Raw genomic sequence first — 114,384 nt, forward strand, 5'->3', positions numbered from 1 at the left:
AGACTTAGACAACTGCTTTGCTAGCATGTTCACCACGGCCTGATTGTCGGACCAAAAACATACTCTGCGGTCCTTGAAGTCCTCCACCCAAATACAGACGGCTACTGCAATAGGGAAAAACTCAAGGAACGTTAAATCCCGCGTAATGTCCGTGCCCTGCCAGGATGGAGGCCAGCGCTGCGCGCACGATCTCCCATTCCAAAACAGTCCAAAGCCAAGGGAGCCCGCTGCGTCGGAATTCACCTCGAAATCATTGTGCAGGTTCAACACGGTCCTGCCACAATGAAATTCCATTATATTAACTCAAAAACTCCAACCACATGCGGAGGTCTGCCTTATCCGCCTAAGTCAAGCACACCCGATGGTGCGGAGAACGCAAACCCACTGTGCGCTTGATCAGGCGGGCACAAAAGGGGCGCCCGGGCGCCACCACTTTACAGGGAGATTTAAAAAGAGGGGAGAGCAAGTGCCATGCTCAGCAATGTCAAGTATGGCGAGAACACTCTTTTCTAAAAGCTTCTTCCTAATAATTGCCCAAATATATTTTGTCTTCTCACATATATCTTCTCATAAAAAGTTCTTTTCAATTAGAAGAGAAGGAAGGGTAGGAGAGTTAAAGATAAGAATTAATCCTTTCAGAAAGATACCCCTTGATAACCAGGTGATTTCTGTCAGTTCAGTGGGTGAAATATTATGATGTAAATATCTTCGCACTGCCACCACATATGAATATACGTACCAATTTCCTTTTGGCACCTCCAACATTTATTATTTGTTCCTTTATAAATTTCGGCCAATTTTGCTGGCGTCAAATGCCACCTATACTGCATTTTAAATATATTTTCTTTTAGATCATAATTTGGTGTAAATTTGATATCCCCTTGTCACAAATTCTCCCATTTTTTAAGCATGATTGGTTACTTTTTAATTTGCATCCTGTATTATTTTAGTATCATTTAATAAAAAATACATTCAATCTCCATATTTTTTCTTATTCCTCTTCGTTCAGGATCTCTGCTTTTTGCACTCTTGTTAATATTTCTTTAGGAATCCAGATTCCATCTATCCTACTTGCTGTTTGATGTCGTGTTGAAAAATGCATGAATTCCTTTTGAATGGGGTGTTTGTGCCTCCATGCATCTATTAATTCTAAATTCCCCATTAAATCTAGGATTTTTTTGGTAATTAATTTTCTTTTCTTTTTATTTCCTGTTTTGTCCAATTCTGGATTTATAACACCATTTAAATCCCTCATAATTCATTAGTTGATTTTCAAGCTTCTTAAAGAAAGCAACCTTGCTTCCATTAGGTGCATATATGCCTGCCCATATCCATTGTTCCCCTTCTATTAGCGTTTTAACTATTACAATTCTGCCCTCTTCATTTTACTTCTATATTTCTATGTTGCTTCAATACGGAATATTAGAAATAAATCCAAGTCTTCACAGTGGGGCATTGTTTTTTCATATATTCACCAAATTTCTCCCAACTTTGATAGAATTTTTGATTACTACATCCTCTAATAGAATCTGTTAATTTGGCCAAATCTATATAACTCATTTCTCTTGCCACTCCTTGATTTTTGGAACTTCTTGCTGCTTCCAGTGTGTAGCAATTAATATCCTGGCGGCAGCTACTGCATAGAGAAACAACTTCTCATCCTGCTTGTTTATTCCATCCATTATCCTCAATAAGAAGGATTCCGGACTTTTCTTTATATTGTATTTCTATTATTTACCTGATTCCAAAAGATTCTAATTTCACCACAATGCCACCACATGTGCATGGAAGTCCCCACCTCTTTCCGGCATCTCCAACAAAGGTTATCTTTCATTTTATACATTTTATGTATTTTGGTAGGTGTTATATACCATTTGTAGAACATTTTGATCATATTTTCTCTTATCCCCTCCGCTGCCGTAAATTTCCAGGACTCTTTCCATAACTTCTCCCATTGCTTTGATTGTATTGGTTTCCCCAAATCTATTGTTCTGAAAGTTAATTCAGTTTGCTTGGCCAATAAAGTCATTCTGTCCGCATTGGAATGAGTGTTGGGAGTTTGGTACTTCTCCCTGAGAACAACACGATAGAAAGGATTGTGAGTCCTGCAGCGTATCCGAGCAACATGAGACACATCCTGAGATTTTGTGCTTTACCAGTAAGGGAGTGCAGGTTGAACTCTCAAATTTGTTTGCCGTTGGTATGTCTTTAAGAATTTCAGTGAGTTCCGCATCGGATAAAAACGCTAATTCTCAATTGTTTCTTGGCAGAGCTAAGTGAATTTTCCGAAAATTGCCTCCCACAGTTCTTTCCTCCCATATATCTCACCTCAGTACAGATAACACAGAGAATCTGTTATTAAATTTCCAAAAAGGGCGTAACCCTCAAAACCTCTTAGAGAATTTTAAAAGCTCTTGGCATAGCATACGAGGTACGAGGAGCAAACGAAAGATACGGAATATACTGCTAGACCTAAATTCCTCCAACATTGATAATTATAGTTTTTGTATCTTTTTATTTTATTTTAAGAAAGGAAAAATGAAAGGAATTTCAGGAGCTTATATTGAGATAGCTCCTTCAGCTTGTTTCCTGAGAGAAGGTTTTCCTCTTCACCATCCTTCTATTGAGCCATCTGTGTCCCTATCTCAACTCCTCTGGAACTCACTGGATGTCTCTGAGGGCCCTGAGAGAAAATGCCCAGAGGTTATGGGGAGGGATGCAGGAGACCGTCTGATAAGGTCAACTGTCCATCTTCACAGTCTGATAAGGTCTACTGTCCATTTTCCTCCTTCCATCCTTGCTTGGTTCAGACGCTTTCATCTGTCCTGAGAAGCTCAACCTGCAGGTTCCACCCCAGAGGCCTCCTAAGACAAGCAGAAAGAGGAGATGAGACGGAGAGAGGGCTTTGCCAGTTTATTGCCACGTGTGTGCCAAAAATGCACCTGTGTGCACACTCTTGAGCACACAAATGCACATTTGCAACAGCTAAAGTAGGATTTTGATTCTCTTGTCCTCTTACGTGGCATGCCATGGCAACCCTACTGTAGTATATCTGTGTGTGTGTGTGCGTGTGTGCGTGCATTTAGGTAAAAAGTGTTTCTAAAGCATTCAAAACCAGGAATTTTTCTGCCCAGGAAGAGGTGTTTCCTTAGGACATCATGGTGATTCTGAACTGCCTTGCCAAATACAACACTTTGTAACCCTTTGGTGTGGCCAACCTAGATTCCACCCAGGAAAGGGATCCAGATGCTACATTTAGTATCATCCCATTTTTGCTTCTTACGTTACTTAGACAATTAAGGATTTGGTAGGTTTTGCAACAAAAAATGATGCAAGTCCATTATTTTAATGGAGAATGAGACATAGCCTTCCCCATTTCCTGTCCTTGTTCCTGTGATCTCTTCCTAATAAAAATCCTTACAGTTTCTCTGGTAGTGAATGTGGCTGCTTTACCTTCCTTAATTCTACCGGTAATGCTGGCATGTTAGTTTCCTGTTCTGTGCACCCACTTGGTACCCCCAATATGTGAGAAGCATGGATTTTTATTTCCACCAGGAAAATGGATAAGTTGTTATATTACCATGGAAACATTAAAAGTAAGATTTAACACTGTGGAATGGATGAAGTGAGAGCTGAAAGGATGTATAGAAATGACAAAAACCGTGAAAGCACTAAATCATATATATGCAACCGGAGGGGATGGAATATATAATGTTGGGATATCACCATTGGGAGGTCCAGCCGGCAGCCTCCTCTTCTCCTCAGTCCCGGTGATTCCCAGAGAACACAACTCAAGGTCTCAGTGACCTGAGCACGCAATCAGCAGAGCTCATCTCCAGCGTTAGCGTGGTGTGGCAGCAGCAGCAGCATCAGAAGGAATACTCAGAGAGAAGTCCTTGCATATTTACAAGCGTTTATTACAAAGCATCTAAAGCATCTCGGAAGATAGACCAAACGTGTCTGTCTCCATCCTCAAAGTGAAAGCAAGACTAACCTAAAACAGCATCACAATAGTACAACCCACGGAAATATATATCATGTGACATACATATTCAACATCCTCTTCCAAGTCTGTTCCTGTTTAAGGTGGAACAGAATCTACTATGAAATCCTAACAAAACTCCCCCATTCTGTGTAACCTTAAACTTCAGTAATCCCAACTGTAGCTTTGGCACATCCATCTGTAGTTGTTCTCTGTTAACAACCTTGGACAACACATTAGCAGGAAAATCATTACCTGGCATGTAGGACACTTGACCTGGTCCCTTCCTGATACACTCTCTTGCATGACGTACCCTCATCTGCAAGAACTTGGACCTTTGCTTGCAACCTTCTGAAGCTAGCAAATCCAAACAGGAAATGTTGTCCTGATACACCTGTGCCGGACAAGTCACCTTGACTTTGACATCCTGAAACAGTTGCATCAACCACTCGCAATCTGTGAGCGAGAATGAGAGAGTGTCGAGTTCCGCTGCATAGGAACTCAAACTCACTATTGTTTGCTCCTTGCACATCCAGCCAACCAGACAGTGGTTGTACAAGTAGCAAACGCCAGAAAAGCTTGTGCCACCTGTGGCATGACTTCCGAAACTTGCATTTGCAAAAATCTCAAGACCTCCAGTCTTCTGACTTGTCAACTTCAGCCTGTAGTGCATAGTGCTTCGAAGATAGCAACCTATGCGCTGCAGAGCTTGCCAATCCTTAACAGTAGGATTGTTTGCATGCCTGCCAAGCAAATCACAGCTTGCAGCAATGTCAGGTCTTGAACATTTTGCTATGAAGCATAGCTTGCCTAGAACACATCTATACAAAGTGGTGTCAGAAAATGCTTCTGCGTTATCATCTCCCTGATAACCTGGCACCATAGGTGTGTCTATAGGATTTGCATCACCCAAATCCATCCTGTTCAATACCTCTGTAATTTCCTGGGTCTGGTGCACCAGGAAATTACCTTCTTTGTCTTTCTCAACTTCCAGAGAAAGATAGTTGGAAACCTCACCAAGATCCTCCATGGTGTAGTGTTCCTGCAACTTAGCAAGTGTACGCTGGTACAAATCCTTGTGTTTCCAGAAGATAAGCAATTCAGCATCATAACAAAAGCAATAAGAGTTTGTGCTCCCCCTCTTCCTTGACAAACACACATGAATCAGCAATACTTTGGTGAAAACCTAGAGAAAGCAACATCTCTGTTAGTGTTGTGTCCCAACACCTGGCACTCTTCTTGAGACCAAGCAGGGATTTCTTCAGTTTGCAGACCATCCCCTGTGGTACGTGCACTCCTGCAGGTGGAAGTAAAAACAGATCCTCCTGCAAAATCCCAGTCAAAACATTTTCATCATTAGTATCCAATACAATATGCGATACGTGCATTTTCTCCTCCGAAGCAATCTTGAGCAAAAGCTTTAAGCCCTCATACTTCACATCGGGTGCAATAGTCTCAATGCTGTTTTCACCTTGAACCTGTGAAAACCCTGTTGCGACCAGTTTGGCTGTGTGCCTCACTACCTTGCCATGTTGGTCAGCTTCGGCCTTAAAGACCCACCTGCTGTTTACCAGCTTCATTCCTGGGACCATTTTGACCAGTTCCCAGGTCTGATTCCTATCTAAGGAATCAATCTCTGCTTTCATGGCAGCTAGCCATGGTTGAGCATCTTTTGAGGTCATTTCCTGAACCTCCTCGAAATTTGCAGGTTCAAAAACCTTTTCTGAGCTACTAAGAACAGCATCAGCAGTCTTAGCAAACTCAACAGCAAATCTCTCAGGCTGTTTGCCTGTTGTGGCCTCTCCAGATTTGCAAACACTCATATCCTCTTTCTCTGGAGAAAAATGATCAATGGTGAGCAGTGGTTCTCCCAATTCAGTGTCAGACTCAACTGCAGGTCTGAGTGAGGTTTCAACACCTTCGTAGCCTGCTGCATCACCAGCTACAGCAGTACTACTACCTCCCACTGAATTTGAACCATCCTGGCCATCATTTGCAGTTTGTGCTGCTCCATCCTCACCTGGCAAAATTGCATCACTACTTGGGTGAATCACATCATTTGCATGAACCAGGAAAATTCCCCCACCTTCCTCCCACTTGGGATTGGTAGCACCACCTAGGTGAACCAGGGAAATTTCCTCCTTTATCACCCCCTTGGGATTGTCATCACCATCTGGGTGAACCATGGAAATACCTTCCTTTTGCATCTTCTCTGGATTGGCACTGTGCAACAAGGGTGTAAGTCCCTGCTGCATTAATTTTCCAGAATTCCCAGCTCCCTCACACAAACCACCCTCCCAAGAACTTTTGGGACGTGAGAGATCCTTTTGAATTCGCTTCTCATCCAGGAAAGCATCTAGCTCCTGAGAAGTGAATTCACCTTCACTGGGATGGGAGCATTTCACTCCAATGGGATCAGCATTATCATCACTCCTGATGTACCCCTCTTCACACTCCGAGGGAGTCAGTTGACCATCTTGGCCATTTGCAACTTCATCCCCTGAAAGTGTCATTTGATCAGCTAGATCAATATGAATCACTTCACAGGGTGTGGAAGTCTGTCTGCTAGACAGCTTCCCATCATCAGCAATTACATTATTGCAATCAGCAAAAGAATCACAGGGTTGAACCTTTAAAGCCTGAACCTCTCCAGGCTCTTTCTTGGACACCTCCTGCAAACTCAGGTGACCATTGGCGTGATCAAAACCACCTGTAAAAAGAAGCTGATTAGTGCTGTCATCACAGGCAACTCCAGGCATATCAACCACATTTTCATCAACATAATCAAAAGTGAACACATATTGATTATCAACTCTTGGAGCATTCAGAAATTCCTCATCGCCTTTCTTGATGAGACAGCTTCCACTTTCAAAAGAAACTCCATATCCTTCAGAAATCTGTGAAATGGAAAGCCAATTTTTTTGTGCATCTTGCACATACAAAACATCACATAGTGTCAAGTTCAGTCATTTTATGTAAACATGTCCAGCTCCCTGCACATTTAAAAGTCCTTCACTAGACTTCACAATACCATCCTGTGAAGAAAAACAAGTAAACAAATTTCTGTCACTGCAAATGTGCTTATGAATTGTGGAACTGACAATAAACTTGTGTTGAACTTTTGAAGCCAGCAAAGTCCCGTTTTGCTGCTGTGTGGGCTTCTGCTCCTGGCCGCCCCCCTTCTTTCCAGCCGAAGACTTTTTCTCTTTGCCAGCTGCAGCTGTGGGCTTCAACTCTCCCCCCTGCTCCTGGCTTCGTGACACTGTTGTGGGCTGCAATTCTTCCCCCTTCGGCTGGACCTTAGCAACAAGCTTCACATTTGTGGGCTTCTCCTCGCCCCTCCTTAGCGACAAAGCTGCTGCATCTGCAAGCTTCTGTATACGTGTCAGCTTCTGGAAAGACTTTGAAGACTGACCTTCGTTCCCATGGGACTGCACGTCTGTGTGGGATGATGACGCCATCTCCTCCTGAGATTTGCAACTGGCGCCCTCAGCAATTTCTATTGAAGCACTCTGTGCAGCCACTTGCTCCAGGTCTGACGCGACAGCCAGCTCCTGCTGCAATTCCCAAGTGGCGCCCTCAGCTCTTGCATTCACTGGAGACTGCACCCCCACCAGGTCTGACACAGCCAGCTCTTCCTGTGGTTTGCAACCGGGTGCTCCAGCACTCCAGCAATCATTTGGGGAATTGCCATCACAGCTTCCTCCCCCTCCAAGAGCTAGCTTCAATGTTTCCCACATCTCACAAGCTGAATTGCATGCACCAACATAAAACAATTGTCCCGGACACAAACTTGTGATAATCAATCCTCTCGCAAAAGAATCATCCGACTTCCAGCTGCTAGGGTCTGGGCCATTAGCCCTCCCCCTTTTTGCGGCAATTGTATACCACACCCCCGCATCCTGCAGCCTCTTCTGTGTACATTTTGCCCAATTCTGATAAACTTCTCTTTGAGAGCTGTGCAAAAACTCCATTTTCCCTTCTCTTTTACTGACCGGAAAAAATGCTTGCAGCTCTCTCACAGTCCACTGTCCTCACAGTCATTAATCACTGTGAAAGTTTTACTGCCCGCCATAAAACTTCAGGCTACACAGATCAAAGTCTCTTGCTTGCGTGCCTGCCGTGGCATGCTTGTAAAAGCTCCGGCTTTCACATACCTTCTCTCCTCTGTGTCCGAAGTTTTCCAGCATACCAGCTGCTTTCGGATCACACTGCCTTTTCCTGCTGCCTCCTGGGCGATTAGCCATTCCATTCCTGGGCACGGAACCCTTTTGCCCAGCAATCCATAGTCTGGCGCCCATGATTCTTTCTTCACCGTCTCCACTGGGCCCATAACCCTTTGTTGGGATATCACCATTGGGAGGTCCAGCCGGCAGCCTCCTCTTCGTCCTCAGTCCCGGTGATTCCCATGGAACACGACTCAAGGTCTCAGTGACCTGAGCACGCAATCAGCAGAGCTCATCTCCAGCGTTAGCGTGGTGTGGCAGCAGCAGCAGCAGCAGAAGGAATACTCAGAGAGAAGTCCTTGCATATTTACAAGCGTTTATTACAGAGCATCTAAAGCATCTCGGAAGATAGACCAAACGTGTCTGTCTCCATCCTCAAAGCGAAAGCAAGACTAACTAACAGCATTACAATAGTACAACCCACGGAAATATATATCATGTGATACATTCAACATCCTCTGCCAAGCCTGTTCCTATTTAAGGTGGAACAGAATCTACTATGAAATCCTAACATATAACGCATATGCAAATGTCTCTGAAGAGGCAGATAAGGCTCTAAAAGTTACTTACCAACATGTTCATACACTAAAACTTAACAAGGCTGAAACGCTCACAAACCTCAACGGTTCCTGGTTGGCAAAGCTAAGTCCAACAGTAAATTACAAGGTTAAATACAATTTTTCTAAAACCATCAATCATGACAGGGCAATACATTAACTTACACCAATATGGAGGGCGCCCGCGCCGGAAGCGAAGGGAGGAGAGTGGAGCCCCATGCACACAGCGAGCGAGCGCGTGGCTATAGCAGGTCGGGAGCCCCCAGCTCCAGCTCTCCTGCTCCTCCCGTGTTGCCATGGCCGGCATCCTCTTCGAGGACATCTTCGACGTGAATGACATCGACCCCGAGGGCAAGAAGTTAGACAGGGTCTCCCGACTGCATTGTGAGAGCGAGTCTTTCAAGATGGATTTGATCCTGGTTGTGAACATACAGATCTACCCTGTCGATCTTGGTGACAAATTCCGCCTTGTGATTCCCAGCACCTTGTATGAAGACGGGACCTTGGATGATGGAGAATATAACCCAACTGATGACAGGCCATCCAGGGCAGACCAGTTTGAGTATGTGATGTATGGGAAAGTGTACAGGATCGAGGGAGATGAGACGTCCACAGAGGCCGCCACGCGCCTCTCTGCCTACGTGTCCTACGGTGGGCTGCTGCTGAGGCTCCAGGGAGATGCCAACAATCTGCATGGCTTTGAAGTAGACTCCAGGGTTTATCTCCTGATGAAGAAACTGGCCTTCTAGCCACCTTGGGAGCTGTCATGGCAGCAGCGTGGACTCAGTGTGGGGCAGCGTGGGCATTTGCTGCCCTCCAAGTACATGGAGGGAATCTTGCTGGCGTGTTAAAAGAAGCATCTCTCCCCAGCTCCTCTTCCTCCTCACATCCCCCCAGCCAAGCCTCTGCATCAACAGCCTCAAGGAAGATCATCTTTCTTCGGATTCCGCCAGGACTGCAGTGTGAAAATGTATCCCAAATGTCCCCTTGGTGGCAGCAGGCAGAGTGCCAGGCCGACTGAGAACATCCTCTACAACTGGGAGGTTGAAAGGGCTACATTTTGTGCTCCAGATTTTATCGTCTCCGGGAGGCCTATTGGCCAAATATTTAGAGACATCCTTAACCAGGCAAGGTCCCCTCTGGCCTGTAGCAGGCAAGCGCATGACTGAGCCCCTGCCCAATTGATCAGTTTTGGAGCTCCCAGTAGTGAGCAACAATTCAGAAGGTGATAGGCGTGCATCCTGAAGTAAAAAACCTCTGAATGAACCAGGACGGATTTCCTCCCGAACGATTTCGCCTATTCTCAGGGCACCGAAAAAGGCCACCGAAAACGCAGCAGAAAAAAAGCGAGCCTCGAATTTGGACCAGCACACTGACCTCAACTTGATGCGCATTCGGCAAAGGAGATTGAAAGTAATAGGCTGTCTGGAAGGGGGGCGGGGAGGATGCAATCTACCCCAACCCTCCATGGCTTTTCGAACTACGAATTTAGCACAGGGATCCTTATTAAAGAACAATTTTCCGAAAAATGAGATGGCAGACTGAAGCTTAATCGTCCTAGCCGCTCTTCCCAATTGAAATAGGTGCGCCAGGTACTGCAGCACCTGGGCGGAAGAAGGACGCGCTGCGCCCTCAACCGCGTTGGTCTGATAACTGTAAGTTAAGAATTCGGCCCAAGCTTTTTGGTAGGCCCGCAAGGTGGAGGGGGAGACTGAAGCTGCTACTCCCTGCAAAACTAGAAGCTGCCAAGGTTCCAAAGACGATCCGGGAAAAACTCTGGCTGTGGCAAGGCGTCCGGAACCAGCGACCTGAACCGCTCCATCTGAAAACGGGACAGGGCATCAGCAATTTCATTGGAAACCCAAGGAAAAAACTGGCTGAGAAAACTACGTTGAAGCAAAGACATTGTAACACAAAGGCCCGGAGAAGGGCAGATACCCTAGTAGATTTGGAGGACTGCTTCGCTAAAACGTTCACGACGGCAAGATTATCCGACCAGAAACACACCTGGCGGTCCTTGAAGTCATCTACCCAAAGATGGATGCCACTGCAATGGGGAAAAACTCAAGGAACGTTAGATTGCGCGTGATGTCGGTGTTCTGCCAGGACAAGGGCCAGTGTTGCGCACACCATCGGCCATTCCAGTACAAACCAAAACCAAGGGAACCCGCTGTGTCCGAATTAACCTGAAAGTCATTGTGCAGGTTCAAAACGTTCTGCCACAATGACACACCATTGAAGCTATCCAAAAACTCCAGCCACATAATGAGATCCGCCTTTTCGTCCTGCGTCAATCGCAGATGGTGGTGCGGCGAACGCAAGCCCACAGTGCGCTTGTTCAGCCTAGCACAGAAGGGCGCCCGGGTGCCACTACCTTGCAGGCGAAATTGAGGTGACCCAGCAGCGATTGAAGCTGCCTCAAGGTCACCTTTCTGGGCAGAAGCATCTCATTTATGACGGCCTTCAATTTAGAAATTTTTGTAGCGGGCAAGCTGGAAGTCTGTGCCACAGTATCCAAAAGGATACCCAAGTAGGTCAGCTGTGTAGCCGGACCCTCGGTTTTGTCAGCAGCCAAAGGAACCCCCAGCTCCTTTGTAAGGTCCGCAAATGCCTGCATTAGGGCGACAAAATCACCCGAGTTGGGGGCGGAGCAAATAAAGTCATCGAGGTAGTGTGTCACCCCGTTGAGCCCTGTTTTGAATCGAAGGGCCCACTCCAAAAAGGTGCTAAACGCCTCAAAAGCCGCACAGGCTACGGAGCAGCCCATTGGCATGGCCTTGTCAAAATAAAAGGCACCTTCAAATTGAAACCCTGGTAACCAAAAATCCTGAGGGTGAATTGGCAAAAGCCTAAATGCAGACTCGATGTCACATTTAGCCATCAGAGCCCCCCAACCAAATTTCTGAATCATCCGTATAGCGTGATCTAGGGAGGCATATTTAACCGAGCATAGCTCAGGAGGAATCACGTCATTCACGGAAGTGTCTGTTGGATGTGACAGATTGTGAATGAGGCGATACTCACCGGGGGCCTTCTTCGCTACTATTCCGAGGGGAGAGAGGTGCAGGTTATGGAAAGGAGGGATGTTACGGATTGGGCTAGTTTGCAAAAGAACTCCAGGGTGTAAAGAGTTAAACCCCAACCTCCTAGATAAATGACGCATTCCATTCCTGAGGGGGCGGGGACTGCCAGGAGTTTAAAAGGAATGGGAGGCAGTTAATTCGGGAGAGGGTTGTGGGAGTTGAGAGGGAGCGTGTGGGTAGGAGTAGGAGATCTTAGAGTGTTCTGAGGAGTTTAATAGAATTATATTATCTAGCCATTGTTAAATGAAACTAAGAATATGATCTAAGAGCCTGTACACATGAAACCATTACGCATTTAAAAGTCCTCTAGTTTAAATAAAGCTTTCTTAAATGTTATATTAAAAGTGGATGTGCCTAGTTATTCCAGCTACGTATCCTAACTCAAAGGGGTTGTGACTGTAGGGAGGTGGTTAGACTAAACCTGAGGAGCAGGAAAATAGTTTAAAACCTCAAGGTCAAGCCCAGGGAAGACAAGTGCTAGGAGGAGGTGCCACATAGTAGCAACAGGCTGTGGAGGTGAACCTTAGGTTAAGAAGGGAATCCTTACAGTGAGCACAAGGTGGTTCCTGATACACTTGTCGGGAGTTAGAAAGGATATTGAGCCGCGTTACGGCAATTCGATTACTTGCAGACCCCTAACTTAAACAGGCGGTTTATTTGGGGCGTAAGAAGGTTAAGTGGGTTGTTTGTGGAATAACCCATTTCCTTCAACACTCGGCTAGTGTTATTCAAAGGGAGGCACATTGCTTTGGTAGGATCCTCACATAATAGGGAGGATTCATCGAAAGTTTAGTGACAACGCCGGGACTGAGTCTGTCGCATATTAATTGGTGGCAACGTCCTTGGGTCCATTACAAGGGGCCTCAAATGGGCCAGCGATACGCTGCAGACAATTTCCTTATCGATCAAAGATGTCTACAAATCGGCCGTCCAAGATACGAGAGCGCAGCTTGGAAGACAAATGGCTACCCGGAATAATATCCCTGGCGCTATTTGTGGAAATCGTAGTTTCTGGCAGAAGTGCGCCATTAAGACACACTTGCACCATGCCACAGCAGGCGCGATGAGAGTTAGCCCTGCGTGCCCAAGGCCATTTGGGAAGTCCTGAATGCTCCAACAACGCCCAATAAAGGTCCAATGAGTACTCTGAGTCCTCTGAACTAGACGAACATGTCGTTGAAGTTGTCGAGTTGTCCCTACGACGCTTGGAACGTTTCGTCGAGCGACCCTTCTTACGACGCTTCCCGCCGAGCGAGACTCTTGCTGGCACCGGGAGAGGGTCCTCAGCCAAGGAAGTGGTGAGTTGCTCCTGTCGTATAGCGACCACTGCGGTCTGAGAAGAAAGGACAGGTGAGACAACAACCACACTAGTTACTGCTCCCGCCTGTGCAACCGGAACAGTCCCCTTGGCGCCCAACTCCTTGGACCTCTTTTTTTCCAGGCCTCCGGGTCTGCTTTTCCCTCTGCTGCGCGGGAGGCCCGGCAGCTGGAAGGGCCATGGAAGGGGCCATCGGAGTGATTGGCAACATGACCGCAGAAGGCGAGATCACGTCCTCATCCTCGCTGGAAGAAAGAGGTTGAGGGGAAGACTCAGAAAGGGCCGACCCTATTGGCTCCTGTGTTACTTGCGGCCCCGTGGAGGCGTGGGCTTGCGCAAGCGCCTGTTGCGCCATGGCAGGAATAGAGGGAGCTGAAGAGGCAGAGCGTTGTATAAGAGCATCCAGGCCAGCATCAAATTGCGCCAAGGCCTGAGGGTCACCAGCTAGACTTGAAATGAAAGCCTCCACATGACCAGCTGCTGCAGACTTGGAGCGCAAGGCCTGGGAGGTGCCGTTGATGGGCCTCTCCCTTCGTTGAAGCAGCCATCTGAGTTGCTGTGCGATCATCAGCCATCCTATATATGTAAAACTACTGGAATGGAATAAAAAGGCACAACGGGTGAACACTCAGAAAACCAACCGAAATGGCTGCCAATAGAAAGCAGCAGAAATTATGGAGTACCAATAAAAGTAGATTAAAAGTTAAAATTAAAAGCAGGCTAATCTGAAAAACGATGTGTTAAAATCAAATCAAATTGAAATTTTACTTATAGGATAAGCAAGTGGAGTATAGTCAAAAAAGCTGCAGCTTTCCAAGCTGTCCTTTGGGTGCCTCGGGCCGTAAGAAAAGATAAAAAGTAAGATAAAAACATTTTAAGGGGTTGAGTGATTTGGGACAACTGGCAATGTCCTTGAGCCATGGAAATTTGCATGCAATGAAACTGGTACAAGATATTCTCAGGTGCCAGCTGCAAACTGCCAACAGAATGGCTGGTGTCCATCCTTTCTGATTTAATACTTCGGTAGTTGTGATATGTTGTTTACCAGGTATGTCTGAAAGTCATTCTTGTGTCTGTCCCGGGTACATCACTTTATTACCCCCAGACAAAGCTGCTGTTGCTAAGCAGCTCCAGGATAGGCCTCTTCGTATTATTCTTGCCGATGGTGACCTGGGCGAAAAGTACCACCCCACTGGGCTTTAACAGGTCACAGAATGTAAGAATGTTCTTAGAAAGTCCGGCTGCTGAAGACAACCGCTCAAGATTGTGGGTCCTGATTCAGTCCAGGGTAAATCTGATTTTGGTACGGGGCAACACATCGGCAAGTTTAGAGGAAAGATGCCTGCTGAATAATATGACAATTAATAGGGTAGCTGACAATGTATTGAAGGCTTTTAGTGATGTTACAAGAGCAGACACAGTGACTTACCTCAACCAAGTGAAATGAGCATTGCATAGGTGAAGGGTGTCTGTCTGAACCTCAGTGGAACATTAAAGTTAAGTTGGGTTGGGTTGGATGGCCAAATGCCAGTTGCTTTAACAGCGAAAGGAATTCACCTGATAACAGCTATGCTTAGTTGCCCAATTACATCCAAGATGCAAGCCATCGAAGATCAGTTTTGGACCTGTGCTCAGCGTGTGCAACAGGCCCTTCTTGATAAAGCAGTCTTTCCAGGAGGTGGCACCGTGGAGCTCCTGTGTCTCAGTTACCTTGAGAATCTGGAGAAAGCAGCCACGAATTCCAGGGAAGAAGGGTTTCTTGCCGGCCACTCTTGGCTTGCAAAAACTTCAGAGCAGTATAAAGCTTTGGTGCTTAGTGCTTTCTCACGTGGCTGGCACCAGGGGCGTACCCAGGATCAAAACTGGGGGGGGCAAGGGGCGGGGCCAAGGCACAGGAGGGGAGGGCCACAAAGTGGGAACATGGGTGGGGCTACGGAGCCCAGGTGAAACTGACTCCAGTCTCACCTAGGTGCCGCAAAGCTTTTTTCCTAGGTGCCGCGCAGGGCCGGCCCTACGTCCAGGCTGGGTGGCGCAGGGCACCACGGCACGGGCCCGCCAGGAGGGCGCCGCGAGCTGTGCCCACCCGCTGGCCGGCCGGTCAGCCGCGCAGCTGCGCCCACGGCAGCCGCACTGCGCCTGCCCGCCCACCGCACTGGGAAACGGGACGGGAGGGCGCCAGAAGGATCCGCCGCACCGGCGCCAGGGGTGCTTAAGACGGCACTGACGCCGCGGTCTCCCTGGCTGCACAGAAGGAGATGCTTTCCTGGCCCAGTGATCGGGGTGGCTCTCCTCCTTTGGAGGTTTTTAATCAGAGGTTGGAGGGCCATCTGTAGGCGATGCTTCAGTCCATATTCCTGCATTTCAGGGGGTTGGTCTGGATGACCCTTGGGGTCCCTTCCAACTCTATGATTTTATGATCGGGCAGGTGCCGGAACCCTCCTCCCCTCTCTTAACTTCCAGAGACACCAGGTATCCTCTGCTGTCCTCCTTCCAAGCTGGCCTGGTTAGTGGAAACAGAAGCGGGATTGGGGTTGTGGGGAGAAACTCCCCTGAATATATTGGCCAAGGCAGGCGGCGGCAGAAAGGAGGCAAAAGAACCTCTAAGAGCACACTGCAAAGAACCTCTAAGAGCACCTCTAAGACAGGAAACCCAGGAAACGTGTCCTGCCAATACTTCTCTTTGGTCCAGATCCTGGAAAGATTTACCAACTTTTTGGGTAGCTCATACCCACGCAGTCACATGCCAATGTAACAACAGAGCAAAGAGGCAAAAACAAACAAACCAGGACATGTTCATTTGAGGCTTCCAATCCACAGTGTCTTGCGCTTTTAGCAGCTGAGCTATCCCTCGCCTTTAAGGGAAGTTGCTCTGGAATGCAATGGATCGAATGGCATGGAAGCAAGGCCAGTTTGCAAAATTAAAAAGAGCAAACTGGCAGTCGTACACAACGATGAAAAGGAAAATTGTCCTGGTTCTGAAATCTGTGCAGGGCTTTTGGCCAGAAACCCCAATCTGCAGAATGAGCAGGAGGGCAGCAACAAGCCACAGAATATTACTTTTTTCTAGTTCTACTTTACAAACTTAATCTATACATAACAACATATTATCCTTAGAACAGTGTTTTTTCATGTAATCCTCAAAGCATTGCCCTTCTGACCTTAAATTCTGAATTAGTCTGATGCCTTACGATTGCTGTTAACTTTGCCAACTCTATGAATTCGCTTAATTTACATACCCAATCTTCCTTTGTGGGGATAATATTTCCTTTCCAGTTTCTTGCAAGTAATGGTTTGGCTGCAGCTGTGGCATATAAGAATAATCTTTTCTTATATTATGGGATGTCCTTTCCTAAGATACCCGATAGGAACGCTTCTGTTTTTTTCTCTCTAGAAATTTTAAACATCTTTTTTTTAACTCATCGTGGATACATCCCCAGAATCTTTTAACTTTTTCGCAGCCCCACCATACATGGGTCATAGTCCCCTCCATCTCCACACTTTCAGCATAGATTAGATTTTAACTTGTATATTTTGGCAAGTTTGGAGGGTGTCCTATGCCGCCTATAAAACATTTTCATTATGTTATCTTTGTCAGGAGGCGTCCTACTCGCAAGTAGAACCTTGGCAGAGACACATGCCCGGCTGGCATATTCTCTCCCTCCTGGGCGATTGGGAGCTTCTTGAGCATTCTCCAGCCTGAATCAACCAATAAGCTTTATTTGCATAGCTGACAGCCATAGCATCAGAATACACACAATATACAATTAAAAACAACATGGATAAAAGGATCAGTCATATGACCATGATTATCGTTTAAAAGATAGCCCTTAGTCTCAATGCACCCTCAATTAAAAACAGGTGCATAGGAGTAGAGTGGGCAGAGAAATTACACGGATCAACACCGCACAAGGCAATCGCTTTACGTAAAACCCTGGTGAATTGGGAACGTAAAAGTCTGGAGCCGTCCTGATGGACTAAAGGCGGGTCTGAGCCGGCTGGCCTCACATAACGGAAGCAACTGATGTCATTTACTGGGCAAGGACCCTGGCCACCTGTTGCCGGGAGGCGGATGTTTCCCCCTTTCCCCCTCTGATCTGTTTTGCAGCGGCGAATATGCACTACGGCTAGGGAACTGGATAAAGATACGTCTTGCATCCTAATTCCACGGGATGACCCATCGGGGTGGTCTTCGCGCACCACTTTCCCCACCCTGAGCGCTCCGAACTAAGCTAGAGAAAAGGCCGCCGAAAACAATCTTGCTTCATATTCGGACCAGCAGAGGGACCTCAGCTGCCTGTGAATCTGGCACAACAAGTCAAATGTAATGGGCCTCCTGGGGTCGCTGGTTGAGGGCTGTAGCCTGCGCCAGCCTTCCATACCCCTATGCAGATGGAAATTATCGCAGGGGTCCATGGCGTAGAGGGATTTGCAGAAAAAAGGAAATGGCTGTTTTGTGTTTATTCAAGGTTTTGCTGTGCGTCCCAATTCCCTCAAATGAACTACGTCTTGCATGACCTCCCTTTCTGGGGGGGGGGGGGCTACTGATGGCAGAAAAAGGAAATGGCTGTTGTGTGTTTATTCAAGGTTTTTTTGCGCGTCCCTATTCCCTCAAATGAACTACGTCTTGCATGACCTCCCTTTCTGTGGGGGGGCCTACTGATGGCAGAAAAAGGAAATGGCTGCCGTGTGTTTATTCAGTGTTTTGCTGCGCGTCCCAATTCCCTCAAATGAACTACGTCTTGCATGACCTCCCTTTCTGTGGGGGGGGGGCTACTGATGGCAGAAAAAGGAAATGGCTGTTGTGTGTTTATTCAAGGTTTTTCTGCGCGTCCCAATTCCCTCAAATGAACTACGTGTTGCATGACCTCCCTTTCTGTGGGGGGGCCTACTGATGGCAGAAAAAGGAAATGGCTGTTGTGTGTTTATTCAGTGTTTTGCTGCGCATCCCAATTCCCTCAGATGAACTACATGTTGCATGACCTCCCTTTCTGTGGGGGGGGGGAGCTACTGATGGAGGCAAGCCCCCCTTTTTCCTAAAGTTTAGAAATTCTTACCAAGCGCGCCTATAGGAGCTTAAAGTGGAGGGGGCAACCGATGCGAATACTCCCTTCAAGATTTCTCGCTCCCAAGGCTCCAAATGCACAGAGCGGGAGCGACATCCTCTTGGAACTCGACGTCTGCTCTGCAGGGACACCGACGACAGCTCGACTATCAATCGAAAGACAAACGCAGAGATCTCTGAAGTCCTTCATCCCAAGGTGAAGTGCCACTACTATGAGAAGAAACTTGGAAAGGTTAAATTGTATGTGGCCGCCAACTTCATGCGCCACTGGTGTCCATGAAGGAGCCCTGACTGAACTTGATAATTTGGGAAGAGTTACCAATTGTCTTGCCAGAGCGATACCCCATTGTAACAATCCAAGAAGTTCAATCAAGAGTACACCCATATGAAGAGGAATGAAGTCCAGCGGTTAACCCAGCCAGAAGCGCCCCGAATGGCCGGCCTGGCTTGCAAAGTTCAAGAGTCCCCAGAGACTGAAACCACCATATGCGTGCTAGGGGAAGTGAAGAACTCTGGAAGAGAGGGGAGTTTTGGATCTCGAAAGATCTAACAGCATAAACCCCCATATTGAGCTAATATATTCTGGGGTTCCCAACCAAAAGTGTATGAACTGGAATCCTGGCCTCAAAGACCTCTAATTTTATACTTAAATCAGGCTGTTAGTGGTACACAAACCACGCCATCCTTAGACCGAGGCTACGCAGCCCTGCAAAATCATTCTCAAAATAACCTACAGGGCCCAGGACAAAGCGATAGAGAGCACGAATTGTGATATATGCTTTGTTGTTTATTATTATTATTACATATGTATTATTGCAATAGTAAAATTAATCCAATTATATTCGAGACTTAACAAAATACATTTGCGATTGTAAATATCTGCACGGTGCTTATTATTATTAAACTAGTGTATTTCAGCCCGTTCAATAAACGGGAGAGAGAGAGAGAGAGAAGTGAGCGGGGCTTCTCCGGGATGCGAGCGAAGGGGGAAAGAATCAGCCGTGAGAGGGGTGAAGGGAAAAAGCAGCAGCCGTGAGAGGGGAAAGTTGCGGCTGCGTTTCCCTCCAGTGACCGCCTGGAGGGTGGTTTGCTGTGGCGGCGGGCGGGCAGTTTGTGTGTGTGTGTGTGTGAGAGAGAGAGAGAGAGAGAGAGAAGCGCACGGGTCTATCTCGCAGCCTCCTCCTCCTCGCGCTGCTGCTTAGAAGCGAGTGGTTGGCGGCCGCAGGTAGGTAAACAGTAAGCAGAGGGGTTGGGGGGGGGAGAGCACGCGTGTGCGTTCCAAGTCTCTGGTCCAATCCCTGTGTCCGTGGGGCACATGCGCAGTAGAGCGGAAACGGGACACACGGAATCTGGACGCAGAGACACAGGGACTTTATTTTATAGGATATTAGCAAATATTATTATTGTTGTTAAAGCACTGTTTTATACTGCTATCAATGAGATTCTCAAATGGGCAGAATGTACAGAGGCAATTAACGGGGAGGGAGTGGGTTAATCAGCAACCAAGCATAGAAACAACCTGACGTGTCCATGTGGCTCTAATCAAATAAATAAGATTGCAAACCAATATTGCTCTTGCTGAAAAGCAGTCACCAAACAATAAAATCTATGCTGATGAACAGCCAATGCCCCAATATTGTCTGCATCGCCTGGCCAGCAGGACCCCACAGGAAGCGGGGTTCATTCTCACTAATGCGACTCAATATTATGCACCTGACTGGATTGACCATACTTTGTAATTTTATTTTATTTCATTTATTTATTTTAATAATTGAGAATGTTGAGGTTTGTTTGGCGTGGACTTGGACACACCTGGACTAGACAAACCGGCAGCTGTGTGGTTTAGTAAAGCAATATAAAAACTTGCCACCGTGCAACTTGTGTTGTTCTCAGGTCATTTTGATCTGATAGAAGAACGAACAATGTGGCCTCAATTGAGCGGCCTGGGATAGTTATGAGTAGTGGTGTAATGAGATCGAGCCGCAAGTCTTTATAGAGAAGACATGACAGAAGGATGTGAGCCACTGTTTCCATGTTGCCGATTCCACAGGGGCAGAGTAGTTTTTCCGCTGGAATCTTTTGAAATCTGCCCTCGAGTATGGCAGAGGGCAGCGCATCCAATCTGGCTAAGGTAAAAGCACGTCTGAATTTAAATTTATGCGGAGCCAGTAATTCATTGTTCTTTGCCAGGATCGGGTTTCTACAGAGGGCAGACTTCCAGACGTAATGCAGCATTTGGGACACACGGTGGGACTGCAAAAATCTGTCTTAGGAATTTAGATTGAACGAGAGAAAAGCTTTCAACCTGGCTTCCGGTGAGGTTGCGGCCATCTCGAGGAGCGCGGAACGCACTCTGTGAGGGTTCCGAGGGTTACGGCCGCTGCGCTTGCATACAGGAGGATGTCCTTTCTATCTCTTGGCACACTTCCTGGTATCAAGCTTAATAAAAGGATTTCTGGTTTCTTCTCGAATGTACATTTTATCATCCTTTTCATTTTATCATATACCTCTGTCCAGAATTGATTAATCTTTTTACAGCCCCACCAACAGTGGAAATAGTCCCCTATTTTCTCTTTGCACTTCCAACACTTGTCCTGTCCATTTCTATATATTTTTGCTAATTTGGCTGGTGTTAAATGCCACCTATAAACTAGCTTCCACATATTTTGAAAAAACTCTTTAATTGACCCTTTCATTTTATTCACTAATAAATCATCATCTAATAATCTATCATCCATTCTCCATCGTTTTACATTTTTTCCATTCTCTCTAAACCTTATCATAATCAAATTGTGATCTGTTATGGATTTTGTCATAATCTCACATTTTTTTACATGTATTGCTAAGCCTGATGATACCCATATCATATCTATTCTCGAGGCCGATTTCTTTGCTCCTGAATAATAAGAATATTTCCTTTCCATCATAATTTTCGACTATCTATCTGAGAAAAAATCTTCGGCAATTTCCCCCCTCCTTTACTTCATTTGTTTTTTTTTTAAATAATTTTTATTAATTTTTAGAAAAAGAAAACACATACAAAATATACAACATAAACTCTGTCCCTTCATTTTCCCTCCACCCACAAGCCCACCTCTGCCACCAGTGAGACCCATGGGTATTGGGGAACAAAGGGGTCCATTTTAAGCTGGGTTTGACCTCCCCCCTCCTTCCTCCCCCCCCTGCCACTGAGAGGACAAAGGCGGAGGATCTCTGGGGATTGGCTTATCCCCCAGCTATTTCTTCACTGTACTGGAAAAAAGAAAAACAAGGAAAAAAGGGGGGGGGAAAGCAAAAATATAAAAAGGGGGGAAAAAGGAAAGAAAAAAAAAGGAAAAATATTAATGGCTTCCACGACTCTCCTCCTCCTGGATTTCCCAACCTCTTTACATAGTTATGGCGGGTTTTCTAATCCAATTCAGAATCTTATTCTCATAATATTAACACAATCCTCCTCCTTCTTCATGCTGGCCCCCCCCCTGCCACTGGGGTAGCCCGAGGAGTCCAGCAGTCAAAAGGTTCCATTTTTGTGTCTGGGTTTCCCTCCACCCTTCCCTCTCCCCTCAAGGCACCCCCTGCCACTGGGTACCAAGAGTAAGAAGGGGGAGACAGGCAGTTTTCCACCCAAACACCTCCTGATCACCAAAATTATTCAAAAACAAACTCTAAGCATATTTCCTCAGCCATTCTTTTTACTCCCTCCAGAAAGCTCTTAACCTTAAACTATAAAAATCTCTCCTCCCCCCCCCAATGTCCCTCCTCCCAATTGGATCAGCATATCCTTTAGCAGGCCAAGATTCCGACACCATTGTTCATAAACCAAAAAAAGTACCTTAAACTAAAATTTTTACCCCACACCAATTCTTTCCCACATCCACTTCCAGACCTCTGCTCCTCCCTCTTTCTGCCTTTCCCTCCCTTCACTAACACCATTCAACATTTCAGTCTCTCCAGGATTTTCACTTCCATCAATCTTCTCTTCACTTTGCTTCTCCTTGTCGGCCTCATCTCTTTGTTCTGATCTTTGTTTTTCATCATCCAACACATATTTTTTATGGTCTGAATCAGTCTCCAAATTGTCCTCAAATTGTTGCTCCTCACACACAATCTCATAATCAAAATTGTCCTCTAAATCTTGCTCTTGCACCTCATTCTCCTTTTCTGTTGGATTGAAGCATTGCCTTTCCTTGTAGATATCTTCCCATGTTTGTAGATAGCCCAGCACAGCCTCCTGGAAAGCTCGAGAGAATTTTGTTTTCATAGTTCACTTGACCACAGGCAGACCAGAGATAAGGGCAGAAGGGTACTGGAAAATTCCTCTCTACCACGTTGTCGGCTCCATCTTGGCTGTTCTTATCCTTTGTCTTTAACCTCATCAGATTTCAAATTTACAGTCCACTTAAATCCTTTTAAAACCTTTTGAATCAATTTTTCCAATTCACAGGAATAAAATCGTCTTTCTTAGTCCTTTAACAATTTGACAGCTTTTGACAGCTGTCAAAGTGTCCTCCCCCCTGTTGCTGCTGAACCTCAAGGGGCAACGACACCGGGGGCTGGGGAGGTTTGGAAAAGTATTTCTTTCTCTCGGGTCCGCAATCTTGAAAGAAGTTTTCCCTTTTCGGCTTGGGAATATTTAATGCGCCTCCCGATTGTCCATTTGGAAGAGATCGGCTTCCGTTACTTTAGAATCTCTTCCTATCTTCAAATTTAAAATTTTTAAGATCCGAATGGAGATTTGACTTACTTTGAAGAAGTCTTTTATTTCCTTGGAAGAATCCGCCGCTTGCAGGCTGAGGACTCGGAGCTTCACTTCAAGGAGGTAAGATGACACCCAAAAATGGCTCCCGCGACTCCACTCCGCTGGCTCTCGATTGCTCTACTGAGCTCTCGGGCAGCAGAGGATTCGCGTCCGGAGCAAACAGCTGGGCACTATGTCACCGGGACTCTCTACCCAGTGTTTTTTCGGGGAGTCGGCTTGCTCTGCGGACTTCCCCCCCCTCCACGAAGCCAGGGACTTCGGAGCACGAAGTCCCTGCGTCCAACTTCACCAGCGCGACGAATCGGAAGCCTCCTTTACTTCATTTGATCTGTCCATCCTAGGCAACACCACTCCATTAAAGTCCCCAGCCATAATAATCTCATCATCTTCTATAACTTCATTTAGCAATCCTTCAATCTTTTTTAAAAACTTTGTTTTGCAACCATTTGGAGCATATAAATTTATTACCATATTTTCCCCTCTAGGTGTATGTACTCTTACTCCTACCACCCTTCCTCATCCTGAAACACTTTCTCTGAATTCAAATATTCTTTTACATATGTGACCACTCCTCTTTTCTTTTTTTTATCTGCCGAGATTTATTCGTTCCCCAATCGATTGTTCTTCAGAATCCTCTCATGCTTTTTTGCTATGTGGGTTTCTTGCAAACAAATTACCTCCCATTTATTTTATTTTTTCAATATATGTTCCACCCTATTCCTTTTGAGTTTACAATTCATCCCATTAACATTCCATGATATGAAACTAAAAATTCCATTGTTCTTGCCTATATCAAATAACTTTACCTTTGATCCTTAATATGGTTAAATTTTATTATCTTATCATAAAATTACAAACGTCAATAATTTCCCTCAATATCCCCCAACACCTAAATAAACTGCTTTTGGAGGTTTTAAATTATTAGTCGTCTCTCCTATCTTGATGTTTCCTACCACGTAGTTAGCCTGTGTCTGTTTCTTCTCCCACCAACTCCTTTTTAGATCTCTCAAAAAAATTGTCTGCTTCAACTGATTTTATTACCTTTTTCCTGTCTTTAAAGGTAAAGGTGAGGCCCTCGGGGAACTCCCACATAAACCATATCCCTTTACTTGTCAGGGCGTTGTCTGTAAGTCTCTTATTTCTGCCTTTTCAGCAGGAATCTTTTCGGGATTTCTTTAAATATGGCAATGGATTTACAGTCAATCACCAAACTCTTGTTTCTTCATCTGCAAGATATTATTTTTCAATAGTCCCGAGTTCAAGAAGATCATGCAATCGCCAGGCCCTTTGAACTTCTTCGATCTGTCCCCTGAGTTGTTCTCCAGCTTGGCTTCAACTGAATCTAATTTATCATTTAAAGTCTTGTTCATCTCTGTTATTAGGTCTTTAATATCACCTAGAGGGCCGTTGTCATTTGAAGATGATTGTCATCTTGCTGCCATCATGTATGTTCTTGTTCTGGATCCCATAATAATTAAACTCAACGCTGTTTTTTAATCCAAAGCCACTGTCCTGTTAAAGCCCTGTAGCTTGCTTGCAGGAGTTCCCTCTCGTGGGCTTCTATATATTAAATTTCTCAGTATTGCAAATAATTCAAGCACAGTATTGCAAATAATTCAAGCGCAGTGCTTTCCCTTCAGCCTGTAGATTCAGTACAATTCAGACACAGTTATATAGTTGCTTTGTCTAGGTTGGAGAAACTCAGCCTTTTACTCCTTGGGTTTCTAAAATGAGCGTTGGAATTGTCCAAATATTCAATGTCCACTGGATGTCCACTGTCGCTCTCCACACTCTCTGGGTTTCTAAATAAGCGTTAAAAATGTCCAAATATTTGATGTCCACTGGGTGTCACTATTGCTCTCCGCACAGTCCTTTTGTCTCCACTTCCGTGCTATCTTGCTAAGTCATTTAGTGTGGACCCACCATTTTCTCATATGATTTAGTGCTTAAAATTCACTGGGTAGACGTTCACTTTCCCCAGTCTTTAACGCCCACTCTTTAACGCTCTTTAAAGTTGTCCCCCTTCCAGGATTTACAGTCGTTCCCCTTTCTCCGCTTTCCTGTATTTCAGCTTAATCGCTGCTTTCTTCCTCCCTGGCTCCCCAGTTTTCCAGCTTTCCTTCCTTTTTCCCACTCTCTGTCTTTATTTTCAGCTGTCCGCTTTCGGTGATACGTTCTAAGGTGATTCGTTCTTTCGCTCTCACTCCCCACTCCCACAAGCAACTTTGTTACAGCCGATCTTCCCCCGAAGTTACATTGTTTCTCCGGCTTTCCTCTCCTCCCCGTGCTTTCCAATTCCCTTATAAAAAGCACTCTTTAGAATCCTTCACTCTCCTTAAAAGACACTCCAGCAGTGTGTTCATGAGGAGGTCACGTCTTACACCCCTTCAACCGGAGGGTCTCGGGCGCTTACCGGGCGAGTTCCGGGCGTTGCAACGGTGGCTCTTGTAGATTTTGCTCGGACTCCTCTCCACATCCTCCACCATTCAGTGGTGCTGGCGCGGAGTTCCGTCCTTTTTAGCCGCTTTTTTTGTTCCCTGGTGAAAACCTCGTATTTCCACCTTTCTTAGGGGTGCCCCTTTGGCACGGCCATTCCGTATGAATGTCATGTCTCCGGGAAACCCTGGACTTTGGCAATGAGGAAGCAGTCATAGTTTATTAAAGAATTACACACAGCAATGGCATCCACCCAGAAAGGGAGGAAATGCACAATATGAATGAATGGGAGGGGAACAGGTTACCACTAAAATACCTGTATCCCAGCTAATAAGATTCAGGTGCACATAATAAGATTCCACACTTAAAGTCACATACATCACATCTCCCTTTGATACTGAAGTTAAGGAAAAATCAAAAATACAATAATAAACACACATATTAAAACTAAAGTCATGACATATATCTTTGAGGCATATACACACACCTACCATATGAGGTTACGTATGTGGGTTGCCTTACATCTGTGTGCATATTGGGTGTTCTCCCAGTTCCCTCTCTGTTATCACTTTGCATTTCCTTTCTATTCCCAGTCAATATACCTTTTCTCTCCTCAGCTTGTACACTCCTAGGCCTTATTCTTCGCCTATTACACCTATACACCTGTCCCACTTTTCCCAGGGCAGCTCTGGAATCTCATGTGGTATGAGAGGTTCTTTTTGATTTTTTGGCGCACATCTAGCACATATTAGACAATTTTCTATGAATTTTTCTATTTCCTTACTCATACCAGGCCAATATATTACTAGTTTTGCTCTCATTTTTGTTCTTTGCATGCCCTGATGTGACTCATGAAGCTGCTCCAAAACTGCCCGTCTTTGAGATACTGGAATAACTACCCTTTCATCAACATAGAGAACACCATCCTGACAGCGCAGCGAGTCCTTCACCGCCCAAAATGCTTTTGCTGCTGATGGTACATCTCTTAGATGCAACCCTAACCATCTTTTTAGACCCTCAGCAACTGCCCCCAACCAAATATCGTTCCCAGCCGGGGACAGATGAACCCCATCCTCCCGGAACAGGTGGGGGGCCCTAACATTAATTCCGGGATGCAATATCAACCCTCCCCCAAGCTCAACCACCCTCATAGCAGCTGCACTGTTAACTCGCTTCCTGGCTCTTTCGGTTGTAACATTTGAGACCAGAAGAGGGCAGTGCTCGGCATTAAAGTCCGTATTTCTGACAAATCGTGCAGGATAGCCAGTCGCAGCGACAAAGAGTCCAAAGTAGGGAGGTTGTTCTCCCCCAACTGTATCACTATCGCAGTTGGGCAACCTAGCATAAAAACTTCGCTCGCTCCAGCGCATGCCTCTCTTGCCCATTCAGGACACATGGGCGTGAGGAGGAAGGCCAAGCAGAAGACCAAGTTCTGACTCGCCAGCACGGAGGCCTGCCCAATGGACAATGGAGTGTCCGGCCATCCAAATGTGCACGCCCGCAAGCCCTGGAGAAACAGTATGGACAAAATGGACAGAGTTAGCGACATTTCCTAACATACAACTTATAGGCATTTGACTTAGGTGTAGGGACAAAGCCTAAGGCCAGGTTGTGGGGAGCGCACAATAAAGAACACAGCGGGAGACAGAATGTATATCCGGAAGGTCGTCCAGAACAAAATCAGGCACCCCCTTTTATTGTAAATTTTCAGAACTATCAATGATTAACTAAGAGGTGCATCCTTCATCCAATGACAATCGGTCAAGCCCAAGAGAGGTGGTGTTCCTGGGTATGTCACATCCTGCCAACACCCTAAAACTCCGCCATAGAGGAAGTGCCTGGTCCTCACATACTCCTCCGACCTCTCTCTGTCACATGCCTACTCCCTAAACACCCCCCTCCTCTCCATCTTGTGACTCTTGGTGTTTTTCCCCAACTCCACCATTTTCCCATTGTCTTCCTCCTAACCTGAGTCTGACCCTTCAGGTTTGGGCCAGCCTCCCCTGCTCTAACTCACTCTAACCGGTTCCATCAGGATCCTCCCAACTCTGTCCAGTCCACTTGTGTCCTGCTGCCCTCTAATGTCCCCCTGACCCAACTTGTGAATGTGTGTTTATGCATACTGACGTACAGGAAGGTTTGCCAGCGCTGTATGCTAAAACTATTGTATGCGATTGACAGCTGAGGGTTTTGACGGCTAGCTTTCTATTTGATGCGGTTTGCTGACATCACTCTTAAGATCACTGCTACATCTCACCTTTTTCTTTTCTTTAAATGTGAAGAGTGTATGAGTAGGACAGAAATATTCTTACACCTGAGGGAGAATAACTTGTGCTCAGACAGTTGCTTTCCTCTTTTACGGGCGCAACCTGTCAAAAGTAACCAGTGCATTGCAACATCGTAAACCTTGTGACATGAATAACTTACATAAATAACTTTGTATAAACTTTGTATAAACCTTTTGTAGCAAAAATACAAACACTGTAACCGTTAGTGCAAAAGAAAGTGTTCAGTCTCTCAAAACGAGGGCTCCAAAGCGTAAGGTTCCTTTTCGAACTGCAACAATGTAACTTCACCCTCAACGGAGTGAGAATGTCTCCTTCAAACATTGAACTAAATAAACTGCATTCCCTAGCGAAGGGAAGGTGTCTGCCTTGAAACTTTGGTCAGAGTCCTTAATGTCCATTACTGGGAGCGTGTACAGCTGCGGTCCTCTGATTTTATGGAATTCACGGAAAGACAGGAAAAAGCCGCAAGAAGATGATTTTCCGGCGTCAGTTCCATACGGTGTTCCTGCAGTAAAGTGACAGCCTGCGCCGAAAGGCTCTTAATTTAGCCCCAGGTCACTTTGTGATGTTGAAGGGGAACGCGGTAGCGATCTTTCTGTGGGTCCCTCAGCTTGCGCTCCCTTGACTGGCGGTCCCTCGGTGGCAGCAGCGGATCCCGAATCCGCAGACTCTCCATCTCTGGCACCGGGTTCGAGTCGTACTCCAGACCGTGACGCCAGGCCATCTCTCCATGGACGTATGTACTTCGCGGGAAGCCAAATCGGGGACCCTGTTGGGGAAAGCACAGCTCCATACCTACGGCCCCACGTGAGGAGTGGGGTGGGACCTACCCAAGTTGGACTAGGCAGCAGCCGGTAGCTGACCATTGGCTGAGGAAAACTTGTCCTTTTGCCAAAGTGGTCATCTACTGGTGTGGACAAATGATTTGAAATATTTAAATGGTTTAAAGTAAAGAGAACTCTGTTGAGCCATTCCTGTATATGAGGAAGCCCCACAGCATTCCCCCTGTTTTTTTTATGTTTGTCCAAATTAATTTTCAGAATTTTGTTAGTCCGTTCTACTATGGCTTGACCTGTTGAATTATATGGGATCCCAAATTTATGGTCTATTTCCCAACGCTGGCAGAACTCCGCAAAGGCTTGACTACAATAAGGAGGTGCATTATCTGTTTTCAAGATTTTTGGACGTCCCATAAATGCAAAAGTTCGGATACAATGATTAAGAACATGTCTGGTAGCCTCCCCTCGCTGTGGAGTGGCCCAAAAGAAATGTGAGTGGGTGTCTATCAAAACATGCAAATGTTTCCGGGGATGTACTGGGTACAATCCATCTGCCAGATTTCGTTAGAGTGGAGTCCCCTTGGGTTAGTCCCAGTGGAAGGAGCAGAGGCAACCTGGGAACATTCAGGGCATTGTTGAATTATAGCCTTTGCATGTTCCAGCGGCATCTTAAATTGTTTAGCCAGCGCCCTTGCATTCTGATGGAACATTGCATGGCTATCCCAAGGGGTAACAGAATAAACTTGCTCTCTAGTCGCTCTGTCCGCCACAGAATTGCCTGCAGACAGATGGCCAGGGAAAGACTGATGGGACCTAATGTGCGCAATAAAAACTTAGCAAGTACGGGAGTGCAGTAATCGCTGCAGCGTGAGAAAGAAAGCTAGGAGATTTTCATCCAAATTGGGTGTTATATACGCTCCTGGCAAAGATGCTACAACCGGACAAACATACTGAGAATCACAGATGATATTAATGTCCTGCGTTGGAAATTCTTGCAATGCTAAAATTACAGCAGCAAGTTCAGAGCGTTGTGCAGATCGTTGTGGGGGCGAGATTTTAGTAAGCCATTTATCTTGATGATACCAGGCCATCACACCCCATTTCGCACCGCCATCAGTGAAAACAGACACAGCACCCTTTAAGGGTTGCTGCGCAATAACACAATAGGCTGCAACAGGGATCTTATTAAGAGCCAAAATGCGTGGGTCAGCTGGTATATGGTAGGAAATTCGTCCCACATAATCTGTTAGAGATGATTCTAATGGCATGGACAGACTGACCATTTTGTCCCACTCCTTAAGTGGCAAAGGAATAATAATAATCACTAAATCTAAACCTAAAAGAACTCTACTAGTGCCCTCCCTTTAAAGATCAAACCTGCAAACATTTGTGCTAATGAGCTAATTGTTGCTGGAGGGGTATGTGCTAAGTACAGCCATTCCAGAATCAACAAAGAAGCCTTTTTCTTGCCCTCTGCTTTGATCTCCTGAGCTACAACAGCGGTAGGCACCTTTTCAGTAGCAATGATAATTAAAGACAATGGAATTCCATTCTCACATCTATCTACCCACACCAGCTTCAGCGATTCGTTTACCTGCTGGAAAAATGCCTTCTGTTGAGGTGTCAGGGTAATTACTTCTGACGGATCTTTTCTAGATTTTAGCGCTTCAAAAAGAGGAGCAAGCACACGGGTTGGCAAGGCAAGATAAGGACGCAACATAAGCAGTTCTCAACAAAAGGAAAGGTTACAAAAGTAAAACAACAAAACTTACTAACAGCTGAACACATAGAAGTTGGAAGATAACTTGGCTGCAGAGTCTCCATAGGCAGGACGCAGCCAAAGGCAAAGATTCACATCGTTGAGCAAGCCTTTCACCTTAGAGACAGTCAGCAAGAGCACATGGCAAAATCTAGGCAGGGGCAACCTGCCGGAGCCAGCCTCAAACAAAAGAGTTTTCCACCTTTTATCCTTTAATCCCCCCTGAGGGCGTGAAAGTGAGCCCAGGAGGGAGCAAAGGCACAAAGCCAATCAACAGTTGATTTTTGTTCAAATTAACCCATCAGATTTAGGCTGACCGTTTGGGTTGTCACTCAAAAGAGACAATCTCCAGAGCTTCAGGTGATTTACATTACAAATGACCCTTAGCTTTCCCCTTCCGAATGTGAAAGCAATGGTCTTCTTATCAGGACACTCTCACTCTAAACAAACTGTTTCCCAGCTGCAGCAATCCCCAATTAGCATCTACATCAAATGGGAGAATAGGGGAGTGTGAATTCCGTTCTCAGGCCAGTTTCTAAAAGGTAAAAAGGGCAAATTCCCAACACAAAATCCCAGAGTTCTCTGCAGTATTTCCCAGCTTGCCTTGCGAAAGAACCAAGGTTTTGGCACTTCATGACAAGGTCTACCATTCAGCAAATAGGTCCTTCTAGGCGTCTCCTGATTTATCATTTGCGTGACAGCCAGAATACTGGGGTGCAAGGTGCAGGAGGAATCAGTGGAACCAAAACCTCCCGTACCGCGCAGCACAGATTCTCACCCCGCTGGCAAAACATAGGGGACAATGACCAATTGTGCAAATGACTCCCCTTCATTAAGAGTCATTGGCAAATTGGTCTCAAATTGAATTTGAATTTTACCCTCATAATCTGAATCAATTGCTCCCGGTATTACATAAATTCCCTTTTTACCAGCGGAGGAACATGGGAGTACTAAGCCTACAGTATCTTTAGGCAAAATTCCTTTCAATTGGGATGGCATAAGGACCACAACTCCAGGAAATGGAATGAATTTAGTTTCCTGATTAATTAAATCAATTCCAGCGCTGCCTTTAGTGGCTGATTTTGCGTTGGAAATATCACTTTCAGCCTTGGATCCTGGGCTAGCCGTCTGCCCGCTTCATAGTTTTCCTGAGGGCCACCTGTGTTACGGCATTGGTTTGCCCAGTGGAAACCCTTCCTGCATTTTGGACATACTATTTTAGGTTTTACTGCCTGCCCTTCTTTTTTGCGATTGTAACAATTGCCCATAGGTCTACTGCCCCTCCTCAGTGCCATTGCTAGAGCTTCCATCTGAAAGGCATTGGTGCCAATATCAGCGCAAGCTCTAAGCATGTCAGCGAGCCCTTTAGCCCCGCCCACTTTGTGGCCCCTCCCCTTCTGTGCCTTGGCCCCGCCCCTGAACGACCATGGCTTGCCCCCCCCCCTAGTTTTGATCCTGGCTACGCCCCTGCAAGAGTGGCAAAGTTGCCTGCACCATACAATTGGTCTGGGAGGTATAACCCTCCTGAATTATTGCCAGCGTGCAGAGCTTCCTTCTGATACTCAGAATCCCATACCATATATTGGGAAATCAAGTTCTGAGAATTACCCACACTCTCCAACAACCCCAAGGTTGTCTCCGCAATGCTTTTCCTCAGTTCCCTAAAGACCTGATACGCAAGAGGCTGCCAATTTGCCCCTGTCCCTCCTCCTGTGCCTTTAAGAATCCCATTCGGATGGCTCCCCCACCCCCCCGCCCTTAGCTGAAACAGGGAAGAGGCGACAGACTGGTTCTGAGCTTGCAAAGAAGATGACTGAGCAAGAGCTGAAATCCAGATTGAGGTGGTGCCTTGTCACACCCCCTTTTGTTGTAAATTTTCAGAACTATCAATGATTAACTAGAGGTGCATCCTTCATCCAATGACAATCGGTCAAGCCCAAGAGAGGTGGTGTTCCTGGGTATGTCACATTCTGCCAACACCCTATAACTCTGCCGTAGAGGAAGTGCCTGGTCCTCACATACTCCTGACCTCTCCCTGTCACATGCCTACTCCTTAAACATCTCCCTCCTCTCCATCTTGTGACTCTCGGTGTTTTCCCCCAACTCCACCATTTTCCCATTGTCTTCCTCCTAACCTGAATCTGACCCTTCAGGTTTGGACCAGCCTCCCCTGCTCTAACTCACTCTAACCGGTTCCATCAGGATCCTCCCAACTCTGACGGGCTCTGGTGGGCCGTATAGCAACTGTTAAGATGAATGTATTGCCAAAATTGTTGTTTTTGTTTCAATCTTTGCCAATAATTGATAAGTTGGAATGTTTTAAAGAATGGCAAAAGGCGCTATCAAAATTTATATGGCAAGGGAAAAAGCCAAGAATTAAATATAAGATACTTACTGATGATAAACAAAGAGGAGGCTTTTCCCTGCCTGATCTTAAAATTTACTATGAAGCAGCTGCTTTTTGCTGGATGAAAGACTGGTTTTTGTTGGAAAATACGGACATATTAGATTTAGAAGGCTATGATAATGTTTATGGTTGGCATGCATATTTATGGTATGATAAAGTAAAGGTCCACAGAGGCTTCAAAAGTCATATAATTAGAAAATCATTGTACAATGTTTGGTCCAGATACAAAGACTTGTTAGAAAGAAAAACACCGAAATGGATTTCACCGTTGGAGGCCAAGGTTCGTAAAAGACTAAATATAGAGCCAAAATATAGAGATTTGTTAATTGAAGGAGACCAATTTAAGCTAAAATCATATGAGGAATTGAAATATAAATTAGATGATTGGCTCCAATATCACCAGATAAATGAAGTTTTTAAAATGGATAGAGTATTTGGTTTTCAAACAGAGAGGTCAAAGTTGGAAACAGAATTGTTAGAGCCTAAGACGAAAATTCTTTCCAGAATGTATAAATTGTTGCTGGAGTGGCATACGAAAGATGAACAAACAAAAAATGTTATGATTTTGTGGGCAAAGGATGTTGGCCATAATATTATGATTGAAGAATGGGAAAAACTGTGGAAAGATAACATTAATTTTACTGCGTGTAGTTTATTAAAAGAAAATATAATGAAAATGATGTATAGGTGGTATCTTACACCAGTAAAATTAGCAAAGATTTATCATAACCATGATAATAAATGCTGGAGATGTAAGAAAGAAGAAGGTTCATTTTACCACATGTGGTGGACATGTCCACTAGTAAGTGACTTCTGGAATAAGATTTATAATGAACTCAAGAAAGTGTTGAAAAACACATTTGTTAAGAAACCAGAAGCATTTCTAGTGGGCATTGTTGGAAAGGAGATCCCAAAGAAAAATATATCTTTTTTTATGTATGCTACAACGGCGGCTAGACTTTTGATTGCTAAGAACTGGAAACTACAAACACTACCAATGATTGATGACTGGCAGATGAAGATGATGGAATTGATGGAAATGGCTGAGATGACCGGAAGAATCCGCAACCAGCGGGAGGAAGCGATGGAGGAAGAATGAAAAGATTTCAAATTGTATCTAAAAAAAACATGCTAAAGTAATTTACTAGATCAGAAATTAAGTTGTAAATAAACTGTGGAATTGGTGAACATGTTATTTGAGAGGAAGAAAATAAGATTTCATAAGGTGATTAAATTGGTATATAATTTGCTAAACATAAACGTATTAAAGAACCACAGGGAGGGGAACCCGAGGAGGTCCCAATATACAATGTGAAGTGATATAAGATTTTGTGCTTTATATGTATTTGTTTTTCTTTTGTTCTTGTTTTTTCCTTTTTCTGTTTTTATTGTTTCGTATTATTGTTGTACTTTTGAAAACTTTAATAAAACATTATAATAAAAAGGAAAAAAAGGATCCTCCCAACTCTGGCCAGTCCAGTTGTGACCTGCTGCCCTCTAATATCCCCCTGACCCAACTTGTGAATGCGTGTTTATGCATACTGACGTACAGGAAGGTTTGCCAGCGCTGTACGTTAAAACTATTGTATGCGTTTGACAGCTGAGGGTTTTGACAGCTAGCTTTCTATTTGATGTGGTTTGTCGACATCACTCTAAGATCACTGCTACACCAGGTTAAGTACCTTCTTTTCTCCATCGCTCAATGGACGCATTGATAAATTAACAATCAAGTCCTTTTTCTGTTCCGTTTGTGATCTGTTTCTTGAAGAGCTTCTTTGTTTTTTAGTAAACTTTCAAAGGCTCCAGCCCACCGAGATTTACTACAGAGCTTCAGTGTCACTATTTTATTCTTTGCATTTTTTCCTACTTGCTTCTTCTTCAAAACTGCAGCTACAATATGAGTACCTTTTACATGTTTTATAACTTCTTTTGCTTGTCTTTGGATCCTTTGAAGGGTGTCCAGTTTCATAATAGCATTAAGACGCAAGTTTAGCCCATGAGATGCACATCCTATTGCAGTAATATGTGGATACTTATCCATTATTATCTCCCATGCTGCTTTCATATTGCTGGCATTGTCAGTCAGCAAAGCAAATACTTTACCACTCCCAATTTTCTGTAGGACTTCACATATTTTACAGCTGATATACTCTGCAGTATGTCTATTCTCTCCTGTTTCAATGCTTTTGTAAAACTGGTTGAGGTGTTGTTATAACAAAAATTATAATCTCTTCTCCTCTCACATTTGTCCATCCATCTGTAAGTAGTGGACACGCTGCTTCCTTAATTTTTCCTTGCACGGATTCCATTACACATTCATATTCTGACTCCAAAAGAGGCTTGCTCAAAGAATGTTTGCTGGGCAAATGGTATGATGGTCTTAGTAATTTTATACTGCATTTTCATTATGTTTTCTCTGAGGTTGTAGCATGCTGCAAACTTTATAACCTCCCTCTATAGTTTCTCCCACTGGTCCATGTAGATCACGGGTGTCAAACTCAAGGCCCGGGGGCCAAATCCGGCCCGCCAGACCTCGTCATGTGGCCCGTGTAGCCGCCGCCGGCAGGGCCGGAGCGATAATGTAGGGCTTCGTTTTGTATTTTTTCCCGAGTGCGCATGTGGATTCGTTTTGTATTTTTTTTTCCCTGAGGCTGCCGGGCTGGGGGCTGGGCCCCTGGGAGGAGGTGAGGGGCGGGCTAGGCTAGCAAGGCACCACGTTATTGGCTGGTTGGCGTGAGGCCCCTCCCTCCTAACTGGCCCGCCTCCAGGCTCCAGCCCTGCTTTGCAAAGCACGTGTGCCATCGCCGAACGGGCAGCAGGAGGCAACCACGCGGGCTCAATGGTACTGCATTATTAGTTTCCCCCCCCAGCTCTGGGCGACTCCCCCCCTCCTTTCGGCTCCCCTCCTTGCACGTGGCCGTGAAGGTTGCACGCTGTGTGCCTCTCCTGGGCAAGAGCAGAACCTCTCCTTTTCTCTCTCCCTCAACTCTTCCTTTTGAAAATAGTGTGGTGGTTGCTGTTTGTTGTGACTGAGTCGACTTCACTTCGCCGCCTCCTGGGACAGTGGGTGTGTGTGTATATATATGGGCGGCAGGGTGAGAAAAGCGGGCGCTTCCCTCGCCGCTCCTTACTGTGAGTGGGGAGAGCAGGAGAAGGCTGGGTTTGCCGCCGCCGCCGGGTCAGTTCATTAACACTGCCTCCTCTACCCCAGGAGAAGGAGGGGGTGTTGGCGGTGGCGGCAGAGGGTCAAGCGGGGCATTAAAGATCCAGGAAGCTCAGCCGCTGCTGCTGCCGGCTGGTCGCTGCAACCCTCGGTCGCCGCCGGCACCGAGCGGCGGTGGACATAATGAACCAAACCCCGCGCCGTTGCTGCTGCTGCGTCTTGCTGCTGCTGCTGCTGCTGCCGGTGTCTCTGTGTGGCTGCTGAGGGGTGGGAGCTGCCGCAGCAGATGCTACTGCTTCCCCCGGCTCCGAGTCCTGGGCTGTGGGTGGGAGGAAAGCGATGAGGGAAGGGAGGGGTGGGGTGGGGTGGGTGGTGGTGGCGTGTGCGGCCCCTGCTCATTGTTCGAGGGAAGGGCGGCCGAGGAGACTGGGACGCACGCGGGCAACCCCTTGCACACAGGGAGACCGTGCGCACCCGGGTGGGGCTCCTCTCTCAAGACTGGGGGTTGCTGCTGGTGGTCTCTCGGGTGTGGTGTGTGTGTGCGCACGCTCTCGCTGCTCCTGCTCGCTCTCCCACACCGCACCCGTATGGTCTCCCGCACAACTCGTGCCCAAGGCTAGCGAGCAGCTTCTTCCTCAAAAGTCTTCTCCTGCAAGCTGGGGCTGCGGGGAACGGACCCCAGTATGCCCAGTGGGATGGGTGAGACCAAATTTACGCACGCAGCTGTGGCGGGGGCAGCCGCGTTTCCTTACGGGAACATCGCTTGGGTTCCTTGTGAGATGCACCCCCACACCTCAATATTTTTTTGCTGCCTGAGGCACAGCAGCAAATGGTTGCCCACCCTCCATAAGCCATGGCCGACTAAGTCATCTTAGTCATCTTAATGTAAGTAATAAGTCAGTTATTACTTACATTATTACAAAAAACAGTAATAATTGAATGCAGTGACAATAATTTATGATAATTTATGATAATAAAGAGTGGACACATAGTCCTACATACAACCGGCCCTTTGAGGGTGACCAAACCGCTGATGCGGCCCCCGATGAATTTGAATTTGACACCCCTGATGTAGATGTTGTAACCGAGAGCTTGAGCCCATCGCACCATTACCCCTTTCACTTATTCCTCTTTCACCTCCCATTCAAGGAGGAGATTATACATCCTTGAGATGTGTTTTCCTTTGGATCGGATTAGTTCTTTTTCAAATTTAGATATTTCATTTGCGAGTCCTTTCTTTCTATCCATGCTTAATCTCTCATTTATTTGAAAATATTGCAGGCAATCCATCAAGCTTTCCTGATTTCTTCAAATTTTTTCAAGTTTAGTTATATGTTGTGCAGAGGGGTCCAGTGAGTAGAAGTATTTGCCAAAGAATGAGATTCCAGAAAAAGAGGCAGCACGTCGGCCAATTCCAACGGGTGAAATAGATCTATTTTTAGCTTTATAAACTATAACGACATGCGATGACAGTGATCCAAGGTAATCATACTGTTTCGGTTTGGTCTTCTTCAGTTTTTCAACTTTGTGTTTGTATACAATCTGCGGAACAGGGGTCATACACATATGTATGTGTGTTTCATTACCAAATAATGAGATTCCAGCTGCATGTGTTGCATGTCGAGGTCACAGGACATCCCCCCCAATAATTCACACATAACACAGCAATTTAAGTTAAAGGTTTTTGGCATTATTTTGGCCACAACTTTATTTAAAATATAACCAAATGTGAGTGGTTGCTTAGGCATCGGTTCATCCATTTGTCCCCTACCCTGAGACAGATCTGACATCCCTAGCCGTCTAGGGAAGTCAGTAGGTAAACACCCCCTGAGAGAGGATGGAGCCGGCCCTTCACCTCTCCCTGATAACATAACTCTTCGCCCCGCCCCAGCCACAAACTGCCCAACCACCCTGTGGCCATTTAGAGTAATTCTGCCCAGCAACCCAGGGGATGTCCTGTTAACCCGTCCACAACACGTGCTATCCATGAATGGACAACCTGCTTGGTCGATTGTTTGTGCAGCACGACCTAGACGCCATAAAGTTTGTAATGAAAACAAAGCATTTGCAAATTGTAGTTATGATCTTTTAAAGGCATTGGTATTTTTGTTTTAAATGCTGGTGCTTTGATTTTTAAAAATTGAGAAGTTGTGCAAGAAAAATGAAATGAGCCACGTTCCCCTTTCTGCCACAGCTCTTTTGTTAGGAAGCAAGTTGCACTTCCTGAAACAGACCCGGTGTTGTGTAGTGGGTATTCAGTGATTTCAGTCCGGTGCGGATAAGAAGCTGGAGGCGAGGATCTGGTACAACATCTCTTCAAAGAACAGGTAAGAGCCAGAACACAGGAATGGGGAAAACTGGGGCTTATATAATAACAGAGGACTAGCAGGGCGCTGTGGGCTAAACCACGGAACCTAGGGCTTGCTGATCAGAAGGTCGGCGGTTCGAATCCCTGTGACGGGGTGAGCTCCCATTGCTTGGTCCCAGCTCCTGCCAACCTAGCAGTTCGAAAGCACGTCAAAATGCAAGTAGATAAATAGGAACCGCTACAGCGGGAAGGTAAACGGCATTTCCATGTGCTGCTCTGGTTTGCCAGAAGCGGCTTTGTCATGCTGGCCACATGACCTGGAAGCTATACGCCGGCTCCCTCGGCCAATAATGCGAGATGAGTGCCGCAACCCCAGAGTCGGTCACGACTGGACCTAATGGTCAGGGGTCCCTTTACCTTGTATTAGCAGGGAAAAGATACATTTTGGCGGGAACCAATGGCACGGATTACCCTCCCGCGGAAACCAATCCGGCAGAGTATCCAAATCCTGAACCCTGAACCAGCAAATGATAGACGTTCCTGCTGGAACTTGTACATTCAAATAAACTCTGTAATACAATACAATAAACTCTATATTAGAATACATATGGTACTTGGCTGTGCTATTACTTTAATACACAACACACGGCATTCCTGGGCTTCTTGCCAGTAAAAGGGAATTGCTTCAGTGATGCCTCTAATATGTGTCTTTGAAGCCATTTTCTTTTGCTGGCAACAAGACCAGGAATGCCGTGTCTGTTTCAGGAAGTGCAACTTGCTTTCTAACAAGATTTACATCCAATAGAAAGAGCTTGTAGTACCTAAGTATACAGACTGTGCGTTTGTTGAATGCACTGTGTGTGGACATCCCTGTTGTGTTAATTATGAAGCCATTAATAATTGTTTTATAGAAAACGCAGAGAAGAAAACAAAGAGTTTCAGGGCAATCTTCTCGAGCAAAGTATAGAGTGGAGAACTTCAGTTTCCCAGCTTCTGCATAATTTAGTAGTATTGACTTGTAGCGTTGCGCAGGAACAGCAGGCGGCAGCCCAGAGTATATAAATGCTTGCACACGCCCAACATCCTCCGAACTCAGTAGTGTACCAGAAGCAAAGCTGTCTTTCTTGGCTGCAAGGCAGACTTGTCAAACAGTCACACAGGTTAGTAATCGATAGCAGGGATCGCAGAGGGGGTGGAATGGGCAACTGGAACTGGGGTGTTGGAGTATGCAGACCATTTTAAATCTTCTAGTTTCTTACAATCACTCAGTGTAGTCCAAAGTTCAGGTCTTGTAATGCGAAAAGCAGGCTTGGCTTGACGGCTCTCTGGGAATGATGAATTGCTGACATTCTCAAAGTTATCCATTTCTGTTTGGTGTTTTGAAATTGTTAGTATGTTGTTCTGGGTCTTCTCTGTAAGCAGAAAGAATCTTTTTGGTGCAGTAAAGGTAAAGGGACCCCTGACCATTAGGTCCAGTCGTGACCGACTCTGGGGTTGCGCGCTCATCTCGCATTATTGGCCGAGGGAGCCGGCGTATAGCTTCCAGGTCATGTGGCCAGCATGACAAAGCCGCTTCTGGCAAACCAGAGCAGCACATGGAAACGCCGTTTACCTTCCCGCTGTAGCGGTTCCTATTTATCTACTTGCATTTTGATGTGCTTTCGAACTGCTAGGTTGGCAGGAGCTGGGACCAAGCAACGGGAGCTCACCCCGTCACAGGGATTCGAACCGCCGACCTTCTGATCAGCAAGCCCTAGGCTCAGTGGTTTAACCACAGCGCCACCTGGGTCCACTTTTATTTTTGTAGGGGGAGGAGGAGTGTTAATGACACCTGTCAGTCAAGCACAGCCCTTCCTTAACTATTGATCCATCACTATAAAAGTACTGGACACTAGCTCACTTTTTAAAATGTTGGTCTTGAGTAATTCTTGAGCAGATCAAAATAACTGTGTTCTGCTGTTTTTCTTTTAAGTCTAAAACTCAACTATTGTGTCTCCCTTTGAAGGGACTAGGGGGAATCCGATGCCTGTCTTGTTAATTTTTAAATTGGCCAGGCAATTAAAAATCCAGAGCATGGAAAGGTGTCTGATATTTTGCAAGGACAGTACAAAACTTGGTAAGGCTTCTTTGCAGCTCTCGTGCTTGCAAATAGATGGCTGTTATTTTTAGGGTACCTTGACCCTAACACAAAGACATACTAATCCTATATTTGTTTACTCAGAAGTAACTTCTGCTGAGGTTAGTAGGATTTCTCTTACGTAACTATGCATAAACTTTTTCTATACAGTCGTACCTTGGTTTCTGAACAGCTTAGTTCTTTAATGTTTTGGCTCCCGAATGCTGCAAACCCAGAAGTGAATATTCTGGTTTGTGAATGATTTTTGGAAGCTGAAAGTCTGGCGCGGCTTCCGATTGGCTGCAGGAGTTTCCGGCTGCAGGAGTTTCCGGCTGCAGGAGTTTCCTGGCGCGGCTTCCGATTGGCTGCAGGAGTTTCCTGCAGGAGTTTCCTGCAGTTTTCCAAACGTTTTGGAAGTCGAACGGACTTCTGGAACAGATTCTGTTCAACTTCCAAGGTACAACTGTACTGCAGTCCTCTATATTTGGGAGTAAACCCAGCTGAAGTCAATTGGACTTTGATCTGTGCATGCTTACTTGCGCGCGCAAACACACACAAAACTATTTGTCAGAATGTAGCCGTTGACCAGCTTACCTTAACCAATAAATTCAAGCCTGCCAAACAGCCTTATAGTAACGTAACTTGTTACTGTTAACTTGAAAGAAACTCTAGTGGTGAAAGACTTGCAAAGTGACGGGAGTCTGTGCCGGGTTTTTTTAATAGCCACTTTTATTTAGGTATGTACCTGTGGTACCTGAGGCATCACTAGCAAGCCATTTTTGGGCAGCCCATCTGGTACTTCGAACAACTTTTAGTCGTGTAAATAGATGCTTAATAGATGGGGTGGGGGCATTAATTTTACAAGGAGAGTGGTTTGACCACTTAAAACAGTTCCTCCTACTTAACACAGCCCCATCCTACAGATAGCAAACCACATGCTTGGATGACAGAGCCTCCAAGGGTCCCTATTTTCCAGGGACGTCACTGATTTGGAGACGCTGCCCCAGTTTCTGATTTGATCCTGGAATGCTCCACTTTACCTTAGGATGTTCCTATTTTCGTGGGAGAAGTGTTGGAGGGTACAGGATGAGTCCCGCAGATGACACCCAGAGTGATCCTGAAATCCTATTAAGAGTATAGAACGGAACTTTCCAAACTGTGTTGCGACACATTAGTGGGTAGGTGTGTCGCACAAATGCTCCCTATGCTTCTCCCAGGGCTGGAAAAGGGATTGGCTTAACCTCCGGCTTGCTAGCAAAACTGAGTTTCTGTGTTGTGAAAGGATGCATGTCTAGGAAGTGTGCTGCCAACGTGGGAAGTTTGGAAAACTGGTATAGAAGTAAAGGTAAAGGACCCCTGGACGGTTAAGTCCAGTCAAAGGCAACTATGGGGTTGTGGCGCTTATCTCGCTTTCAGGCTGAGGGAACCAGCGTTTGACCACAAACAGCTTTCTGGGTCATGTGTCCAGCAGGACTTAAGCTGCTTCTGGTGCAATGGGACACCGTGATGGAAACCAGAGCGCACAGAAACGCTGTTTACCTTCCCACCACAGTGGTACCTTTTTATCTACTCACACTGGTATGCTTTCGAACTGCTGGGTTGGCAGGAGCTGGGACAGAGCAATGGGAGCTCACCCTGTTGTGCGGATTCGAACTGCCAACCTTCTGATCGGCAAGCCCAAGAGGCTCAGTGACTTAGACCACAGCCCACCTGCATCCTTTGGTATAGAAGTATATGCACAGAGACTATGTATGAATCTTTTTGTTTGCTTTTGGAAAACTTAGTCACGCATTGTGACCAAGAGCAACGTATTTATTTCAAGGTTCTTTGCCCTACTCTTCAGCTAAATCAGCAAATAAAGCCCATATAAAAACAGTTTAAAATGTGCTGCCATGCTGATCTGTTGTCACGATATACCATAGCCTTACAAGGTACATTCATACCTTTAAGAATACCAAAAGCCAGTTCCCAAATCGATAAGGAAGTCAGTTCGCAGGCAGGAATTCCTTCTTGCAGTAGGACTTGCTTTTCAGCATCCCTGGCCATTGGCCATGCTAGCTAGGCTTTAAGGGAGACCTAACAACATTCTAAGGGGCTCTGGTTCCCGATCCCTGGCCAGATCTATCACACCTTCTGTTTCTCCCGTAAGTTGCATCTACCGTGTTTCTCCTAAAATAAGACACGTCTTATATTTATTTTTCCGCCAAAAAACCACACAACGGCTTATTTTCAGGGGATGTCTTTTACTACCCTGGGAGGCTCGGCCCGCCGCTGCCACAGCCAACGTAGCAGGTTCCCCTGGAATCGCCGCAGCCGAGGCTCCGGCCAACACAGCTCCTCCATGCCAAGGGGCTCCCGCGGGGCCTACGCTCCCACCGCCAAGGTAGCGCGGCCCGGCCTAGGCCTCACCTTGTCCTCTGCAGCGCTTTGCCCCACAGCGAGCCCTTCAAGGCGGTGCCGGCGCCGCCACCGCTGGCCACCAGGTGCTGCTGCGGATGCGACGTCGGCTCCTCCTTCCGCCGGCCGCCGCTCATTGTCATCTTCCGCCGCCGCCTCCCTCCCTCCCCGCCGGGCCGCCGCTGGGTCGGGGCTCGAGCGGGAGCCGCGCCACGCCGAGTCCTGACCCAGCGGCGGCCCGGCGGGGAGGGAGGGAGGTGGTGGCGGCGGAAGAGGACAATGAGCGGCGGCCGGTGGAAGGAGGAGCCGACGTCGCATCCGCAGCAGCACCTGGTGGCCAACGGCGGTGGCGGCGGCGGTGCCTTGAAGGGCTCACTGTGGGGCAAAGCGCTGTGGAGCGACTCAGCGGGACCCAGTGGGACCTGGCAGAGACAGCAGCGCGCCACACGCCAAGTCTCGACCCAGTCGGGGCTCGGCGAGGCGCGCACTGCAGAAGCCCCATGCAGACCTGCTCCCACCACTACCGGTAACAAAACCCCAACACGTCTTATTTTTGGGGGATGTCTTATATTTTTTTGCCTTTAGAAAATCGTGCCATGGCTTATTTTAGAGGCACGTCTTATTTTAGGAGAAACACAGTAGTACATTAAGATCTAGGATGTCGGTTGCTTTGACATAAAGCAAGAGAAAACTTGCAAAATAACGTCCCATTTAGGAATTAATCACCAGTGGAATGACTGGTCGAGGTTTTATTGCTCGTGCTCTTTCACCCCGAGGGAGTGGTGGTTTCATAATTCTTCTGATTACAAAGCAAAGCAACCTCTTGGCAGTATGACAGAAGATAAAATAGGGAGATTAACAAATTGCAGTGGGCAACATCTGCCTTTGTTCAGGCACACCCTCTCTGAGGATTCTGGGAGATGACCTTGGGACCTTTTTCATGCAAAACTGATGCCGAGCTGCGGCCCTTCGCCCATATACTGTGCATCCATACCTTTTATCTAACAAGGAAATTAGTTTTCATGCCTGGCCATTTGCTGGCTGAGTCTTTTCTCATTAGTTGATGGAGAATAATACCCAAGCTCAGTTGGTTAGAACGTGGTGCTGATAAAGCCAAGGTTGCGGGTTTGATCTCTGTAATGGGAGAGCTGGATATTCCTGCATTAGACTAGAGGATCCTGAGGGTCACTTCCATTAGGGTTCCCGTACATCCAGGAAAACCTGGACGTTGTCCTCTCTTGGGGGGGTCCTAACATGCACATAAGGGACATGGATGGCGCCGCTGTAGTCTAAACCACAGAGCCTAGGGCTTGCCAATCAGAAGGTCGGCCGTTCAAATTCCTGCGACGGGGCAAGCTTCCGTTGTTCGGTCCATGGGCATACCCAGCACGGGGCAGGGGCCGGCGCAACCATGGGCGAGAGCAGCGCTGCCGGCAGGGCTGGTGGGCAGAGGTGGAGGCAGAGCACAGCCCAGCGAAGCGCGAGTTCGGCGTTCCCGCCCACCACACCACGCCCTCCCTCCAGCTCCCCAACGCGCCCTCTGGCAAGGCCAAGCGCAGCGGGGAACCAGAGAGCGTAACGGGAAGCTGGAGGGTGCAGCACGGTGGGCAGGAACGCTGAACGCGCGCTCCGCTGGGCTGGGCTCTGCCTCCGCCTCTACCCACCAGCCCCGCCAGCAGCGCCGCTCTCGCCCATGGCTGCGTGCTCCACCGGGGTCCTGGCCTGGCCATAGTGCACCGGGGGCAGCCCGGCGGGCCAGAGCGAGCGCCCTGGCTGCATGCTGTCAGCGGAGCCCCAGCGCCTCCGACTGCAAAAAGCTTCGCGGCGCCTAGGTGAGACCGTAGTCAGTTTCACCTGGGCTCCGTAGCCCTGCCCACGTTCCCACTTTGTGTCCCCTCCCATGCCTTGGCCCCACCCCTTGCCCCCCCCATTTTGATCCTGGGTATACCCCGGTTCGGTCCCAGCTCCTGCCAACCTAGCAGTTCGAAAGCACGTCAAAGTGCAAGTACCGTAGATAAATAGGTACCGCTCCAGTAAGGTAAACAGTGTTTCCATGTGCTGCTCTGGTTCGCCAGAAGCGGCTTAGTCATGTTGGCCAGCTCCCTCGGCCAGTAAAGCGAAATGAGTGCCACAACACCAGAGTCGTTTGTGACTGAGCTTAACAGTCAGGGGTACCTTTACCTTTAACATGCACATACGGGTAGATTTTTTTACAACTTAAAGGAAATATTGTAGGGCACACACATGTTTGGGAGGGCGCTGTGCCCCAGAAGCAGAAGCAGCGCAACAGAGAAAGGCCATTGCAGCAAATATCAGGGGCTGGGGTCATGGGCGTACCCAGGATCAAATCTAGGGGGGGGGGGCAAGCCATGGTCGTCCAGGTTGTGACATTTCAGCACGGAAAAGGCCCCAGAAAACCCCCACAATAACTCACACAACACACATCATTTTTGGTTTGGGTTTTTGGCATGTTTTGGCCACAACTTTATTTAAATTACAATTTTAAATGGAGTGTTGGCTTAGGCTTTGGTTAATCTTCTGTCCCACAGTGGGACAGGACCAGCTCCGACTTTCCTACGGTAGGAAAGTCAAGTAAACACCCCATGGGAGAGGAGATAGCTGTGCGCAGGCAGTCTCCCCACGACCAGAAATGTTCCCCGAGGCTCGTGCTCTGTAATGGCCCCAGCCCCGCACCACTGCGGGGGTGTATGGACAAGAGCCCCGGAGCCCCAGGATCCCTTTAACGGAATACTTCTATAAGAGCATCACTGAGGGTTATGCACGTCCATGCAATACCCCTCCACCAAAAATTATCAACCAAAGCCTAACCGCCAACCTAACAAAGTTGTGACGGTTTGCTAAGCAGTACGCAAAAACCAAATGGCAACAGCCAATCAGCCAGATGGCAAAATTCCTACTGGGCCCCTGAATACAGGCGACCCCTAGACAGGCAAAGCAAGGTCACTCTAAACCTGTAAAGAGAAAGAGGTGGGCAGGCGGGAAATTTCCACCTAGCAAGAGTGAAAGTAAAATGGAGACGCTGAGATTATAAGCACAGCACTCACCCTGTCAATCAACAGATTGTTACATACTATTTATCCCAGCAACACTCACCCCCCCCAATCACATTGTCTCTCTCACTCTTAGACCCACCCCTTAACACACACAGGGTTTTTTCTGTATGGCCCACGCTCAATAAAACACACAAACTGGGGTGGGTGGGTAATAAGATGCTCAGAATGCCCCTTCAGCCGAGACTGGGCTAACGAGGGGCAAAACCTCTGAAAAGGGAGAAGGGGGGGAGGGAAGGAAGGAAGGAAGGGGAGGAGCTTGATGAGCTATATTCTGGTTCAAGATAATCACACCCAATTTAAGAAATCAATCTGTGCTTCCTTTCACATGAACTCCCCCACAGAAATCCTGTACAGCTGAAAGGGACCCCCAGGGTCATCTAGTCCAACCCCCCATGCACAAGGTTCTGTTCTGACTGTTACACTTGGAGTGAGTTGAAGGGGGGGGCAAACAAGAGAGGATAAGGTCACCAATGATGCAGGTAGCCTGATAAAGCTGCCCCCCCCCCAACACAGGCTTTTTTGGGGGGGGGGAGACCAGCAGGGAGGGGGATATAGTCTGGTTATAGGGGACCAGCAGGGAGGGGGATATATTCTGGTTCAAGATAATCACACCCAACTTAAGAAATCAATCTGTGCTTCCTTTCACATGAACTCCCCCACAGAAATCCTGTACAGCTGAAAGGGACCCCCAGGGTCATCTAGTCCAACCCCCCTCTTGCACAAGGTTCTGTTCTGACTGTTACACTTGGAGTGAGTTGAAGGGGGGGGGCAAACAAGAGAGGATAAGGTCACCAATGATGCAGGTAGCCTGATAAAGCTGCCCCCCCCAACACAGGCTTTTTTTTGGGGGGGGGAGACCAGCAGGGAGGGGGATATAGTCTGGTTATAGGGGACCAGCAGGGAGGGGGATATATTCTGGTTCAAGATAATCACACCCAACTTAAGAAATCAATCTGTGCTTCCTTTCACATGAACTCCCCCACAGAAATCCTGTACAGCTGAAAGGGACCCCCAGGGTCATCTAGTCCAACCCCCCCTCATGCACAAGGTTCTGTTCTGACTGTTACACTTGGAGTGAGTTGAAGGGGGGGGCAAACAAGAGAGGATAAGGTCACCAATGATGCAGGTAGCCTGATAAAGCTGCCCCCCCCCCAACACAGGCTTTTTTTGGGGGGGAGACCAGCAGGGAGGGGGATATAGTCTGGTTCAAGGGCGAGGGGGGGGCATAATCCCAGGGTGAAGTCAAGGAGGGGGCACACCCTCTTGCTGTCTGGCAGAATCTCTGCTAATGGCCCATATCTCTTTCCCTTTGTTTGCCTAATAACACAGCCATTCTCAGCAAATGAATCCATTGTAATGCTTTCCTGACTCAATGGGAATTGGAATTCACCCTACATCAAATAAGATAATCACACCCAACTTAAGAAAGTGCTTCCTTTCACATGAACTCCCTCACAGAAATCCTGTAGAAATCCTGTAGAGCTGAAAGGGACCCCCAGGGTCATCTAGTCCAACCCCCCTCATGCACAATGTTCTGTTCTGACTGTTACACTTTGAGTTAGTTGGGGGGGGGGGGGCAAACAAGAGAGGGTAAGGTCACCAATGCCTGTGTCTTCTTAAGTTGAATCATCACCTAGCTGCCCAAGCAGATGTCTTGCACAACCGAGCAGAGCTATTGAGTGTGTCTGTAGTGGAACTCTTATTCTGTTCTGTTACAACCATGCTTCAAGAGCAAGCAAGTTCAAAGGGAAGCCCAGGCTGGTAGCCATGCTAAATTATTTTATTTTGGATGCTGTTTGGACAGCAGAAGCAGCCTCCCTGAGATGCACCCTGGTCCCTTGAGGGACTCCTGCTCCCTCTCAGACAGAGCCCAGTGTTATACAGACCAGGTTTCAGGGGGGTCAAAAGGGGCATACTCTCTGGGAGGAAACTCAGGAGGCAAAGGGGCGCATATTCTGGCCAGGTTTCAGGGGGCAAGGGGGCATAACCCGGGGCTGGCTGAAGGGAGAAGGAGCAAAGGATTGGAGCAATTTCTTAGGGGGACTCAGGGGAGAGGGGGATTTGGGGGGGGGACCAGCAGGGAGGGGGATATAGTCTGGTTCAAGGACAAGGGGGGACATAATCCCAGGGTGAAGCCAAGGAGGAAAACGGCTGCTTTTGGGGTGGGCTCAGGCCCACATCCCGAAAACATTCCTCCCCATCCCACAAAAACCCAAAAGTGTCCACCCTCTGCACCTCTCAAGGACCCCCCGTGCCACCCCCTACGAACACCTTATGTTTAAGCCTGATCCCATAATAAACATTACCTCTCCCCCACTTAAGCCCACCATAACCCTGGGGGGCAGCACCTTTGAATGACCCTCCGAGCACACACGCGTGGGAGTCGGGACTCACCTGTACCACAGAGTCAGGAGCAGCGGCGGAGCGGAGGCGAGGGCACGGCGCCGGTGTGGCAGCAAGCAATCAGCTGTTCCTTGGTGGCGTTGGCGCGGTGAAGGCAGGCAAGGCTTAGGCAGGCAGGGGAGATAGGCAGCAGGGAATGGGATCCTTCCAGAGCTCCAGCAAATGCGGAGGAACAGCAGCAGCGGCGGCAGGGAGGCGGCGGCAGCGCAAGGGCCCGATCCGGGGGAGGCCGCTCACGCTCAGGCCGACAAGGAGGCAGAAGTGGGGCGAGCGGAAGGAGCAACAGCAGCACCAGCCAGCTGAGAAAGTGCCTCTCAGCTCGCGCGCTGGTTTGAACGAGCACGGCCCCCGATTGGCTGGCTGGCGATGACGCGACGGGATCCCCCCAGGGGGCGTGGTCAATGTCCACGCCCCCCCCCCCCGAGGGGAGGGGGCGGGCACGCAACTCCTCCCCACCAGCCTCTTCTGAGCTCTTTTTTCTATTTACAGTGGGGGGGGGGAAACAGCGCGCGCCCCGCTTTTTGCATTGAGATTTCTTCTTTCTTTTTAGCTTGGGGGGGGCAGCTGGCTTCTAGAGTAGGGCAGCTGCCCTAACTTGCCCCGTGGTGGGTACGCCCTTGGCTGGGGTCCTGCCTCTGCTCAGGCTGATCTGCATGCCGCTGCCAGCCCGAGCTGGGGAATGAGGCACATGGGCATTGCTGTGGCAGCCCCACATGCCTCTTTCCCTGACTCAGGCTGACAGTGGCTTGGGCTGCCCTTTTTTGCTCTTCAATATATGGCAACCCTTCTTCCATCTCTACAATTCTATGAGTGTATATACGATCATTATTGCTATAGCACTAGTCCAGTCCAGAGATGGGGAGCTTGTGGTCTTCCAGATGTTGGATTTCCACCATCCGGGGGACCTGTGGTCCTCCAGATGTTGGATTTTCACCATCCCTGTCCATTGGTCATGGGACTTCTAGCAACATCTGGAAGACCAGATTCCCCATCTCTGGCCAAAATTAATCTACCACATCTTGTTGCAGTTTCCTGCAAGTTTCAGCATGCTAACATTCAGGGTGTGTCAGCAGCCTTGACAATAATACAAAAGAAAACTTTCAGAAGGTAATGTTGAAACGCCAGGAGACGGCACGAAGCTTGTGTTGATCATTCACGGTGAAATGCCCTTTCGCACCGAGAGAGTGGTGGTTTCACAACCATTCCAATTACAAAGCAATCTCCTTGCAGTATGACAAGAAAAGGGCAGAGAGATTGAGAAATTATTGTGTGCAAAACTGCCCTTTAGTTACACATTTCAGTGCCTTGAAAAGAGGGCGTGTTTAAATCTTTAAAAGGGAACGGCTTGGATGGAGAAGAGGGGCTGACTAAGGAGACTTTAAGCAGGTATTTGAAACCAAATCTAGTGGCAGTGATTTGAAACCAAGGCAACTTCCTGACCTTTCTCTAACTTCTACATTATATTTGGGCCTTTCACATGATGTAAAAAATCCGCTTCCAGAAAGATAGCAGGATCTAGAGCAAGGATTAGCGCTCGTTTCTGTGCTATTGCTTCAAAAAGCACCCATTTGCAACCGACACAGAAAGGCGTGCTAACTTTGTTCCAGATTCTGCTATCTTTCTGGAAGTGGATTTTGCATCATGTGAAAGCTCAAGTATAATGCGGAAATTAACTGTTAAAAATGCAACGCTTTCATCAAAAGGAAAGGAGAGAGCGGGTTGCAGGAAGATGTTAATTGGGCTATGCTAGGATTGCAAGGAGGACACCCACCAGCCTGTTGTTCAAGGAGCCGGTTAAGAAAATAAATCGTAGAAGTGCGTTTCCAGTTTTAATCTGGGGCTGGGGAGACACACAAACCTTTGCTTCAGCAATCAAAGAGTGTGGAGACCAGCACGCTGGCAGTTCCTCTAATGGTTTATAACTTTGTATGATCTTACTTGATCACTCAGGACGTGAAGATGGTGCGTGCGAAGATTTGGATCTTGAAGAAGCACTTTGAGGGATTTCCTAAGCACAGTGATTTTGAACTGAAAGAGGTGGAACTACCGGCACTGAAGGATGGAGGTAAGAGGAATTTTTGCCTTCATACTCAAAATTTTATGTGAATAAACGGAAGGGGGTGGATCCAGTGACTCATTGTTTTGCCCCCCCACCCAATCAGAACATGAATCTCAATAAGATGCATTGTGGAAGATTTTCTAAGAAGAAATGATTTTCATTGCATTTGATTCCAAGGGAGGTGGAGCAAGCTTGTATTCTGCTCTAGAGAATAGGACAGGTAAAAAGAGCTGTTTGATAATGGAATGAACTGTCTCAGAAGGTGGTAGACTCTCTCATTCACTGGAGGTTTTTAAACAGAGGTTGGATAGGAGCAGTGGTGTAGCTTGGGTTGACAGTGCCCCGGGCCACATGGAGGGGATGGGAGGGAGGGAAATTGATAGAGTATGCATGCACATTCAACTACCTAATGGCATCCACGTCACCCAGGAGTTTGCAGCTGCAGAGATAGGGAAAGAAGAGTCATTGTCTGGAGAGATCACGTCCTAGTTTGCATGGAAAAGCTTCTTTTCAACGGCATCCAGTGACAGAAGTGTAAAGCTGTATTCAGGTAGCACCAGGTGTTGAAATTTTGCGCCCCTAACCATTTTGCAACCGGGCCAACCGCCCCTGTGCTCCCCGTGCTATGCCACTGAATAGGGTTTCTTTCACTGTGACTCCTGCATTGCAGAGGGTTGGACTAGATGACCGCTTGGTCCCCTTCCAACTCTACGATTCGAACTTAGTAAGACTTACTAGTGAGTAAACATGTCTTGGATCACAGCCCAATTTCTTTCAAATGCCCCAACTCTATCTGGTTCTCCCCTCCCATGATGACTATTTTTAAAAAAAGAATTCAAGAGACTGAGATTGTCTCACGGGTCTCCAATTTGTGGTCAAGTTTGTCCCTTAATCTACTTTATCTTATTCTGTATTTCAGAGGTGCTGCTCGAATCTGTGTTCCTCAGTATTGACCCATATATGAGGTACAGTATTGTTCTTTTTGTTGGAGTTACCCATTGAAGTATAACCCTGAAAGTGCAGTACAGCTTGACTATACCTTTTGCCTAGATTTCCCTGCTAATTGTTAACTCTGGGCCGGTTTGGATGCAAGACAAAACCATAGTTTAGCATTATGTAAATGAGCCCCACAGCAAACCTTAGGCTCTCGCACGCTCCTTTGTCGCTGTGGCCATCAAGAAGAGTTCGGAATCTTTCACTTCGGATTTGGAAAGTTAGTAAAACTTGCTGTGTTGCTCAAAACCAGGCTTCCCCAAACTCGGCCCTCCAGACGTTTTTGGGACTACAATTCCCATCATCCCTGACCACTGGTCCTGTTAGCTAAGGGATGATGGGAGTTGTAGTCCCAAAACATTTTTGGGTTTGCATGAGTTCATGGAGGAATGGGGTAAAAAGAAAAGAAAGACAGAGACTTTTACCGGCAAAGCTCTGGGGGAGCAGTGAGAGAGAGAGAAAGGCGGTCTTTCACAATCTCCCCAGGCTACTTTATTCCACAAAAGAATTACACCACAGAATTCAAAAGAACCAATCAAAATCAGTCAGCACATCTTCCACACACTTCCCATGCAGCTTCCACATGGGACAGGATCAGGTTGCTACACCTCAGAGCAGGAGATACAGTGGTACCTCGGTTTAATTACACAATTGGTTCCAGAAATCTGAAGCATACTTAACCTGAAGCAAACTTTCCCATTGAAAGTAATGGAATGTGGATTAATCCGTTCCAGACGGTCCGCGGAGTACTTAACCTGAAGCGTACTTAACCCGAAGTATGAGTGTAATTGGTTCTGGAAGTCTGTACTTTAACTGAAGCGTACTTAACCTGAAGTGAACTTTCCCATTGAAAGTTCACTTTATTCAGATAAAACCACAGCGGACTTTGCTACCAAACTCTGCCACTTTGTCCTTACCCACAACCACTTCAAATTTGGTGATGACCTGTTCCTCCAGATCAGCGGCACAGCCATGGGCACCCGCATGGCCCCACAGTATGCCAACATCTTCATGGCAGATTTAGAACATCGTTTCCTAGACTCCTACCCACTCAAACCTCTCTTGTACCTACGATACATTGACGATATTTTTATTATCTGGACACATGGACAACAGACCCTGGAAACCTTCCACCAGACATTCAATGACTTTCACCCCACCATCAACCTAACAATGAACCAATCCATGCAAGAAACACATTTTTTGGACACTACTATAAAAATAAAGGATGGACGTATAGACACCACCTTATACAGAAAACCAACTGACCGACAAACATATCTACATTCTTCTAGCTACCATCCCAAACATACCAAACAATCCATCGTATACAGCCAGGCCCTACGTTACAACCGTATCTGTTCCAACTCTACAGACAGAGAATCTCACCTAAGAGATCTACAGCAAACCTTTTTAGAACTAAAATATCCACCTGATGAAGTTAAACAACAGATCAACAGAGCCAGACTGATACCTAGGGAGAACTTGCTGCAAGACAGACCCAAAAAAGAAAATAGCAGAACACCACTAGTCATCACATACAGCTCCCAAGTTAAAACAGTACAACGCATCATCAGAGATCTACAGCCTCTCCTGGACAATGACCGCTCCCTTTCTCAAGCTCTGGGAGGAAGACCTTTCATTGCCTACAGACAGCCACCCAATCTTAAACGACTCCTCACCCACAATAATACAACCACCAGACTTAACATGGACACTGGTACCAGAGCCTGCAATAAACCCAGATGCCAACTTTGCTGCCACATACACCCGGACAACATCATTACTGGCCCCAACAACATCCAACACACCATCTCAGGACTATTTAATTGCTCATCCTCTAACATTGTGTATGCCATCAAATGCCAACAGTGCCCTTCAGCTCTCTATATTGGACAAACAGGCCAAACCCTACGCCAAAGGATAAATGGACATAAATCTGACATCAGGAACCATAAGACTGAAAAACCAGTAGGAGAACACTTCAATCTCCCAGGACATTCTATACAAGATCTCAAAGCAGCTGTTTTATTACAGAGAAATTTCAGGAACAGACTGGAAAGAGAAGTTGCTGAATTGGAAATCATTACCAAGCTTAAAACCATGGAAGCACCTGGGATGAATAGAGACATCGGATTCTTATCTCATTATGCATGATCAAGCTCTCTTTAGCACCTCAGCCCAGGACTAATTGCAGCCATCAGCAGCCATTAACAGCCATCTACAGGTTTACCACTCCCATCAGCCCATCACCCACCCCCACCACCCTCTGTATATATATAGGGTCTGACACTTCTGTTTCTAGTGTATCTGAAGAAGTGTGCATGCACACGAAAGCTCATACCAAAATATAAACTTAGTTGGTCTTTAAGGTGCTACTGAAGGAATTTTTTTTATTTTCCCATTGAAAGTACAGGCAAGGTTTCAGGCATTGGAGCAAACCACAGTTATTCAAAAGCAGAAGTTTCTAATTTCTTCACAGCCACGAGGAAAGAGGAAACTGAGAGTGTGAGCCCAAGAGCAGCTGAATCTGTGGTTGAGCACTCTGTTGAAGCCCAGCTTTTGTCTTCCCTTGAGAACTTATTCTGTAGCAGAGTTTTAACAGTAAATTGGTGTAAGCTTCCAGAGGATGAGTCTGTCACCACAGACCCCGACTTCATATTTCCATGAGGATATTCTTCCCCAAAGATTTGAAATCCCTGTACGGAATTCTCCTATGAGCAATTTATCATTAAAAATATAAGATAAGATGAAAACACACGTTCAAATGCTGAGATAAGGCACCCCATGGCCAGGAAGTAGCTGAACCTACTTCACTATATAATGACACGTTTTTGAAGAACGTCAACAGGCAATTTTATGAAATTTCAAACACTGTAGAGAAAGTTCCTTGTGGAAAATTATAGACTGACTGCCCATTGTTAACAAATTATTCTGTCCCCTTTGTGGTCTTGATCACCCATGGATTATATTGCCATTAGTATTTCATTTCTGTTGCTTTTGCCAACAAGTAGGGTTGTTAATTCTTACCAGCCTCTACTCCTGTGCCTTTAATAGCAACTTTTCTTTGCAGACGCTGGTAGTTTAGAATGTTTATCTGCAGACACTGTAAAATTCATCCATGAGTTGTTCTGTGGTTCTGCTCTCCAGGTGGTTGTTGACCGCACCGGAGCAGGCCAGGCCATTGCTCTGGTCAGTTGGCAAACTCCGAGCTATAAACCATAACGAAAACATTGACTTGGATTGCACGCCTCTTGTTGCAGGCTCTTGTGTTTTGAAGCGGTCGTGGTTATCAAAAGTTTATAAAGGCAAAAAAACAAGAAGCATAGTAAAAAGGCTGGTTCTGGGTTCGAATCCCGATTGTCGGTGCAAATTGCTCCCATTCCTGCAAAGGCATTCTCTGACAAGCCTGTCTTGTTGGTGTGTTTTGTTTTGTTCTCTGCAGACCATACAGCAGGCTACATCTGAAGGAAGGGGATACCATGATGGGATCCCAAGTTGCAAAGTAAGATCCTCCATCTCTCTCTCTCTCTCCCCCCCTCTCTCTGAATAGATTTTGCTGATGTTGCCAGCTGTGTTGTTGCTGCTGCTATTATCATTGAGTCTTAGTTAATATAAAGTAGTTCTAGCATATCTCTTGCACTTGCAAATGTTAAAGGTCGAGTTCTTTAAACAAGCATGTGTGCGTGTGAGAGAGGAAAAGAAATAGAATGGAAACAATTAAGATTTCAGGGAACAGATTATATTTTAGCAGTGCTTTTCTTCTGGGGGGACGCAGGCGGACGCATACCCCTAAACATTTTGTGAATCTTTGTACTTTTGTCCATTTACTATATTTATTTTCACTGATTTGAACTATTAAATGGTGATTTTCTTGAGTACCCCCTAAACATTTTTAACAGAAAAAAGCACTGTATTTTAGTAGATTTGTGGTGATTAGAAACGTTGGCAGCTTCCTGCCTTAAACGAATGATTCTGGTGTCTGAGTACAGTCCACACCCAGTAGTGGCAGCTCCCCAGAGCTTCAGACAGCCCTGCCTTTCTCAATCCTAGCTGGAAATGGGAGGAGTTGAACCTGGGCCTAGGGCAACCAAGACATCTGCTCTCCTGCTGAGCTGCAGCCAATTACCGGAGTGTCAGGAGACCTGTCTGTATTGTATGTGATTTTCCCTGAAGAATTTTGGGAAGAGGAAGTGATGGTTAAACCTCTCTGGGAATTCTAGCTCTGTGGAGGGAAGAACTCTCAGCTAATAATCCTCAGCATTCTTAACTACCGTATGGTAGTTTCCCTACCGTAGGAGGGAAACAAGAAAAAAAAATATTTTGCTTTCTTGAATTGTCCTAAGCATAGCAGCCAACTTCTAGAGGCCTAGGTGCCTTTGCCCCCCCCCCCATTAAATATTTGAGGAAGCTTCTTTTGCAAAGGGGGAAAGCTTCATTTTTTGAGGATCAGCTCAAAGTTGTGCAGCTTTTTTTGCAAATGGGAAAAGCCCCGTTTTTGGGAGGATCAGCTCACAGTTGTGCATCTTTTTTGCAAAGGGGGAAGCTCCATTTTTGAGGATCAGCTCAAAGTTGTTGAGCTTACCTTGCAAAGGGGGGGAAATCCTGTTTTTATGGGGTTCAACTCACAGTTCTGCAGCTTCTCTAGGAAAGGAAAGGGACCCATTTCTACAGTTTCCAGACAGATAATCTAATCAGCCAGTCACATATCGCTGGGGAAACAAACAGCCTCTCTCTGCAGACAACAACGGAGGCCTGGGCAAGGGGGCGGGGCGGGACGGGAGATAGCTCCCTTATCTCCCTCCCTGATCTCTTGCAATCAGCTGCTGAGCAGGTTCCTTTCAACACTCTCTTTCCCTCTTGTTAGCCTTTAGCTGTTTCTTAAAAAATAAAAAATAAAAGCACGATCTGCTTTTCGCCCCTGGGCAATTCGGCTCCAGGGACCACGCACTCACTCCATAAGACGCACGGACATTTCCTCTTGCTTCTCAGGAGGAAAAAAGTGTGTCTTATGGAGCGAAAAATACGGTAACTACAGTTCCCACAATTCTTTGGCAGAATCTGTTACTATGGTACATCACTGCATTAAGTCTGTAGAGCAGATGGGGGACCTTTATCAATGTCCCATCTTTGGCAAGCATGTTGCTGATTCTATGCAAAAATAAATAAATCCTCTCTGGTACCTCTCTCTGCACAGTCTATCGTTGCAGTGCTTGATACCTGTTTAGAAATAAATGACAAAACCTGCTTTGACTTTGCTGTACGCAGAACAGTTTTGCTGACTCAGGTGTGCTTTTTAAAATATATCTAGGGTTCTGGAAAGCAAGTGCCCCACCTACCCTGTGGGGTCCTTCGTCATAGCGAATTCAGGCTGGACAACTCACTTCATCTCCACGAGCAAAGGGCTGACGCTCATGCTGCCTGGCTGGCCGGAAAAGCTGCCCCGATCTCTGGCTCTCGGAGCTATTGGCATGCCCGGGTGAGTGACCTTAGAAGTGGCCCCGAGGCTTTGGGGGTGAGCTTCAATTGCGCGGCTTCCACTCACTTTTGCGCACCACTGCATCGTGGCGCTTGTGCCAAATGTGAGAGAGCATAGGCGTGGTTGCATAGTGGGGGGCGGGGGGCAGAGAGCCAGTGTGGTGTACTGGTTAAGAGCCGTAGACTTGTAATCTGGGGAACCGGGTTCGCGCCTCCGCTCCTCCACATGCAGCTGCTGGGTGACCTTGGGCTAGTCACACTCCTCTGAAGTCTCTCAGCCCCACTCACCTCACAGAGTGTTTGTTGTGGGGGAGGAAGGGAAAGGAGAATGTTAGCCGCGTTGAGACTCCTTCGGGTAGTGATAAAGCGGGATATCAAATCCAAACTCTTTTCTTCTTCTTCTTCTTCTTCTTCTTCTTCTTCTTCTTCTTCTTCTTCTTCTTCTTCTTCTTCTTCTTCTTCTTCTTCTTCTTCTTCTTCTTCTTCTTCTTCTTCTTCTTCTCCTCCTCCTCCTCCTCCTCCTCCTCCTCCTCCTCCTCCTCCTCCTCCTCCTCCTCCTCCTCCTCCTCCTCCAGATCCACAAAAGCCATTGAAAAACATTTAAAGTAGTCCATTAACTGAGGTTCTGCCCCCACCACCCAAACCTGCCCCCCGTAATGTCCACCATCATTTATTTATTTTTTAAAAAAATTACTCAGCTACTTCTGCTGGCACCTTCTCCCCTGCAAACAAAAAACCTGGGCGTAGGCAGAATGCCTCTCCCAGGGGCACTGTCTCTGTTTGGGGGGAGGCCTTCAAAGAACCCTTAGATGGGGGGCAGCGGTAGCTGGTGCCCAATGGTATTCGAAGGCCAGAAGGCAGGGAGGTCAACAGCTGGAACAGTCGGAGCATAGCTGCCAAGTTTTCCCTTTTCTCGCGAGGAAGCCTATTCAGCATAAGGGAAAATCCCTTAAAAAAAGGGATAACTTGGCAGCTATGAGTCTGAGCCATTGAAAAGTAGAGGCCAGACCATGACTTGGTTGCAGGTGCACTGACTTGGGGGGGGGGGCAGATATCACATGTGACATCCAGGTGCTGTGGGTGGCGCCGTGGCCTAAACCACTGAACCCCTTGTGCTTGGCGATCGGTAGGTCGGCGGTTCTAATCCCAGCTCCCATTGCTCTGTCCCGGCTCCTGCCTACCTACCATGCCAGTGCAAGTAGATAAATAGGTACCACTGCGGCAGGAAGGTAAACTGCCTTTCCGTGCACTCTGGCTTCTGTCAGTGTCCCGTTGTGCCAGAACCGCCGCTGGCCACATGACCTGGAAAGCTGCCTTTGGACAAACACTGGCTCCCTCGGCCTGAAAGCGAGAAGAGTGCCACAACCCCATAGTCGCCTTTGACTGGACTTAACCGTCCAGGGGCCCTTTACCTTGACCAGGTGCTGCATGGCAGCTCGGCCTCCATGCCCAGCTGCTCTTCTTCCTCCTAGCGGCAGAACTTTTTAATGGCACCCGGGGCGTCCGTGTGCACTGGGGGTGGAGAAGTCAAGCAGAGCCCACTGCATGCCAGGCCAATCCTTGCCCCTGATGCCAGAGCAGCACCAGCCTTGCAAAGCAGCTCGGGGAGGTTTGGCGTGAGAAGGATGCCATGCTCTCTTCAGCATCCTTGACAAGCTAACCTTTTCTCCCTCCGTCCCCTCTGCCCCTCCCAGGCTCACTGCCTACTTTGGGCTGCTTGAGATCTGCCGAACGAAACCAGGAGATACTGTCCTGATCAACGCTGCAGCTGGGGCTGTGGGGAGTGTGGCCGGGCAGATTGCAAAAATAAAGGTAAGCGGCCGTGGAAGGACATGTTGGTATTATGGGCCCAGAGCAGAACAGACGGGGGGGGGGACTTGGAGGAAGGGGTGGGAAGTCAGGAAGAAATAAAGTCTGCCATATTTCAAAGGTTGCCACATTTCAAAATTATTGTTGAGCTCCCTCCCCCCCAAAAAATCTCCGCCCCCCTCCCCATCAAAACTTCCAACGTGTGCTGCCTTACATTTGGGTTTTCCTGGACATTTTAACCAACACTATTTTCGACAGACAAATCCCAAATGTGTCCAGGAAATTCTGGACGTATGGCCGCCCTGCTGTATGATAAGTGTTACTGACTATCTTTAGAGACTTGATAATTTTTTTTTTTAAAAAAAGCAATGTGTGTAATGTGATGTGATGTTTGTGCGACAGAGAAAGTAGGACAGAACTCCTGTGATCTATCCACCCTAACCCTTAAAAAAAGGTGTGTGCACGTTCCTTACTTGCAAGGTAAAACCTTTTTGAAAGGCATTTTCCCCTTTAATAATCACTCTGTGAATTATTCAGAATCCAGACATGGAATCCAGGTGGAAATTGGGGGAGGGCTACCCTTTGTTAGGCCAGTTTGACAGTGGCGTTGAGTTGGGAGCCAGTGTGGTGTAGTGGTTAAGAGCGGTAGACTCGTAATCTGGTGAACCGGGTTTGTGTCTCCGCTCCTCCACTTGCAGCTGCTGGGTGACCTTGGGCTAGTCACACTTCTCTGAAGTCTCTCAGCCCCACTCACCTCACAGACAGAGTGTTTGTTGTGGGGGAGGAAGGGAAAGGAGAATGTTAGCCATCTTGAGACTCCTTCGGGTAGTGATAAAGCGAGATATCAAATCCAAACTACTACTACTCTTCTTCCTCTTCTTCTTCTTCTTCTTCTTCTTCTTCTTCTTCTTCTTCTTCTTCTTCTTCTTCTTCTTCTTCTTCTTCTTCTTCTTCTTCTTCTTCTTCTCTGTGTGCGTATTCTTCAAGAAAGGTGCAATATTGGCTGGTATGATGGGGCAGAGTTGTGGGTTTAGGTACATGTTAGCATCTTAGTGACGTTGTTTACCTGCACTGCGTTTCCAGTCGCATTTTTCCTTTGGGGCAGACGCCAGAGAGGAGGCACAGGGTGTCGTGACACGATGAGCATTGCCGGGTTTCTCTGAGCCTGCAAACCCTCCCCCCCACCTATTCAGTGAAGCTGCCTTCTGCACGTGCGCAATGACGGCGTTCACACGTACAAACCTTAGCTTAACCACGGCCTGTATTTTCAAATCGGAGGGGAAACACGCCAAAACAAGAATAGTTCTCAAGAAACAGCGGGGAGCTATGGATTTTGGCTGGCGTCATGTGTGCTCGGCTCCTGTTAGGCCTGCGTGGATATGCCAGCAGGAGTCCTGGGTTGCCTTTGCCACAGTATCTATAGCAGGGGTCGCCAACGTGCGGCCCATGGGCCAGATGCAGCTCACGAAGACTGTTTTACCAGCCCACGAGCCGCCCCTGAACTGAGCCACCCGCTCGGTGAGCCCCCCACTCGCTCACTGAGCGGCGCTGGAAATTGCGTCTGTGCACGTGCAGATACTGGAAATCATGTCTGCGCATGTCCAGATGCTGAAAATCGCTTCTGCTCAGGCACGGTTTTCGGCGTCTGAGCATGCGCAGATGCAATTTTGGCGTTGCCCACGGACAATCTCTATGGGAGTGATTCGGCCCATGGCCGGTAAACCTTGCTGAACCCTGATCTACAGGTTGCCCAACCTTGCAGCCACCTTGCGTCCTCTGCCCGTCCTATCCAGATAAACCCCAGTGGCCCCAGGGTTGGGCTGGTGGCTTGGCATCTCTGCCCCACCATGCCAGCTGCTACAGGAAAAGTGTATTGGCATGCAATGTTCGCTTTGCTCTGATGGCAGGAGAGAGTTTTTCTTTCTGCAGGCGTGGTTGTCTTGAAGAGACAAAAGTGCTGGCGCTTTGGCTTCTGTCCCGGTGCCTTGAGATTCTTTGTTTTTTGTTAATCTCCTTTGGCCCTTTTGCTTGTTGTTGTCACAACTTCCCTGCTTGATGCTTTGCCCGTGACGAAGACAGAGAGTTCTTAATCGTGCATAGGCTCGTCGGCTTGCACACTCAGGAGAATTAAGGACGCTACAGGGCTCCGAAGAGGAGCATGGATGAGAAATGGCAGGAAGCAAGCCGTCGGTCCGGTTTCCTTTTGAGCGTGTAGCGTTGTGATGGTTTTCTGAATGGCGTGAAAAGCACATGGGTTTTGAAACGGTGCAAGTAGTACGAGGAAGCGTTCTATAACTTATTCTCTTGATCTCGCAGGGTTGCAAAGTGGTTGGCTGTGCAGGTTCGGACAAGAAAGTGGCCTTCCTCAAAGAACTTGGCTTTGATGAAGCCTTCAACTATAAGACGGTGGGGTCTCTGGAAGAGGCCTTGAAGAAAGCTTCGCCCAACGGCTACGATTGCTACTTTGACAACGTAAGTTCAAACAGAACGCCAACTCCAGATGCCGGTCTTGAAATGTGGAAGACGTTTGCGCCATCTGCTGGCACCTATGGCGTGTGCACATGCACACTGGGGTGTGGTGTGGAGGGTGAACAGAACCCACTGCCTCAGCCGTTGATGCCAATGTCGCCAAGTGGGCATGTGGGGCATGGAGGGTTTATGGAGCCCGTGGCCCAGCCCTTGGCAGCTGGAGCCAAGCAGGGCTGCACTGTGCCAGCTACTCGCACAGGAATGAGCCCAGCCAGCCGGTGCGGCCCTTGGCGTTCGAGTCCCCCTGGTGCTGGCTGGGCATCCGTTAGCAAGGGGGCCAGGGATGTGGATGCAAGCCCAGGCTCTGGGTCCCAGAGACCCCTAACAAACAAGCAGGGCAGGATGGGGACGCCTGGTTAACCCCCCTAAAAATTGTGCCTTCTAGGACCTTGCAGGCTCCAGGAAAGCTTTTTGGTATCGTGTGCTTCTTTGGGGTGGGACGCTGTCAAAAGCTTTTGGTCTGATCTCGCTAGAGCAAGGTTATGCCAGTGCACAGTCTTTGCTGTAGCAAAGGAGCTGATAAACAACTTTGGTGTTGGGCAAGCAACAACAGCCTGAAGCTGCCCCAATGCGATGAATCATAGAGTTGTAAAGGGATCGCCTAGGGTCATCTAGTCCAACACCCTGAAATCCAGGAATCTCCGCTAGATCATACTTGTCACACGGTATAGGTGCTGAGCGAGCCACACCCACTTCCACACCTGTGAGCAGTGTGTCAGAGCTAAGATTTGTATTCTGAATCAGAGAAGCCTGCCTTGCAAAGACAAGCCTGCGCAGAATAATTTGAGCACCTGCATTGACTTGCCACTTTGATCTTGCCAACACATAACTGCAGGGGCCAGGTTCCTCCCCTGCTCAATTTTCTGGAAATAAGAGAGACTGCTTGCAGCAAATGTTTTTGGTTTGAAAACTTCAGAGGGCCCATCCACGGAATACGCTCAAAGCAGTATTGAGCCAATTTAACCAGCCATGGCTTCCCTGCAAAGGATCCTGGATACTGTCATTTGTAAAGGGCGCTGAGAGTTTTTACCAGACCTCTAGAGGTACAGTTACTAAAACGGTTTAACAAGCAGTTCCTGTTTCTAGCGAACTTTGGGAATTGTTTATAGCCTTGTCCAGGCTATAAACATAACTAGCTCCTTCAACCGTTCCAAGGACCTGGCTAAAGGAGCGTCTCCACCCCATTGTTCTGCCCGGACACTGAGGTCCAGTGCCGAGGGCCTTCTGGCGGTTCCCTCGCTGCAAGAAGCCAACTTTTACAGGGAACCAGGCAGAGGGCCTTCTTGGTAGTGGCACCCGCCCTGTGGAACGCCCTCCCATCAGATGTCAAAGAGAAAAACAACTACCAGACTTTTAGAAGACATCTGAAGGCAGCCCTGTTTAGGGAGGCTTTTAATGTTTACTAGACTATTGTATTTTAATATTCTGTTGGAAGCCATCCAGAGTGGCTGGGGAAACCCAGCCAGATGGGCAGGGTAATAATAATAATAATAATAATAATAATAATAATAATAATAATAATAATAATTTGTTGTTGTTGTTGTTGTTGTTGTTCTTGTTGTTAGTCAAACAACGTTTTGAATTCCTTACAAACATGCACCACTAGATGGCACCAGAAAGAAAACATTTAAAAGTGGCCAGCCTGCCTGAATGGAGAGAGAAAAGAGAACGAGACTGTGGTCAAATCCACATGCTTGCACACCATGCATTTAGTAACGCATGCTTGCACCCATTCAGTGTGTTTCCCCCAAAGAATATTGGGAAATGTACAGTTTGTGCTGGGAATTGTAGCAGAAATCCCATAGTGTTTGTTTCAATGCATTGCAGCATCATGGCACATTGTGACGGTCTTTATCTGAACAGGTCGGAGGCGAGTTTTCAACTGTTGCCCTGGGCCAGATGAAGAAATTTGGGAGAATTGCTGTGTGTGGCGCCATCTCCTTGTACAATGATACAGTGCCCCAAAAAGGTAAAACTTGTATTTTCATTTTGTCTGCTGCTTTATAGCTTCTGGGGAGAAAGGGTCACGGGGCTGATAAAGGCACAAGTTTATAATGCTCACACATGTGTTACACTTTGCAATTTGATGGGGCTGTTCTTCAGGAATTCCATGGCCATGTTTAACAGGGGAAACAACTGCCAGAAGCTGCCAATGGAAAATTTTAATTAAAAGTTCAATAGCTCAGGGCTCTTAATCTTAAGGTTGTGGGTTCGAGCCCCACATTGGGCAAAATGATTCCTGCATTGCAGGAGGTTGGGGCTAGATGACCATTGCAGTCCCTTCCAACTTATTATTATTATTATTATTATTATTATTATTATTTATTTATTTATTTATTTATTTATTTAATATACCGCCCTATACCCGGGGGGTCTCAAGGCGGTTCACAGAATAAAATCAAGATATAAAATCGCAAAATACATAATAAAAATAAAAACAACAACCCAATTACCCCCCACCCTTTTTTTTAAAAAGGGCATAGGATGTCAAACAGATCAACCAAAATTAACGTTTTTGCCTGGCACCTAAAGGTGTGTAATGAAGGTGCCGGGCAAACTTCCCTGGGGAGAGCATTCCACAGACGGGGAGCCACTGCAGAGAAGCCCCCGTTCTCGTGTTGCCACCCTCCAGATCTCCCGAGGAGATGGCACACAATGGAGGGCCTTGGAAGATGATCTCAGGGTCCGGGTAGGTTCATATGGAAAGAGGCGGTCCTTGAGGTATTGCAGTCCTGAGCTGTTTAAGGCTTTATATGTCAAAACCATCACTTTTGAGTTGGGCTCTGCAAGAAGACAACACACAGAAAGCTATGGGATGCAAGGGTTCAATGGCATTGCCTGGGTTTGCCCTAAAACGTGAGTTGATGGCAATTCTGTTTTAAACGGTTAGGGTGTGGAAGCAACCTGAGTGTAGACGGCAGAAGCCCCTGCTCAAACAACAACAAAGGCCATAACGTTTGCTGGATCTTTTCAAGGATCCTTCATATACAGTACTGTAGTAGCATTCAGTGTAGCTTGATAAGGCCATGCGGGCAACATTTCTGAAATACATATTTGAGGAGCAGAATAGTTCGACACCACAAGAGGTCCGTAGTGAGCTAGAAACCACTGGCTGCTGCTTCGAAAATAATGTCAGCGTTCCCCCTTATCGTAGCAGCACAGTCGAGCAATTGAAACTCGGGCTTCTAGTTTGCGAGACTTGAGTTAACTGGGCTCTACCCACCCACCCACTGCAGTTTCCAAACGCTCCTAGTCTTCTGAAGAAGTCAGTGGGACCGTTGCTACAAGTCAGCTCACCCTTCCTCTTGCAAAGCACTTGGAAGTGGTAGCGAAATTTGCTAATTGCTGGTTTGTGATGGGCATCAATGGTTATTCCTTTCAGCTGTTGGGATGTAATGAAAAAGAGTATTGGGCCTGGAAACCTCGGTTAAAAACGGCTCTGTACAGTTTGGGCAGAATTAAGCAAGAGGCTGTGCTTTAATGTAGCCTACCTCACAGGGGTGTTGGTAAGAATGACGAAGAAGAAGAGTTTGGATTTGATATCCCTCTTTATCACTACCCGAAGGAGTCTCAAAGCGCCTAACATTCTCCTTTCCCTTCCTCCCCCACAACAAACACTCTGTGAGGTGAGTGGGGCTGAGAGACTTCAGAGAAAGTGTGACTAGCCCAAGGTCACCCAGCAGCTGCATGTGGAGCAGCGGAGACACGAACCCAATTCACCAGATTACGAGTCTACCGCTCTTAACCACACCACACCACACTGGCGAAGAGGGCAGTTTTTGGTGGGGTTTTTTATTTATTAAAAAAACCAAAAACCAGTTCTACAGTACTATGAGCTTATTTTGACTGTTAGGGGGAGCTATGCAACAGGATTATATGAAAGCTCTGTGATCTCTGCCGGAATGGAAAGTTGCGGAACAATGGTTAACTGGGCTTTCCTCAAAGATGGCGTTTTTTCCTCTTGGCAGTTCCAAGGTGACTGAAAGAGGGGATCCAGCCGCTTGGCTGCCTGTCGTCCTGCTTCCAACAGGTTCCTTTCCCCAACTTTTCCTCCAGCAGACAGGAGGAAGCACTGGGAAAACGGAAGAGGAAAGCAATTTGGTGTTGAAAAAAGCAAGAAGTGAGAAGGGACCAAGCACAACTATTCTAGCTCCAACCCCTAGTGCAGAAACACCTCTGGATTATGATGGGAAAGAAGAATAGGGGGCGGGAACAAGTTATCAGCTAGGAGAAGCCTGCATTAAATGTGCAGCTGAAATATTTCTTTGCTCAATTGGATTTGCGAAAAGATGGGATATATTTATTTGGGGTGGAAGACGCTTGATTGTATTGAAAAATGCAATTGATTTCCTTTTTCTTTTGTTGAAGAGAAATTAGCTCACACACTGCCTTGGTCTCCTAGGCAGTGATAGAAGCTTCACATGAAGGCTACAGGAATGTAGGAAGACTCCTTGCACTAAGTCAAGCTATTAGCCCGTCTTGCTCAGTATTGTCAACACCAGGCATGTCAAACCTGCGGCCCTCCAGATGTTTTGGCCTACAACTCCCATGATCCCTAGCTAGCAGGACCAGTGGTTGGGGAAGATGGGAATTGTAGTCCAAAACATCTGGAGGGCCGCAGGTTTGACATGCCTGGTCAACACTGACCGGTTGTGGCTCTGAAGTTTCAGGCAGGGGAAATTGCCAGTCCAGCTGGAGACGCCAGGCATTGACCCTTCAAGATAACTCTGCCACTGAGCCATGACTAGTATTTGCACCCTGCGCCGAGTTCGGGGGGTTGGAATAAATGACACCCGAAGTCCCGTCCCACTGTGCGATTCTAACATGAAGCTAAAGCTGTAGCGTGCAGATTCCACTAACCCTTTCCCTCTTGTGTCTCTTCCAGGACCTTATGTGCAACTTACTATGATCCTAAACCAGCTGTGCATGGAAGGGTTTGTCGTCCAGCGCTGGGCAGACAGGAAAGAGGAAGGTCTGACAGCACTGTTGAAATGGGTTGCAGAGGTAAGTTGACTGATGTTCTGTGTTGCCCTTGGACCTGCGAGTGGTGAAGCTTGATCCAGGTCCATATCGTGGTACTGGTCTCATAATTTATGACCTGGCAATATATCATGGTGCGTGTTAAGGCTGGGCAATACATCATCCAAAACCGGTATGAAGTCCCTATTGTGATAGCGGTTTCGTAATTTTTGAAAACCATTGGGACAGCGAATCGCCAGAGAAGGCGCCGGCAAAATTCAAGATGCGGGGAAAACCCGTGATCGGTTTATTGCAATGTTTAGCTGGTGAATATATCACAATGTTGAAATCCAGATATCGCCCAGCCCCAATTGCTACATTAGCTGATGCCTACAAGCCACTGCTTATTGGGCGTCTATGTGGGTTACTGGGGGCATAACTATTAAAAGTAAAAGTAGAAGGCATGAATCTTGAGCAGAGTGGGAGGGAGAGCACAATCTCCTCTTTGCAGGGCGGGAGAGGCTTGGCTAAAAGGGACAGACAGGTACTAACATTTGAAATTTTATACCTTTTGACTCTTGAAAGTCCGTGCATTTTAATTACATATGTCAGAGTGGCTAGGAAGGTCTAATCCAATGACTGGCACTGGCTCAGGAACGAGAGTGCGGAGGGAACGGACTGTCCCTCGCACTATTCTGGTAGGGTGCCATCGCGGCGGGCCCTCCGGACACGCCCCGCACCCCCGTGTGCCAGGCGCCACACCCCTACAGGCGGCGTGCCATGCCTTCAGGATGCGCACCGCACGCCATATCCCCGGTAGCGGAGCATGAAGCTTCGCCACTGATGACAGGATTTAAAATTTGGGGGCTAGGGCACTGTTTTATTGGCTTAATTCCCCTCCCTCTATTTTTCTACATCCCATTTTGCCAAGGTAACAAGAGCTGTCTTTCAGATCACGTGACCTACAAATCTCCCAACCCACTGAGTGCAGCCTTTTACAAAAATGTAAAATGAATGATTGCGGGCATTCATTGTGAGGGATCCACACAGTACATTTTGCCACCTACCCAATGTTCAAATCCCTTGGCCTTAGCAGAAGCATTTGGCCCAAAGGCACCGAAATAAGATTTTCTGACGGGACAAAAAAGTACAACAAATGCTTTGAAAGTTGTCTCCTCCTTTGTGGTTGGGCTTTTTTGTACTTGAGTCTGTGGTGAAGAGTCCCAGGAGGACAGCGGAGGCCATGGTGGGAAGCCCCCTGCTGTACAACAACTTAAAAGGCAAACTGGGAAAACATGGCAGGTTGACCCCAAAGAGGGGGTTCTCTTGGGCTTCAGCCAAATTCAGGGGTCACCATGAGAGCCAAGGTGCTAGCTCCCCATACCGGACTGAGTTAGAACTTTTTGGTGGGGGTAGGGTGGGGGAGGAAGGAAGGAATTTTTTTTGGCTGCCATGAAGGGTAAGAGCCTACAGTAGTTGGGGATATAAGGACCCCCCCCCCCCGATTGAGAGCGAGGGTTGGGAGTGTCTGCTACCCCAGGTGAAAAGTGGGGCACCTTGGCATTTGTATACCTGAAGGAGCATCTCCACCCCCATCGTTCTGCCCAGACACGGAGGTCCAGCTTCGAGGGCCTTCTGGCGGTTCCCTCCCTGTGAGAAGTGAGGAACCAGGCAGAGGGCCTTCTCGGTGGTGGCGCCCACCCTGTGGAACACCCTCCCTTCAGATGTTAAGGAAATAAACAACTACAGTATCTGACTTTAAAAAACTTTTTTGACGTTTTATTCTGTTTTTAGTGTTCTGTTGGGAGCTGCCCAGAGTGGCTGGGGAAACCCAGGCAGATGGATGTGGTATAAATAATAATATTATGATTATAATTATTATTATAGACCTGGCTCAGTGCCCCCACCCCGATACAGTAAATTAAAGCGGAAACTTTTTCATGGATCGTTTAGAAACAAACCGAAATCTAAAACCCATTTTTTGTTTTGTACAGGGGGAAATTAAGTGCCAAGAACATGTCACCCAGGGCTTTGAAAATATGCCGGCAGCATTTATGGGAATGCTCAAAGGAGAAAACACCGGGAAGGCAGTCCTAAAAGTTTGACGGGCACGTGGCTTACTCTGGCAAGACGTTCGGCAGAATAAATCACTACCCCCTCTTTTATTTGTAGACTTGTCTGTCTTAACTGCCAAAAGCTCATTCATAAACATGCCAGCTTACGTAACTGGATCATGCTGAAAGCCTGAGCCTGCGTACTCCAAAGGTTAGGTGTTGGAAAGATTTGTAGTAAGTAGGGTGTCCGATTTTAAGGAGTGGTAGAGGCATGTGTAGAATCCCCTGCACTCTTTTGTTACCTTACCAGCCTGTAACCATTTTTTTCTGGAAAACTTCTGGTATGAGCCGGGGGGGGGGGTTTATTGCCCCCATGAGGATGCTGAAAAACACCCTCCTTCCAATCAATAGTGGAGGTTACAAAATTATTGCTCGATTTCTACCCCTCACTGCATAATAAAAAATGCTATTCTTTTAATGTGTGTGTTTACATAAGTATTTTGAAATGAAAAATGGCTTAGGTAAGCCAACATGTTGATTACATTGTCCCTACCCTAAGGAAAGGGGTCTTTGTTGACGGCAGCTTACAACTGTTTTGAGCCCTTAAAAAAAAAAAAAGAGTTGCTACCACCCGTAAAACATACCCATGAGTATTTTTGCTCCATGTATTCAGCTCAATGTAAAACTAACCCATAACGAGGTTGTCTTCCTTAAGTTTTAAACTCTGCTTTCTCCTAAATTTGCTTGCTTTGTTACCGATAGGCACGGCGCATAGCTGATGCTTATTGTGTTGTCATTTTTAACAGCGAAGCCACAAGATTCATGCAGCGACACCCGTTTTAAACATTTTTATTCTTCTCATTTACAGGCCAACGAGTCAAAAGTGTATTTGGATACATGACTTGATCAGTTCATTATGTAGAAAAGGCTATAATTTAACAGTCAGCACTTTTTTATTTTTTTAATGATGCAGGAATCTGTGGTTAGGTTACTTTAGATTCTTGATGGTTTCTTCCAGCTTCTCTTTGTTCGCTCCAGAGAATTCATGCACCTGAAACACAGGAATTCCAAGTTCAGGCCTTCCTTTCAAACCATCACGAGGCAGACAAATGGAGAACATTCAAAGTCACACAGCAATGCACACTTGCTAACACTTATAGCAGTGTTTCTCAACCTTTTTTGGGCCACGGCACACTTGTTCCGTGAAAAAAATCACGAGGCATACCACCATTAAAAAAGTTAAAAAATTTAACTCTGTGCCGCCCTATATTATAATTATGACTGTAAGAAACACTTGCCAAATATTGCTTTCCGGCGGGTCAGTGTTGAGTATTGGCGGCCGCCAGGCACATAACAATGCAAATCGCCCTTCTCGTCGCCACACGTCGCGGCACACCAGCCAGCGTCTAGTGTGCCGCGGAACAGCGGTTGAGAAACGCTGACTTATAGTTTATGAACGCTCAAAAGAGGCGTGCTTTTTGTGTAAGATGGTTGTAATTTTCTCCCATTCCAGACAGAAGTCACCAAACACAGGTTTGTAGCAACATCAATTTCAGTTTCTAGCCTCTCTTCTCTGTCATTCATCCTAACCTCAGAATTCCACTTTGTTTATCATTACTTGTGCTCTTGGCAGAGCTGATGTGGAAACTGGGAACTTACCCCAGAATGACCCAGAAGCCTAGAGAGGGGGAAACCTTTTGCCACCCAGACATGGTTGGACTCCCATCAGCCCCAGTCAGCATGGATGACGGAAGATGGAATTGTCAAACATCTGGGGGGCAGTTTTAGAAACTCAAACATATAAACTAATTGTTGGATGTTATATTGGAGTGGAAGAAGTGAATATTATTTACATACAGAAAACGGAAGTCCCTTCTGAATTTTATTTCCCCCCTCTTAATCTTGTTTTGAAAAATCTTTTTCTTTACTCCTTTCTCTGCCTCCTTTTTATTTTGATTGCATTTAGATAAGTTTTAGTTTGGACAAAAAAAGAGGAACTTTTTTGTACTTTTCTCTATAAACCCTAATAACATCTCACACACATATATGGCACCTTAAACCAAGGTTCCTTTTTTAATCAGCAAGATTTTATTATTATTCCTCATCTCTACGCTGCTTTATATTTTAAAGGAAAAATCTTGAAAGTGGTTGACAGCACATTAAAACATCAAATACAACAAATTCAAGCTTCAAGGAAAGAAAACATTTCAGATCGTTCCCTAAGGGACATTTTGCTTTCCCCCTACTTACTTATTTACCTACTTAATTTATAGAGCTGCCCCAGAGCAGAAGTGCTCTAGGAAGCCAGTGTGGTTTAGTGGTTAGAGTGTCGGACCAGGAGCTGGGGGGGGATCAGGGTTCAAATCTCCATTCCGTCCTGAAGCTCACTGGTTGACCCTGGAGCTAGTCGCAGCCTCTGAACCCACCTCACAGGGTCGCTGCAGGGATTAACTGAGGAGGGGGCTAGAAATGCAATAAATAAGCTTTTCTACTTACTTGCTCAAGAAAGCTGGAGGGACCAGCCAGGTAGAGATGTCTGTTGCCAACCTGGCACCCAGAGATCTCTCCACGTGGCAGGAATGGGACCCCCCCCCCACAAAGTCGCAAAATGCGCCTGGCTAATTTTGAATACTGCCAGAGAACTTCAGCCCCCCCCCACTGCAACAGCCAGTGCTACCTGTAACCTAACAAGCGATGTACGTGATGCAATCTGGCGCCAGAAGTAGACTCAACAGGCATCCCTCTGCCACCAGGTGTGTCTCACTGTATACAGTGGTACCTTGGTTCCCGAACGGCTTGGCTCCTGAACAAATCTGTTCCCGAATGCCGCAAACCCGGAAGTGAGTGTTCCGGTTTGCGAACGCTTTTCGGAAGCCAAACGTCCAACGCAGCTTCCGACTGAGTGCAGGGAGCTCCTGTAGCCAATCAGAAGCCACACCTTGGTTTTCGAAACGTTTCGGGACTCGAACGGATTAAGTTCAAGAAGCAAGGTACCACTGTATATACAACCTTGTACAGAGTGTTGGGCTGGGAGGGCAGAAATTCAGGTAGGCTGAGCAAAGATGGATGCCTCCTCACAAGACCTTCTCATCCTCACCCTACAACTGAATATAGTGCCTCCCTTCCCCACCCAAAAATAATAATTCTGGAGGTGGCGTCCCACGCGCCCCCCCCCCAGATGTTCTGCTGGAAATGTGGGACTACACAGACCTTTTGATTATTCTTGTAGAACTGGAATGTTGGCATGCACTTGACGTCACAGTGAGCGGCAACATCCTAGAGGAGATGAAAGAGGTTATCTGTATTAGTTTCGTTGAGCACATGGAATTGGTACACAAGACCAGGAGCGCCTGAAAAGAAGCTGAACCACCTGTTAAGATTCGAGGGGGGGAGGGAGAAGAAGAGAGGAGAGGGAGAGGAGGAGGAGAATACGATGCAACAGGGATATTTTCCACAAGGCAAGGAAGAAGCTGCAGCTCATTTTGCCTGCATCAAGGCAAACCAGATTTCGCATTTCTCTTAGCCATAGGGGAATAAAAACTATGGAACAGCGACGCTCTAACTGGACAAGGTCATGTTCGCCTGCCCTTAGGCTAATGGAGGAATAGTCAATATTTATTCTAAAGTTCTATACCATTTTAATATTCCCCCCATTTTTTTTATTTTTTGTAAATTGCAGCTGGGTAAATGCAGAGAATTACAAAATATCTCACCCTATCTACCACACCACGAAGTGAAGCCAGTTTAAACAGTAAATTCCCTCTTGCCTAGGAAGTTTAGTTCTGTGAAGCCAAGGCTTGAGAATGGAATGGTCAGCACTGGCCAAGCTACAAATTCCCAGGGCTCCCTGGCAAGAGAAATTCTGCATTTCGAGCAGTTTTAAAAGCCCAGGTTCACCTTGACATAGTTCCATCCTTATTTCTGGGGTTGCTATAGCATGAAGCTGTTTTCAATTTGTTCTGGTGAAGCCTGGGGTTGTTTGTTAAGCATATATGACACCCTTCCTCCCAAAGGAGACCAGGGTGGCAAACAACACGTGACTAAACAATGATACATCCTAAAAGCATTCCCAACACAGACTGGGAAAGGCCACAACTTAAATGGCTTGTTGACAGAGGAAGGTCTTCCTAAACATTAGTAAGAACTTCCTGACAGTAAGAGCTGTTCGACAGTTGAATTTGCTACCAAGGAGTGTGGTGGAGTCTCCTTCTTTGGTGGTCTTTAAGCAGAGGCTTGACAGCCATATGTCAAGAATGCTTTGATGGTGTTTCCTGCTTGGCAGGGGGTTGGACTGGATGGCCCTTGTGGTCTCTTCCAACTCTATTATTCTAGGTGCCGAAAAGACAAGAGAGGCAGAGCCCGCTGAGTATTCAAGGAGAGGGAATTCTGAAGTTTTGCTGTCAGAGCACTAAAGGCTGGTCCCTGTGTTGCGCAGAACAGACCTGCTGATAAGATGGGCACCCTTCCACAGATCGCAGTGATCCAGTTGGTCTAAAAGGGGTGAGACCATTCTTCAGGAGGTCCTGGGTCCCAAACTGAATGCTTGGCAAGGAAGTCTGAGTGCCACTCTGCCCCCTAGGAGGACATTGTTCAGAACCCTCTGCGATGTGTGAGAGTTTCCCCAAGAGACGAGTCCTTAAAATGCATAGCTACATCTTTCTTTCTTTCTTTCTTTCTTTCTTTCTTTCTTTCTTTCTTTCTTTCTTTCTTTCTTTCTTTCTTTCTTTCTTTCTTTCTTTCTCTTCTTTCTTTCTTTCTTTCTTTCTTTCTTTCTTTTTCTTTTCTTTCTTTCTCTCTCTCTCTCTTTCTTTCTCTTTCTTGCTCTCTCCCTCCCTCCCTCTCTCTCTCTCTCTCTCTCTCTCACACACACACACACACACGTTTGACAGCTGCACTCTAGAACTTACCTGAGCATCATCCACGTCGATTTCAATAAACACTACATCGGGATACTTTTCGAGAAGACTCTGTTGGGTAAAGAAAGGAGAGACGGTAGAGATACCATTGCCATTATAAATGATAATAAATAATAATAATATACCATGCCCATCAGTTTGAGTTGTCCCAACCACTCTGAGCAGCTTTCAGCACATATAAAAACATAAAATGTCCAACGTTAAAAACTTCCTGAAACAGGGCTGCCTTCAGATGTCTTCTAAAAGTTGTGCTCTTCATCTCCTTGACATCCAACAGTAGGGCGTTCCACAGGGAGGGCGCCACTACCGAGAAGACCCTCTGCCCGGTTCCCTGTAGCTTCCCTTCCAGCAGCGAGTTATCTACTCTCTCATACGTGGAAGTCCCCGTTAGCCATCCCCAAGCAAGTGGCAAAGATGATGGGGTCAATTTGAGCATAAAAGGAGTTGACAGGGTAGAGGACCCTTCAATAGGCTGGGCAAAGTTCATCTTTGGGAGCCTTCCAGTCTAGCCATGGGTCATTCTCGTCCCTTGGCAGCTAGGGCAAGCAGCTGAAACAGTGGGCACAACCTCTATTGCTTTGCTCTCTCCTACTCAAGGTTCATGGGCTACGGGAAAGCTGAAAGGAAGCTGAGGAGACAATTCAAGGGTCCACCCACTCGATGTTTGAGGTCGTTGAGCAGGACCAATGTCAATTTGCAAGCATCCCCCATCCACACAAGCTCATGAGCAAGGCAACCATGGTCTCTCCCACAAATTCTAGTCCTCAGTCCTGTTCTAGGCTTCTCTTTCCCAGCCTACCATGGATGAGAAAGATGCCAAGTCTGGTCTGCAGGCAAAAAGGAAGTGATGGGCAACTACCATGGGGAAAAAGACGACGAAATGGACTCATCTCCTGTTGTGCTGGAGAAAGATTTTTTTTCCCTCCAAAAGCATTTTATTTTAAAAATCTGATTTTTAAAATAAAAAAATCCGATTTTTTTTTATAAATCAAATCATTGATTTTTATTCACCCTGTAGACATTCCATTTTGGCAACTGTAACTCTGGTTTAAGCAGCCATTTGGCACCTAGCTTACATATCCAAGTTTCTAACACTGACTTGCAACCGTCTACGACAGGGGTGGCCAACTCCCAAGAGACTGCGATCTACTCACAGAGTTAAAAACTGGCAGTGATCTACTCCCTTTTTTGGGGTTCAGGTCAAAGTTGTGAGCTTTTTTTATATATAGAAAGGAAAGCCCCGTTTTTTGGGGGGTGCAGGGCAAAGATGCTAAGCTTTTTTTAGGGGAGCCAAAGTTGTTGAGCTTATTTTTGGGGGGGGGGAGTCAGTGATCTACCAGTGATCTACCACAGACCAGAAGATCACGATCTACCTATTGGACATGCCTGGTCTACGAAATCGAAAGCGCTCAGGAGTCCTGATCATGGCACATGCTGAGAGAAAGAAATGGCTTAGAGCAGCTTACTTACGTGGAAGAACGGCTTGATCATTTTGCATGGTCCGCACCATGTGGCAGAGAAGTCGACGACTATGAGCTTCCCACCAGCGTTTGTCAATTCTGTCTGAAATTCCATCTGGGCAAGGTGAGAGAATAGAGAGAAGCCAGTTTATAGAGGCAGTTTCAATTAATTCAGGCACCCCCTTCTACACAAAAAGATGCAACTGTTTTTCTTTTCTTTCCCCCCAGTTTTATCCTACCTGTATTTAAGAATCCATTATGTGGATTGCCGTGTACAGTGAAAATATAACAGAGCAAAATACACAATAGAAGTAAACACATACATAGCAGTTTGAAAGCAAATCTTTAAAAGATCAGGTCTCGCCAATTCAGTCTGGATCGTAAAACAGCTAAGTCGCACTTCAGAGGAAGCTCCATCAGAGAGAAAAGGTGTCTCTGGAAGCTTCTAGAAGCAAGAGCACCAGTTCGGTCAGGAGAGGATTGCAGGCGGCTGGAGCCACAGCACGAAAGCCCCAATTTCTAGCTAAGAACGCAATAAGAGCCTGCTGGGTGCTATGTGAAGAATCAACGGTAAATTCCAGGGAAACAGGTGACTCCGGGAAATGTCGAGTTTTTCAGGTGGCCCTTCCAAAGCCACTCATTTAATTGTGGATACCAACAGCCTCCTTTATCAGACACCAACAGCCTCCTTTATCAAGCTGCATCTCTATATTGTTGCGATTTAATGCAACTCTGTTTTGAAAGCACTTTTTAAAAGGCCAAATCCAAAACTGAAACAGCCTGTTCCAAGTTGTATACCTGCGCCCCCCCCCCCGCGATGCAGGAAGCAGCTGCACCAAAGACTTGTTTCTATTCCACCTTTTGGAAAGTGCCTTCCAGAGGGGTGGTCTGCGTCCAGAGGCGTAGTAGGCCCAGGTGATACCCGGGGCAGAATCCCCCCCATAGCTGCCAAGTCTCCCGTATTCCCCGGGAATCCCCCGTTTTTCCAGCTGTTCCTAGCTGGGGGAAAAAATGATTTTTTTGTTTTCCCCCGGTTTATTCTGGCGCGGCGGCCATTTTGGAACTGGCGGAGCATGCTCAGAAGCGACTCTTGATGCTGCTCTGCCCAGTTCCAAAATGGCGGCAGCGCTACTTCCGGTCCGATCCCATATTTCTCAGACAGGAATCTGGCAGGTATGCCCCCCCCCCGCTGCCACTTTGCCAGGGCACTGGCAAAGCTGTGCCCCCTTGGGAGCTATGGCTCCCGTCCGTCCCCCTTCCTCCCTGGCTTGCTGTAAAGCGGCAAAGCGAGAACTACTTACAGTGAGCCAGGGTGGGAGGGAGGCTGGGAGGAGGGGCCACCTCGTCGTAAGCAGCTCCTGCTTTGCTGCTTTACAGTGAGCCAGGAAGGGAGGCAGGGAGGGGGAGCCGTGGCTCCCAACCGTCCCTCCCTGGCTCGCTGTAAAGCGACAAAGCAGGAGCCGTTTACAGCGAGCCGGGGAGGCTGGGAGGGGCGGGATCCTGTGCTCGCGGATGCAGCCACGAACGGAGGATCCTCTACATGCGGCTGCGGCAGTGCGATGGCTGCTTGCGCTGCCATGGCAGGGCACCACCTTGTTACCCCCGGAGACATGCCGCCGGGAGCACACCTCCCCCACCCCCCCCTCATTGCAACGCCACTGTCTGTGTCAGATCTTCCCAGAGCCTGATAAAAAGAGCAACAGGATGGAATACCGGCTAAAAGCTAAGGAAGCAGGAAGCACATCTACCGAGAGCAGGCAAGCATTGCAAACTCATGTCACCATGCAGTTGCCGCTCGAGAACACACTGTGCCAACCTTTAACCACGCCAATTTGTTCCGAGCTTTGCAACCCACGGAAGTTACTAAGCCCAAAGGTGGCCTGGGGGGGGGGCGTCCTTACAGGCCATAACCAAGTGGCAGCAGCCTTACACCGAGTCAGATCCCTGCTCCATCCAATATGTTTCTCACTGAATGGCAGTGACTGCTCAGGTTTTCCAGGAGGGAGGTTTCAAAATGAATTTCTGGAACCGAAAAGCTGTTTCTGTGCAGGAGAAGCGAACGTTGTGTTTAGTGGTTGTCGCTTGGCTTCACTTGCCATTGCCCTGCTCACAGTTGTGAAGAATATTCTCTATGAACGGTCCGTGTTACCATTAAGAGAGGTCGGAATGGGCCAATAGATATGTGGATTGTCCCTGGAACAAATGCCTTTTCTTCTTGAAGTTCTCAAAGTTCTTAACCTAGCTCAAGGTCGTCCTCTGAACTAGCCAAATTGCTTAACTGAGAGTCAGCCCATCATTTGAAAAATAAGACTTTAGAGCCGCCTTGCCCCAAAATGGCGACTATGCATTCCGTTTTGGCGACTGCAACCTTCATTTAAGGAGCCATTTGGCGCCTAGCTTATATATCTGAGTTTCTAACCCTGGGTGCAAAGATCTATCTGCGTAACAAGCCTTAAGAAAAGACATTGAACGCAACCTTTGAGTGCAGCCTTTCCCCATCTCCAATACCTTTGCCCAGGGGATGCTTTCAAGTTAGATTTTGAGAACTGACTGGAAGGTTTTGAGTTGCATTCCCCAGGGCCGACTTAAGTGCATGCACTTTGTAGTTGGCATGCTTCTTTGAATGTATTTCATGTCAATATCCATTTCCATTACCTTAGTGGACAGCTCCGAAACCATTCCCCCCGCAGTCTGTGAGGCCTGAATAATCTAATCTTCCAGGAATCGCTACTGTACTAGCCAGAAAGTAGCACAACAAACGGAGGGGAATATGGCGTGCCAGCGCAGCCCTTGCCTGCAGCCACAAGTCCGGTGGGGACAGAGACAACGGCCCTGGTGAACTCGGCTAGTAGCCAAGATCAGCACATTTAAACAAGGGAAGCTGACGGGTGAATCCCATGCTCTCTGGAACTCTCCCTTCACCTGGTGCTAGGTTAGTAGCAGGGTTCGAAATTAGCAGGGCGCCAGGTGCATTTTGCGCCTGAAGATTTTCCATTTGCGAGCACCTCAGAAAGTCTGGGTGCCATTTTTGGCGCCTGGCTGAAACTCCAGGATGACTGAAATGTATGTGCTTTGAAGCTCCCAAGTATATGTTAAGGATAGGCAATATGTTAAGGAGTTTAACAAGAAAGAGTAGAGTGTTTTGGAAACTGAAGAGTGGTGCCCATATTTTTATTGTCAACACTCAATTAAACAATTTCTCTTAAAAATGTGATATTAACAATGTATCACTTTATGTGAGTTGTGTATTACTTCATGCTTATCAAAGTAATAAATAAAAAGTGTTGCTGACCGCCCCAAATGGCGACTAGACATTCTGCTTTGGCGCCCACAACCCAGGTCCCAGAAGGCATTGGGCTCCTAGCTTTTCTACCCCAGTTTCTAACACTGGTTAGTAGTGCAGTACAACAGAAGGAGGAGGAGTGGGTGAGTGCAAGTCTTCAGTCAAGACCAGGCACCCCCAAACTTCGGCCCTCCAGATGTTTTGGACTACAATTCCCATCTTCCCCGACCACTGGTCCTGTTAGCTAGGGATCATGGGAGTCGTAGGCCAAAACATCTGGAGGGCCGCAGTTTGGGGATTGCTGGTCAAGACCCACGGTGGGGTTGCAACCCAAATCAAGGCAGACTGCAAACAATGACATATATTGTGGTACCTTGCAAGACGAAAATAATTCGTTCCGCGGGTCATGCCGTCTTATGAAAATTTTCATCTTGTGGAAAGAAACGGCAGACAGCAAAAAAAAAAGCGGCGAGACACGGCCATAGAAAGCTTCGTCTTGCGAGGCAACAAAGAATCGCTAGACGCTTTCGCCTAGCGAGTTTTTCGTTGCGCGAGGCATTCGTCTTGCGAGGTACCACTGTACAGGGGGGGAATTAAGAATGAAGATCTACTGACAGAGCCGAGTTGCCCTGCTGCACAATGCGGTCCACAAGCCATGCACTGAGAGTTGGAATGTTTTCACTGCATTCATCCATGGAAACTTTTCTACAGCCAAGGAAAAACCCTCACAACTGGTGGCGTGACCAAAAACACAACTAGCTATCAAACAGGGCCATTTCAAAGTTGCAGATTCACTCTGCACCCTAGATGACTATCCCTTTGGAAGAGTATAAGGGATGTACAGCTCTTTGGATATACCAAAATTCAGTACGTTTTAAAACGGTTTTCAGTAACTTAAGCCCTTGCCCAACTTGACATAGTTTAAAACAGAGAACATGCACACCATTCCTTTTTCATTCCTACAGCAAGTTTTGAGCAGCGTTCAAAATTCGCCAGGCGCATTTTGCACCCGGCTATCAGCCACTTGTGAAGAAGTCCGGAAGCCCAACTGTTGCACTCAGTGAACTTTGGCAAAATAAGCTTCCTGGAATTGTACTGTGTATGAATTTGGTCCAAGCTCTCCGAAGAACCACTGTGCTAGAATCAAAGATGGGTTCGTGCCCACAGTGACGGCCTTGGCTTGCACTCAAGTCTTAAGAAATGCAGCAACTTCAACTGCAGTCAAGCAAATTGGAAAGAAAATTAGGGGTTGGGGGGGGGAGAGGGAGCCCAAGTCTAAGAAACTGCTGCATTCCCTGTTGGACATTATATTCAGAGTTTATTCAAGACAAAGAAAACAACATTCTCAACCCAGCCAACTTTGCCATTACAGATTATGAAATTTCAGCTGCAATGCACCCCTGGCATGCGCCATTTTGTTGCTGGCTGAACATCGTGTATCCACATTATAAAAAAGAAATGCCTTATACTAAGAAGTTTTGAGAACACCCATTTCAAAAAGGATTTGTTTTTTTTTTTTTTGGAAAATGGCATACACGAAGCTATCTTGGACAAACAAACCCAAGTCCTAGGACAGTTTACAAAGCCAAAAAAGGGAACTTGCACAAATATTTTATAGCCATTTCTGAGATAGAACAATGTAACAAGTAGAAGGAGGAGGAGGAGTTTGGATTTAATATCCCGCTTTATCACTACCCGAAGGAGTCTCAAAGCGGCTAACAATCTCCTTTCCCCTCCTCCCCCACAACAAACACTCTGTGAGGTGAGTGGGGCTGAGAGACTTCAGAGAAGTGTGACTAGCCCAAGGTCACCCAGCAGCTGCATGTGGAGGAGGGGAGATGTGAAGCCGGTTCACCAGATTATGAGTCTACTGCTCTTAACCACTACCCCACACTGCTCAGAATAAGCCAAGTTGAAAGGTTTTGCTCTTTAAGGAGGGGATATCTCATAGAGCAGGCATCCCCAAACTGCGGCCCTCCAGATGTTTTGGCCTACAACTCCCATGATCCCTAGCTAACAGGACCAGTGGTCGGGGAAGATGGGAATTATAGTGCAAATCATCTGGAGGGCCGAAGTTTGGGGGTGCCTGTCATAGAGTATTCAAAACACAAAAGGAGCTGGACTCCTATGGGCAAGGATATAGGATAATGCCATCCAAGATATTGAGACAGTTGGGAAAGGTCCACTCAAGCTCAGAAGTGGAGCATTTGATGTGCAGGCAAAAAGTTCCACACTCAATCCTTGGCAGATCTGTAGCACCAGGATTTGCCCCACCCAGTGTTAGAAACTAAGATATACAAGCTGGGCTGCAAATGGCTCTTTCAACCAGGGTTACAGTCGCCAAAACGGAATGCCTAGTCAAAAGTCATATTTTTCAATGCGACTCAAAAGTCATATTTTTCAATGCGACTTTTTGGTTCCAGAAATTCCTTCTGATTTTGCAGATAAAATACAACAGATAGAATCCCCCCCATCCTGTAGAATTGTGTGTGAAAACAGTCAAGATCCAATGATCCCCAGGCAGGCACCTCCAGACAGTGTTCGAAATTAGCCAGGCGCCAGGCGCATTTTGCACCTGGCTGTCAGCCACTTGAGACCAAGTGAAGATGCCTGGGCGCCAGGATGGCGCCTGACATCTCCGACATCTGGAGCTGCATGCCTGGGAATCACTGGACCGTCTTCACACACTGACACGCCATTCTGTAGAATTCTATCAGCTGTATTTTAACTGCACAATCGGAATTAATTTCAGGAACGAAAATGCTTTTTCTGTACAGCCTGAGTAGGAGTAGTGAACGTTACTAGTTATTTCTTGTCACTGATCTTCGCTTACCCCATCCCAATGCCTTGCTCACAGTTGTGAAGAACATTCCTACGTTATGACTGGTCCATGTCACCCTTAAGAAAGAGAGATCAGAATAGGCCAATAGATAATGTGGGCTGTCCCTGGATCAAGTGGCTGTTCTTTTTGAAGTTCTCAAAGCTCTTAACCTGGGCTCAAGGTTGTCCTCTGAACTAGCCAGATGTTTAACTGAGAATCAATCCCGGTCAGTCCGTCCTTTGAAAAATAAGACACAGGAGCCGTCTTGCCCCCAAATGGCAACTAGAGATTCCGTTTTGGTGACTGTAACCTTGGTTTAAGGAGCTTATATATCTGAGCTGCTAACACTGCCTCCAGATGGTGGAGACGTCAGGAGCCATCCTGGCACCCGGGCATCTTCACTTGGTCACCAGTGGCTGATAGCCAGGTGCAAAAAAAGTGTCAAATTTTGAGCACTGGTCCCATCTGAAATCCTGTAGAGCTGCTAATTAATGTAGACAATACATTAGAGGGGCCAGCAATCCAACTCTATAGCTCCCTAGAGACCTACTGTTCAGCAGAAGCATTTCCTCTGGGCTCCATGTACCAGCCACAATAGCTGAATGAGCTTTCAGACAACTCTATTAAACCACACTGACTTAGAAATTCAAGAAGGCCCTTCCAAGGAGTCACCCAATTATTAAAGCGAGGGAGCCCTTTCCTCTCACAAGCACTGAAGAGATGTTAGTCGGAAACTTAAAAGACGGCCATCTATGACTCAACCCTCGTTACAGTTCACAACATTTTTTTTTTTGTTTCAGCATTTTTAAATTGTAAGCTGCCTTGGCAGAAAAACCAAACCTGTGAAGGTCACAAATGAATGGGCCAAGCAGTCCCAACAATACCTCTCAAATTTCCTTTCTGCCATACAAGGCAGCAAGCAGTCTGTTCTTAATGACAAGGCAACTCCTAATAAGTTTATGCCACATTTCCATGTTAAGTTGCTGTTCAGAGAAAGCTTCTTCTGAAGTCTAAACTAATAGATGCTGGCCCACAAATTACAGGCCATTTTAATCAAGAGGCACTCAGGCTGCAGCATTAATAACATGGTACTTGCTCAGCAGATCTTCCTATTAGCCAAGGTAAAAATATATATCTACAAAGCTCACAATGATAATCATATAGGAAGGGGGCATATGGGCACTGTGGAGTAACCCAGGCTTTAACTTAAGTGATGCTTAACCGAAGTGGCATTTAAAAAGGATGGTGCTCATTAAATAGAACTATTATTTACTATTTATTAAATAAACAAAGGTAAAGGTAAAGGGCCCCCTGACCATCAGGTCCAATCGTGTCCGACTCTGGGGTTGTGGCGCTCATTTCGCTCTATAAGCCAAGGGAGCCGGTGTTTGTCCGCAGACAGCTTCCGGGTCATGTGGCCAGCATGACAAAGCTGCTTCTGGCGAACCAGAGCAGCGCACGGAAACGCCGTTTACCTTCCCGCTGGGAACTGCTAGGTGGGCAGGAGCTGGGACTCACCCCGTTGCAGGGATTCGAACCGCCGACCTTCTGATCAGCAAGCCCTAGACTCTGTGGTTTAACCCACAGTGCCACCTAAATTTAGATGAAGACAGCACAAGTCCACAGGTGTTACAAGTGGAGAGGAGCTGAAAGAGACTCACGAGGACAAGCTGAAGATTCAAATCATTCTTAAACAGACGGAAGAAACTGCGGCACATAGGGATGCTGCCATTTTGGGTCACCAGTGTTCGAAATTAGCCAGGCGCATTTTGTAGCTGGCCATCATCCACTTGCGACCAAGTGAAGATGCCTGGGTGCATCTCCGTCACCTGGAGTTGCGTGCCTGGGGATCACTGGGCCTGGAATGTCTTCACACACTAACACCCCATCCCATAGAATTCTATCAGTCACATTTTATCTTCACAAACGGAATGAATTTCAGGAACCAAAACGCTTTTTCTGTGCAGCCTGAGCAGGAGAGTGAACGATGTTACAGTGAATGGTTGTAGCTGGTCTTCACTTGCCCCATCCCACTGCCCTACTCAACGTTGTAAAGAATATTCCTACGTTATGAATGGTCCATGTCACCATGAAGAAAAAGAGGTTGGAATAGGCCAATATATATGTGGCCTGTCTCTGGATCAAGGGACTTTTCTTCTTGAAGTTCTCAAAGTTCTTAACCTAGTAGCTCAAGGTTGTCCTCTGAACTAGCCAGATGCTTAACTGATAGTCCATCATTTGAAAAATAATGGTGCCATTTGGAGCCTAGCTTTTATATCTGAGTTTCTAGCACTGCTCTCGTGGGATCTCAGTATCCAAGGTATTATTCTCATGGTGCAACTGGATGGTACCACAGAGATTATTTTTAGAACACCTGTGGCTTTTGCTGCACACTGTGAAACTGAGCCCGATTTGCCTGATCTCAATTTGCCACAGGGCGTTTCATTCAAAACTGGCATTCTGGACTTCCCAGAGTTGCACTATTTTGTGTTACAGCTTGCAAAGCAGAAACCGTGTGACTTCTGTTTTTACAAAGCACAATTTGACCTGAGGAAGCTAAAGGCTTTTTTCAGTCATCACACCAACGAGACCTCGGGGCCTCTCTGCACAGGTGTGAATGCGGTCCTATGTGGTCTGGTGACATATACCTTTTTTGGATTCTTGCAAACTTTTTGTTTTAATGGGGGTGAGGTTTCAACTTGGGTGGGTGCTGTTTATTCCCACATTATGAACAGTCCGTGTCACCATTAAGAAAGAGGTCGGAACAGGCCAATTTGCAGACTATTCCTGGATCAAGTGGCTTAGGGAAAGAAAGTTATCAAAGTTATTAACCTAGTTCAAGGTTGTCATCTGAACTTGGCAGAAATCTAACATAATCAATCCCAGTCAGTCCATCATTTGGAAAATAAAACTTTAAGAGTCGTTTTGCCCCAAAACGGCAACTAGACATTCTGTTTTGGAAACTGCAACCTTGGTTTAAGGGGCCATTCGGTGCCTAGCTTAGATATCTGAGTTTCTAGCACTGCAGGTCACAGAAAGGAATAAAGGAGCAGCAATGCTTCACTGGATAGGAAGAAGGCTGGATCCAAGCACGGCACCAAATTTAAGGGATACTGAAAAAGCAATCCAGTGGAGAGTTAGAAGAGCATTTCCAGTGGGCAAACAGCATGAGAAAGGATAGTCCATATGGCAACACAAGCTAGACATGTTTTCTCAGAAGCGAGTCCCACTGTGATCGGTCGTGCTAACTTCCTAGTAAGTGCTCAGGATTATAGTCTCCCTGTACAGTCTAACCTCAGTCGTCTAACGTAATCTGTTTCAGAAGCCCATTCAGCTTCTGAAATGTTTGGTAACCGAGGCACGGCTTCCAATTGGTTGCAGGAGCTTCCTGCACTCAAGCGGAAGCCACGTCGAACGTTTAGCTTCCGAAAAACGTTTGAAAACTGGAGCATTTACTTCCAGGTTTTCGGGGTTCGGGCGCCAAGACGTTCCACAACAGAACTGTTCAGGAACCAAGGTTTGACTGTATTTACATAAAGGGGATGAGAGCAGAGAAGGAATACCCTTATGTTTCCACTATATTCAGAGTCCAGGAAAAACAATTCAACATGACTGAGAAGAGCTCAAGCAGCAATAACCTGAAGATCATAGTAGAGAGAAAGAGTCAAGCTAAAGGTCAGGAGATAACAGCTCAGCAATGGACTAGAGCAGGCATCCCCAAATTGCGGCTCTCCAGATGTTTTGGCCTACAACTCCCAGGATCCCTAGCTAACAGGACCAGTGGTCGGGGATGATGGGAATTGTAGTCCAAAACATCTGGAGGGCCGAAGTTTGGGGATGCCTGGACTAGAGCTTAGTAAGCTACAGAGCTTCCTTCTTTAAAGCTCTCCTGGGAAGGGCTGGGACAAACATCTTCCAGGAAATGAAAAGGCAGAAAATCCCGATCTGGGGCTGGATTCTTGCTAAATTCCAATGAACGCACCCAGAGAGACTGGGGCACTTCCATAACTTTAGCCTGTGCTCCTAGCCAATGTCTGTTAGGACTTGTTAAAGGGGAAGCCAGGAAGTTCATCTGTCATCTGACAACAATAAGCTCACTGGCTGCATTTTGGTAATCGATCCCACCCTGAAAGGACTGGTCTACCTTGCAAAGTCACAATAGGCTTAACATTGGAAGGAGGGAGGGGAGGGAGAGAAAGATCTCTACAAAATGCAAGTTTTGTTGCTGTTTTAAGATGCAGATGTTTTCAGTTTTGTGGCCTTCTGGCATTTCCCTTTAACACACCAGCCTCCGTCTCCCAAAGTAGTGTTTAAGCACTGCTAACCCAAGACAACCCTTTATGTCTCAACGTTAGCAGATGAAACCAGCCTGAGAAAAACTTCCCTGTGCCACTGCGAGTCATTTCTGAAACACTGGGGTGGCTGCTGGAAATCTCTGCAGAGGGTGGAAGAAGCGAAAGCAGGTCATCCTTTCAGTTTCATGCCTAAGGCACATCAGGATCGGAAAGCTAGCCACATTTCAACTTTTCCGCTTAGGGGAAAGGGTGCTAGAACGAGGAATACAAGAGAAAGTAGAGCATGAATTGTGGGGATGGAGAAAGAGAAGCCGTGAAGGCTTAAAAGAGAAAAAGAAAAAACACACAGCTCACACCAACTAATTTTTTCCAAGCAGTAGTTTTCCTTCCCAAATGAGCAAAACAGCACAACCACATTCAGCAAACCAGATATGATTGAGGAATAAATCAAGGATGGTTTGTCTCCTCCCAAATCACAGGAAACAATGCATTTGAATAATCGTTTATAACTATGTTCCAGTACATAACTAACACACAGAAACACACCCTCTAAATCAGAAGAAACTTGTATCCTAACAGCAACTCACCAACTTGCCAACCAGGGTGGATAAAAATCAATGATTTATTTTTTTTAAAAGGATTTTTTTGATTTAAATTGGATTTTTTTATTTAAATTGGATTTTTTTTATTTAAATCGGATTTTTTAAAATAAAATGCTTTTTGAGGAAAATATATTACCATCCAAAGATTATTGCATCATGAAATAAAGATTAGTTTTTTAATTATGTAGGATAAGGTTGTATATGTTTAATTTTTGGGATAAATAAATTTCATTAATCCATTCACAATGAAATGCTCTTCCAGAGGTTTTTTGTAAGATTATTGGGCAGTTTCTCTGCCTCCAAGATATTATCACAGATGCTTGGTTTACTTTTGCAGTTCTCAAAACTGAATTTGACTCAGCAGAGATCACATGCCTCTTCTTCACAGCAAAAATGTTATAACATGAACAGAGTTGAGAAAAAGACCTTAATCCTATTGTTCTACAAACCTATGAATACAGAATCAATTCCTTCAGTGCTAAGTTTCAAGAAGTTCAGTGAATAGAATAGAAACAATATTTTTCTGATTGTTTGGAGTGGACAGTATTTAGGATTTTCATGTGTAGGCTGGGCTGACAGTCTAAGTTTCTTAAAATATATATATTTTGTTTTTGTTTAGCCAAATTAGTTTACAAATATGGGTGTTTGTTTAAGCAAATAACGTATCCTGTAATGTTATTGTTTCAGTTGAAGAAATCTATTTGAATTGTTATTATTAAGGTAATGATTATTTTTCTATTTCCTAAGTACAACAGAAAAGTTGTCCAAATAGGAATGATTAACCTATTAAACTGGGGATAAAAAAACTAATATGAAAAGTTGTTATTCTAAAAACCTTCATCTACTTGCATATTAAAGTTATACCAGCAAGAATTAGTCTTTATGTAGAAAACTATGATTTAAATCAAGCCTTACTGACTAGTGATTTAAATCGTGATTTAAATCATTTTGATTTAAATCAAATCCACCCTGTTGCTAACATTAAAGGTAAAGGGACCCCTGGCCGTTAAGTCCAGTTGCAGACGACTCTGGGGTTGCGGCGCTCATCTTGCTTTACTGGCCGAGGGAGCCGGCGTTTGTCCACAGACAGTTTTTCCGGGTCATGTGGCTAGCATGAGTAAGCTGCTTCTGGCGAACCAGAGTGCATGGAAACGCCGTTTACCTTCCCGCCAGAGCGGTACATTATGTTGTCATTAAAGAGAAAACTTATTTCTTAATTCTCAGTACAGACATCTTTGAGTGCCCTGCTTAACAACGGCATTTGATGTTTCTGCTCTTCAGTCCCTGTGCTGCTTCTGTAGTCCAGGAAAATCAAGCCTTCCTAGGGCTGAGCAAAGCTGAGCACAGGAGCTGAAAGCAGCCACCTCCCCAGGGCATAGGGCACTAGCACATGAGCAGTTTATGTAAACAACAGAGGAAAATACTATTCTACAAGAATCATAGAATTACGGAGTTGTAAGGTAGCAAGCTGGAGAAGGAACTGGGCAACCCACTCCAGGATTTTGCCATGAACACTCCATGGACAAAAGGAGAAGCTTTGGAGAAGAAATTCCAAGGCATGCTCTGGTTCACGGGGTCACGGAGAGTCGAGCCCAACTAAGGCAACTCAAGGAAGGTAGCAAGCATCTCTCCCTGTGCAATTAACACAAGCTTCCCTTCAGATAAAGGAAATGAGGGATGGAATCCTTTTTTTTAAAAAAAAGGGACAGCCAGGAATCTCTTAAAATGCAGGAGCTTGTCAGAGAGAGAGAGAGAGAGAGAGAGAAGAGAGAGGGAGAGTCTCTGCAGTGGGTTATTACAGCAATTGTCGTTTTTTTGGCTGCAACCGCCATCCCTCCTCCTGCCATTTGCCTCCTCCCTCTTTGCCCACGCTGTTGCTGCTACTGCAACCGTTCCCAGCAGCCATTAAAGCCTGCCGCAGGAAAATCCAGAACAGCAAGAACATTAAGAGGCCCTTTGCCGGGGCAGTGGGGCACACAACTCTCCAAACAACAAGGCCTCGGCTCGGCAAAGAGGCGGCTGCGGCTCAGATAAGAGCTTGGCAAAAAACTCATGTTCAAAGCGGGAGTCGGAAATGGAGAGCTGCCAGAAAAGCTGGCACACTTTGGTCGGCGGCTGATTTGACACATGGGCAGAGTTGTGCCGCAAGATTCTTACTCTCCGCAAGATTCTTACTCTCCACGGCAAGGAGACCATTGTACCTGCCTGCCACTCCTTCCACTAGGGGCAAAGTCTACCTTTCTAGGTAGCCAGCCCTGCGAAGAAGAGAGTTTAATCAGGAGAATCCAGGCAGAAGTCGGAGGAGGAAAGTGCAGGGGGCCGCCATGGCTGTCTTCTCAGGAGGCAGAGTGAAGGAGGAGCCCCGCACACAGGGCTAGGAAGGGGCTCTGAGGTGATGCAGGCAAGGAGAAGAGGGAAGAGGGGCAGACAAAAGCCCTCGCTCCCATGCAAGGCAGCTCCCATGCCCCAATGCTCCTCTTAACTGGCACATGCGGAAGCAGATGCTGATGCAACCCAATGAGCCTCTGGGGCAGGTTTTCCGGGTGGCAGAGGCAGCCGCAATGCCAGGCAGGGAGAGGAGGTGGCTGGTGGAAGGAGGAGGAGGAGAAGAAAGGGCTCTTCAGGAAGTTACAAGCACCCCTTCTTGACCCGTGCAAAGCCACCAGCAGCGTAAAAGCCCTGTGTGTATTTTTTTTTTAAGTGCAACCAACTAAGAATGCAACAGGCACCCAAAGCATCTTTTCCACACTAGATAGAGGCAAGGAGGCAACTCCTAGGGGCAAAGGTCCCTTCAGCCCCTCCCCAATAAAATATTGTAGGGGTTGGGACCCCCCCCCCAAAAAAGTTAACAGGCATTGCCATTCAAACGGTGTGCATCTTGGGATCCGGATATGCCGGACGACAGGGCTTACCTGGGCCCATGGGCGTTGCCGGGTTGGGGGAGCAGGTGGCCCCCGCCTAAATAAAAATACTTAACTCACCGCCCAATGGCAACTCGGATAGCTCGGTTTCTCTCCCCCCCCCAACATAAATCCTAGCTACTTCCATGCTGGGGGGGGGTCCCCACAGGCGTAGAATAGCCAGGATTCTTGTTTTTGGGGGGGGAGCAGAACCACAGTTAAGTATTTTTACTGGATTGCGTGTGGGGGGGGGATCAGCTGCCCCCTTCCCCCTTGGCTGCGCCCATGGGGAAGCCCCCCCAATATTTCATTCAAGTGGGCAACTCTGCACCCCCCCCGGGGTTGGGGGAGGGGTCAGATCAGGTCCCTTAAGGAGAGGGCCGAGGGAGTTACGGGCCGGCAGCTAGCTGCAAATGTTGCAAGCCCGGGAATTTGCACGCCACGCGCGCTTCTCCTCCGGCAGCGGTCCTCCGTCCCTCCCGGGGCCTGGCGTGGGAAAGCAGCCGCCCCCAACCCCCCTTGCAAGGGGAGAAGACCCTTACCAGGTTGCCCACGGTCTTCACCATCTTTGCGCGTCCTTCCGGCGGTTCCTGGGGGTTCTCGGCGGCTGCAGCAGCTCTGTCCATAGCGCCGCCTCCCGCCTTCGCCTTATGTATCGCAGGGCGGACAGCCCAGCCCGGGAGGAGGAGGAGGAGGCGGCTGTGCGCAGGCGCGCGGGGCTCCGCGGGAGTGGGACACACGAGGGGGAGGGCAGGCTGGCTCGCTCGTGCGCAGGCGCGTTTCCCTATCTCCTCCTCCGCCCCGCCCTCCAGGGAAGTCCCTGGGCTTCCGATGCGGGGGAGAGGGGGGATCCCCGCCTTTCCCCTCCCCCGCTCTCCTCTTCCCAAAGGCGGGCTGGGGAAGAGCTGCGGGGAAAACAGAGGGAATAAATATAAGGGACACGCCCTTTATTTATTTGCAGGCTTTTGCAGCCCGTGCATACTGTGTGCAAATTAAAATCTGAAGGCAGCCCTGTTTGGGGATGGGGAAGCTTTTAATATTAGAGGAAGAATTATTGTATTTTAATATTTTGCTGGAAGCGGCCCAGAGTGGCTGGGGAAACCCTGCCAGGTGGATGGGGTATAATAAAATAAATAAAATAAAATAATTATTGTCTGAGCAAAATCCCCACAAAATCCCCCAGGAAGGGGAACGGGCTCCCAGAAATTTCGGTGGCAGGGCCATGGCACCCCCTGCCCCCGGGTTCAAGCCGACAGTCCTGTGTTGCTTAGAAGTGAGCCCCCACAGAGATCATAGAATGGTAGAGTTGGAAGGGACATAGGGGCATCTAGTTTAACAACACCCCTGCAATAAAAAATACTTAACTAGCTGAGCTTCTGCCCGTCCCTAACGTAAGTCCTGGCTGGCTGCAATGCCCAAGGAGCAAACATGGAACGAGATGTTGCTCTCGAGTAGGTGGGCACGCACGATCCTGCCATAGCTGCCAAGTTATCCCTTTTTTACAGGGATTTTCCCTTATGCTGAATAGGCTTCCTCGCGAGAAAAGGGAAAACTTGGCAGCTATGGATCCTGCATGCGCGTTTGCTCAGCGTTGCTCGGTGTGCAAAACAATAACAACAAAGAGAGTCTTTAAAGACGTGCGAATACATTGCAGCAACAAGCTTAAGTGGTAAAAATAATAATAAAAATGCTGAACTAAAATTAGAAAGATTTTGACCTATTTTTCTGAGCGCTTGGAGTCAAAAGAAAGTAATTTGAAACAACTGCGGTTGAGACGTTTTCTTCCAAATCTGCTTAGGCAGAGCCTGACAGAGGAAGATGACAGGTGGGTGTCCTGCCCCCCCCAAAAAATAATTCCTGGCTATGCCCAGGGCTGCTGCAAACCATCTGATGCCACCAGCGGGGCCTTGAAGGTGTAGCAGGTATACGAAGTTGGGGAGCACCTGTAAACTGACACCTCGATGGAATTAAAGGCAGAAAAGTACAGACAGGGATAATTACACAGGCCCACATGCAAAGCGATCGACAGCACAGTCCTCTTGGCATGTGAACAGTTAATTATGTAGTATTCTTTGGTAGTTTTGTTAGAGGTGGGGGGTATGAGCAGGTGCAGCTTGTGAGGCCACGTCCACCTGCTGAAATCCCCTCTCCTGTTAAAGGCGCAGGAGCAGCTGTCCTGCCCTGCCTCTCACCCTCCTAATACCATTGCTTGTTAATTAAAATGAAGCAGAGGCTGCAGAGCTGCAAATATACATGTATATTGGGAAAGAGAATACAGTTTCTCCCAAACAATTATTTTCATTATGAAAAGGAAAGCGGCCTCGGGCAAGGTTGGCCTCGCTGCCAAACACCTGAAGGCTACATTTGCAGTCCTAAGAACATGCGCTAAGCGTTAAGTTCCATTGAACTCAGATGAATTATGAGTAGACATGCATGGGAATGTATGATCTAAGGATGTTGATTTTAAAGGGGGGGTTGGGTGAGATTGCATTTCATGCATCCATAATATAAAGGTAAAGGTTTTGTTGTCTGCAATGGATGCTCATTTTAAAAAAATGGTTGCTGAGTTTCCTGCATTGCAGGGGGTTGGGCTAGATGACCCTTGGGTCCCATCTCTCTCTTAAGGTTCTATAGCTTTGGTGTCTCGGGCAGAAAATCCAATCCAAAACACTTGTGGCAGTAAAAATTTAATGAAGTAAACAAATGACATTGTTCTGCCAACTTGTCGTGGTCCCAAAACTGATACACGAAGCAGCTTGCCTGCCATTTTCTAATAGCAAGGTTGCATTACAAAGGCAGTCTCCAAAGGCCTGAAGAGACAGATTAATCAGAAGTTCAGTAAAAAACACAAATGCACACACACACGAAAAACCCTGCTGTTTTTTATTTATCAGTTTATTTAAATTATTTGTAGATGTATTTATCTTTATTGTTTGCACAAACCCAGAGCGAGGAGCATTACAAACAGCAGAAGCAATATTCCAGTTCTATGCAACTTATTAGAAAAGCAAACAATATGCTAAGAACTACTTCAGCCAAGCCCCACTTGAGCTGAATGCTTGAGGGAAAAGCTACATTCTTATCTGCCATCAAAACACCATTATCGTAGGTTCAGATCACACCTGAAGTGAGAGCATTCCAGAGTTGGGGAGCTGCGATTGAGAACTTGATAGATTTTAGAATTCTTACTATTATTTACAATACATTTACATTTATATACCACCCTGTATACCTGTACGTCTCAGGGCAGTTCACACAATACAAAGTTACAATATACAAAGCACAAAATACATAAAAAATAATAAATGTAATAAAAATAATCAAAACAATCAACAATACTAATGTATACACTCTACCAAACAATACACTACCCAACAAAAGCCCCTCCTAAACAATAGTCCAGCCCTCAAATACAAACACTGCAATAAACATTACTGTAACATGTAACATTTAACAACAATTATTTTAAAAACAACTCCACACTGCAAATAAACAGCACCCACCCAAGTTGAAACCTCACCCCCATTAAAACAATAAGTTTGCAGTAATCCCAAAAAAGGTACATGTCACCAGACCACATAGGACCACATTCACACTTGTGCAGACAGGCCCCGAGGTCTCATTGGTGCGATGTGTGAAAAGACTTTAGCTTCCTCAGGTCAACTTGTGCTTTGTAAAAACAGAAGTCACACGGTTTCTACTTTGCAAGCTGTAACACAAAGTAGTGCAACTCTGGGAAGTCCAGAATGCCAGTTTTGAATGAAACGCCCTGTGGCAAATTGAGATCAGGCAAATCGGGCCCAGTTTCACGGTGTGCAGCAGAAGCCACAAGTGTTCTAAAAATAATCTCTGTGGTACCATCCAGTTGCACCATGAGAATAATACCTTGGATACTTACGGTAGATCCCACGAGAGCAGTTCTAGAAACTCGGATATAAAAGCTAGGCACGAAATGGCTCCTTAAATGAAGGTTGCAGTCACCAAAATGGAATGCCTAGTCGCCATTTTGGTACAAGGTGGCTCTAAAATCTTACGGTATTTTTCAAATGATGGACTGACTATCAGTTAAGCATCTGGCTAGTTCAGAGGACAACCTTGAGCTACTAGGTTAAGAACTTTGAGAACTTCAAGAAGAAAAGTCCCTTGATCCAGAGACGGGCCACATATATATTGGCCTATTCCAACCTCTTTTTCTTCATGGTGACATGGACCATTCATAACGTAGGAATATTCTTTACAACTTTGAGCAGGGCCAGGGCCGTCTTAAGCAGGTCGGGCACTGTGGCGCCTTGGTGCGCAGATCGCTCCAGCACCCCCGCCCCGTTTCTTCCCACGGCTGGTGGGTGGGCGTAGCGCACAGAGTGGTTTCTGCGCTGCTCTGCCACGCAGCGCCCCCCTGCCAACCCGGCGCCCCGCGCCACTAGAGTCAATGGGCAAGCCGCCCCTGAGCAGGGCAGTGGGATGGGGCAAGTGAAGACAAGCTACAACCACAGGGCCGGCTCTAGGTAGACCCCCGGTGGCGTGGTGCACTAGGGCGCCAGGGCTGGTAGGCAGGGCGCCACGCGGCAAAGCCGTGTGGAAACCATGCTACACCCTGCGAGGGTGGGGGCGCCGGAGCGATCTCCGTCCCTCAGCACCAGGGTGCGCGACCTGCTCGAGACTGCCCTGTACAACCATTCACTGTAACATCGTTCACTCTCCTACTCAGGCTGCACAGAAAAAGTGTTTTGGTTCCTGAAATTCATTCCGATTGTGAAGATAAAATGTAACTGACAGAATTTTACAGGATGGGGTGTTAGTGTGTGAAGACATTCCAGGCCCAGTGATCCCCAGGCACGCAACTCTAGGTGATGGAGACGTCAGGTGCCATCCTGGTCGCAAGTGGTTGAAAGCCAGGTGCAAAATGTGCCCGGCACCCGGCTAGTTTTGAACACTGCTTGAGTGCCAACAGAAGGCTGCTCCTTTCTCCCTACAGCCCATTTTGTCCTTCGGAAACTGCTCTGGAAGGCTGGGGTATAGGGGCTCTTTGAAACAGGCATGGAAGGAAAAGAAACAGACCGTGACAACTGCCTCCCCACCCCTTTCGCCCAACTGGAGAGATTCCTGGATGAGTCTCTTCCACAAATGGGAGGTGCAAAACCTATTCTTGCTTTCTCTGTAGTATGTCGCTCCATGATTGATGGGTACATAGACATCCTAACATGAAGCAAACCAGACTCACAGCTGAATAAGTATTTCAATAATAATCATCATAATCATATTTATTATATTTGTGTACTGGCCCTTCATCTGTAGATCTCAGGGAGATTCACAACATAAAATTGCAATATAGAATCCACAAAATACCTAGTGAAAATAAGAACAACCACCAATAAGGAGGATTGGTCTTCTGGAAAAGCTATTCCAGGAGCAAAACATTGCAGAATGGTTTCAGTTTCTATTTTCGTTACATTATTTACGTGAAACCAAAGTCCATTGTAAAACAATATCCGTGTAGAGTACATTGCTTTTTTTCTGGGGGTACGCATACCCCTAAACATTTTGTGAATCTAACTTTGGCCTCATTGAGGGCCAGTATTTCAATATGAGTAGGAAAATGAGAGTACCCCTAAACGTATTTTTTAAGGGAAAAAAGCACTGTCTGTGTATATATGCAGCAGGGTTTGTTTTTTATTTAAAAAATCTGTATAACTACATTTCAGTTACAACATAGCGTACAATCCCAGCAAGATTTCATAAAGATATGTCCGCTCATAGTTCAGAGTCACCATGACAAAAGATTTCAGCTGATCACTTCCTGCTTCCTTTTTGTTCCCCCTCCAAACTGGAATAGCAAACAACTCTGTCTAATTAGTTACTTATTTATCTAACCGGTTTCCTCAAGGAGAGGAATGCAAAATCTTGAAGGTTTGCCACTGATCCACTTTACTCTCACAACGTCCCTGTGAGGGGGGACCGTCTGCCTGCTCTCCCACTCAGCTGCTTCCCTCCAGGGATATTTTGTGCGGCAGTAGAGAGTCCTTGTTGCACAACCAGATTCACGTAAAAGTCCACTTACTCCCAAGTAAGCAGGCACGATATTTGCAGCTGTGAACCCTTTCCTTAACCAAAGTTTTCACAGGCTCTGCTCTGGCCAATTTGTCTACAGTTCCTAATTTAAGCTGCAATCCTGACCCCCATTTACCTGGGAATAAGCCTCGTTGAATCCAATGGCAAATTGGTTCTTCACTATTGGTTGAAGTTTCAACCAAAACCTAGTTTCCTAAACTTGGGTCTCCAGATTGGGTCTCCCTTCATCCCTGATCGCTGGTCCTGCTAGCTAGGAATGATGGGAGTTGTAGTCCAAAAACAGATGGAGACCCAAGTTTGGGAAACCCTGGACTAAAAGAACTGCCCTGTGCGTGCAGGATTGCAGCTGGGGTTCCATGAGCAGGGCCGTCTTAAGCATATCCGGCGCCGTGGTGCAAATATCTCTCCAGCGCCCCCCCCCCGGGTTTCCCAGAGTTGTCGACCTTTTTTAAGGGGGAGGGGGACTTCAGTCTGGCTCATTTACATCGCGTGGTCCGACGCACACTCAGCACTGCACGTAAGTAAGAGACGCCCGGATCGCAGGCCAGATGGTCTCCCACGAAGCAGGGCAGTCTTGAGCAGGTTGGGCGCCCTGGCGATGAGGGGCGGAGATCGCTCCAGCGCCCCCGCCCTCGCAGGGCGCAGCATGGTTTCCATGTGGCTTCGTTGTGCAACGCCCTGCCTACTGGCCTGGCGCCCTGGCACACCGCACCACTGGGAGTCTACCTAGAGCCGGCCCTCCCACGAAGCCTCCCTCTAAGCGCCTGGTGCTCCTTACCTGCCCCCTTCCGGGGAAGTCTGCGCCACAGGAGAGCCAGCAAGCAGATCGGGTGGCTTGCCGGCTGTGCCATCCTTGCTCGGCACCGGAATCGCACAGGGCACTTCCCTGCTCAGCTCGCAGACTCCGCAGGGGGGTACACAGGCAGCGATATGACCAGAGAGGGGCGCCCTGCCCCTGCTCCCGATTGCACCCTAGACAGCCCTGGCAGGAGGGGACTCGAAGGGGCTTCCCTGAGCCAGACGCAGTGCACTCCGATGGGTGGCTGAGAGGAGAGGAGTGGTCTGGCCCAGAGCAGGGAAGGGAGCGTGCCCTGACTCTCCTTCCCGGACACTCAACCTGTGGCGCCCTCCAAAATCTGGCGCCCTGGTGCCCCGCGCCACTAACGTCTATGGGTAAGACGCCCCTGCCCATCAGTTAAACCAGTGGTTCTCAAAGGGGCCACACTGGTGTGGCAGGAGAGGGTGGCAAGTGTGGGAGGAAAATTCAAGGGCAACCAATATTACATTTTAGGAATCGTTCATGTTCTTGTGTTCTTGTCTGCTTTCTAGATGTCCCATGTGTTCTCAGACCCTCCAAGTGCCCCTATTTTCCAGAGACGTCCCTGATTTAGAGAAGCCGTCCTGGTTTCTGATTTGATCCTGGAATGTCCCACTTTCCCTTAGGATATCCCTATTTTCATTGGAGAAATGTCGGAGGGTATGGAGTTATCCAACCCCTGAGCTGTCTGAAGGCAATCCTGTATAGGGAACGTTTTTTAAATGTTTAATTCTTTATTATATATGTTGAAAGCTGCCCAGAGTGGCTGGGGCAACCTAGTAAGATGTGGGGGGGTATGAACAATAACATTTTCATTATGGAATGGGACGTCCCTATATTTGTTGGAGAAATATTGGAGGGTATGTGTTCTGTGTTGTAAATCAAAGCACTGCTAGGAGTTGTTTATTTCTGTTTTCCAGTGTGTTAAAAAATGGTATTGAGCAAGCAAATTTTTATTCTGAAAGTGAAACCTGGAGAAAAAAGTTTGGGAGCCACTGAGTTAAACCAATCAGCTTTTGAAAAGAACCTCTTTCCCACCCGCTCTGCATTTCAGCTGTTCAGAAAAAAACCCCTGGCTTTTACCCAATGACTAACTTGGCCCTGGGTGTGCCTGCCTATTCCTTGACCTCTTGCGTTTGACTGTTCAGCTTTCAGTGACTCACAGCTTAACGGCATGCCCCGCCCCAAAGGATTGTGGCGTTTTAGTTGTGCTCAGCTGTTGCAAGCCTTGCCTGCAGACATACCGTGCATTTAAAGCCCCACCCTCCCCCTAAGAATCCTAGGAATTGTAGTTTGTTAAGGATGCTGGGAGTAGTGCCTCTCTGAAGGGTAAACTACAGTTCCCAGGATTCTTAGGACAAATCTGTGTGCTTTAAAGGCATGGTGCGTGTGCAGCCTTTCGGTGGGAAGCGGTTCCCCCTGTGATGGCTCGTTCGCACATGCAATGAATGATGCTAGTCAGTGTGCGGTGGACATTCATGTGTGGACCAGCCTTACATGCCGTGCATGTAAGATAAAAAATAGCAAAGATGACACTCGGCAGCTGTTCTGTCTCGTATTCCTCCCCACCCCCGTGGCAGAGCACAGATGTCCTTACAGGGCTCTGTGGCATTGCAACAGCAGCTACCATCACCTGGTTCTGAGTTCGAGTTCAGACTCCTGTGCAAACCACTGTTTGTGTCAAATTTCCAGTATGGAGACCAGTGATGTGCTATGTACGGGAATGGATCCCCCCCCCCCCTGTTAAAATTTTAAAATACAAAACACATCCGATATCACACAAAAAAGCAGTACTGCTTTATGTCTCCACTTCCCCAAGTGGTTAGATGTTTCCCCTTTTCATCACAGGGCAACTGCCACTCTAAGAGAGTATTGGAGATGTATGGAATCTGCCTCTCCCCAAAAGCAGGGTTTTGTGTGGTGTGTGTGTGTGTGTTTTACAATTCCATAAACTAGAGCATGATGAAGCAAGGGCAGGTGAAAATCCAGACATACAGAATTAGGGAATCATAGAGTTGGAAGGGAGCACCGGGGTCATTTAGTCCAACCCCCCAGCAATGCAGGAATCTTTTTTTAAAAAAATTATTTTTTATTGGATTTTGTCAAGAAATACAGAAAAAAGAAAAGAGAATACAAAACCAATTTGTCCATTCTTATTCCCCCAAAATCTTCACATTTCAAAAACAATTAAGAATACAAAAGACTAAAAAAGAAAAAAACAACAATAAAAATAAAAATACAATGATACCATTCTAAAACTTCTAGACTGAACCTTTCTGACTTCCCCATTTCCCCTTCTTGAGTTCTAATTATTAAAATAATTCTCGCAGTTTCCAGATCTAATATCACATTCTTTTTCTAGATTTTTACTTCTACATTGCTATTAACCATTCTTTTTATACTTTAACTTCTTTAATTCTAACAACCTTTCTCCAAAATTGCTATTACCTAACTACTAATCTCTTTCCCTTACCCAAAAATGTTTAAACTTAACGTCCAGATCTTTTGCAATGCAGGAATCTTTTGCCCAATGTGGGGCTCAAACCCACAACCCTGAGATTAAGAGTCTAATGCATGATCAACCAGTGGTGAAGCGTCCTCCTGCCTGCACCCCCTGCCTACTGCTGCAAAGCGGGGTGTCTCACGGGGCCCAGCGAGCCCCACGCCGCTTCGCAAACCTCGTAAAAACGATGTGGGGCTGGAGGGCGCTGAGAAGGATGCAACTCCTCGTGATGGGGCAGGGCGCTGTGATGTGCCCCCCTACTACACCCAGGGCACCGGCCCCCTCTGCCCCCCCATGCCACTGCAACCAACAAAGCTATCTCAAAACCAAAAAAGCTATCTCAAAATGTGTATCTGAAGAAGTGTGCATGCACACGAAAGCTCATACCAAAATAAAAACTTAGTTGGTCTTTAAGGTGCTACTGAAGGAATTTTTTTATTTTGCTTCGACTCAGACCAACACGGCTACCTACCTGTAACTAAAGCTATCTCAGTACTAGGTGATAAAGTAGCACAATGTCCCTTAAAGTAAACTGCATGCATTTGGAGCCCTGTCTCGCCAGCTAGCTGCTAAAACAAACAGGCTTCCCTCCCCTTTACTAGCTACACTCCAGTTGCCAATATTTCCCTCCAGCCGACAGCCAAGCAGATGGCGTGTTTGCGCTGCAGTAACCAGCCATCAAAGGCCATGCGTGTTCATTTAATCAAGCATTATCGTGCATCACTATCTATTAAAGAAGCATCTTTTTAAAAGCTTAACCAAAGCCTTAAAGTGTGTGTGTGTGGGGGGGGGGGCGAACCTTCATCTTTACACAGTCACGTTGTTACAATTAACCTTAATTTGCTTCGACAAATTACAGGGCATTGAGAACATCCAGATTCCAGATAGCCAAAAGCGTAGATCAGGCATGTCCAAAGCCCGTTTTGGGGGCCTAATCCGGCTCTCTGCTCAATTTAATCCGGCTCCCACAGGCAGTTCCTTCTCTGGGTTCTAAAAAAAGTTCAACAACTTTGGGGTAAAATACTTTTAAAAGGTCAATAACTTCAATCCTAAAAAAAAGCTCAACATCTTTGGTCGGCCCTCATGCATGTTCACTTCATCAAATCTGGCCCTCTTTGAAAAAAGTTTGGGCACCCCTGGCATAGGTGAACAAGAGTCTTGGGTTCAGATGATCACTCTCTGTTTGACCCTCAGGAATCTCTCCAGAACACCCCCCCCCAAGTGTTTCTGTCTGCTTGAAATGGGACCTTGAACTCTGATACTGCCTCTTCCTTGTTTGGATGGAGGCTAAAGACATGTGTATTTGTGTGTAGAAGCCTACAGGTAGAGTGGTGAAATTTGCCTTCCTTGCTCCGCCCACTTTTGCTCTGGCTCCACCCACCACCAGAATGTGGTCCTTGGGCGAAAGGTTACTCACCCCAGATTTAGCTAAACCAGATTCTCTTCTGCATTACTGAACTTTAGAATTTGTAATATAAGGTGTGTGTGCACCCAAACACGGATGAGTGCCCAAGCAGTGCTCTTTTTCCAGAAAAGGTGTTGGATCTCACATTGAACTTCTCCCTTGTTCTCTCAGAATGGCAACGGAGCCCACCTGAGAGGGGCCGAACAGAGTTCCGCCGAGTTCCGGCTGAAAATAAAAAGCCTTGTGCACAAGCAGGCTGGAAAAAGGCAAAGGAAACTTCCCGACAGACTTAAATTAACAAAAAAGTAAAATGTGCTCTTGAATGGATGCAAATCGGTGCTGGAAGCAGGATTTGGGGAGTCTCTCCAAGCGAAGCACCCTCAGCGAGACCCCTAAAAGAGAAGGGATGTGCAAAGGAGGATTCTTCTGTCTTTTTTGGCTGCTGTATAGCGGGTGCTGCTGTGGTCTAAACCACAGAGCCTCTTGGGTTTGCCGATCAGAGGGCAGCAGTTCGAATCCCCGTGATGGAGCGAGCAGGGCCGTCTCTAGGCCCGGGTCCGGTGGCGCAGGGTGTCAGGCCACCAGGGGCGCCGCTGCGCCCGCTGAGAGGCGCGTCGGAGGCCGCCCCAGGCGCGCCTCTCAGCTGTTCAGCGGCTTCAGGCTGCTCTCCGGAAGCGCGCGGGCCTGGGGCTGCCTCCGCCGCGTGTGTCAGGAGTATGGGCAGGAGTCAGGCTCTGGGGCCTGTAGTGCGTTGCAGGACTGGGGCATGCCTCAACTTGTGCTGGAGAAGCAAGGAGTAATCACCCAGGTGAGGCCACTTGAGATCTCACTGCACCTGGTGGCAGGAGCTGGGAGGGATAAAAGCCCAGCATTTCCCTTCAGCTCTTTGCCACAGCAACGCTATCCCTGCCTGGTTGCATCTGGCCTCCTGTTCCTTGGACCCTTGCCTTGTTGCTGCCGTGCTTTTTGGACCCCTGCCTCGCCTTCGCCTTGCTCCTGCCCCGTGGACCTTCGCCTTGCTTCTTGTTCCTGGATCCTTCGCCTTGCTCCTTGCTCCTTGGACCCTTGCTTCGCCTTCGCCTTGCTCTTGCCCCGTGGACCTTCGCCTTGCTTCTTGTTCCTGGACCCTCGCTTTGCCTTCGCCTTGCTTCGTGCCCCGTGGACCTTCGCCTCTGCCTTCGACCCTGCTTCTTCACCACCATCTTGCCTCTGGTCCTGACGCCCGCCGACCGGACCGTGACAGCGTGCAGGGGCATCGCAACAGGGGGCAGGCAGCGCCCCCTGGCCCAGGGCCGGACCCACGGCCAGGCTGGGTTGTTCCGGGGTCCGGCCCTCCAGGCGGCAGCCGCACTGCGCCCGCTTACCCGCCGTGCTGGGAAACGGGGCGGGGCAGGGGCACCGGAGGGATCCGTCGCACCACGGCACCAGCGATGCTTAAGACGGCCCTGGGAGCGAGCTCCCGTTGTTCTGTCCCAGCTCCAGCCAACCTAGCAGTTTGAAAGCACACCAGTGCAACTAGATAAATAGGTACCACTGTGGCGGGAAGATAAACGGCGTTTCCATGTGCTATGGTTTCTGTCACGGTGTCCCGTTGCACTAGAAGCGGTTTCGTCCTGCTGGCCACATGACCCAGAAAGCTGTCTGTGGACAAATGGCGGCTCCCTTGGCCTGAAAGCGAGATGAGCGTCGCAACCCCATAGTCACCTTTGACTGGACTTAACTGTCCAGGGGTCCTTTTCCTTTACGGGTTTGTTTTGTTTTTCGTATGCATGTTGTGTTTTTTTTTTTATGCTGTGAACCATCCTGTGGCCTGCAGCTGAAGGCCGGTATACAAATTTAATACATAACACCACCACCACCACCACCACCACCACCACCAACAGTGTTACCACTGGCCTGGTGAGTCTTTGCAGGTGTAGGGTGCACTAGCAAATACAATCCCCTTCCATCCCTCATGTGGACACTGAGAAATGAAGCAAAAGGCAGCCTGAGTGCTTGGTGTAATACAGTTTAAAATATGAATTGCTCCAGGAACATTGGAAGCAGATGCAGAAGGAATTCATTCTTCTCTGTCCAGTTTTTGTTTTTTTTTTCATTTGGAGATTTCGGATTAAGAATTTTGTTTTCCGTCGAAATTTAAAGACGCCTGCTTGCCTCGGAGAAGGTGGACCTGGATTCTAATCGCATTACACAATCTTCTGCTTCCCACTTTATGCTGGAGGGGGGAAAGAAACTGCTGTGTAATGATGAGCAGGAAGTACAGTACAGTATTTGAGCACACAATCCACACCCAAAGCTCACATGCCTTGCCCTCCCCCCTCCCCTCCCCTCCTCCCCTCCCCTTTCCTGACTCACTTTCATTGCTAGGGTTGCAAATCAGCTGCGTTACTGGAAAAGGCTACACTAATGCTGTTATTTCTAGTACTTGCAGTTGGAATTTCATTACACAGGAAGGTTAACATTTTATTTAAAACCACCGGCTGCTGGGAACTAGTGGGTGGAGTTTATTTTGTTTTGTTTTGTTTAAAAACCAGACCATATGTTCCTTCCTCTTTTCCAGCTGCTGTTGCCAACAATTACTTTAGCAAAGCAACGGCCACTGTCACAAGCCTCCTCCTCCTAGTTATATGCCGTTGGTTCTTTTCTTTTTACAAAAATAAATCAATCACAATCTTAGCAAGCAGTCAACTTGTTTCCCCTGCTGCTCTGAACTTGGAAGGAAGTTTCACAGGGTTGAAGAAGACTTTACAGCATCTCTTGTAAAGTCACCTTGAGTTCATTCGGGTTTATTCCCTGGCATTATTTTTTTTTTTAAGGGGGCGGGGAGCAGATTACAGTTTTATGTCTCATGTTCAACCCCCAGCATCACCAGTTAGAGCTGGGAAAAAATTCTGTACCTGAAATCCTGAAAAAGCTGCTGCCAAACACTGTTGAAAATTCTGGGCTGGATTCCTGTGTTACTAGCAGTTCTTAGGGTTGCTGCTATAGTAAAGATGTTGTGATAGATTATGTTATAGATTGTTATAGATTATAGGGGACCCCCCCCCTATAAATTAATAAATGGTAGGATTTTGATTAATTAGGATTTGGGTTGGTGCTGTGGGTTAAGCCACTGAGCCTACAGCCTAGGGGCTTGCCGATCAGAAGGTCGGCGGTTCAAATCCCCATGACGGGGTGAGCGCCCGTTGTTTGGTCCCTGCTACTGCCAACCTAGCAGTTCGAAAGCACATAAAAGTGCAAGTAGATAAATAGGTACCGCTCCAGTGGGAAGGTAAACAGCGTTTCCGTGCACTGCTCTGGTTCACCAGAAGTGGCTTAGTCATGCTGGCCACATGACCCGGAAGCTGTATGCCGGCTCCCTTGGCCAATAAAGCGAGATGAGTGCCGCAACCCCAGAGACGTCTGCGACTGGACCTAACGGTCAGGGGTCCCTTTAACTTTACCTTTTACAAGCTGCAGAACTGTTCCAGACAAGGAATCCCTGGACTGGCTTGTGCAAACCAGCCTGGCTGGCCAAGCGAAGAGCAAATTTGTTGACAAAAGGAGTTGATGGGCCATCTGAGAGGAATCCTTTGGCCTGAGGAAGATGATGTTGCCAAGGTGATGGGGTGTGTGTGTTTCAAGTGGGAGGAAAAGAGAATTTTTGAGCAAGGGGTGCTGGGAAGGAGGAGGAGGAAAGATTGGGATCCGTTCAGCCAAAACACTTGCGATGATGCAACAATAAGCTTGTTTTGACACTGAATTCCTCCTAGTATATAGGAAGAAGCCACCAAGACCATATAACACCGGTCCTGAAAGACCTACATTGGCTCCCAGTACGTTTCCAAGCACAATTCAAAGTGTTGGTGCTGACCTTTAAAGCCCTAAACAGCCTCAGCCCAGTATACCTGAAGGAGCGTCTCCACCCCCATCGTTTGGACACTGAGGTCCAGCTTCTGGCGGTTCCCTCCCTGCAAGAAATGAGGTTACAGGGAACCTGGCAGAGGGTCTTCTCGATAGTTGTGGCCGGCATGTGGAACACCCTCACATCAGACGTCAAGGAAATAAACAACTACCTGACCTTTAGAAGACATCTGAAGGCAGCCAGCCCTGTTTAGGAAAGGTTTAATGCTTGAGGTTTTATTGTGTTTTTAATATTCTATTGGGGGTAAACCACTGTGGGTTAACCCACTGAGCCTAGGGCTTGCCGATCAGAAGGTCAGCGGTTCGAATCCCCGTGACGGAGTGAGCTCCCATTGCTCGGTCCCAGCTCCTGCCAACCTAGCGGGTTGAAAGCACGTCAAAGTGCAAGTAGCTAAATAGGTACCGCTCCAGCGGGAAGGTAAACAGCGTTTCCATGTGCTGCTCTGGTTCGCCAGAAGCGGCTTTGTCATGCTGGCCACATGACCTGGAAGCTGTACGCCGGCTCCCTCGGCTAGTATCATGAGATGAGCGCCGTAACCCCAGAGTCGGTCACAACTGGACCTAATGGTCAGGGGTCCATGTTCCTTTAATATCCTGTTGGAAGCCGCCCAGAGTGGCTGGGGAGGTCTGGCCGGATGGGTGGGGTATAAGTAATAAATTATTATTCTTCTCTCTCTCTCTCTCTCTCTCTCTCTCTCTCTCTCTCTCTCTCTCACACACACACACACACACACACACACACACACACACACAGACAGAAACACTATGCAATTCAATTGACCTCCCATGGCCAAGTTTGGCTCTCTGTCAACACTATTCGTAATTTTATATACTGCCATCTTTGTCTTTTTGTCTAAACTAAAAAAAGAAAAAGCCTCAAACACTTTCAGCCTTTCCTCATAAGGGAGATGTTTCAGCCCTGTGGCAATTTGAATTGCCTGCCTTGTTTTTAACCATAATAGTTTCTGGCACACCTTCAGTCCAGGCAATGGCAAATCACTGCGTTTTGTAGCATTGTCAAAAGAATGATAACAATCATAATGCAAGCAGTCTCTCTCCCAAAAGAGCATAGCTAATAAGTCTTGTGTCTGGTCTAATTAGAAGAAGAAAAAGCTTGCCAAGCAAAAAACACCCAGTTTCTTAAGGAACAACATGCTTGTCTTTACTGTATGTTAGGTAAAGGTAAAGGGACCCCTGATCATTAGGTCCAGTCGTGACCGACTCTGGGGTTGCGCGCTCATCTCGCATTATTGGCCGAGGGAGCTGGCGTACAGCTTCCAGGTCATGTGGCCAGCATAACAAAGCCGCTTCTGGCAAACCAGAGCAGCACATGGAAACGCCGTTTACCTTCCTGCTGTAGCGGTTCCTATTTATCTACTTGCATTTTGACGTGCTTTCGAACTGCTAGGTTGGCAGGAGCTGGGACCAAGCAATGGGAGCTCACCCCGTCACAGGGATTCGAACCGCCGACCTTCTGATCAGCAAGCCCTAGGCTCAGTGGTTTAACCACAGCGCCACCTGGGTCCCATTGTATGTTACAATGGGTTAAATGCACGGCTTTGAAAAGGGAGCCCTTCACTTCAGTGCCTTGGCCCTATTGACTTCCGTTGAGCCACCTTAACTTGGAAGAATTTAACTGTTTTGTGCATTAAACAGCTTGGAATGATGTAGAGAGAGAATTGCTAATTGTATCATTGTATTATTAATTGTATTATTGTTGCCAATAAGGCAACAATGACTAAAGCTCATTTGCGGCGATATCAATTTGTCATTGCCCCTCGAGAAGCAAGTCAAAGGCAATGATTGATGTCCACTTCTCATGTGTCATGCCCTTCGGCGTTTCCCTGATAAAACTAGGGACATCCTATTCCATAATAGCCATAATAATAATTTTATTATTTATACCCCGCCCATCTGACTGCGTTGCCCCAGCCAACATAAATAAAAACATTATAAATACACAATAAAACATTAAATGTTGCATAACTCCATGCCCTCCAACATTTCTCCAGTGAAAATGGGGATTTCCTAAGGAAAAGCAGGACTTTCCAGGACAAACTGGGACAGCTTCTGTAAATCTGCCCCTGGAAAACAGAGATACTTGGAGGGTCTGCATGTAAAGCCTGCATGTGGGCACATTTGGGTCAGGGAACCTCAGGGAAATCTAGCTCAGTGCCGGATTTACTATAGCTTAGGCCAGGGGTCAGCAAACTTTTTCAGCAGGGGGCCGGTCCACTGTCCCTCAGACCTTGTGGGGGGGCCGGACTATATTTTGGAAAAAATATATGAACGAATTCCTATGCCCCACAAATAACCCAGAGATGCATTTTAAACAAAAGGACACATTCTACTCATGTAAAAACATGCTGATTCCTGGATCGTCCGCGGGCCGGATTTAGAAGGCGATTAGGCCGCATCCGGGCCCCGGGCCTTAGTTTGGAGAACCCTGGCTTAGGGCCCCACTCTCTTGGGTGCCTCCAAAAAAAATTAAAGGAAAAACAACAACTGGATGTACATTTCCAAAATATAAGATAAAAAACAAATAAAATAAAACCTAAATACAGCAACAATGTTTTGTGTTGTGTTTTGTCCTGTGATGTAAGTCATGGGCCCCGCCTGCTAGCCTGCTCCCTAAAATACCACTGGTTTGCTCATTTCTATATATAGGGTGCCTAGGCTGAGTCTTTGTAAATTGTGTTTCTAAAGGAGCTTTCGTTATTGCCAAATGTTTGCATTATTAAGTTTGTTATGAATAAAATATCATTTTCAGTTAGAGCTTAATAATTATTTCACTATTAATATACTTCTTAATTGTATTTCACTACTGTATTAATATACTTCTTCTTAATTGTATTTCAGTTCAACAATTACTTTGATAAAATACATATTTTGTTATGTGCAAATGGCTTTAGATACCTATGAGGTCCATAAATTACCATACGGCATATATTCAATACAAAAAACAGTGACAATTTGTTGTTGACATATAAAGGGCCCCATTACCTTCAGTAGCTTAGGGCCTCATCAAACCTCAATCCGGCCCTGATCCAGCCCCACCATTAGGCAAGGTAAAGTAGACTGCTCTGTGCAGCTCATTTTGAGCACGGTTTAGAGGCAGCAAGTTGTCAGCTAACTGGTTACACATTTATTTGTTATATTAATATCCCCCCTTCTCTGCAGGGAGCTCCAAGTGGTATTTTGTACAGATTTCTCCCCCTCTCAGATTTTCCCTCACAACAACCCTGTGAGGTAGACCATGCACAGAGACTGTGACTGACCTAAGGTCCCCCAGGGAGTTTCATGGCCACAACAGAATCTCCCTTTCTTACTAAAGTGTGTGCATTTGGGTTTTTTGCTCCAGGGGTCAAATGGGTTTAGGCCAGCCCTGATTCCAGAGACGTTTTCTGGGACCGTGAAAGAAACGGAGAATTGCTTCTTGGACACTGCACCGTGGAGCAGTTATTCCCAGCCTGTCTCCAGTATTTATTAGAATGCACAGAGAGCACAAGAACATGCTGTACCAAGAAAACAAATAGATATTTCTTCTTGATAGCGGAGCCATAAATATTGAATTGTATCTTGTGGTGTCAGTTGAACAACGGAAAGCTCTTTGATTCAACAGAGGCTGCCGTCAGTAGGAGGGAGAGGCAATTTCCACTGGTGTTTCTCTGTGTCTGGCAGGCCCCCCCCCACCAAATCTGGTCCAGAGGGTTGGGGGGCATTTGGAACAGTATGGGGGGTGGTGCTGGGGGCTAAAAGGGAGAGGGGAATCAGTAAAAATCCCCCCCCCATTTGTTGATGGACCGAAGAGCCTTTAGTCAGCAGAGATAACACCAACGTTGCCGGTTTGATCCCCGTAAGAGACAGCTGCTTATTCCTGCATTGCAGGGGGTTGGACTAAATGATCCCTCCGTTGTTCCATATGGGGATCGAACCTGCAACTTTGTATATATCAGCACCATATCCTTAACCAACTGAGCTTTCCAGATTCTTAGTGCTTCCTCCAGACTGCTTCCTCTGGAACAGGGACGTCCAACTCCCAATCGACTGCGATCTACTCACAGTATTAAAAAACTGGCCTTGATCTATCCATTGTCGTAGAAAGACTATATAAAAAAATTCCTTCCAGCAGCACCTTAGAGACCAACTAAGTTTGTATGAGCTTCCGTGTGCCTGCACAAGACTGGCAGTGATCTACCCAAAGTTGTGGAGCTTTTTTTAAAGGAAGCCAAAGTTGTGGAGCTTGAGCTTTTTTTAGTAAGCCAAAGTTGTTGAACATTTTTAGTAAGCCAAAGTTGAGGGTTGTTTGTTTGTTTTTTTTGGTTTTTTTGTAAGGAGATTACTGAAGGGCCAGAGATCAACCGGAATCTACCAGGAACACCCCATGATATACCAGTAGATCGCGATCTACCTGTTGGACATGCCTGCTCTGGAATATTATCATTATTGTTAGTAGTAGTAGTAGTAGTAGTAGTAGTAGTAGTTGTTGTTGTTGTTTGCTGTTGTTTCTTTCCCTCCAAGGGAAGATCTTTGATTTCAAATGTCTGGTGGAAGTGCTTTCCCCTCCGCAGAAACATCAAAGGGGCTGCTTGGCGCTTAGCTCAGTTGGTTAGAATGTGGTGCTGATACTGGCAAGGTTGCCGATTTCATCCCCATATGGGATAGCTGCATATTCCTAGTTGGACTAGAACTAGATGATCCTCCGGATCCCTTCCAACTCTGCTACAATTCCATGATTCTAAAAATGAGGTTTCTGGGTGGATTTACCCACAGGAAACACCACCACCCCGGCTATAAATAAGTCAGAAATTAAATCGTTATACCACAAGAAAAAAACACTATGGAAAATTGCAAATAATTTTTTTTGCTCTCCAGCGCCATCTGGTGTTGCATGTTTATAACGCATTCAAAACGCTCTCTTTTTTTACTAATGTGGCCGAGTCCTCTGTTACAGCTCAACAGCTGATCTGTGGTTATAGCTATCTCCTTTGAACTCCTAACAAGTGCCGGTCACTGGATATCATCGTAATGTCACACAGTCGACAGATGGGTGTTCCTGTCCGCTTGCCAAAATTTGCCTGGTGGGAGTAGGGGGGATAAGACTCTCGCCTGCCAGCTAGATCCAGTTCCTCAAACCCTTACTATGGGAATCTAACCATTATCACAGTCCCTGACCAATACATCCAAACAAAATGCGAGTAGATGCCTCCAGCAGCCTTTCCCTATGTAACAGAAGACTGGGGGGAGATATGGGCATGATAAATTGGGAGTGGGTGAGGGGTTGGCAGGTTTGTGTGTGCACCTCTTCCCCCCGCTATACTTTGAACATGGGCAAATGCCTGAACACACTTGCAATTGCAATATCTTCCAGGGTATGGCATAAACTCTATCCAACAACAGACATGCAGTGGAACCATCCATGTGACAATTGTTTATTACCAGATTTTCAAGACCTGGGCAAGACTGAGCAAGGGCATAGAGTCTGGGCTTAATAGGGAGTACACAGTATACAGTAAGGTAAAGGTAAAGGTAAAGGGACCCCTGACCATTAGGTCCAGTCGTGACCGACTCTGGGGTTACGTGCTCATCTCGCATTATTGGCCAAGGGAGCCGGCGTACAGCTTCCAGGTCATGTGGCCAGCATGACAAAGCCGCTTCTGGCAAACCAGAGCAGCACACGGAAACGCCGTTTACCTTCCCGCTGTAGCGGTTCCTATTTATCTACTTGCATTTTGATGTGCTTTCGAACTGCTAGGTTGGCAGGAGCTGGGACCGAGCAACGGGAGCTCACCCCGTCGCAGGGATTCGAACTGCCGACCTTCTGATCAGCAAGCCCAAGGCTCAGTGGTTTAACCACAGCGCCACCTGGGTCCCTCCTTCCCGCTGTAGCGGTTCCTATTTATCTACTTGCCTTTTGACGTGCTTTCGAACTGCTAGGTTGGCAGGAGCTGGGACCAAGCAACGGGAGCTCACCCCGTCACAGGGATTCGAACCGCCGACCTTCTGATCAGCAAGCCCTAGGCTCAGTGGTTTAACCCACAGTGCCACCTGGGTCCCCACAGTATACAGTACATGGGAGCAACTGTTCAGAAAATCCTCACAGCTATCTCACCATTTTTATCTGCCACCAACTGTCCAACCTCCCATGGGTAGTGAGGGAGGCCAATTAGGAATAAAATAAATAAATAATAATATATATATATTATTTATACCCCACCCATCTGGCTGGGTTTCCCCAGCCACTCTGGGTGGCTTCCAACAAAATATTAAAATACAATGGTCTGTTAAACATTAAAAGCTTTCCTAAACAGCGCTGCCTTCAGATGTCTTCTAAAAGTCTGGCAGATGTTCTTCTCTTTGACATCTGGTGGGAGGGCGTTCCACAGGGTGCCACCACCAAGAAGGCCCTCTGCCTCGTTCCCTGTAACTTGGCTTCTTGCAGCGAGGGGACTGCCAGAAGGCCCTCAGCGCTGGACCTCAGTGTCCGGGCAGAAAGATGGGGGTGGAGACACTCCTTCAGGTATACTGGACCGAATATAACCAAATCAAAGTGAAAAGCGAGGCAAAGACTTTCTCTAGCTCTATAGCACACCCAATTCCTCATTGCGCACCACAATTACCGTCTCCAAAGCATGGACCAGCCCTCAGGCAGAACCGAAACAGCTGAGGTGAATAAAATATCAACTCGGACAGGGCCTCTGATGTTCATATTTGTGTGTGTTGTGGGGAAGGGAAGATGGTTAAAAGGCTCTTGATGTTTGTAGGAAGGACTCTGGGCAGAGGCAACGTTGCTGAGCCCTGCTGTTTCGATTCCCGTTGTTAAATGTTCAATTACCTATGTAGCCCACTTGGGATGTGATTGTCTAATAGCTGATATGGTGCGGTCTTGCACATTTCTGCAACGTGCGTGAACAAACAGCACATTCGAGGCCTCGCCCTGTTTTAATGGGAGGCACGCAGTGCATTCGGCTTCGGCAAACTGCATACTCGAAATATTCACGTGGCTGTGCCCCACCAAGGCTGCAGCTTGTCTGCAATCAGGTTGATTGATTGCTTTAGTAATAAGTCAAGAGGTGATAGAAGTGTGACTTGATTAATATTTATGGCTTGTTTGTACGGCATATTCCTTCCGTCTTGAAGTGGGAAGCCATGAGAGGAGCTGCCTGGAAACAGAAGGCAACTTCACCGAAGCGTTTAGGGTCGTTTTTAATGTTTGATGTTTTATTGTGTTTTTAATATTCTGTTGGGAGCCGCCCAGAGTGGCTGGGGAAACCCAGCCAGGTGGGTGGGGTATAAACAATATCTTCTTCTTCTTCTTCTTCTTCTTCTTCTTCTTCTTCTTCTTCTTCTTCTTCTTCTTCTTCTTCTTCTTCTTCTTCTTCTTCTTCTTCTTCTTCTTCTTCTTCTTCTTCTTCTTCCCCTCCCCCTCCCCCTCCACAAACTGAAATAAGGACTTTGCACACACCGTACATTTAAAGCACATGCAAAGTACTCTCCCCTCGAAGAATCCTGGGAATTGCAGCTTTGTTTTTACTTTACAAAGGGTTCCATACACCTCTCCCTGAGATTATCGGCAATGCCTCATTTGAATGAAGTTGGTTTGCAGAGTCCACGCAGGAGCGGGGGCAAGACAGGTGCCAGGCCAGGAGGTGTACAGGGAAGTTGAAAAACAGCAACTTATCCCCCTGCTAAGAACCAGTCTTCACTTCTTTTCTGCCAGCATCCAAAACATGTCAAGAGTGCCAGGTTTGGGAGTTTGCTATAGAATATTCAACCATGAGCTGTAAATTGGCAGTGATGTAAAGAACAGTCATACCTCGACTTACGAAGGCTTCGACTTCCGAAGAATTCGACTTCTGAAGTCGAAGCCTCCGGAAGTCTTTTAGCTGCGCGCGCCCGATGTACGCGTTCTGCGCCTGCGCGGTCGGCGCAGGCACAGAAGCGTGAAATCACGCTTCGTGCATGCACCGTAGCGCCACTTCGGCGTACAAAGACTTCAATTTACGAAGACGACCGCGGAACAGATCGTCTTCATAAGTCGAGGTACCCCTGAACTTGGTTAGTTATATTATACGTATATCCTCGTCTCTCTTTAGAAAGCTCACGTGTTAAGTGGCTTACACGAATCTACTAATGAAAGCTTTCTATGACTCTACTCCACCCTACTTTTGCCTGCCCATAACTTTTGCTCCTTCAGCTTTGCCATGCCCTGCTATTAGCAATAGTCTGCTATTAACCTCAGACATTTGTATATCTGATAATCATTCCCAGAACACCTGCAATCCACGGCCTCCTTTCTTCTCCTTGCAATTCCTCATCAGAATCTTAATTTCCCATTGGTGTACGTTTTCATCCCCAACTGAATTAAGGTCAAGGTCAGGGATGGGAAGTCTGATGGACTCCAATTACCATCCAACCCAGCCAGCATGGCCAGGGATGATGAGATTTGTAGTCCAACCATGTTTGGAGAGGCACAGATTCCCCAACCCTGACATCGGCTGCATACAGACGTCCGACAGTCTCCCCATTGACATGACGCAGGAGCATAAACACACAGGTTGGAATTCTTTGCATGTTGACATCAGGCAGGCAACTTCACTATGCACTTTTGGGCAACTGGGTCTCCACCTGCCCCATATCTGATAACACGTTTGCAGATTTGGCCTGCATTGCAACAACATGCATGCCACATATTTTTTTCATGTTTCAATTCTTCCAGGTACTGTTTCCTCTTGGGAGAGAATAGACACACAGAAAACATTCTGCGATCTCTTTGGCCTTAAATGGATCAGCCATTTCTTATCTTCCTCCATTGTTTGCAAAGCTTCTATTTTATTGCAAGATTTGGAACATCCACATTGTGCGGAGATCAGATTTCTGCTTAAAAACAGAGTCACAGAGTAGAAGCGTTTGTTTTTTTTTGGTGTGTGTGTGTCTTCATGATGATTCAAAGCATCACTGAAATATTTCCATTAGACAACAGCAAACTCAAGTCAGATGCATGCAAGATGTCAAACGGCATGTGCTCGTTCATGTATATGCAAATAGACGATGGCATGCAAATAAGATTAATTCTTTACTACTGTTGCATGCGCAGCTAGCTCAAGGAGAGAGTGGGACTGAGCTCACACACAAAGGCACAGTGCTGTCATTTAATGTGAGGTCTCGGTCAATGGTGAGTGAAGTTCACTGCAGACAGAGCTCCACGGTCTTTGTTATTTATTACTACTACCATTTTTTAAATTTGTCTCCTGCCCTTAATCGGAAGATCACAGGGCAGAGCTCCAGAGTCTTTGCAACTTAGTATAATTACTATTTATTAAATTTTGTCTACTGCCCTTCTTCCGAAAATCACAGGGCAGTTCACAGCATAAAAATACAAAACGTGAACACAAAAATACATTAGAAAACAAAAACAAACCAACACCCACCTCCAAAACACGTTTAAAAGGCCATAGAACGTTCATCAGCCCAAGGGCTGTTTTTGCCTGGTACCTAAAGATGTATAATGAAGGTGCCAAGAGAGCCTCCCTGGGGAGAGCATTCCACAAACAGGGAGCCACCGCAGAAAAGGCCCCGTTCTCGTGCTGTCACTCTCCTGACCTCTCATGCTTGTTTTCTTGCCCTGAGCTCTAGAATATTGCCAGTCATATCTGACACAAAATTCCCCAGAGCCACCTGGAAACCCATTGGATCTCTCAGCTTTGGAAGGGTGTGTTGGTAAATTCAGTTCCACCTTAAGCATTATACCTTAAGAGTTAGACATGTTGCTGAGATAGTGTGTCACATGTCTATGCATTTCTGTTTTAGGCTGTAAGTTGCTGTATGAGTTGAGGAGGAGTATAGGAGGAGAAGCACTGCTCTCTCTCTTCCAAGTGTTCTAAGATGCTGTAAATCAGGGGTTCCCAACAAAATTTTCCCGAGGACCCCTCATCGAGCCGCTATTGTGACAAGGACCCCCATTAATTCCTAATCCTAAAATTAAAAAGTGAGAGTCAAATTAAGAGTCTTTTTATATTTTATATTTATACATTTTTTTACAGTTACAAAAGAGTACTCCATCAGTATACAGTTAGTTTTAATTTTCAGTTCTTAATGAGATGAACCACTTTTTAACCAACGGTCCATTTTTAACTACGCGAACTGTAGCTTCCGCGAAAAACAATGCTTTGTTTACAAACACTACTGTTTTGCAAAGAGGCAGCGCGCGCCAGGGAGGAGGGAGGGGAATGGAGAAGACAGGGTACCTGCGCAGTAGCGCACAAATGAAGCCGACGCGCGCAAAGCATCTTGGGGAGGTGAGCGTTAGTAGAATGCGTGCGCTGCCTCTTTGCAAAACAGTAGTGTTTGTAAAGTGGCATCTTTACAAACTACTGCCTCTATCTAATTCTAGTTTTGCGCTAGACTCTGCTCATGCAGGAAGCGGCCAAAACAAAAAATCTGTTACGATACAAAATATATTTAATATATTTTTTATTCTAATAGCATCTTGCGGACCCCTCTGGCATAGCTCGCGGACCCCTGGGGGTCCCCGGACTACCTGTTGGGAACCACTGCTGTAAATAAAACTGCTTATGGAAATACAAGATGCCTCTCATCTGCTTCATCTTCTCCGCTAACACTGCTAACCCTGCGTGGATAAGCTCTGCTAATTGCGTGCCCAGACTACTGCGGTCCCTGGGTCGTGTTCCGTTCGAGACACCAGCTCCTGGAGGGAGAGAAGAAGGGGGGCTGTTGGCTTCCCAGTTTCGGTGAATGTCTCAACAGGGTGGACCACCTTCAAAGGTCCCCCATCTCTGTGGAGGGGAAAGGGTGCTGAAAGCCTAAATCTCAGTAGGAAGACTCTGATAAAAGGGACTGGCGTCACCATTCCGCACTTTCTGATCACCCTATTCTTGCCTAGTTGAGAAAAGAATGTAGTAAGGTTAAGGCTTACTGGGAAATGATATATAATGAATTGAAAAGGATGTTCAAAATAACCTTTGTAAAAAACAACAACCAGAAGCTTTTCTTTTGGGAATTATAGGGACAGAACTACCTGAATTGTCTAGAAATTTATTTATGTATGCTACTACAACAGCAAGAATGCTACTCGCCCCAAAATGGAAAGAGGCAGAAGTCTCAACAAAGGAGGAATGGATACAAAAACTTATGGAATATGCAGAAATGGCAAAACTTACTGGAAGAATAAGAAATCAAGATAACAAACTTTTTATAAACGGATGGAAATGGTTTATTAAGTATTTACAGATATATTGCAAACAGATAAAAACATTGGTAGGGTTATTGTAATAACCTGCAGTTTCATAAGAGTATATATTTTAAGTAGATAATTAAATGAGCAAATTAAATGAATTTGGATATGCAGAAGATATTTAAAAATGAATTTATGGAACCGCAGAAAGGGGGAGC

At 46.8% G+C, this 114,384-nt stretch overlaps 3 protein-coding genes and 1 pseudogene across 5 annotated transcripts; 3 read left to right on the plus strand and 1 right to left on the minus strand.

The window, feature by feature from the left end:
• The first annotated feature begins 9,004 nt into the window (after positions 1–9,004).
• Positions 9,005–9,838, plus strand: LOC118097889 (DNA-directed RNA polymerases I, II, and III subunit RPABC3-like). Its single transcript, XM_035141180.2, has one exon. It carries the CDS (start codon positions 9,062–9,064, stop codon positions 9,512–9,514), a length of 453 nt encoding a protein of 150 aa, XP_034997071.1. The 5' UTR covers positions 9,005–9,061; the 3' UTR covers positions 9,515–9,838.
• A 4,201-nt stretch (positions 9,839–14,039) lies between these two features.
• Positions 14,040–18,508, plus strand: LOC118075242 (Bardet-Biedl syndrome 12 protein homolog; annotated as a pseudogene).
• A 20,649-nt stretch (positions 18,509–39,157) lies between these two features.
• PTGR1 (prostaglandin reductase 1) lies at positions 39,158–68,109 on the plus strand. 3 transcript variants are annotated; one of them, XM_035140791.2, is made up of 10 exons: positions 39,158–39,287; positions 50,068–50,182; positions 51,096–51,141; positions 54,615–54,674; positions 56,481–56,648; positions 58,342–58,459; positions 60,773–60,928; positions 62,849–62,954; positions 65,871–65,989; positions 67,939–68,109. In XM_035140791.2, the coding sequence occupies exons 2-10, from the start codon at positions 50,077–50,079 to the stop codon at positions 68,047–68,049; spliced, it is 990 nt and encodes a 329-aa protein (XP_034996682.2). In that variant the 5' UTR covers positions 39,158–39,287; positions 50,068–50,076; the 3' UTR covers positions 68,050–68,109. The 3 variants fall into 3 exon arrangements, with proteins under 3 accessions (XP_034996682.2, XP_034996683.2, XP_034996685.2); XM_035140792.2 differs by lacking the exon at positions 39,158–39,287 and adding an exon at positions 49,235–49,503; XM_035140794.2 differs by lacking the exon at positions 39,158–39,287 and adding an exon at positions 49,561–49,932.
• A 722-nt stretch (positions 68,110–68,831) lies between these two features.
• On the minus strand, positions 68,832–88,976 carry LOC118097672 (thioredoxin). Its single transcript, XM_060269146.1, has 5 exons — positions 88,818–88,976; positions 74,385–74,489; positions 72,906–72,965; positions 71,209–71,274; positions 68,832–69,049 (listed from the first exon to the last, which is right to left on the minus strand). Exons 1-5 carry the CDS (start codon positions 88,899–88,901, stop codon positions 68,987–68,989), a joined length of 378 nt encoding a protein of 125 aa, XP_060125129.1. The 5' UTR covers positions 88,902–88,976; the 3' UTR covers positions 68,832–68,986.
• Between the last annotated feature and the right edge of the window lie 25,408 nt (positions 88,977–114,384).

The sequence above is a fragment of the Zootoca vivipara genome, chromosome 16 (assembly GCF_963506605.1).
Source record: "Zootoca vivipara chromosome 16, rZooViv1.1, whole genome shotgun sequence".
NCBI classification, from domain to species: Eukaryota; Metazoa; Chordata; class Lepidosauria; order Squamata; family Lacertidae; genus Zootoca; species Zootoca vivipara.

What these genes read in the sequence shown, in the direction of transcription:
- LOC118097889 (XM_035141180.2), top strand. Translation starts at nt 9,062, where the DNA reads ATGGCCGGCATCCTCTTCGAGGACATCTTCGACGTGAATGACATCGAC.
- PTGR1 (XM_035140791.2), top strand. Translation starts at nt 50,077, where the DNA reads ATGGTGCGTGCGAAGATTTGGATCTTGAAGAAGCACTTTGAGGGATTT. An exon ending in ACCGGCACTGAAGGATGGAG is followed by an intron (nt 50,183 to 51,095) that starts GTAAGAGGAATT and finishes TCTGTATTTCAG; the next exon opens with AGGTGCTGCTCGAATCTGTG. An exon ending in AGTATTGACCCATATATGAG is followed by an intron (nt 51,142 to 54,614) that starts GTACAGTATTGT and finishes TGTTCTCTGCAG; the next exon opens with ACCATACAGCAGGCTACATC.
- LOC118097672 (XM_060269146.1), bottom strand. Translation starts at nt 88,901, where the DNA reads ATGGACAGAGCTGCTGCAGCCGCCGAGAACCCCCAGGAACCGCCGGAA. An exon ending in TGAAGACCGTGGGCAACCTG is followed by an intron (nt 74,490 to 88,817) that starts GTAAGGGTCTTC and finishes CACCTTGCCCAG; the next exon opens with ATGGAATTTCAGACAGAATT. An exon ending in TGATCAAGCCGTTCTTCCAC is followed by an intron (nt 72,966 to 74,384) that starts GTAAGTAAGCTG and finishes TTTACCCAACAG; the next exon opens with AGTCTTCTCGAAAAGTATCC.